The sequence below is a fragment of the Plectropomus leopardus genome, chromosome 6 (assembly GCF_026936395.1).
Source record: "Plectropomus leopardus strain MGB_pleo_1.0 chromosome 6, ASM2693639v1, whole genome shotgun sequence".
Lineage (NCBI taxonomy): Eukaryota > Metazoa > Chordata > Actinopteri > Perciformes > Serranidae > Plectropomus > Plectropomus leopardus.
The window spans coordinates 22314723-22436618 of record NC_142181.1 but is presented as its reverse complement, the minus strand read 5'-3'; the positions used below and the strand labels follow the sequence as shown (position 1 = coordinate 22436618).

At 39.8% G+C, this 121896-nt stretch overlaps 8 protein-coding genes and 1 pseudogene across 15 annotated transcripts in view; 7 read left to right on the top strand and 2 right to left on the bottom strand.

The window, feature by feature from the left end:
• Positions 1-375: 375 nt before the first annotated feature.
• On the bottom strand, positions 376-10195 carry aadac (arylacetamide deacetylase). Its single transcript, XM_042487342.2, has 5 exons — positions 9278-10195; positions 7171-7399; positions 6600-6669; positions 4994-5165; positions 376-3432 (listed from the first exon to the last, which is right to left on the bottom strand). The coding sequence occupies exons 1-5, from the start codon at positions 9416-9418 to the stop codon at positions 2806-2808; spliced, it is 1239 nt and encodes a 412-aa protein (XP_042343276.2). The 5' UTR covers positions 9419-10195; the 3' UTR covers positions 376-2805.
• A 22190-nt stretch (positions 10196-32385) lies between these two features.
• Positions 32386-45423, top strand: igsf10 (immunoglobulin superfamily, member 10). Its single transcript, XM_042487354.2, has 10 exons — positions 32386-32565; positions 32911-33189; positions 34593-34722; positions 34971-35361; positions 35885-36652; positions 36798-38615; positions 38742-40313; positions 40463-41366; positions 42517-42883; positions 42970-45423. Exons 2-10 carry the CDS (start codon positions 32987-32989, stop codon positions 44500-44502), a joined length of 7686 nt encoding a protein of 2561 aa, XP_042343288.2. The 5' UTR covers positions 32386-32565; positions 32911-32986; the 3' UTR covers positions 44503-45423.
• A 13576-nt stretch (positions 45424-58999) lies between these two features.
• LOC121943263 (P2Y purinoceptor 12) lies at positions 59000-62558 on the top strand. Its single transcript, XM_042486752.2, has 3 exons — positions 59000-59143; positions 59574-59828; positions 60899-62558. Exons 2-3 carry the CDS (start codon positions 59583-59585, stop codon positions 61742-61744), a joined length of 1092 nt encoding a protein of 363 aa, XP_042342686.1. The 5' UTR covers positions 59000-59143; positions 59574-59582; the 3' UTR covers positions 61745-62558.
• A 12449-nt stretch (positions 62559-75007) lies between these two features.
• On the top strand, positions 75008-76003 carry LOC148189369 (P2Y purinoceptor 14-like). The gene has a single exon (XM_088078320.1). It carries the CDS (start codon positions 75008-75010, stop codon positions 76001-76003), a length of 996 nt encoding a protein of 331 aa, XP_087934446.1.
• Positions 76004-79078: 3075 nt separating this feature from the next.
• LOC148189368 (P2Y purinoceptor 13 pseudogene) lies at positions 79079-80108 on the top strand (annotated as a pseudogene).
• Positions 80109-82074: 1966 nt separating this feature from the next.
• LOC121943796 (P2Y purinoceptor 13) lies at positions 82075-86948 on the top strand. Of its 5 annotated transcripts, none has more exons than XM_042487408.2 (5): positions 82075-82291; positions 82560-82587; positions 84090-84291; positions 84374-84763; positions 85926-86948. In XM_042487408.2, the coding sequence occupies exons 3-5, from the start codon at positions 84109-84111 to the stop codon at positions 86394-86396; spliced, it is 1044 nt and encodes a 347-aa protein (XP_042343342.1). In that variant the 5' UTR covers positions 82075-82291; positions 82560-82587; positions 84090-84108; the 3' UTR covers positions 86397-86948. The 5 variants fall into 5 exon arrangements, with proteins under 5 accessions (XP_042343342.1, XP_042343341.1, XP_042343343.1 ...); XM_042487407.2 differs by having other exon boundaries at positions 82529-82587; XM_042487409.2 differs by lacking the exon at positions 82560-82587.
• Positions 86949-88729: 1781 nt separating this feature from the next.
• mfsd1 (major facilitator superfamily domain containing 1) lies at positions 88730-106264 on the top strand. 2 transcript variants are annotated; one of them, XM_042486828.2, is made up of 17 exons: positions 88730-89192; positions 89376-89428; positions 89624-89736; positions 89825-89867; positions 90003-90070; positions 91784-91892; positions 92026-92128; positions 92587-92685; positions 93512-93623; positions 95628-95684; positions 96647-96803; positions 98229-98326; positions 98418-98530; positions 98656-98703; positions 98891-98957; positions 103954-104059; positions 105653-106264. In XM_042486828.2, exons 1-17 carry the CDS (start codon positions 89027-89029, stop codon positions 105710-105712), a joined length of 1572 nt encoding a protein of 523 aa, XP_042342762.2. In that variant the 5' UTR covers positions 88730-89026; the 3' UTR covers positions 105713-106264. The 2 variants fall into 2 exon arrangements, with proteins under 2 accessions (XP_042342762.2, XP_042342763.2); XM_042486829.2 differs by lacking the exons at positions 103954-104059; positions 105653-106264 and adding an exon at positions 101456-103766 and having other exon boundaries at positions 88735-89192.
• Positions 106265-106360: 96 nt separating this feature from the next.
• On the bottom strand, positions 106361-107739 carry LOC121942942 (P2Y purinoceptor 3-like). Its single transcript, XM_042486257.2, has one exon. It carries the CDS (start codon positions 107384-107386, stop codon positions 106361-106363), a length of 1026 nt encoding a protein of 341 aa, XP_042342191.2. The 5' UTR covers positions 107387-107739.
• Positions 107740-107849: 110 nt separating this feature from the next.
• The window catches only part of schip1 (schwannomin interacting protein 1), a 272051-nt gene continuing 258004 nt past the window's right edge, over positions 107850-121896 (top strand). The window contains exons 1-4 of one of the 3 annotated variants that reach the window (XM_088078994.1): positions 107850-107913; positions 108148-108241; positions 115990-116057; positions 120870-120953. In XM_088078994.1, the coding sequence (XP_087935120.1) occupies positions 107891-107913; positions 108148-108241; positions 115990-116057; positions 120870-120953 (269 nt within the window). In that variant the 5' untranslated portion in view covers positions 107850-107890. Of the gene's footprint in view, positions 107914-108147; positions 108242-115989; positions 116058-120866; positions 120954-121896 lie in introns of all 3 variants that reach the window. The other 2 variants (XM_042486621.2, XM_088078993.1) reach the window with 2 other exon arrangements.

The following is a 121896-nucleotide window of genomic DNA, read 5'->3' as shown; positions in this document are numbered from 1 at the left end:
ACTAATAAAGGTGCAGTTAATATTTTTTCTACAACAATCCTGTTTTATTTAACTATACACAGTAGACAATTCATTTTTATTCAGTTGTCTGATTGTCATTTTCCTTGAAATGACAAATATACAGCTTTAATTTGAAAAGAAAAAAAAGAAAACAAATTTATTGGGAACCAAGTTGCAACCTTCAAGGCTGAAAAATGAAGCCAGTGCAAAGTGCCAAAAAAGGCATCTCTTCAAGAGTAAATCCCCAAATTCCCCCCTGTCCTCCCTTTGGAACGCTACTGCACCTCTGTATATATTTTTTTCCTCTTTTCTAGTATGTCTTTTTCTCTTAACATGGTATGTGATGGCACACGCAAAAATACAATTGATCAGTAGTTTCAGGTCAAGTTAATTTATTGACAGATAACATTAAAATTAAAAATTATGCAAATCATAAGTTCTTCAACAGGGAATCCAAACCAAAAGTAGAAATTGCCATATTTACAATGGAATATGTAGCAATGCTTATGCAAAAAAATCCAGATTTTACATGTGATAGTGTATTTTCTTTGCAAAAATGAGAGAAAAAAAACAAAACAATGTCATGCTTAAAAAACACTTTTCTTTGTTGGTGTTTCATATATCAACTGTGATTGTTTTTAAACATTAAACCATAAAGAACGGTGAGACATTAATGAACAGACATTCTTATAAAGGATTATTTTTTGGTAACTTTTTCCTCAACGTCATCTTTTAAGCTAGCCGTTCCATGTGCTGAGAAGTCACAGGGTGATGTTGCCCACAGACAGATAGATAAACAACATAAGAAGGAAGAGACAAGTGAATGGTTTCAAGCCACCTCATATGACTGTTGGCCCTCCAGGAAAAATAAAAGCAGTTCCTCAGAATGCTGTTAGAGCAGAGGTTCACAAACTAAAAGTTGACTGAGGACTAATCAACTGAAGTCATACCTTAACGTGCAGAAACATGAACAGGCATACAACACAAGTGCCTGCCATAAAATCTCATCAACACACTGTTAAATGTTACAAATTTCATCACTTGGTCTTACACTGGCAACTTCCACTGACAAAGCAGCCTTTACATTGTTGCTTTTACGGTATATCCTTTACACAAAGGTAGGTCTATATTGCAAGCTAAGCTGGCTTATTTATTGTTTATATGTAGAAGTTCACATTAATTATTTAATGTGCATTATTCTTATTCCAAAATGACTGTACTTTGGGGGTTTCCACATTTAATGCTGTGATACTACAATACAATCACACTTAATTAAAAGAAGGGGGTCGTGCACACACACAGATAACCCCCTAAATCATATAAAGGGAGCTCACTTGAGACTTGTGATGTATTGTAAATATTAAGGCTCCAAACTAAATGTTGCCTAACATTGTCATTGTCCCTCTTTTTGCCATATTCTACATCACACTTAGCTGAGTCACAAAAGGTTGTGTACGCATGGTGTGAAGAATGTTTATATATATATATAAATGTATATATATATATTCAATGCGACTCTTCAAATTCTATTGCATGATGTGCAGCCTTTACAAAGCAAACAAGACTTGGAAAAAATGTTTTTGTTATACTCCTGGAGTAGGTGGAAAGGTGGATATTAGACTAGATGCAATTGAATGGTGTGCTGATGAGGACACCATTCAGTCTGCAATTTCAAGGTCCAGTGTGTAGGAATTAGTGGGATATTTTGGCAGAAATGCAATATAATTTACCATGTACCATGAAACTGGTGTTTAGTGCTTATACATGTTTAAATCACCTGGTCCCTTTTTTTGAAGAGGAAGAGACCTCTGCGGATAGTTTGGCTCACATTAAAATCCTCCTGAAGAGTGAACACTTCAGGAATTCTAACAGGGAAAAGTTTTACCTGGTTGCACTCTGCAATCTTCACTGCAAGATGCAACAAAATCCCTCTATATTGTACACACTGCTCCTTTACATTATTTACCATACCAGCAAGAACCTGACTCTGTACCACATGTGTATGGGTTACACAATTTAGGACTAGCTCTTTCCTTGTGGAAAACAGTGTTGCTTTGTTTAACAAAATACTGCTTGCCAATCCTTGATGCAATTTCAGGAAGAATTACACAGAAGTTACAGTTTTGCAAAATTATCAAAACAATCTTAGGTTTTTATATTAGCTGCATTCTGTTAACTTAATCTAAATATAATTGTGCACTGCAGTGTCCTTTCCTCCTTTGCCAATACTTGATACACTGGTTCTTCTAGCCCCAAATGGGACAGCTCAGGTTGTTTTGCTGGCATGCATTGCAAGTTTACAGTATTGATTCTGATGCAGTGGAAACAAGAACAAGTCAAGGTGATGGAAACAAGAATGAGCAGCATCTCAAAGGGCCAGCAAGCCAAAAAACACAAAAACCTTTCATCTTCCAAAGACAACTTTTGTGAAATTCCACATTTTGATTTTGCCCTCAAATCTCTCTGCTTAGTATTGTTTCTTTGACATCTAACACAGTACTACTATTGTACTTGAATGGTGTCATATCTGTTGTGTTTTTCTGAAACCACCCCATGTGAACAAATCAAAACTATTCTTTTAAAATCCTTTCCTATTGGTATCTAATGTAGTAAAATCCATGTGTGAACAAACAGAGCAAGTTGATATTTTCCTCAACATATTTACAAAGAATAAAGAAATGAACAACAAAAGTTGAATGTCAGACAGGAAAAATCTGCACCTAACTGACACTGGTGCATTGTGTGGAAAGAAAAGTGGAATGAATTATGATAGTCAAGAGTTTTTGGGTTTTTTTGTTTTTTTTTTTACAAATTTTCCTTGAGCCATTTAATATAGTTGTCTGTCATGCGATGTGCAATCAGGAAGTCAGTTGGCCACACGGTGAACATCAACCCTCCATGAAATCCTGTGTCATAGTGTTCATGTGTCACCTCAACGCCAGCAGCACGGAGCCGTGTGACATACATGATCCCATCATCTCGGAGAACATCATACTCACATGTCAGAATGTAAGCCTTGGGCAGAGAGCGTAATGCAGTGTCTGGAACCAGCAGGGGTGATGCTCTCGGGTCAGCAAAAGATGGAGATGGTCCATCCATCCCAGCTGCCTCCCCTCCCATGCCCTGCACCACAGCAGGAGCACTATAATTGTATTTTTTGTGATATGTTTCTGGCAGAAAAGCGCTCCAGTTGACAAACTTCAGCAGGCTGGAAGACTCAGGATTGTTGTGGGTGTTGGCCATCATGGCTCTGAAAAGGGCCTTGTCACTGGTGAAGTACTCACTCCAGAAACGCACCATGAGGGTGCGGGGCAGAATGGGCATGTCCTGGTTCTGCTGATAGGAAGGCGTGTTGAGATCCAGAGCCTGCATAACGGGGTAGATGAGTGCTTGGGCCTTCAAATGAACCTGTTGTCCAGGCTCTTTTTGTAACTGTGAAGACAGAAAGAGAGAGATTGCCAAATAATATTTAAACGTGTCTTAAGAAATAAAAGAGCAACATCCAACTACATATACAACTCATGGCTGATTTCAAAAAGAGTTGCATCACCCTAGTGTTCTCTAAGTTTGATTGATAGATAAGAACTGGATTGATGCAACAGTGCAGCTCTCCTCTAAAACCTACTTGCCGAACCAGCCTGTATGCCAAACTAAAATTACCACTTTGTGGTTTTATGCCTCTGCAAACCTGTCAAGTTGCATCTATGTCTGTAAAAACATGGTTGCTTTACACCCAAGAGAACACGGTCTCAAGGTGGGCACCCAAAATTAGTCTCACCAATTCATCCTCCCCTTTTGTTGCTTAATGTGACTGTTTCCTAGTGGGCACAAATGCTATATTGCCAGTCCATACAAGTATAAAAGACAACCACACACAAACATGTCTGAACAATATCTGCATATAATGGCTTCTGTTCAGCTTGGAGAAGCAAGAAAGCAGCTGTAGACCCTTTTTTCTTATTACTTCATTACTACTAGAGCTGAGTGCACTCATTTTGAAAACACAAACAGTTTTCTTACTTAAAAGCCAGTTCTTGAAGCTCAAAGCTAAGGGGAACTTCTTATATCTGGGAACATTAAGGTAAAAGATATACAGTGACCAACCAATTGCTCAGCTTGACCATCTTAATAACTCTATAAGCCTCTAATGCACACAGAATAGTATGTTCCTTGCCCCATATGCCCAGTTAACTCCTGTACCCCATACCCCATTCTCCATAGTGGCTGAGGTACAGGATGCAAAGGACATCATCCTGACCTTAGCTTGCATTGGTCTTCCATGCTAGCACCAAAAGGCTCCTATAGTGCAGGGCCAATATAATGATCATACAGGTTCACGAGAAGAAAAGTAAAGTCATAGTTGCTGGAGAAACATATTGGAAGAGTTGGGAGAGTGTTGTCTTTATAGTGCCAACGTCCCTGATGCTGAATCGGCTGGTATAGACTCAGTACATGGCCTGCAGGCAAACTTTTGTGTTCACTGCTGCAAAATCATTGCGATACAAGTTTCAATTTCAGCTTCACTCTCGTGCCATTACACTTGCATACAACACAACGTGGTCTTGTCATTCCAAGTATTTGTACTGTGTGTGAAACTGTACAAATACCCAACTGTAATTTGAAATGGCCAGTTCCCCATGGTTACTGATGTTATGATGAGTGGCTTCAACTTTATTTTATGACACTTCTATGGTATAAACAACTAGAACAGCATACTTTTTTTTATCATAAATTAATCTGAATCAGAAAAAGTTGCTTAAAAAGAAAATAATTGCTTGCTGAGTAGTTGAGATCCGTAAGACAGAGTAATACTGTACGTGATAGGCAAAGAAAGAGCTGGTTCCTCATCTTACACCCAGCACAGAGAACAAGTTATTTCGGTCAAAGGTAATACAATACCACAATGGTTATCACAAACTGGTTTGTTAACCTTGCCACACTTCTTCATATAGTTTAACAGAGCTGACACTAAGAAGAAAAATAGATTCAGTACCTGCTGGGACACAGCAGCTGCCAGGTTTCCCCCAGCACTATCCCCAGAGACAGCAATACGTTCAGGGTCCACAGTGTACTGGGCCAGCACCCCCTTCTGGAGGAAGTGTTTGACCACACGGTATACGTCCTCATATGGCACAGGGAAATGGTGAGCAGGGGCAAGTCGGTACCTAACAAAAGCAGATATGTAGTTGCAGATTAAGGGCTAGAGCATAAATAAACATGACCTTTAAAGATTACATCTGCACAGACAACATTTTGAGCCAAGAAAAATGTCAACACATTGTCAAGGGAAGTAACCAGATCATCAGATATAAGGCAAAGTGAACATGTCTGTTAAAACATTTACAAGCAGTAGATTAGGCTTTTTATTTCCTTGTACCACGTTTGGGGAAAGAAATAAGTGCATAAGATACATAAAGCATCAGAAAGTTCACACCACATTTGTTGTTTACTTATTTGGCACCACTGGCATCGTATTTGTGAAAATGCACCAATTGACAACTTATAGTATAAATAAACTGATATCATTTTGATATAAATGGGCCAGATACCTAAAACTGACTTATTCTTATTTGCAGTTCTATTAAACACCACTATTCTTGCGGATATATCTTCTAGCATAGGTGCAAAATCAAAAGAAGTTGGTAAAATAAGGACAAAACTCTTATCCTCTTGAAATGTTAGTTAGTTAGTTAGTTCCTCAACTGAAATGTAAACCTGTAATCAAATTACATTGATAAATGGCAATCAACATAACTTAAAGTTACATGATAGCAATAGCCATTGTAATGTTCAATCAACAAAACAATTAATGAGATTGCTAAACCTTTTTAATGTATAGATTGCCTTGAGCCACTACTCATTTTTATACTAATGCTACAAGCATGAATGCATTACTTAATGTTTTAGACCTCTTAAGATTCATATTTTTCTCAACAGGTGAAAGCTAAATTCTGAGCTAAAGTTGTATGTTCTTAATTCTTTTGGGCTTTAGTTTATAAGCCAAGTGTTACACATAGCCGACTGAGATTGTGAAATGCTGGAATTACTCATTGAACCCTTAACACATCACAGACAGGAATTTGGATGAGGCAGGTAAAGCAATACCCCAAATATCCCAAGACACCAGAGCATGACTCCACTCTACCTCCCACTGTCAAATACTGTATGTCAACACTACAATTATACACACAAAAACATAAGAATGACAAGATGACTAGTCTTGAATTTGACACTGCTGACTGATAAAGCTAAAAAACTGTATGAATTAGAGGGAAGAGAGAGAGTATTGGCAAAAGAAAGTTGCAGAGTTGGAGCCGGACGTGCCAAAGAACAACAGTGAGTGTAGCTGTGTCAGGGAAAGACCGGACGAGACCCAAATGAAAACCTGTTAGCCTCACTCTACTGCATCCTCACTTCCATCTAGCCTGTGATTAATGAGGGAGGACAGGCACATATGATAACAGAAAAAATGGTGTGTGGAGGCTGAGTGAAAGAGTAGGAGGGAACACTTAACTATGAATAATACAAATAAAACAGCAGTGTGTGCAGTGTATTACGGTAGCTACCATAACTGGCTATAAAAAATATGAAATACTTACTCTACAGAGAGAACCACTGCATCTAGCTCCATGACAATTTTTCTGGCCAGGAGATCATATGGACTCATCCCTGCATACACAAAGACAAAGACACAGATCAGAACAGCAACGCTGCAGTATCACAGATCAACCTACCATCTAGTCTGGCGGTACTTCCTGGCAAGATTTGCAATTGTTACAACCATTCAACAGATTGCAATAACAGCATGACATGTGTCAAACTGCATGTCATGTCTTTACATTTTGGATTAGCACGGGTAACCACCCTCCGAGGTTCCCACCGCTCCAGCAGACGGTGTGTTATTTTCCTTGGGAAACTGTGAAAGCTCTGTGGCTTGTGTCTAATAGTTTGTTCATTATTTATGTTCCTGTCATAAAAGCTGTCACTGGGAGTCTATATAAAGCTAGAAAGTCATTTGTCACATCAATTTCAGAGTACTTTCTCAATAAAATAGAATTACTGTGTGATGAACACATCATAAGAATATGTTTTATCCATCCTTCCATCCTTAAAAGTCAGAGTCATAATTCTGGGTGATAAAGGAGAACACAGGCCTGCCTCTCAACTTACTGGAACTACCCAGACACCATCCTCCGCCGTGCAGGTATATGACAGCCCTCCTGAGATCAGAGTCACTGCCCCTCTGCTTTGGCTGGTACAGCACCACCTCCACTCCATCAAATTTCTCCTCTGTCACCTTGACATGCTCGTCAGACACAGGCACTACGTTTTCAGCCAAGGTAATGAAATACATTACCCCCATGTAGTCCTTCAGCCCCAGTAATTCACTGAGGTCTGCCTGAAAAGGGAAGCATGAGATATATAGACAGACAAATTACATCATCCATTACTGTTCATCAAACCTTAGCTATTACATTATACAGTAAAGTTATTGTAGGCAATTTATCCTATGTAAGCACCCTGACCAAAGCTCAAAATATTCAAAACAGAGAGAGTTAAGACAGTAAACTATGGGGCCAATGGTCATATTACAGAGACAGAGAGGCTGTAGTCATGTCAGTGTTGCCTGTTAAGATGTAAACAGTCCTCTACAGTTATTTGTTTTGAAAAGTCGTTGCTAAATGACACGTTATAAAAGCATGCCTCATACTCCATTATGTCTCATGAAGCAGGGAGGCAATGGCTGGCATGAGGTTTATCAGCTGATGCTCTTCTACTGTGAACACAACACACTCACCAAAGAGTCATCCACTCCAAGCTCTTCATACAATCAAGCACTCGGTCTTGGTATGAGTGCTTGGTCAGGAAAATATTAAAACAACAACAAAAAATACCAAAACAAACAAACACTGACACACACCGATTGAGGGAAGTGGCAAAGACAAGTTCAGCAAGGTAAATTTACTGTTTTTGTCAGTGGAGTCTGTCATTGATGTGCTTCATTTCTGGTTCAGTTTTCTTTTAGAAAAAAAGGCTGTCTGGAAGTAACAAGCATACAACTGGATAACTGAGACTTAGGGCATACTGCACAAGTTAAGTGAGAATTTGTAAACTGATGTTTTAATATTGTTTTGTTTTTTTATAAATGTGGACCCCTATTACTTGACTTTATCAAGAATTATCTCCATTTTTAATTCTTCATTCACCAGAGGTATGCAAGAAAAAAACAAGTTTGCTTGAGGAATTAATGTGACACAGGGTAAGTAAATGATATACAAATGATTATTGCGGGGGTGGAGGTGAAGCATTCTTTTAGAATAAGAAAAAGTCTAATTAAACAGTTTATAGTAAAAGCTTGTAAAGTGACAAACTGTTCAGCATTCAACTTGTAAAAATATCAAAGAGTCACTGAAAAAGGCATCTTCTATAAATGTCTACATTTTCCAAGAGTAACATCTCATTAAGATGTAAAACACATATTGCAATTACACCATGAGCAGGATCAGTCACTAAAATGAATGGGAGTCTGGTCAAGGGGTATACTTTTGGCTGTACAATTTAATGGCACAAGCTCAAATAAAAGGCTTGCCTCTGCAGTGCATTAGATACATTGTAATGATGAAAATAATACTTTATAATGTTTTATAGTAGACTAATGAGAGTCTATTCTCCTTACAGCACAAAAAACAATGCCCTGTTGTGTTAAAGCCTGCACTTTTGTCCACTCAGTCTGGAATATTTCTTGACACGTATGTAACACTCAAACTGTTGCAACATCTTGAATGGACTAAGTATGCCGACCTTAAAGGTGTTGCAAAACAAAGCCACTACTCATCTGTACAATATTATTATAGCCATGTTTGCAATGAATAATGTTTAACACCTAGAGAGCCATATCAGCCGCATCACAATGAAGTAAACGCAGGCGACTAACGGCTATAAACAGAGACTAGTTTAAGGTCTATTATTAGAACAGGTGAGCAGGACTATACAACAGATGGATTAGCATCTGACATAATCTGGTGTAACAAGCATGTACATCCACATCAGCAAAAAAACAATAAAGGTTTAAACTGCCAATTGAGAACAAACAAAAGCAAGACAGTTTGCATATTTTTTTTATATTTAACATTTGACTAAATTACATAATCTTGTATTAAAATAAAATCAGAGTTGCATGTACATTCACCCACATTGCCAGAGGGACTTATTTTCAAAGTAACAGTAGTAGTACTAGCAGACAAAGATAGCTTGTAAGAATTCAGTTTTTCCTTACCAGGTGGCTGAGACTTCTGAAGAAAGAGTTGGTCAGCATGAGTTTCCATCGCTCGTCTATCTCCTCGGGAATGGGCTCATAGATGTAATAAGCGGTAAAAGAGCAGAGAGCGACGAATACAATGACGCTTCCAAACCTCATTTTACTCCGAGCGTCCCCAGCAACTGACTGCAGGGTTCAAACACAAACAGGCTGCGAGTTGCGCTTGTCAGCAAGTCACTCCAGGGTGCGCGACAAAGCTTGCGCTCGGAATTAATTTTGGATCCAGACCAGCTAAATATGACACCACGTGTTTGGTGTCATTTGATAGTTATCTGCGTGCATGTTTGGAGCTTTTCTTCGCCGTTCGCGCGCGATCCGTAATGCATGTTTGTCTCGTGGAGCCGAGGAATTAATGTAAGTGTCAGTGATATGGAGACAGGAGCGCGCACCCTGCGTACTCACGAGGCAGAACCGTCCCACCTTGGCCCGCACTGCAAATTCCTCAGGTGCCTCCTGAGCGTGTAGTGCAGCTTACACAGGACGCGCGGCTAAACTTTGTGCCCGATTCAACTGATGCTTAAATATCACAGCGTATGAAACAACAGTGCGTCCATCTTTGTTTTTCCCCACAATGTTTAAAGGTAAACTACTTTTAAAGGCCATAAATATTGTATTGTTTTTATCTCGCTCCAGATTTCTGCAGCTGACGCACAAAGTGTCAGCTGTGCGCTCCACGAGATACCCGTCTTGTGCTGATCCGCCTGTGGCTCCCGGGTGTTTTCTGTACATCCGAGTCCCCTTAAAACGTGAGAAATCCACAGAACGGACTCACTGTGCCTCATAACCCCGGGGCTGCAACATAAAGAAGTGACTGTAGTGCAGTTAAGCAACTATGGTTGCAAGGCAGCCTAAGCTAATTATATTATTGGTGACAGAGCCAGATGAGAGGTCTCATTTCCTGCTACGACTGACTTCCAAAGCAATATGACTCTCTCATGCACTCACGTTTTGAAAGGACCTTGCACGAGGAGCTGATTCAGTACTGCAGGAGTTTGAGGAATTTTTTCCTCACAGAACATTTTCATTTTGTTTAGTTTTGTCAGTTTCATGCCCACGTCAAGGCAAGAGGCACAGCATGCATGACAGCATGACATTTGTGTGGGTAAATGGGTCCACACAGGTGTGAGACAAATGTTATTTGAAGCATAATTCATTTTCACAATGGGCACTGAAAGTCGGTAATTACTGACAAACCACAGCCATATCAAAGTTTACAAAAGGAAAAGCCTCTTAGCACATGCACTATTCTCATATGACAGCGGGGTTAAACCCTTCATAGAAAACTTCTGGCACTCATAGTTTTAGATGGAGAAACAATGCAGAGATTTGAAAGTAAAGCCGTGATCAAAGAGAGGGCTCTTTTCTCCGTTCTGAATGTGAGTTAGTTTGTGTTATACGTTTGCCTGCATGCTTCATCTCAGAAACCTGAGCCACATGCCTCCACGTGACTTTGTATTAACCTCTGTGTTATGATCCTTTCAAACTTTCTCTCAGTCAAGCTGGAATTTGTAATTGGCTGGTGTTTAGGAGCAGGCAAGTGTCTCCTTCCATCAGCCATCAAACTCTATTGAGATGCAATCTGCAGGATCCTGGATGTGACGGCGGCTCGGTGAAAGCCTCTGTGAGACTGATCACTGCTGAGCAGTAGAATACTAAATCTCTCTTCTGAATACAAAATTATACTTCAGACACTCTGGGATTCTCCCTGGAATTTCCTCCCTCCCTTTCCCCTCCAACCATCGGCCTCCACTTCACTTCTGAGGGGGACCACCTCAGTTGGTTAGTAAATCTTTCATGGGGCTCTCTTCAGTCTTTGCGTCTTGTCAGTTGGAAGCACAAGTGTCAGAGGGTGCGTGGGTGAAGATGTTGTCTTCATCTAGGTAGAGCCATGCTGAGCAGGGCTATGCCACGTGGACACCCAGCACCCTGCTGTGTGTGGGGGTAGCTCAAGCAGATGTGAAAATATCTGAAACAAGGAGTTTGAGTATTGTGTAAGTATGTGTGAGTGTGTGTGAAAGTGTGTTCATGCGTTTAAGTGTGAGTGCTTGGCCGTGTTTCACTCCTTTGTGCGTGCACATTCTTGAGTTTAGCACATCTGCAGGGGCACATCAAATTCTTATAATTAGGGACCCAGTCCAAACCTCCACTGCTGATGATGAGCATGAGAGTAAAACTTTGTAACTTTTTAATTCGCACAGCTCCTGCTGAGGCTGCATGACAGGGGGCATCTGAAGGCACTCAATTCTGAGTTCAGGCTAAGATGAAGAAACTTTTTGGATACAATAATCAAGAAAAAGGTTTGGGTGTATTGCTTACTTCTGCCAACTAACATTAGACATGAGTTTCATTTACACAGTTCCTCTATAAACTGACTGTCTCTATTAGATGTACAAACTATCCCATGAGCTTAACATTTGCAAATTTGTCAGGGATGTACATTTTCAGATATATTTTAAGCACAAAAATCTTAAAACATATAACTACCTCTCTCTGCAAGAGTTATTTAAGAAGGAAATAATAGATTTCCTTATGTGAGTTTCTTTGAAACTTCAGGTCATTTCTCCTTAAAGAACACAGAGATTATGAGAAGCTATACAGCAGGCCTGACTCAAAGACAGACCGGTTTGAATTCATAGAGTATTCTTGTGCAGAATCAACACATGCAGTAACTAAACATGGATATTTGCCTTTAAACTCTCTTTTAAGATATCCCCTCAAAATGAAAAAAAACATAAGCAAAAAGTTTTATTTTTCTTTTTGAAATTATTAAAAAATCAAACATTAAACAACACTGTTTTGACTGCAGTTCGACACGTGAATCATACCTCCGCTAATTTATTCATCAGATAGTCAATTGATTATAATTTGTATGACAGTGCTTAGTTTTTGGAATCTAGGCTTTGACCTCGTCACCCCCAACAAGCATACACTGAGCTCAGCACAAGTGAGGATGGGAAGTGCTGATAAGATAAAGTGAGAATTAAAGGGGTAAGCGCAAAAAGAAGGCTTACACCACCCTATGACAAAATCAGTGTTCAATATGTGTTGCATCACACACACACTGATGACTTTACTCCATGTCTGGATGAAGCAATAACATCTACATTTTTATTGTGCTTGCTCATATAAAAACAGGAACAGACTGAATGACAAATATATATATATACACTTGAAATGTTGAGATTCTTGAGATTTTTTTTTATTCAAACAGCATACCTTAAGTTGAGTCCCCTACTACTGTCAAAGCTATCACTGAATACAAGGCAAGAAGTGTTAGAAGTGTTAGTATTATTTTACAGAATTATTATCATTACGAGCACTTTTGAGGTTATTTCCTTGTTTGTTTGTTGTTGTTTTTTTCATTTGTTGTTTTGCTCATTTTTAATTAATTTTCCTGTACTTGTTACTTTTTTTTTTGCTAATTTTGGGGTCATTTCTTCTTAAGTTGTGAACTGCATTGTTCGCATGTTTTGGAAAGAAATCAACCCAATTTACTATGTGTTCAAACAGTTAAAGTGTTCTGATTTTACTAAAATAAGAAAATATTTTCATATTTATATCATCAACATATTGCGCCTGGGTCCACCAAGAAATACTAAAAAAAAAAAAAACAATGCATCAGTGGAAGGAAATGCAGTAGAGTCAAATATATGCCAAGTCTGAGTACTTTCCCCAAATATCTGTTGCAGTAACTGCAATGGCATTGTTATGCAAGCTACAGTGGGGAGAAGGAACAGAAAATGTCTCATTCCTTTGCCTATCAACTTGTCATGCATTGTACTTGTTTACAGTAATCCTTTGAGGCTGAGCAAGGTTAACCAACTGGTTTTCTGTCCATTTGTAATTATGAGCCTGGCAGGTTGCCTTGTGCCGTTGATCCATCCTCTTGTCACCTGTCCAACCAAAATACCAGGTAATGATGCATGTCAACATACTCAATGTTCTCATGCCTGTGCTTGTTTTTCACCAGTGTGGTTCTTCTATCATACTAACTCTCACGGTATGGGGGCCCATTTCTTCCACTAACACTAAACTGCAAATTTAGTGAAGATGTAAATATTTTTACATCTCACATTTTTTTTAAATGAGTAATTAATGAAACAGTCAAGAAGTTTGCAAACTGATTGAAAATCAGATTATATGCCTCAAAGGAAAGTTGGAAGAAGACGAAGGAAGAAACAGTTACCACTGTCAGTCTTGAAAAACACAACTTGTGCCAAGTCAAGGAGTAATGTAATTTTTACACAAAGGTTTCTAAGTGCAGGCCCCCCTACACACTGATAATTCACTCTAATAAAGTATATATAAACAGGTTTTTTCTGTTCTATCACTTTTAGTAATACTGATTCAGTGTCTCTTTCTTGGAGACAAAGCTCCACCCCTGCAAACAATAAAGTATCATGTTGTGCTGTATTATATTGTATCAGGGTGGTGTCACTTACTGCACACAGAGAGTGTGGGATTTGCAAGCATTTACAACAGAGACGTGTTTATCCCAGCAGCACCCTGTTACATAGTTTGGACCAGTGAGCCAGTTATATTCTCTGAGCTGGTATTCCAATACAGATGCGAAGGTCATGTTCATTGTTACCCACTTTGGTTGAGGACAGAATTTGGTTAAGGAATGGAACAAAATATCAAATTTAAAAAAACAATCAATCTCTTTAATGCAGGATCTAAGTGAACAAGACAATGTTAATTATGTAGACTGCATTCTGCCAAAGGTATTTTATATCTGACTTGTTGTAAACAAATCCAGTGGAAAGACTATAATCAACAATGGATTCATCCAACAAGAGGCCTCTATTGCTGTCCAAAACATTGTGTATAGTATATATTTAAACACATATGCTAGGCAAAATAAGATAAAGTTTTGCACCAGGTGACAGGTTCTGTCAGAACCATGAACATTCCCACATACGCTATCATGTTGCTGTAATTACTCACTAGCACGTAAACTGTGAATTAGTCCATGGATGAAAATAGCCCTCAGTGAATGTTGTTTACTTCTGTTTGAGTAACACTACTAAAAATTACAGTAACACGTTGATTTGGGAAAACACCAAGGTTTCTTTTTTAATTGAACATATATATTTGTGGCCTATTTGTAAAGATTTATATTCTTGGTTTTGTTTTTATGCCTCTGTGGCGGTCATAGTTGGACGCATTATGTTTCCAGATTGTCGGTGCGTACTTATGTTTATACATGCGTCCAAACATATATATGTACGCTCATCCCAAATGCACGAATGCAATGTCTTGAGAACACCTTGAGACCTTGAACTCAAGGATGATCTAACTAGATTTGGGAGGTCAAAGATCAAAGGTAAGGTCACTGTGACCTTACGTCTGTCTCTTTCCTGTGAATACAATAACCTAATTCTTCAACATTTGGCACAACCGTCCAGTTGGATTAAAGGTTGAACTGATCAGAGGTCAATGTCACTACGCCTTTGCATCCATCCCATTGTCATAAACACAAATATCTCAAACACCTTGAGAAACTCACTTCAAATTTGGTATCGAATGTCCACTTGGACTCAAGGATGAACTGATTAGAATTTGGTGGTCAAAGGTCACTGTGACCTCAAAAAACATGTTTTTGGCCACGCCTTAGGAATGCATCTACTAATTATGACAAAATTTGACACAAATGTTACTGGATTGCCCATCATAATGTTCTCTATTTCTGGTCATTGTTTAGCGTCACAACTGGATGTTCACCTTGAAACTGTGCTGGTTGTATCAGTCTTATTTGTAGCTGGTTTAAATATGTGTGTGAAGCATCAATGTTTTAGAAGTTTTCTTTGACAAATTATTCAATATAAAAGTATGTGAATGGTCATCATTTATATGGTAGTATTTCTTAATGTTTCATCCATTGTTTGGTATTATCAGAGACCTCAGAGTCCTTCACTGTCTGCATACAGGCACATGAGGAAGCTCCACGGTGTCTGAAGGTTAAGATACTGTAAGATGAGAACCTTGTAGATGTTCAGACTCCAGTGGTTAACAGTTTGTATGAAAGGACACACGACAATTGTTTTCGCTCCTCCAATTTAGCGTGACTTCACTTTTGTATGACATGTGAAATACACTAAATTAGACTGAATAATTGATGTGTTACTTTAAATTTTGGTATTTCTCTGTCCATGCACATGCTATACCAAGCTTCTCAGACTCAGTTTGTGTTGTAATGGAACATTTCTATTCCAGTCAGAACAACTGAGGCATATCAAGGTTATTTATTTATCAGTCAAAATGAAGACTGAAGAGAATACAAGTTTTTCTGCATCAGAATTTGTAGCTTTGTAGCAGCAACATCCATATCTGAAGCATCATCGACAGTCATCACCACATATGAGTCTGGACAGACAAGGATGTAATGCATATCTGTAACTTGAATAGTTTGCGGAGAAATACCATTGTGAAGTGTTAATTTTAGTTTTCACCGTACACTTTTTATTGACAATAACCAGGAATTAATCCAACCTTATCCTTAAAAGGGCCAACAGATTTCAAAACGACCACAACTGCCTTTATAATTTATTACTCACAAAATACACTTACTCTTTATAATTTATTACTAACAAAAATTAATCACAAAATATTTTGACAAATGTATTTGATTTAATGATAAGGCAATTATCATATGCCATAACAAAAGGTTATTTAAACCATCTTAGAACTACTCTGATGCATTAAATCCCCGAGTGGAAGTTTTTGTGAAGAAAACACAGAAATGCCTAAACATTTTGTTTTGCATCAGTGTTTAAACAGATAAAGGTGAATAAAAATAAAGATCTGTAATAAAGAAGGACATTTAAATGTGTGAATAAAACACAGCTTGCCCTTTTCATTTCCCTATGACTTGTCATGTTCTTAGCAGCTAAGCCATTAAGGAAACACATTGTCTTGAAGATTATAGACCCGTACTGTGAACTTAAGCACACTATTCCTGGAAACGGTTACGTCTAGTTTTCATCACGTTCCTTCACCAGAACTTCCCTACGTGACTAGCAACCAAGCAGCAGTAAGTTTGTTGGGGTTAATTATTTCCCCACTGTGCCTCATGATCATGGGACTGAGTGTAAGAAACAGCAGTGGATAAGCTCTTTATCAGTAGTCGCCTATGAAACACTTTTGTCATAAGGAATGTTGGCCCCTCACCCCATTCTACGTGGATTTCTTCTATGTTATCACCGGACACACGGATACTACAAGTGTTTAGGATTTGGTTACACATTGACAAGTCATCTCATTCACATCAAAAGTGTTGGTAAAATAAATGGTTTATGGGGCTGTATTTGACCAGGGCTTAAACTTTAAGAAATATAGAAGGGTGTGAGGGGAAGTTTACATCAACATATTAAAACAAGAGTCTACAGCTATGCTTGCAGCTCTGTGAGTCTGCAATTAAAGGAACAATTTACCACAAAATTAAAAATACATATTTTTTTCTTACCTGTAGGCCACTGCTATTTATCAATATAGACTGTTTGGGAGTGTGAGTTGCTGATTGTTGGAGATATCTGCTGTAGCTTTCTCTTGAATATAACAGAAGATGGCATTCGGATTTTGGTGCTCAAAGTGCCAAAACAATAAATATAAAAATCTCAACAGCAATGTCTCTTTCCATAAATCATGACCCGGTTATTTAAGATAATGCACAGATTTTGGTGTGAGCAGTTTCATGTAGGAATTATTTTCTTTCAATGAAACTACACCTGCCAACCGTTTCTTCAGTGAACATAGAAATATCACAGTCTAATAATAAGTCCTGAATTCAAAATGTTACATAAGTCAAAGTAAATATGTGTTAAAAGTGTACTAAAAGTATCAAAAGTAAAAAGTTGTCATTATGCAGAATGAATCATTCCAGAGTATTAATGAATAAATGGGAGAGCATTGATGTGGAGCCAGTTTTAGATTTGTATACTACTGGGTGGATTAGTAGTATGGTACTGAATTATATCATATATTTGTTAATTTTTAATGTAGCAAAGTAACTGATACATATAGTGTTAAACAAGTGTAAATATATTTCTTTTTTCAAATGTCGTGCAGTATATGTACAAATCAGCATTTATATATTATTAATACTAATGTTTCTAACACTACTAGAAAGTCAGGTACGAGAGCCTCAAAACTGTACTTACACAGTAATTAAGTACAGTACCTGAGTAAATGTACCTAGATACATTCCTCCAATGATGATGACTATCATGTGTCATAAATGTGTCATTTCATTGTTTTAATGTTTGAAAACTAATATACCTCTGTCTAAACTACTGGCTCTCTGAAAAAAAAAGTTAGAAATGCACTTTAAGATTACAATGCCATTCATCAACAGGAGAAACTATTGAGGCTATTATAATGAATTAATGTTAAAATTCCTGTAGAGGCACGTCCTCTTCATGTGTCTGAACAACACCAACAACAATGTTGTAATTTACTGACACTTTTATTTTGAAGTAGGAAGCATGACTTCAAATTCCTGTGAATTGAATCAGTCCGTCTGTTGAACTGTACTCTCCAGCAGATGGTGCTATGACCAAATTCAACTGCCTCAAGACTCCAATGCATCTTTTTTATAACATACTGCAGTTGCAAAAATGTTAACTATTTAGAAGCTGGCAACACTAACTATGCTTTAGCTGGGTGATAATTCATCTTTAAAAATTCTACAGAGGCGGAGTATGAGATTATAATATAAAGAAAAAAAAATGTCTCATTAAACATGAAGCATGCAAACCATCATTTAGAGTGACAATTTGCCTAAAGACTGATTTTTAATGCTTGTATCTGCTTCTCTGTGCTGGTTAAAGGGAGATAACTAATTGGCACTCATTCACTGCATTGAGCATGTTTATTGTTCTTGTCCATAGAGTGCATTATTTAACATTTTTAAATCATCATTTTTGCATATAATTTGTCCAGCACAGATTTAACACAGTTGCTCTTCTCATTTCACATCTCTCCAATAGAGATGAATGCTGAGCAAACAAAGTTCAGTTGGACATCTCTCTAAACCTAACTACTGTGCACCAATTAACCACAACACTAAAAAAACTGTGAAGTGAGTAACATCCTGTGAATAACACTGATAGTTACATTATAGTGCATTGTAACATCACTACAATGCAATACTCTGTTGGGCAACCTTGGGTCCTAGAATTAATATGGATGCCACATGCACCACTCATCCAAATGCATCTGCAGACCAAGTATACTACCTCATGCCAGCATAACTCCCTAATGGAAATGCATCCCGCCAGCAGGACATGGTGCAACACCACACCGCAAAAACTGCTCAGAAATAGCCTGAGGAACCTGACAAAAAGCTCAAAGTCGACCTGGCATCCAAATTCCCCAGATCCCACTGCGATGGAGCATCCATGTGAGGAGTCAGTACCCCACCTCGCAACCCACAGCATTCAAAGGATCTTCCACCAACTCGCTTATGCCAGACACCGCAGGGAACACCTAAAGGTCCTGTGTTTCTGCCCCAACAGGTCAAAGGTCCCAATGTGTGTTAAGTGGTGTCCGCATGAAAGCCAGGACCAAAGGTTTCCCAGCTGGAATGAAATTATCAGTTTGGGGAGTTTCTATATTAGTTGGTTTACAGATGGGCAGAGTCTAAGGCAACATAATGGGTGAAAGGTTGGGTAATTTGTGTTTTCTACAAACTCCAACTCATCTAGAGTAAATGGTCTGTTGCTTCCCTCTGACCTAAAGGTTACATGGTGTTTTCTTTTTTTTTTCTGACAACTGGAGGTGATAGGTCAAAGGTGCTTAAATCACTCCCAAACTTTGCAGCTTATGTTTCACGCATCTGCATGAGCAGATTATGAGCAATAAAACTGTTCAGATGGTCGCGGAGTTGTTCTATGGTAACACTCTGTGGTATGGCTTATGTGATCAGCTTTACTGAAGCATTCGTCTGTAACGCTTCCAGACTCCTGATAATAAGGGTTAATTTGCATAAACAGATATGTCCTTTTTAATTTTTTTCCTACATTAGTTCATTATTATTATTATTATTATTATTCTGTGGTGGTTAATTCATTTTAGGAATGGCCTTTATCTTCTCTTGCAAATGAACTAAGAAACTGGTGTTTATAATACATGGTCATGCAAATAAAAAGTAAAACTAAAAATTAATAATCTGCTTCAAATGACTTAAAATGAAAAAGCACGCACACTGGAGAAAAATACAAAAACAAAAACTCCAGTATCAGCCAGCCCCAAATGAATTCTCAGAAAAACATGAAGCATGGTGTGAGTGATGGTAGAACCATGCAGGAAACATGTAGTGACACACAGACCAGTCACCATTAATGACTATACCACACCATGTAACATAAACATTTCCCCCTTGACACGTCTGATTCACCTTTAAATGTTCAGTTTGAAAGCTGCTTCCTACTCAGTAGCTGGACTTCCACAGTCTGGTCCTCTGTCTGAGTAGAGCAGATGGAAAAACCAGAGTCGTGATACTGGAGAGCTGAGACTAATCGAATGGGACACGTTAGTATGTGTAACACAACTGTACAGAAGCTATTGATGGTGGAGTCACTCTTTAAGCTGTTGTGGATCAATTAAGACTTGCAATATTCCTTATGTTTCTATTAAGACAGAGTGGTTGCTTTTGTAATCTTTCATCTCCACAACAGGGGCTCCCGTTAGTTTAGGCCCAGGAGGTTAAGGATATCCAATATTTCAAGCCAAAGATGATGCAAACCAACCCCATGCAGGTTTTGCAGACTCTGCTTAGACTGCTCTGATGAGACTACTGCTTGTTCGCTCCTTTCAAACTGGCTGAAGGTTTTTTGTTTGTTTTTTTCTGTAATTTTTCTCTCTTAAATCTATGACCAAAATGTTTCAGTAGATCAAGTGCAGCAATATTGCCCCCCAAATTAATAATATGTTTTTTTCTTCCCTTTCTTATATGAGGTTGGAGTTGTGGAAGCTTGCCTTTGCTGTCGTCTTTATTTCCACATCCTGAGTTGAACAATGTGACTTATGTCGCCCCATCAACTGAGAATCTGAACAGAGAGATATTGTTTTTGCTCTGTAAAGAATCAGGTCAAAGAGGATAACAGGCTGACTCATCTCTCCCGGCATTGGACCTTTGTGCTTTATAAATTCAGAGGTTTCTGGACGGGTGATAGTAAGACTTGTAAAGCACTCAGATTTGTTCCTGTGACAGAAAGCTTGGCCGGCACTGAGGACACAGAGAAACTGGAAGCCCTGCTGGGTCTGAATGAGATCACGGAGCCACATGTTGATTTTGACTGCCTTTTGGCATCATCTGAAACACTGTGAGATCATAACAGTGACTGTGGAAGAAAGATTTGATTACCAGGTCTCTCGTACACAGACAATATTTTAGCAGTGTACGCTGGGAATTTTGCAAAAACTCAGCAGTAAATTAACATCACAACTTTATTCAGTAGTAGCAGTGAACTTTATAGAAGCTGATGCTGATGGAAACTTTGGTCAATTGTTACTGACCTATTTCTGTTATTTGTACTAATTGTTATATTGTGATGTAAATGTTTCATTACGTTGCCTTGGTAGTGGCACTGGGAGTGGCATTTCAGCAAAGGATTAAGAGGATGGGAGGTCTATGGGTCATTCAAGTGGTTCGCCACACTGATTAAAACATATATCCAACATCATCAAAATGTTAAATTAATTTAACTACTACTACTATTAATAATAATAATAATAGTTATGATAATACTTTTCAATTTCAGGTGCCTTATATGCAGGCACAATTTCTTATTCGCAGGATATAAAATGTCATATTGAAAAAACATTTTTTGGTTGCTCACAGTGACTTTGGCCTTTGACCACCAAAATCTACTCTGTTCATTTTTGAGTCCAAGTAGACCTTTGTGCCATATTTGAAGAAATTCCTTTAAGAAGTTCTTAAGTTATCACGTTCACGTGAATAGGCCAAATGGACGGACAGATGGATAGTTGGACAACCTGAGACCATAATGCCTCTGAGTGTGGAGCCATTAAAACTGGTGTGACTGGTTTTTCAGCTCAAAGGGCAATCCAAAACAAGAGCTAAAATTAGAACAATATATTGTTTTAAAAATCTTTCTAACTCAAGTGGATGGCAAAGTCCACACAACCTTTTTAATGACAGTAATGAACAATGTCATTGGAATTCATTTCAGAGGGATTTGAAGTATAAACACAGACAGTATCCATTTTTTTCTGAGCTGCTGACACAGTTTGAGAGTGCAGTGTGTGCTAAGGGCAACTGTTCGTCTAACGTTTTTGTTCATCATTGTAGATGCTTGTATTATCATTCTTGTTGTGGACAGCCCTTAAGTTTGAAGTTACAAATTGTTGCTATTAAATGACACTTTATAAGCATGCTGTTACCATACATCACTCTCTTGTATATTTACTGCCTGCATTTATATTTAAAATAATCAAATTTTATTCAGCCTGACCATCAAATCCTCATAATACCACTTGTTGAATACAATCCTGCAAGTCTCCTGTTTTACTCACACCTGCTGAATCATTTTTCAGACATCATGTTTGCACATGCATTGCAAATATGGATTGGATTTCATCCCTGGAATCCATTCCATGTAAAGTGCTATGAGAGACATCAGTCACATAACTTCTGTCATTAAAGCCTGCAATTTCATTATCTTATTAGCAATTGAATTATTATAGCAATTGTTCCAAAGCATCTTTTAACTTAATATGCATACCGCTGCTCTTTTTTAATTGTCTACTTTTACTACTATAATGCTCGTAAATTCGTATACGTGTTTTTAAAATTGTGACACATTGATGATCCTAATTTATGCAACTGCGAAGATGAGTGTTTTTCATTAGTGACATTCTCCTTCAATAAATTAACTCACACGTGTGTTCAATGTGGTGTTTTTATGTATGTGCAGATGAAAGCAAATGATGATAAACAGAGAACAGGACATATGGGACTACCAACAGGACCTTGATATCCTCTAATGGCGCCAGTGGAATGTACTGTTTTTATTGGGGCCATTAGGCACCAAAGGCCACTAGGGATGAAAATAAACTGGTACCAAAAAAAAAAAAAAACAAAAAGCGAGTGGGGAACTCATTTTCACCGTCCTGGGTTGACCAGATCAGGAACATATGTTGTCATGTTCTCTTCGTGTTCAGTCAATGAGGACTTTGGATTTAAACTCTGGAATCACTGGGAGTTACAGCCGCTAAACATTCTGCACATCATAATCACTCAGCCCAAACAAAAAGAGGGAGTTAATGTGCACCACTGAGTCCTGCTACACCAGCCAGATCACAACATCCCTCTTGTGTGTCACTTGCTCTATTCTCCAAATACATGACCTATTTTTTTACACCAGATAAATGCATTGTGTCTTTTCAAAATCCACTTTCATTTTCGGAAGAAATGTACAGTTTCTGCTTATTTGATGCATGAAGTCTATTTCAAAATAAACTTATAATGTCTGTGAAACACCTCGTAGTTGTGTTAATTTCCTTCTGCAACATAACCACATGGCTAGATATAGAGAAAAACATCATGCTTTGGTTGCAACAGTCCAGCCAGGTCATAAATGGACACCGCCTGAAGATATTTGATAAGTCTGGAATGAGTAAGGAATGTATAAAATATGTTTTTGAATGCAGGTATTTGTTTGTGAAATGTGTTTTTTATCCTGTCTTGCTTCAAGGTAATGCCATTTAATACTAGTGAACAAAACACTGGGCAAATCCCTTTTTTTTCTGCACAATTACACTACAATTACTACGAACCAGCACACAACATAAACAAGCTTCATATTCACCAATGAGACCAAGACTTAATCTGGATTGGTAGAGAGGCTGAGACCATGCAATATAGCTGAATGTCTGTGGCACTGTTAAATAGGGTTACCATGGTAACTCCATCACTGCAATCAGAAGGATAAACAAAGCAGTAAACACATGAGTTTACAACTTTCTAGAATGATGATGTGTTTTCCTGGCATGTTAACACATACCAAGAATGAGGTCAGATTCGCATGCACTAACACGCTTGTGCACACAACTGCACATCAACCAGTGGCCAAAGACACAAATATAACAGGCTTCTTTCGCAGGTGTCAAACAACAACATAAAAATATTTAAAGGTGTGACAGTCTGAGGGTAAAATCAAAGGTCAGAACCAAACATAAAACGAAGCAGGTGAATGGAACATATCTGTTTTTTGATGAGTTATTTGATCTGTTTCCTGCTGCCCGCAGTAAAAAACAACCTGCAGTTGATCAGAAACTGACTCACAAGTTCCAGGCGGCAGTAAAGGACACAGGGTGAAAAGAGGGGAAAAAGAACAAATGGTAACTACATGAGCAAGTTTGATCCTTGCACTTCTTCAGTGTGTCCCACTGTGTTTTGCCTAACGTGACCCGTAAAGAGAATAGGGCGAGCGTGTAAAGCTGGAACATTATTTACGAGCCGGATCAAAAGAAGGTGTGCAGAAATCAGCAGGAATGCACCAAAAATACAGACAGTGCGGTGGGTGCATTACAGCTGAATGTTTAAGTGAATGCATATGTTTAGTGTCTGTATCTGTGCACATACACAACACTGATTTATCTGAGAAGCATTGTGTTTCTCATTATCATACAAGACAAGACAAATGAAGAAAATGTGTCACAATATTGCTAATAATGTGTTACGGTCTTTAAAACCTTCTTGTCATTGATAAAAAAGAATAATTGGAATGTCTATTGACTCATTTAACACACTTTAATTATTTGATTGAACATATTCTTCATTTTTCCCACTCTGCCATTCCACTCTGAAAGCCTCTCTGTATTTTCATATACAAATATCATATCACCTATTTTAGACAACCCGAGACAGATCACAGACTTAGCCTGCAAAGGTCAATTAGTGTGAAACTGCAGAGCAGAATTTAATTCCAGTAACCAATATACCAGAGTTACAGAAGTTTTTCATATGTGTCTCATAGCGAGGTCACAGTTCAAATGTAGGACTCAAGACCTCTTTACAGAGCTCTTGTTCTTGGATTAGTGCGGGTTTAGCCAGTGAGCTGACTAGGCTTGGGTGGTATCAAAGTATTATGGTACACCAGGGTATTTAAAAAATCCTGAGGGTATGATTTTCAACACCACCAAAAATACAGACCATCTTCTTTCTAAATACCTGATACGGAGATGAAGCATAGAGGTCAGTCCCTGCTGGTGGAACAGCCAGGTTAGCCGAGAAAGATGGAGACTGTGAGTGGTGTGGATAACGTTACAGTATGAGTAAAAAGCTGGCTAGCAAAGGCAGAGAGAGAAAGATGGAATTAAACATAATATTTTCACTCATAAATTGGTGAATAAAGTTTACTTCGATCAAAACCAGAGATGGTGATTGCCAAATTACTTTGTTGGGTTTGAATGAAGTGTGTCATTTTTCTGTTTAATAAGGAACATTGGTGTAAGTATATTTTCATTCTAGACATTGACTTTTATCAACAGTAGATCAACTTTTACATTTTATTTCATTTCATTTATCTGTTTTCTGCAAATAACATCATATATCATAAAATCATAAATCATGAAATGTTGACTAAGCTAATGGCAATATGAACTGTATCTCCAACATTGATCTGCATTAAACCAAAACGTATCAATCCATTGAAAAACAGCAAATAGTTTTTCTCCCTTCAATGAGTTATTATGGACAAAATAACAAAATAAAAATCATAATAATAACAAAAAATGGACAGCATTGACATTATAACTCATTGACTGTTTCTCGGATGTATATGTAGAGATAACCAACACAGGTCTTACATCTTGTATTTTTGGAAGCAGATTCTAAGAGGAAGGTAAATTGATAGTTTGGCAACACATACCAGGAACAAAGTATTGTTTACATCTTGTTTAAAGCAGCAATCTATATTTGTGAAAAACTCCAGGTGGCCCCTACTTTGACACCAGTAGAGATATACATCATCATGTAGTGTGAATGATTGTTGACAGACTGCAGTATCATTAGTAAAGCCAGGCAGCAGAAACAATGTGATCGACTGTTAAAGGTGGGACTAATTAAAAACAGCCATGAAAGTTACTGATATTATACATGTTTATCGCAGTGTCACATAACATATATAAGACCAGCAAGTCAACTGACCCATCAGCTTTCAATGTGATGCAGTGCTGAAACATCATTGACAGAATTTTGTTGTTGGCAATGATGCATTTCTCAATACACCCGGAATTCAGTCTACATTTTTAAGGTCTGTTCATGGCCTGAAACCTAAACACACACACACACACACACACACACACACACACACACACACACACACACACACACACACACACACACACACACACACACACACAAACTGTGAATAGTTCACTGACTGCTGCTTCCAGTCTACATTACAGACTTAACGCCAGAGTAAGGAGGGGTTGGCTCTAAGGGATATTAGAAAGATGACAAAGTTCAGCAAAGTTTAGTGGAGAACATTTTCCTCAGAGAGCAACTAACTTTGTTCATCCCCACACTGTGTAGCAAAAGAAAAAGCAAAAGACATTGACAACAGAAGCCAGAGACAAATTCAAACAGAGCCAACCAAAAGTTTTGCCAAGGCCGTATAGAAAATGAGAGAACAGGGAGCTGGGTGGAAATAAATTACTTTAGTTGTTCTCGCTCTGTTTTTTTTCTGCTCTTGTGTATATTCATAAGGCCAAAAAAAACCAACCATCTGGTTTTATTTTAGCCTTGAAGACTAAAATACGCACTGGCCCCTCAAACAACTCAAGCATTACAGTCATTACAGTGAGAATATCCTGCTAATCTCAGAGCTGGAAAACAAAGAGCCATCATAAACATATAGAGCACTCTGCTTAGAATATCCAACATTTGTGCACTATCATGAGCATCCTCTGTGGAGCCCAAGGTCCTTTCATCACCTCTGTGATTTACATGCTCACCGACACAGATAGTCAGTGATATGTTTGTAAAGCAGCTGTGATGAGGTCAATGCCAAAGAGCCATGTGGCTTTTGAGGCTTCCAGTAATGTTTCTGGGTAAAAATATCACCAAACTCTAGCTATGGCTCAATACAAAGCCCTGAGCCATAAGCTGTAAAAAAGTATCCATGCACTGCATGATATATTGCAGTGCCATTGCCTTTTGATTCTGAGGTAAACACAGGTGTAATCCTCACCATTACAATTAAAAACACACAACTGGGGCACTGCTGTAACTTCCAAATCGATTAACAGGATTTTTCTGACGAACAGAAGAATATAAGATAACAATATATGTGGTTTAAAACTGTAATTTTTATGTGGATGTTCCTGTAACAGCATATTAATACTACTAACACTTTATTACCATCAAATTGTAAGCTTTTTTTTTTTTAAATGCAGGATTTTACAACTATGACATGGTTTTCAAACTACTGCTTACCTGCAAAGTGTCCATAGGAACCCCGTTTATGACAAGTGAAGCATTAACAAACTTTACTGGATTCTTTGAAAGCCTGTTCTGTCAGGAGCAACTAGTGCATATCTCAGTTTGATGTTGCGGAACTTATTCAAACAAAACAAGTGAGGCATTAAATAGACTCACTCACACACCAACCAAGGGCCTTGTCCACAAAAATAATCACACATGGTTCTCATCATAGCATCTAAAGCCATCTTAGAGCAAAGGCTTAAGCTCTCTAACAAAAGGTCAGCGTTCTACAGACAAAGCTGGAAGTTACAAATGACAGTTACTCTCGTAACTTTAAAAAAGTCATTTTCTTGAGTAGGCCCACTTGTTTATTTAATCACTTTTCAATTGCAAGTATCATACTTTGCTTAATTTCAAGTTACTTTTGTTGCAAAATAAAAACAAAAGTCAGGTGTGTCTGTGGCCACAAGAGGGCAAAGCTCTGTACTGCACTCAGCTGAGTCTGTAAGAAATACATTTTGTAAATGTTTATGTTTCCCGGCGGAGTGTCGGGGTGGGATGGGTGGAAGGTTACGAAATCAAATCAAGGATCGCGTCCTCATGGGTTATGGTTAACATTATTGTACCTCGGCTGTTAAAAAAAGAAAGAAAAAAAGTTGAATTTATTTTGATTTATCACAAATGTAATGCTCCACTTGGCAAGTACACTAAGTGACCCTAATTAAACACACTTACAATGCTGTGGCAGCTTGTACTTGCTGAGTCACGCTAACGTGCTAAAATGCTCATGGTGGAGCCGCCAACAGTGACTTTCACTGAGGAGCATTTATACCTCAGAGAGGTGTGTGATGGCTTTTTACTGTTTTTAACAATAATCCCTGATGTTACCATATTCGCAGTAACGTTCACTAGAAACATTTTACAGACCTACTTATTACTTTTATTTAAGTAGATTTTTACATAATTACTTTCACTTAATGAATTCAAGGTAATAGTACTTTTACTTGAGGGCAATATACTCATACTTTTTCAACCTTTGCCTACAGATGGGTGATGTTTAATTTCTGTGTCCAGGGGTATTTTAACTAGCCTACTTTAGAGTGATTGTTAAATCTGTAAGGGTAACAACCATTTCAAAATGTTGGTACTCAAAAATCATGCAATCACTATTTGTTGTGAAACAAGTTCTTAATCAGTATCTGCTACAATAATGCGATCACCAAGTTGGAATCTGCATGGAAAAGTAATGTGCTTTTGTTTATCACGAAATAAAATGGGGCATTTGTTTTTCAAATGATAAATAGATTGAGAAGGATCGTCTCTTTCCAACAAATCCATTGCTGCCATTTGGTATCTTAAATCAAGCCACTGAACTCAAACTGCTCCAGAAACCAAATTCCAGCGACCTTGTTTATTGTGACTTATAATCTTATCATCAGTCTTGGAACCTATCAGCATGAACTGAAATAATGCTGTTGTAAGACGAGGTTTGCAATACAAAAATGATTTGGTAAGATTAAAAAAGTAACCATCTCTTTAACTGACACAGATATATTCTGAGCTGCTGTAGCCTCTAGGCCTCACACAGGAGTCACCATGCCATGTCCTGACCCTAAAAGGGCAAAGGTCACATCACACTCACGACAGCAAGCTGTTAACATGTGTGACCAATGTCACATTGATCAGATGTGTCGAGAGAACCAGGCTCTGTTTCATCAGCACTGTTGAGAGTCTATGAAACCTGAGTCACAGCATGTGTGTGCATGAGTGAACTCACAGAGCTGAATTCCAAGAGCTAGACTGCTCTAAAACGCACACACCACACAAACTCACACACACTACGCAACACTAAACAAAGACAGACCATATTTGATTTCATTAGAAACATAAACAGACGAAGTACTATTTTGTGAATGCACAATGATTAAATTCAGCACAATTTAGCCTGCACACATCAATCAGGACAAGGAGGATCTGCAACCACATTACTGATGTATGACATAATAATGTGGCAACAGATCAATAAGAAGTATTATACTATAGTCTGCTACAGTCAAAGAGGAGCAAACATTGAACAAGCCAATAAATAAAGAACACAACATATTGAGAGTCACTTCGCTGGTCACCCCCAGAAATCACAGTAATGTGGATTCTTGCATATGACTTGACCAAAAACAGATATCCACCAAAAACAGTTTACCTTGCTAATTTATCCTACAATTTGTGCAGAAAAACAGTTGAATGGTAGATGGACAGCTTCCAGCCCACTCTGGCCTGGAATGGTTGACTGAACAGTTGAGAAACCAAATTGTTGCTGGCTGTTTCTCCTACATTGTCATGGTACAAGAACCTTCAAAGTAAAAAGAAAAAAAAAACAGCTATCAGTTCACAAGTATTTGGCCTATGTCTTTCATTTTGTAACTCCTTTTTAAAAATTACCAAATGTGGGCTTACAAAACAAGATATACTGTCTTTAAACTCCCTTCATGTGCTGTATACACAAAGTCACCTGATGCTTATGCTTCCCTATCCAAACTGTTAGTTGTTGGATGACCCAAAAAATATCAAGAAATTAGTGAAAAAAAGTATATTACCTTAAAAATAGGCAAAACAAAAAAACCTTCAACAAAAATGTGCCTAAAAACAACAATATTTCTGTGGAATAATTTTAAATATATAATTGCAATAACTATAAATATAGTATTCTAGACATTTTTCCCTAGCTTACAAAAAAAGCTTAATTTACTAATTTCTTGCAATTTGCAGATCTATTATCAAGTAGAAATTAACAACAATAAAAACCAAGATTGCAGGTTTCCCTGACATTAGCATGCAGTGTAAACACTCGGAGTAGTGTGGCAGGAGCAAATAACCATATAAAGAAATACATCACACTATAACGACATACTCCACCCAGAGTGAACTGACCACCTTTCATTATAACTCTTAATATAAACTAAGACACAAAACAAATACATAAAAAAACATAAATAGGCCCCCTTCAATAAATGTGAAGTAAAGAATCAGATTAACCTAAAATGTGCTGAATTATCAAAAGAGAATTCCACACACAAGGAAAAACATGTCAAGGATGTTGAAAGAGCGCCTCATGTAAGGGGATATTTTTTTCCAAATCGCACTATTCCTGTCATTCACCTCCCACAGCGGTGGGCCCCCAGTTGTAACCGAGCAATGAGCGTGAGGAGCCGCGGCCAGCACTGTATGTGTACAGATTCCTAAGAGCCTACCAGCTAGCTGTGACTTTTGACAGCCGACTCATTCCTGCACACTCCCTGTAGCCCACACTGACAGTCGAGAGAAGAAAATCAGTTTATCATTTCCCACTGTCGACCAGTCAGCAAGGGGATAAACTGTGTGTGCAAACGTGGAACTTCCTTAAGTCGAACAACATGCTGTAGAATCAAAACCATTTAAAAACTGTGAGGAATCTCAATGTCACCTCCAGAACTTTTAAGTACTTTAGCTTGAGGAATAATACAGCTGTCCTTGTGGTACGCTGTCATCTGGAGTAAATTAAAGCCAAAGAGAAACTGTTTCCTAACTGGCAAGAAAAGAGTTGGAGCAGATTCAACGTTGTGATCAGCGGAATTACAAACAAACAAATCATATTGTACTGGCCACATATGCATACACACACACACACACACACACACAACCCAATGCCCTCCCCATCATCTCCTCTCTTCGACCCTCTGAGCCTGTAATTTGCCATCTCTAAAAGGAGGTTTAACTCTAAAGTTATAATGACAATTGGATAAAGACATAATTAAATCTACGATGCACCTTCCCTCAATAAATAACCTGCTCTATTAGCAGAACAAATCCAATTTGATTAGGATTTAGACATAGGCATGAAATCCTGCATAATTGAATTAAGTCTTGTTTGTGTCAAGATGAGCTTGGAGAGAGGATAATAAAGAACACCAAAGGTTGTTAAAGTTTTGCGGTGAATCACACGTGTGGCTGTCAACAAGCCACTGACAATATAGGATTAATAGTCCTCTGTCAGCACTGTTGGTAAATCAAGAGTAAGACATTTACGAGAATGTCTTCCCTGCAGAGACTGTTACATTACTCTTCACGAAGAGTAACAACAGCTAAAGCAAACCATAGCAATAGACACTAATTATACTTTCTGGTTTCTAGTTAAGAAACATGATATACTGAAGCAAAATCAATAAGATTTAGCATCAGTGAGGAAGAGAAAAAAGAAAATAAATGTGAGGGGAAGAAGTGTTGTTGTCCACGTGTTGGTGTGTTGTCCAGATGTTCAAGTAAACAAGCCTGTAACCTGAGGTAGGCTAACTGATGAAAAGAACTCCCCACAAACCCTCATCCATGCAAATTAACTTACACATTTGAAATTAAGTTCAGATCTCTTTGCTTATTCCTCTGCGGTTTGGATATGACTAAAAGGTCACACTGTAGTCATTAACAGTCTCCTGTTACTAAATAAAGTGCACATTCTAAAAACAACTCCCTGCACATGTGTCTGTGTGTTTGTGTGTGAGTCTTTATGTGTGAGTCTTTATGTACATGCATTAGTGTTCAGAGTGTGTATATGTTTGTTGATGTTTGTTGTAGATGTGGGATGTGGTGAACCAGCAGTTTTGTGAGAGGGACTGTATTTGGGAGGCCAAAATGCACATTTTATGATTTAAAGGCAGTTTGAGATGTTTCATGAATACTGTTTACATGTGAATCATTCAGAAATGTTGATGTCACCCACGATTAGACGACATGCAGATTCTTGGATGTAAAAGTCGGAAAAAGACCGATGTAATCTCACATATCTGATACAGTTACTGTAAATACTACTAACAGGAGAATGTGAAAGGAAAGTCTGAGCCTCCAAATATGCTGATTTGTGGGCACAGAGGGACTCTTGGAATTCAACAAACTAGTGAAAAGAATTGGATTTTGGAAAAAAAAAACTGACCCCCACATGCCTGGAATGATGGCTGGTTTGTGGTTTTTATGATAAGCAACACACACAAATAAAAAACAAGGGATTCAAAAGGCCCATGTGGTGGGGAAGAAAAAAGTAAAATGCTCATTGAGCTCATCTGTAACACATTTTTCCTTGACCGTCATGACTGAATGGTGCTTTCATCTGACACAAAGAGTTTAACACAGAGTTTGTAGTGTAGACAAGCTTGGAGCACTTGTCATGCCATTTCCAAATTCAATTATGTACTATTTATTATTATGATACAGAGACAAAAATCATGTAAAAAAAAAAAAAAAGAAAGAAAGAAATAATGCCTACAACTAATAAATTGCATCAGGCAAGTATTATTCAGATCATTCATCTATGATGTGCCTCTGCAAAACAATTTGGTGACCTACTTCTAAAAGTTAATCACATAAATCAAATTATGTCTTGGCAGCAATTAATAATTCCATTCTTGTCCAATTCAGCTTGGGATTGGTTTGTGTTTTTGATGGCATTTAACAGCCTTTCAGATGGATGGTATTTCCAGCAGACCACTTTCCTGAGTATTTCATGGTAGCAGTTACTCTAAGATTACATTACAGCACATTACAGGGGGCGGAGGAGACCAAAGGGTGCGCTTAGTTGTAGGCGCGCACACAGAAATGACTCCCGTCCCTCTGCGCCTCAGACACAGCGCGCTCATCTGAGGAATCAAACTGGAGAACTACACTGAAACTGAATGTGGACTTTTTACACTTCCATCGGGATTTTAACTTTATTACAAGTGAAGCAGTTGCGTTTTCTACAGTGGTTGAAGTGCGGTGAAGGAAACCGTAGGTAATTCTAATTTTTTTATTTTATTTTATTTTTCATTATTTTTTCATCCTGTAGCCTATTATTAATACATTACCCTAAAATATCGTAGTTATCATAATTCTAAATAGAGTTAATATTTATCATTTTTGCATATTGTTTTGCATGTGACATTTTTCTTTGTTTCACTTTTTTCAGCATAACTGCGTGTGCTCTTATCAAAACATTTCCTTAATGTTTATAAATAATAATATAGTCTAAAACTTTTTTTTAAATCGTATCATTAAGTATTAATCCAACTTTTTATGACTTTTATAGGTCTATCTATCTATCTAGAGTAGCTATAACACGCTGTGCTTCTCTCCCCAGGTGGATTTCATTAATGGTTCGGGACATAGTTTAGCCTCTTTTGTCCTCGTGCAGCTGAAGCCCCCTCCCGTGCACGATGAGTGTGTGTGGCTGCAGCGCCTCATACCTGCAGAGGTGGCCGCTCATGGCTCTGTTGTTCTTGGCTGCTGTGCCGCCGTCGAGCGGTGACTGCCCCAAATCATGTGCCTGCTACGTTCCCACTGAAGTGCACTGCACCTTCAGATACCTGAGCGCAATACCTGACCACATTCAACCAGCTGTGGAAAGAATTAACCTCGGGTGAGCTTTCGATTTCTTTCCAGTTTTCAGCATACTGGCGAACTGAATATACTCTGGGGGAGGATTCCTGTGATTGATTTAAACCACAGACTGTCAGGTTATGATCAGGAATCTAATGTTAGCCACTACTGCCTTTTCAAAGTTTGAACTAGCTTAGCCCAGTGACTATTACTGGTAGCAGAGGCGTGTCTAGAATTTGGGGACACTGGGGCCTTAGCCTCACCTTCTGCAGCAGTGGTCCTTCCCCAGGATTTTTTTTTTTAATTACATATACACGCCCTATAATGAGGCATTTTTAATGCACTCTGGCACTTACCCTTGAACTGTATGCCCTAATGATTAAAAAATAATATTTGAATATTCATCAAACATTCAGAGCTGTAGCCTTAGACACCCAAACCTAATGACAATGCTGACTTGTTTGTAAAGGATATATTTGTCTAACTTTAAATAAATATTTAAAAAGAAGCTATTTTTTGTCCATTGATCATTATGATAGCTAGCCCACCTAAAATTTGTGATTTTAAATTAAACATTTTTACTAAGCTAAAACGGCTAGATAAGGTTATATTTTGCCATTAGCTTTCTTAACTAGCTAACCTAAACAATTATTTGCTGTAATGCAAATTTAACAACAAGAAGCTAACAGCAACCAGCCAGCTTTTTCTGACCGAATAAGCCAGTTTAACTCAAAACATCTGTGTGGGAGTGCAGGATCTTTACTTCAAAGAAATGTATCTAAGCAAATGTATATTTAGAATATATATACTTTATTTAACATAGGCAAAATCGAACTTTTGACAGTGTTAAATAACAAGCAAACAAAACAACAGGGCATGTTTCATCAAGATACTGTCTGAACAGTTTCTGACAAAGTAAGTATTTATGATGAAAGTATGTAATTGCTTTGCTGGAATGAGCTCAGCATTGACTTTATATGTCAATAGCACTTAATCTGCATCTCCATAACTTTCTTTTTTTTTTTTCTTTAACCTGTTAGGGCAGGACATCTTAAGCATTGTTTGTTCCTTGTAAGAACAGCTATTATAGTGACATCATCAATCATGTACCAGCAAAGCTCTCTCATCTTCAACCTGAGATCTAATCTGGAAAAGTGATTTAAGATTTAACATTTGTGTGGATGTGCAGGGCTTTAAATGAGGATCTTTTCCTTCTCCATTGAATGTATAGTAAGCATGATTGTCAGTTACTATTGCCAGTTTCCTCTCACAATATATATATATATATATATATATATATATATATATATATATATATATATATATATATATATATATATATATATATATATACATATATATATATATTAAATGCTGTGTTGCTTGGATGTATGCTGTTGCAGTTGATGAGCTGAAGTCTAATTTTAATTGCTCTGTTTTTAGGTACAACAGTATAACTGTCTTGAGAGAAAATGATCTTTCAGGACTTGAGAATTTAGAGTTGCTTATGCTGCACAGCAACACTATCCACAGTATTGATGACAGAGCCTTCCAAGACCTCAAGTCCTTACAGGTAAAATTAATGTGTTTGTAAATCTTTTGTGAGCAGTACAGACCTGTCTTGTCATATTGCAATACAACCTCACTGTACTGGAAAAGCAAAAGCACACAATAGTGTGACAAGACTGTTTGCACTCAGACTAAATTAAAATTTCCAATTATACTGCCATCCTTACAACAAATCATGGTATGTCTTAATAATTTGCTGTTGTCAACATTCATTTGACATACATCTACAATGTATCAATCATGTTCTCACAGGTCCTGAAGATGTCCTTCAACAAAGTAAAGGAAATCAAGAAAGAGACTCTTAAAGGCATGGACAGTCTACTGAGGCTTCATATGGACCACAACCACATTGAATTCATCAGCCCGGAGGCTTTCTACGGCCTAACCAAACTACAGCTGGTCCATCTGGAGGGGAACCACCTTCAGCAGCTCCATCCAGACACATTCATCACACTGAGACACAGCCAGGTGTTTAAGGTGTCCTCAGTGAAAAACATCCACCTGTCAGACAACCTCCTCACCACTCTGCCTGCAAATATCTTCTCGGGCTGCAGCCAATTGGAGAACCTCTTCCTCCATGGCAACCCATGGACATGTGATTGCCGTATGAAGTGGTTCTCAGTGTGGGCGCAGAGGAATACAGGTGAGGACTGTGTGTTTGCATTGAAATAGTCTGAAAGCATGTTTCCTTGCATAAATGCAGAAACCAAAACCTTGATCTAAACATTTGTAAACCTACATTTGCTAGCAGATTTATTAAGACATATGCAGTAAGTGGTTGCTAACTACATAGGTACTTTAATAGCTTATTCTACATAGACTTTAAGTGCTGTGTTTTCCTCGTACAAACTAAATAGTCCATAACATTGTGTCCAAGAAATGCATATTCAGGTGAAACATAAATCTTTGCAGAGACATCACTGGAGGCACAGATCATATCTTCATCCACCAAGAGAAAACACAATAAGACATGGAGTAACAAAACTTATACTATCCATTCATGACATGGCAAATGTAAAAATCAACTCATAAATTAGAATTCTGTATGATGATCTTTTCTAGTTCACAAATTTTACTGTTTTGGTTTGGCTGCTCCATGATGTGGAAACTGTAAGTGTTCTTTTCTTACAACTTAACGCTACACCACTGGATTTAAATGTTTCCAGGTGTGCTGAAATGCAAGCGAGACAGGAGATATCCGAGGGGCCAGCTGTGTCCTGTTTGTGAAAATCCTGCCCCTTACAACAACAGACCTCTTTCCCTTCTCTCCGGTGACAGCTTCACTTGCACCAAACCCTGGATCCAACCCCATCTAAAGCAGAGAAACATCAGCGTGGATGAAGGGGACTCTATACCAGTTTCCCCCAAGGACTTTATCGCCCCACTAGGCTCCATGCAAATGAACCTGACTGACCAGTTTCACAGTGATGCCAGTCTATCCTGCACTGTCCAGAGGCCCTCTGCTTTGGAGAACCTGACACAATCCTTGGAGGTGGAGGAGGAAACCAATGTGACAGTGATCACCACTGGCATAACTACTTATTTAGTGTGTAACATTGACTATGAACACATACAGCAGTTGTGGCAGATCCTGGCTACCTACAGTGACTCTCCCATGACACTGGAGAGGGGCTTAATGCTGGCCAGAAGCCCAGAAATGGTGTACAGGTATAGCCAGATGAAAACAAATGAAAGAGAGGAAAGAATTCACACAAACATTGTGGCTGATATTAAAGCCTCCCCTGCATGGTTGATGCAGGGAGAGGTGAGCTTCCAGCTAGACCGCACCACTACTACTTTCTCTACTTTGCACATTAAATACCAGTCCACGGTCAACCTACGTGTTGAAAACACATCACCCAAGAGGGACCGCTATTCCTGGACCATGATCAAGCGCGATAATCAAACCAAGACTGAGCACACTGTAGTTGCAGGTGGGTGTTGGAGATAAATGCTTATACTTTTAATTTACCTTCACTGCTGTGTACACTTATCTGTAGTTAAACTCTTAACTGATGCATAAACATCTACTATTAATAATTTCTTTCATACAATATTTATTTTTTATTTTTAACATAGGTGGTGTGGTGCAATTAAACTGTCAAATCCAAGGTGAACCAAAGCCTTTGTTAGAGTGGATTTTACCTGATGGAAGTAAGGTCAGAGCTCCTTACTCCAGTGAGGACAGGAGGATCATAATCACTGCTGAAGGGAAGCTCACTGTACGGGGTGCAGATGCCTCAGACACTGGCCTCTACCGTTGTATTACCACAAACTACCTGGATGCAGATGTCCTTGTCTTTCGAGTGACAGTTCTGTCCCCTGATGTGGAAGAGACTGAGGTTAATGGTGTCCAACTTTCAAGGCCACAGGGTGGAAATCTGGCATTGGACTGTGGCTTCCCAGGGAGTCCAGAGGCCTCGGCACAGTGGGTACTCCCTGACCACTCAGTTCTGGATAAGTCACATGGGAACAGGAAGGTGTACGAGAATGGGACCTTGCTAATTCAGGGACTCACAGAAAGGGACAGAGGATTTTATAGGTGTTTGGTTTCTAATCAACTGGGAGTTGATCTGCTCGTGTATCAAGTGACGGTGACTGGAGAAACATCTGAAAATGTGATAGTTTTGGACACTGAGGGATCAGGAGTGAAAATAGAGGGCACAATTGACCCTCGCTTGACTGAAAACACAGTCACGCTCAATGAGATCCCCTCTTCCAGTCCTTTTGACAGAACTAGTCAGGAATCCAGAACTATCACCTCAGATCGACCATACCCAAGACTCAGGTCAAGGGGTAGAGGAGGTGCTGGAAGTAGACTGGGACACAGAAGGAGGGGGCCAATAAGCAACAGACGCATGTGGAGTAGTAGGGTGTTTGATAAAACTCCCAGGAAAGTGGACCCCCAGAAATTTGCAGAATTTATGAAAAAGGCTCAAGATGGACCAAGAACAAAGACCAGCACAGATAAAGAGGAGGTAAAATATGAAGACACAAACACTGTTCTTTCTGGTGATGGTGAAATTGGCTCTGGTGAGGGCCATACTGATCAAGATCATCTCATTATTGTACCAAGTATAGTCAAACCAACTACAGATAATCTACACAAACATAGAACATTTGGACAAGAGAACAGCAAGCCTGAAGTGATAGCAACCACACAGGCAGGACAGGGTAATTTGATTGATTTCAGTCAAGAGACAGAAAATACAAACACACCAACAACAGAGTCATATATGCAATCAGATTCTACACCAATTAGGTTGGCATTCACACACCTTCCAACAGAATGGAGTGAAAGTCAAAGTGATGCAGTTATACCATATGAGACAATTTTACGCAATGCAGGCCTTGATTCTCATGCCCTGGAAAGAACTACCAAGCCAATCAGGCGTCCAGTCACTCTCCAACTTACTGTGACAGATACGTCACAAGAAACTCAGCTGCAGTTCTCAGGAGGACAACCCACAGAGCCAGAGACATCCACTGGGGCAGCACTATCATTTACCACAGACCCTCATGTCACCCCAATGAGGGACAGCCCTGGCCCAGGGGAGCTATTCGTTCACACAGCCACAGACCCAGAAAGCCAGACGACATTCACAGCCGTCACCACCACAGAAAGACAGCAAGATGAGATAACCTTCCACACTACCCAAACAATCAAATCCCCTCGCTTGCCTGCCGGATCCACCATCATCTCCCAGCAGCAGATCCATATCATCCCACACAAGAACAGCAGAGGAGGGGGGCGTAGAAGGACTTTCCAAGGCCGCAGGAGGATCATTAAACCCAACAGGATCACTGACATACAGTCCTTCATGAATAAACTCAAACAGCCGTCACTGAAGAAGGAAGGGAATGCCACTGTGCCATATAGAATTGAACTGTCCACAGGTAAGCACCATGTTGTGTTAGCAGATAGAGAGTTTGTTACATTTTATGTGCCATTTTTGTGTGTGCTTCCTTAGCTGATATCTTGTGTTTCTGTGTTTCCCTTTTTCCTAATTTTTTTCCCCTCAGACTGTAACTGTGATGAAGACAAAAAGAAGACAGTAACCACAGATCTGCAGGTGGTCACACCAACAGTTTCCTCCAGTTCATCTTTACACAGAACAGAGAGACCTTCTTATCAAAAACCTCCAACTTCTACCACAAAATATTTTATTGGTTCCAATGTGCCCTCCACCCATACTGAGTCTAGGCCAGATGTTTCCAGTGGGTACATAACATCTGCTGATGCCCCTGAATTTGACCCAACAATTGATCCATTTTTGATACATAAAAAGCCATCAATCTCCACAACTACCACGACAACAACAGCCTCTAAGGTTATCCGTGGAAGAATTCCATGGAACAGGTTGTTTGGAGGCAGAGAGCGGGAAAATATACTAAGCAGGCTAAGGAAGCCATCCATCACCAAAAAAACAACTACAGCTAAAACTACAACAGTGATCCCAACCACAACCCCTGCTGCCATACCCACCAGCACCGCAAACTCAATTTCTGAACCTGAGACTCTATCCCCATCCAGAAACAGAGTGAGCAAAGAGGGCTCATTAGATGAAGACTATGGAGATCTGTCATCTGCAGATTTTGAGTCCACAACACTGGGACCCAGCTTACACCATCTGACTCCTACCAGCCCATCCTATTACTCCAAGTCTGCCACCACTGCTGAAACACCACCAGAATCACAGACTCTACCCTCCCCACCTACTGTCAAACCACCTTCAATTGACGACACTTTATCATCTGGGTCTGGGGCACTACCTGATAACTGGTTTGTAGTCAGACAGAGGCCTGGTGGAACAAGAGGACGGCAAGGGCGAAGGAGGAGGCCCTTCAGGGGCAAGAGACCCTTCAAGAAACCTGCAATAACCAAATTACACCCTATTCCCACAACTGAGGCTTTAACTACAATGGAGGCAACCACACTATCACAACAAACTGTTTCACTCTACAAACCCCTTTACACACCATCTATGAAAGAGGACAGAGCTCCAGAAGTTGTTTCCACTGACCAAACATCAAAGGGGGAGACTGACTTTGAGGAATTTAACTGGAGCACATCTAGCAGTTTACCAGCCCATACAACAACTAAGACACCTTTAATCCCTTCAACCACATTGACCCCCACCACTACATTCATGCCAATTACCACAAAAGTGACTTATACAACAGCTCAGACCAAAGTCCACAGTAATATCAGACCGCCAATACAGAGGAACAGTGGTCATGCCACTCGTAGGCCATCAAATAGGAGAATCAGACCTTCTGTGCAGAGTGGTAGTGCCAAAGACATTGCAGGTGAAGGCCTTGATACAATGGTTATCCTCACAGCTGAACAGAACAACTTAGACCCACACAATGCCATCTCTAGTGTTTACAATCATGTCACTGACAATGAAGCCACAGGTGCCAATGTTGCTGGCTTTGAATCCACTACAAAGGCCATGACAAGCAAACCGAAGATAGTTGGGGGCAATGCAGCCAGCTTCACCGTATTATCCAACTCAGATGCCTTCCTCCCATGTGAGGCTGTTGGCAGCCCTAAACCAACTATAACCTGGAAGCGCTTGTCCACAACCACAGGTACAAAAACTATTTTATCAATTGGTTTATGTTTTTTTCACTGCTTTGAATTTGTATTTGTGTCAGTATTGTTGTAGCCTTGATACTGTTTGCATATGTCTGTAAATTATATGTTTCTTAGAATAAATTCTCTTTCTCTATTCTTTTAGGAAACACCATTACAGTTAATGGGCGAATGGGCAAGTCTGAGGTGTTGAGCAATGGCACACTGTTGATCCAGAGTGCCAATATTAAGGACCGTGGCCAGTACCTCTGTCTAGCTGAGAATGATCATGGATCAGATAAACTTCTCGTCACCCTCTCTGTAGTGGCCTACCCCTCACGCATCCTGGAGCCAAAATTGCGTGAGATAAAGTCTCACGCAGGAAACACGGTAGAGATTGAATGTAAAGCAGAGGGTCGTCCAACACCCATGATTTCCTGGATCCTGGCCAACCGAACACAGGTCAGGGGTCAAAACACGGAGAAGGGAAGAGTATCAGTATCTTCTGATGGGACTTTGACAATTGAGCAAGTGTCCGTTTATGACAGAGGTCATTACAAATGCATTGCCAGTAATCCAGCTGGAGCTGATACTGCTACAGTCCGACTGCAGGTGGTGGCAGCTCCTCCAGGTATTGTGGAGGAGAAACGACAGCAGGTGAACGCAGGTGTAAGCCAAAACTTGTGGTTACCCTGCACTGGCCAAGGCAGCCCCCAACCTACTATTCACTGGGTCCTCCATGATGGTTTAATGGTACGATCTAACCGACCTGCTAGTGACACAAGGATATCAGTGTATGGGAATGGAACCCTCCACATTAAGGATGTGACTCCAGCAGACAGTGGCAAATATGAATGTATAGCTACTAGCTCTACTGGCTCAGAGAGAAGGGTGGTGACTCTGACAGTAGAGAGGAGAGAGTCAGCACCTAAAATAGTGGAGACATCCCAGCGCATGACACAGTTGGTCTTCGAGGATCAGCTCAGACTAAACTGTTCAGCTACAGGAGACCCTAAACCCAGGATCATGTGGAGGCTGCCCTCTAGAGCTGTGGTGGACCAATGGCACAGGTAAAAATGGTACTATCATTGGCAGTAATACACGGAAGAATAGATGGTAGCATTTGCAATGAGTTTGAAAAATTAGGAGGTGCTGCACTGAATCGAGAAACTTGGTGTTGTTAAAGTAAAAATCAGGTGCTTTTTAATGACAGAGGAAGTAGTTAAATAAGAAAAAAATAAATAAAAAACAATGACTGTTGAGTTTACAAGTTTAATGGAAGTCTGTGATATTGGCTGGCAGTCTGTAAAGCATCTGAGGTAAAAATTCTCTATTAATTCATGGAAAACTGCCTTTTGAAGAAGGCCTTTATCGGGGTATGATTGCTAATATTTTTGACATTCTTATTCTTAGTTAGAACAGTTGACATTGTAAATATTTGCTTAAGAATAGTTGCTTAGTGTATTTGCATCTGTTAACAATATTTATGAAATCTCCCTCTACAAGTGCAACATTAGACAAAAAAAAACAGCTGGGGAAAGCAGTTGAGAGCATGTTATTTTAAAGAAATGCATGACAATGCAGAGCTGGAGATTTTCAGTTCATTCATTACCAAGGCTCATAAAAGCTCATAAAATTTTTGTCTCTTCAAGCTCCGCTGAGTTTGTATTTATTTCAGTGTTGTTGTTGTTGTTGTTGTTGTTGTTATTGTTGTTTTTACCTTTTATAGATTTTCTTTGCAACCACAGTGTTCTCATTTGAGTCTTCTTTTATGTGGTTTCTATTTATTTTATTGCAGCAATATAAAAAGCATTCATTATTATTACACAGATGACTCTGATGTGTGAAAGCACAAATCATGTTTTTTTGTAGTTTGTGAAGAATGTAATTATGTAAAATAAAGTTTTTTTTTCTCAAAGCAATGCACAGTACATACATTACAAAATAATTTATAAAATTTTATCAATGCCATAAGGCAATTATTTTTCAATATAAGTTTATAACAACTTTATGAACTCTCAAAAAGCACATCCCGGGAATCAAAGTGTGTTTGTAGAATTCTCATAATGCAAGTTATAACTGTATAGAAACTCATAAAGTGGCAATATTGTATGTATAAATTCCCCTCGTGAATAAATAGTGCCCATTTGTATTTGTTCGGGCTCTGTTCTATCCTCTCAGAATAGTAATTCTCTAATTTTCTGTCATGTATTTTTCCAGGATGGGCAGCAGAATTCAGGTCCTGGATAACGGCACTCTTATTGTCAGCTCTGTGAGTGATAAAGATGCTGGAGACTACCTCTGTGTGGCACGAAACAAAATTGGTGATGATCTCCAACTCATGAAGGTCAGTGTGTCAATGAGGCCTGCCAAGATAGAGCCTAAGCTCTATGGAAAGAAGAAGGTACCCTATGGTAAAGACTTTAAGGTTGACTGTAAAGCCTCAGGAATACCAAAACCAGAGATTTCCTGGGGTTTACCAGATGGCACAGTGGTTAACAGCGCTCTTCAGTCTGATGCCAGCAGTGGAGGGGGACGAGCTCGACGCTTTATACTTTTTGACAATGGAACTCTCTACCTAAACCAGGTATGCAATGGCATGTCATCTTCCTCTATGAAACACTGAAAAAAAACTTTTCAAAAGACTTACATAAGTATATTTTGCTTCTCCAGGTTGGTATGTCAGAGGAAGGGGACTACATCTGCTATGCTGAAAATCAGTTGGGCAAGGATGAGATGCATTTACATATCACCGTTATGACCGCTGCCCCCAGGATACATCCAACCAGCCAGACATATGCCAGGGTAAAGCCAAGAGGAAACATCCGTTTTGACTGTGAAGCACTTGGGGAGCCAAAACCCAAAATCCTGTGGATGTTGCCTACCAATGATGTCATTGCAGCATCTAATGAACGCTACCTAATGCATGTCAATGGCTCCCTGGATATCAGGGATGTGAAGCTTGTCGATGCTGGGGAATATGTTTGCATGGCTCGAAACCCTGCTGGAGAAAATCGACAAGTCTACAAGCTTGATATAGAGGGGAATCCCCCAGTGATCAATGGCTACCGGCAGAACAGGACTGTAATCAAAGATGTGGCAGCTAAATATTCCAGGAAATTAATAGACTGTAAGGCCGATGGTGATCCCACACCGAGTATCACTTGGATTATGCCTGACAACATCTTTCTGACAGCACCATACTTTGGCAGCAGGATTAATGTCCACATTAACGGGACGTTAGAGATTCGAAACGTGCGGCCGACTGATACAGCTGAGTTCATCTGCATGGCAAGGAATGATGGAGGAGAGGCAGTAATGGTGGTTCAGCTGGAGGTGAGCAGTGTACTCCGAAGGCCGATCTTCAAGAACCCTTTTAATGAACGTATTGTAGCTCGGGTTGGGAAAACCACAGTTCTGAATTGCTCTGCTGATGGATACCCAGTGCCGGATATTACTTGGACTTTGCCAAATGGAACACGGTTTATGGATGGTCACCACCAAGGTAAAAATGGGACTTTAGTCATCTACAACACTGGCAGAGAAAATGCTGGGAAGTACCGTTGTGGTGCCAAGAATTTAGTGGGTTACATAGAAAAACTGATCATTTTGGATGTCGGGCAGAAGCCTTATATCCTGACAAGGCCTAGGGGAATTATACGTGCTATGTCTGGAGAGCCTCTCTTCCTACATTGTCTATCTGAAGGGAATCCTAGACCCCGAATCTACTGGACAATTCCTGGTGGCCACACTCTTACTCGACCTCAAGTCCTTGGACGCTACAAGTTACTAGAGAATGGTACTTTGATTGTTCAGGATACAACTCTCCATGACCGAGGGAATTACATCTGCAGGGCTCAGAGCGATGCTGGGGAGGCTGTGCTCACTGTCCCTGTTATTGTCATCGCCTACCCACCACGGATCACAACAGGGCCACCTCCCACTGTGAGGGCACTGACTGGGACGCCAATCCAGCTCAACTGTGCTGCTGTTGGGATCCCCAAGCCAGATATCACCTGGGAGCTGCCTGATCGTTCAGTTCTGTCAGCTGCAGAACAAGGTCGGCCAATGGGTAGTGAACTGCTCCATCCCCAAGGGACACTTATCATTCAGAGGCCAAAAGCCTCAGACTCTGGGACATATAAGTGTCTGGCCAAGAACCACCTGGGTACTGACTCCAAGATCACATATGTACATGTTTTGTGAGAAAAAGACAAGACTGTGGGAGGAAGGTAGCATATCCGAATGTAAATATTTACAGTCACTTGTGTCTGCAAGAGACATGTGCATGTTTTCTCACATGTGGATTTGTGAGGGTCATGGATTCTGGAATATTGATTTAAAAGTGACAAATTTGGATTAAAAAATAAACAGAGCACAAGAAGAGAAAAGAAACAGACATTTTAAAGGGAAAAAACTTTTTTTTTTTAAGTGGAAAACCCAGTCTGGGGTTAGAAAGTTGTTATTGTAACTTTGGAACCAGGGGTCTGGAAATTCATAGGTGGTTCTCATTTGGGGTGGTCCTCATGGGAGTGAATAGGCCAGTGCGTAGAATCGAACTTGAAGTGATTTCTCTGTCCAGGCATTGCTGGCTGCACAGAGGGATACTATTACACCACATACAGAGAGGGAGAAAAATTGTGTTATAGATTGAAAGAAAGAAAAAAAGGCTCCCAAGAGGCTTGTAATTCCCTTTGGACATTGGCCAGAAGTTGTTGCTGCCATGACACATTGCTCTGTCATTGAACAGCAAATGAGAAAGACAACAGACACAGTATAAGATACAATATCTTTCAAGAGCAATTCATCCAGTTTTACAGTGGAAGAAAATATGCTTGTTTTACACTGGATACATACCTGCATGGACAGTACAGTGCTTTTATCAGATCTGATTTCTTTATCATACTTTTTATATTCTCATAAAGCAGATTCCTTTATGTCTATTTGCAGTGCAGTTTATTGGTCAAAAACAAATAAAAACACTCTATCAGTCGATTGTGTTGTACACAAGAATTTACAGTAATGTTATACATTATGCTAATCTGTAACAGTACAACATGTATATGTATTTGTAGTATCTACTTTATCAAAGTATGGGAGACAAAATGAAATTAAAAAGGAAACCTAGTTCTTGTCTTTTTTAATGTTTATAATGCACTGTTTGATACACAAAAATCTTTAGGCTATGACTTGTCATATATATGAAACATTGCTGTTGAAGGTACATGGAACTGGCTGTTAGGACTGGTTGGCCACTATAATGCTGTTGTAATGAAGGTCTTTAGGATTATCCAGTTGCACCTCACACTACAGGAGAAGGTGATGGCTCTGGTTGCTGTAGAAATCTTCCAGATACACACAGTTTTAACTCTCCAGCTGTGAAAACAGTTCTTTACCCAGCTCTTCACTGTGTAAGACCCACAGGGGAGCCTTTGGTTTTTGTTTGTGATTGAGCGCTGATTTTACTGCGCTCCTGCAAATGAAACAGAGGGATGAAGGAGGATCCTTAAAAAAAAGACAGGAGGTGGGGTGGGGGGGGTTACATATCTTTTTAAAATATGAATCTGTTGATTTGACATAATATTCCTGCATCCAGTCAAGTCGTATATAAAAAAAAAAAAATATATTACATGCAACACAAATACTTCGATTTATATTTCAGTAAACGCTCTTAAGATACGGTAAGAGTGAGATAGTCTACTATAAAGTGATGTTTGCTCTCTAATCACTGAAGTCTAAACCCCTTTTTAAGGGCATTCATGAAGACAAATGCCCCCTATCCCTTAAGGGCAACAACTGGAACCAATTTCTCAGTAAATTGCACAAATTGTGAATAGCCTATAATCATGCACATTTAAGGTAGGCAAACACTTCCTTTCTGTAACCCCTCATAAATAATACTGTGACTTGTGCTGAGGTTATATCTTTTTACACTAATTAAGGAAGCAAGAAAAAACAAGCAAACAAAAAACTACATTAAAGATTCATTGTGTCAGATTTAGGGGGATACATTGGCGGAAATGAAATTTAGTATAAGAGTGTTTTCTTTAGTGTATAATCACTTGAAAAAAATAATAATAATTGTGTTTTTGCTTCCTTCCTTCTTGTATCTACATAGGGAGCAAGTCCACATCAACGAAGCTCACCATGTCGCACCACCGTGTTTCTACAGTAGCCCAGAACAGACAAACTTAACACTAGCTCTAGATAGCGCCATTAGCGTTTTCAAATGAGCTACCATTAATAACCCCTCCACGATGATGCAGTGCAGTGTTTATGCAGTGTTTTTAGCTATTTAAATCACTGGGTATATTTGTTTTGGAGAAGACCTCTCTGGAAATTACACTCCAGTAAAAACCTCCCAAACATCTGTATCTTAAGTTTTAAGAGAAAAAGATGAGAACAGAAAGACACTAATTTGTAACATGAAACTGACTTATTCAGTTTATATTTATGACTTTCAATCACCTGGTTGATTATTTTGGAGAGGAAGACACCTCTATAATGTGGCTCCTAGTTAAAACTTCCTGAACAACAAACTGTAAAGGAATTCTAACCAGGAGAGGGTTATACTGGTTGCAATCTGCAGTCCTCATAGATGGCACTAAATCCACCTAAATCCTGTTCATTGGACCTGTAAATTAAATCTCATGAGATGAAATTATGTAGAATTAGTCTTTTTAATTCTCTGTGTTGTATATGATTGGGATAGAGACTTAGAGTTGACATCTTCAAACACAGCCGTTAAACACGACATAATTAATTAAAAATATCTAGTACCTAACAGCTGCATTTTCATGGACACTCAAAAAAAAGGGGGGGTCAGTGGTTAGTTCTCAAGTGTGTACGTTCCAATAAATCTGTTTCTAAGATCTCAGAAGAAAACATTTTTTTCCAAAGTTTAGAGCCAATCTACAGCATGTGATACTATGACCCAGACAGATATGGGGAAAGAGGGAATTGTCTTCCATAAACCTTGGAATGCAGGCTTCTTGCTCCATGGTTTGAGCAAAAGCTGCTTTCATGTGTGAGCTGCACAACAACCACACACAAATTAAATTAAACTAATTAAGTGATCTCTTTAAAAACCACCATGTATTTTTTTTATATATGGCTCTTCAATGTGAAAGACAGATGATCATGAGCACCATTTGACCTCTGTGGATGTGAAAGAGTTTATTTGTTCAGTTCTGGTTTTGCGGTTCATGTTTGGAGAGTTTATGTTCACTGACTTGGATATTTATGAGGATTTATGTGATTTTCCCATTTTCTTCTTTCCTCTTGGGTGTTTAAAGGAAAAGAGTTGAAGTCAAACACCTACCATTTAAAATATGGTTTTATGAGAAGCTACTGAAAGAAGTGGTGTGTGTGTTTTGTGTCTGGGTGAATTTCACCTTTATATACTGTACCTCTGGACCCAATTTCTGGTCCCAGCTGTTAAAGTGAGACATGTCAACATGAAAATCTGCACTATGAATAACATTTCACGAGAAGAATAAACAAAACCTGTTTTTTCATGAGATGAGGTAAAGGTATGGCCACTCCCTCGCCACCTTGAAGATTTTGGAAAAACAGAACAAATCTGCCCTGAATAAAATGACTCTGGGAAGATTGTCCTCATTACCCCACAAGGACTCAAAGTAAACACAAGTTAAGTTATATTTCCTGGAAGTAGATGGTTGATTATACACATTTATTTATCTGGACTCAGCTGTCAACCTACTAATATTAGACCACCAGAGTAGTCTTTACCTCAATGTAGTCTCCAAACTATGCTCAGACTGCATTTAAAGCATTTAAAAGGATACTTTGCGGATTTTCACCAGATCTTTTTCACCATGGTGTGGAAATGCAGCCTGTGTCACCTGGTGGATTTTGGTTGGTGTATGGGCAGGGAGCTCCGGGAGCTGGCATCGGAGGGGCAGCATCCATCTGCACACACTCCCCACACCAAGGTGACACAGACCAGTTTCAAAATCAGCAAAGTATCCCTTTAACAATTTATGCATTGTTCAACAAGCAATTCCTACCTTAGTATTTTCCATATTTCCACCAAATAATGGGAGGCCAGAGCTGTTCATTGACTCAAGCCTGTGATTCTATTTAAACATATTATTGATATTATTTATAAGATTTATAAGAAAATAGCAAGAATTCAGTAAAAGTTATGTGAAAAATTTCCTAAGAATTAGCGAGCAAAAACAAACACAAACTATATATATATATATATATATATATATATATATATATATATATATATATATATATATATATATATATATGTAATATAATATTTGTATATGTAGTTAAAATTAATATATAATATATATAAAATTTCTCTTGTCACCTTTAACTAATTTCTTGCAGTTTGCGGGACATTTCTTGTCAAGTTGCTAATTGCCTTTTTTTACATACTTTCGAAAATCCAATTGCTCAAGCTTCAAAGGTTTAAATCAAAGGCATCTGCATAAGAAAAAGGACAATAATTTAGGTTTCACAGGCTTAAACACAAACCTATATAATGTATATTTTATGTGTTTAGTGCACCCATGCTTTATACAGCAAAGTCCCTTATTTTTTTTTTAATTGAGTATTGAGTTAGTTCTCAATATGATACCAGATTGTTAATGTATTGACGCCCCTCCCTCTGTCTTGGAGGATGTCCTGGCCAACTTCATCAGGCAGTTGGCTGACATGTGAGGGTCATTACCTTGATTAAGCTCACCTGGGTCATTTCAGACTATAAAAGCTGTCCTGGTAACTTGCTTCTTCCTTTCCACAGCAAACATTCACCCTGCATCGCTGTCTTTTGGTTACGTGCTTTCAACACTTCCACAGTACACCTTACACACATCCATGCGTGTCTTTCATTACTGACTTTACAGATCTATCTGCACTGTTGTTCATTTAAAGTAGGCTAATTGTAGATAAATAAACTATAATTGGTTTTTTGGCTTTTTTAAGATTAGTTTTTGGGCTCGTAGCACATGCCGGAATGTAGAGAGCAGACAGAGAGGGCTACCTAGATCATAATATGTAGATGCAGAAGTCCACTGACAAAGTGGTAATAAGTGATGACTTGGGATGAGAATATGTTTTGTGCTGGGCGTCATATTACGAATTACACCTGTGCTTTTCCTGCTATCAAAAGATCTTTGAATATTGACCTACAATAATTACCTACAATAATTACAAATACAGTCAGCATTTTTTTCCACAGTCATTTCAGGACAACTGTGTGTTGTGTCATTCATTTAAGAATTCATCTGTGCTTATGGAACTGAATGAAAACTGTTTGTTATTATATATCGGTGTGTGGGCCATATCTGAATGAACAATGACAAACAATTGAAAAAAAGAGGAAACTTAGAGCTCAGTGTGAAAAAGTGGAAAGGAAAGATAAAATCCACAGACTCGGTAGACGAAGAAAACCAGAAAGGGTGAGACATATTTTTGGTCTGTGGTATGAATTCCATACTTTAACTAGAACACTCGCAGACTGAACATGGAAACTGAGATCTCAAGAGAGGTGTGCTGGGAGCCGACCAACAGCAGTCTGAGACAGTACTTCTCTGTTAGCTCAGAGTGTCTGCCTTATTTCTTTGATGCTGCAAACTTGGCAATGAGTTACATCCTAGGCAAAATGAAGTGAACCACTTGCTTCTTTTTTGCTGTAGTCAAGGCCAATAGTCAGAAAAGACTTTTCAAATAACCAAAGTTATGTTACAAATCCTGCATTGAGAGTGCACACACACACACACACACACACACTTGCTCGTACATCGGCGACTTTCTCAGTACCTGTGGCCACGCTGGATTTTCACACCGGCATCGTAGAATCCACACATCCACCTTCCAACCACAAGTAAGACAGATTCATCTTTATCTTTTCCAGGTAGGATCTGTCATGCTGGGATGGTGGTTCCAGGTTTCTTGGACCATTGCTTGTCAGGAAAGGAGCTAATACTTGGCCATTGGTAAGGGAGTGGAAAAATAGCAGATATCACTTGTCATATTGCTCTTGCATTTGTATTTAGTTGATTTGTAGCGGGAATCTCATCTTTGGAAGCTCTTAAGCTGTCCTCTTCCTCAGATATCATCTGCATGTGAGCCAGTAAGCACTCTAATGTCCTGCCAGGTACATGGGCAAAAGTGCAATCATAAATTAACTGATTTTAGCCATAAATTGATAATGGCTTTCAGTAAGTTGATACTGCAGCCATTAAATGTAGGATGGACCTAATAAATACAATAACAAAAAGGATCCAAAATGGTGCACAGATTTTCATTTACATCATAAGGCATGGCCTACACTTTTTTAATAAGACCACATCCCTCAGTTTCTGTCCTGAGGGCAGTGGAAGTACATCAGTGGGAGTTCTCCGATCTGATCGGGTGCAGATGTGGTCTTTGGTCCCCATAGAGTTACCAGGTGGACTGATGGAGCCCACTGCTGTATACCTAACCTTCCTCGCTCCAGTCACACAAACACCAAACTAAAAACATCAAAGCATGTCTTAAATGATTGAGTCCCAAAGGGGGGGGGGGGCTTTTAAACATGCCAGTTCACCCAATTAGGCTGCAGCAACAATGAGGCGCTGCTGCTTTACGGGAGTGATGTTTCTGTGTGACAGGTTTAGTTTTTCCAGGAAATTTAGAAAAGATAAGTGGGGTAAAGGGGCAAAAAAACGTCACTCGAGAATGTGGAATTGATGTAACTGAGTTGTACCATCCCCAACATTAGCTTTGTCAGTCTTTCAGTGCCATTAAAGCCTTTGCATCTTCAGTGAGATGAGGTAACTATTTCATACTTCTCTCTGTGTAACTGGTTGAAGGAATGTGAACCAGTATTTCTCCTGTTGGACTGGGTTCCCACACTTTTTTCTGGTTCTCTATCGGTCCATTTGTCCGTATGTCCAGCACATTCTTGTGAACATGGTATCTCAAGAGCGCCTCAAGGGGATTTATTCAAATTTTACACAATCATTCACCAAATTTAGCACAAACATTTGAGTGGGCTCAACGTCTCATCATCTGTCCTGTTGGAGGGAAGGCGTTTGTGAATCAGCAATGCTTTCACAGACATGATGTAGACTGTAAGTGCAACTTGACTGGTGCACAGAGGCATACATCTTCGTGGTGGTATATCTAGTTTGTTTGTTTGTTTAAATCTCATTGTTTTCAGTATAAGAAGACAAAGGCCAGGTTCAAAGGCTGCTGTGAAAAGAGTCTCGAGTTCGCAAATTACATTCCCTCACTGAGACACATCCATGGTCAGCATTTCCTCTGTGCTTCTGGAAATAAAGTTTAATTTACAACTCTGCTGTAAAGCCAACGTGTAATTTAGATGCAATCTGGAGGAGCCGTAACATGGCTGAGGAAACACTAAACACCTATAAATAAAAACGTAGCTTTGGACAGCTCTGTATAAACAAGCCTTCTCAGGTTTAAGTAAGATTTATGTTCTCCCAACCGACACTCTTGTGGGAATGTATTTTCTGTGACTGATGAAAATGTAACCAGTGCACGTCCCTCTCAATATTAACAACATGTGCATCTGTCCCCCTTTATAAAACAATCAAAGTAGCAGACGATTTTTTGTTGACTAAATGAATGGCATTTAGACCACAAATTGGTGCATAAAAATTCATCGTAATGCAGAAAATTAAGTGATTGATGCTCAAAACTTTCTGCATGCATTCATGCACATCATGCAAGTATCTACAAGTAGTACCCATTGTGTTATCCTGGCAGGCAACCAATAGATGGCATCAACAGCTAGAATAAATATACTATAAGTGTTCTGTAATTCAAAATACTTAAGATGATTAAATGATAATTAAGGTTCAAATGGAAATTAAGATTTAATATTTTTTTAAACAAATCCCCCTGTGTTCAAGTAACTTAAACAGAAATAAACTGTGCCACTCTGTTAAACTTGTAAACAGACTCACAGGTTTAGTTTCATACTGAGAGCTAAAGTAAAGTCAATTTACATGACATCATGTAGACCACCTGCTGCAGCTTGTCTGCCCCACAGAAATGTCTTTATGGCACCTAGCGACCTCAGATACCACCATGACATCACAGGAAAAACAGACCCTCGTTATAGCTCTGAGCTCACTGTTTGCGGCTGAAGTCATGTTTGTTACTTTGTTCATAGAAGTTGCTCTAGATTCCTTGAAGCAAGTTTTCCTTCTTTATTTTCTTACATTTTGATCTCCTGTCAAAGAAATAGATGGTTTTGTTTCAGGTAACACGTGAATGTGTTCCCAGTATGTCACTAGGCCTTGAAATGTCTTTGTTAGGACCTTTCAGTATTCAAGTTGGGCCTACAGCTTTGCCTTCTTTCCTAGTTGGCACATGACATTGACCTTTTTGCATGTGTATTCCCCAGCATTGTGGTTACCAGCTGCAGCTGACACTTTCTGCCCTGTCCCTGGGCCTATCTGCTGCCCTGTGTGCACACAGGTCTCTGCTGAGCATACAGAGACACCCTGTCAAATATGCTTGGTATCCACATGGTCAGTCTCTCAAAGGGAGCTGTTGTCCCTCTTTTTTTCAATTCTCATGCCTCAGCTCAGCATCCTGCTGTCTCAGGCAGCAGAGCCAGGGATTATCAGACAAACATCAACACCCTGGGTGAGAATTTAAAAGAGGCATGCCACTGCTGACAGGTGCGAGAGTGCTCAAAAAGCATTCCCACTTTGTGCAGTTGTAGATGGTAGCTGACGGCTTGTTGTCTCAGCGCTGTGCAGTGGTGCTTTCAGTTGACTTGTCACTGTAAAGTTGTCTTACTGTGTATCAACACAAATTACTATGACAGAATTCACACTATTACAGAAGACTCTTATAGCTGATTTGTTTGCCATTTAAAGGCGCAAAACACCGCAAACACAACATATCCCCATATTATAAAAATATTATATTAGCAGAAAACAATGACATAACTGGCAGACACAGGGCAACATTAGTATCCATTTAAGTAATTTATTTGTTGTTTATTTTGACTGTGACAGTGCAAACTTAAAAGCAATTGCACCAGAGTTAGCTAGCAGCTAATTTGGGCACATAAAAAAAACCATTTCACTCAGATAACAACACAATGTATTTAAAACCACTGATCTGAATTGGAATCATTTTTTAAACATCTGACAAATGTAAGTCCACTTTTTACTTTTTTTGGACACCACGAGAAGGTTGGGTCAGGTCATTGTTTTGTTAGTCTTAAGTAAGTCTCAAGTAGTTGCACTCAAGTCCCAAATCAAGACATAGGCAAGTCCCAAGTCAAGTCCTAAGTAAAGAGTGACAAGTCCAAAGATGAGTTTTAATGTGTTCTTCTATAAAAGAAATGGCAATATTAAATTTACAAAATCATGCATGCTTTTCAAATTTCAATTTATTTGCTTAAATAAAAGTTTGTTAAAAAATCTTAGTTGTTCTGTAATTTTTGACCCATACATTTTGCATGCTGTAATTATTTGTTAGTTTTTTATACATGAGCGTAATCATTAGGCTTGGTGGGGGTATCAATTGTTTCAAGTCAAAAATCTCAAGTCCAAGTGAAGTCACAAGTCATTGCTGTTAAAGTTCAAGTCAAGTTGCAACGATTTTTTGATATTCTCAAGTCAAGTCTAAAGTCATCAATTTGTGACTTGAGTCTGACTCAAGTCCAAGTCATGGGACTCAATTCCATCTCCTTTTGGTCTCCACCAACTCCTAAGGAAAACATCTGTCTTCTTAGCTGCTAAACACCCCACTATGTTGTCAACTTTGTCTGACTAACATTTGGAGGTGGGCAGTTAGCTTATAGTGTGTCAGAGTCAGAGCTTTGTGGCTAATACAGTTGTCTCCTGCTGTCAAAAATGACAGATAAGAGCAGTAAGAGTAGACAAAAAAAAGTAAGATTACAGGCTTTTAAAGGCGAAAGACTTCCGAACTGTATATTTTGGTGATAGTTGTGGGTTTGTCACTATGTGAACCACATTTTACATTTTTGATTCGTTGTCAATATAAATACAGATTAGAAAAACTTTACTTTTTTGCAGTCTTGGACACAAAGGTACACTAAATCACAATTACGACTTGTGTTCGTCTAAACGGAAAACTTGTGAATAGATCACTTGTGTAAGCCAGGTAGTGTTCAGTATGTCATTGGATGATGCATAAGCCAGACCCAAGAGATGAGCAATGATTTGTAGCAATACCCAAACAAAAGAAGTTGCTAGGAAAACATCTTTGTGAGCAACAAACTGGAGCTCATGATGGAACTAACGACATCATTCACCGGTAGAAACCAAAGCTCGGGAGCCAGTTGGACCCACTGATGTCTGTGTGTGTGTGTGTGTGTGTGTGTGTGTGTGTGTGTGTGCAGTTTCAACACAGATAGTCAACCCACCCATACTGGACACATAGGGCTCATGAGAAATAAAGGAATGTACTTAAGTCCGCAGTTAACAACATAGAGCCCTCACAAAGCTCCTAAAGTATTATTGTTATCATTAGCGTGGAATGATGCTTTACACTCTTATGGTGCATGACAGTAAATGTGGTTTCATTGTCAATAAAAGCCAGAAAACCTGAAGCTCACACTATGTTTTGTACCCATATACCCCCTCACCTCCACACAGTATGAGCTGCTTTAGATTTGTCAGTAATCATATGGGAGGCAGACCCGCTGGAACCGACACTGAGTAGCAGTAGCCAAAGAAACCTTACACTGTCAAAACAAAGTGTGGCCTGCACATTTCAACTATGCAAGTAGAAGCTGATTTGAAAGGCTGCCAAGGGAAATGTATACACACAAACACTCATACATAAAGACAAAGACAGTCACAAACAAACCACAAGAAAGGACCACCCTGGATACATATTTTCCTCCGTCCAAATGCCTGTTTTGCGACTTTCTACCTGTCACAGTGATGGTCGGCCATCGACTGTTTGTAAAGGTCAGGGGTCGCAGTTCGTCCACATCAACCGGGGTTTTCAGACCACAGCTGTTGCAGCTCTTTGCCTGTTATTAGCTTGATGTTTGCCCTCAAACACTACGGTTTCTTTCCATTATCATTTCCCATACCTCGTACTCGCTGTTATGATGAAAGGCTCTCCAAAGGCCACGCAAAGACAGGGTACTTTTCGTCAAAGCAAAGAAGGCAGCTCCCCACGTGCAGAGAGGAAATTAAGTTTTCCCCTTTTCTCTCTACCTTCATCATTGCCACAGGGTGGAAAAAAGTGCAAGACAGTAGCTGTCTTAGAGCTAGCATGTGGTCTGGGATTGGCAGAAAGTGAAAGTTGTGACTTAAAAGGTCAAGGGGTGACATGGGAGGTGAAGAAAGCAGCACAAAGAGGGAAAGGCATATGTGTGTAGGAAGGGGGCTGCTGAGAGGGCTCAGAGGGGTTTAAATGGAAATTCAGTCAAGTCTTGTATTACGTTCTTTTTATTTCCTCCCTTCATTCCCTTCTTCCTGTCTGTCTGAGAGGGAGCTGACGAGGATTACTGTGAGTGCCAGTGTAGTGCAGTACTGCCTGTGTCAGCAACTGTGCATTCACACACTATTTGATTACGCCTTTGTGTCAATGTTTCATGTAAATGTAAAACATCAATAAAGGAGGTAGGATTACACGATGTCCCCGTCCTCGAGAGGCGTGTGATTTTAAGGCTTGATTACCAAAAAAAACACAGGACACATCAAAAGGAAACGGATTAATTGTTTGAGCAGCTCATGTCAGAGATGAGGTGAAATATTTGACATTCAACAAAGAATAGAAGCAAAAAAAAAAAAAGACGTCAAGTAGAAAAACAGAAAAGTGAACACAAAGACACGCAGAGTATTAAACTGAAAAGCAGCAAGTGTAGCTGTCGAGTGTTCTCCACGTCCTGATCAGACCCAGATGTGCAGACATCACAGCTGTGGGAATTATGAATGCATGTCAATACGGAGGATTGGGAACTCGACCTCATGTACCTCATGTGTATATGACTAAAATTAGGCTGAGCTACACGAGACAGAAAGTGCAAAAGCGTGCAAGTGTGCGCAGACTTTTAGATAAGCATTTGTTTAGGATGTGAAAGCTGCTGACAGTGTCAATCTTGCCCCAGACACAGGAAGTTGCAGGATCACCAGGCTAACTGCTGGCACTCAATGCAATGAAGGGCAGAAGGCCACCAGGGTCATGTGATAAGGAAATGAGTGGAGACCAACATGTACTGAAACTCATAATTCCTATACTAATGATAAAAAAAGAAACTGTTGTGAAACCTCCATACCATGTAGTATAGTATTCTGAAGTTAAACATAGTACTAGCCAATACTAACAGTACAATAGCATTTAACAGTGCAGTTTAATACTATGGAACCATCAATAAATGTTTACATTAATAATTTTCCCATTATTCTTCATTTATATTCTGACTAAATATATTTTATTTTAAATTAATTGACAAAATGTTTTACATTTGACTGTGTTTTCCATTTACAAGTGTATCTTCCTATCACATTCTGTCTGGTTTTGTCCTCTGGGGTAACATTTAGAGGCCGCAGTAGGTGTAATATTATTCCTGTGATGCATACTACAATATCAACCGAGTGTGACGCAATCCGGGCAGAAATCATTATTAAGAATGCTTCTTTAATAACGATTTCTGTAACCTGAGATGTAATTTCCACAGGGGATGTTTTTGTCCTCCTGTTTTCAAAATCCAATATTTATTAACCATGAAGGTCATGTTTAATATGCAACTCAGCCAGATCCTGGTTGTTAATAAGAAATGCTGATTTTTCTATGACATACGCAAAAAAAAAAAAAAAAGCCACAGAGGAGTAGCATGTTTTGCATATTTAGTAATATTCTGGCAGAATTTAGTGTTATGGCCAACTTAATTATTTCTTGGGTTTTATTTTGGTTGCAGATATCCTTAAATCCATGTGGACGTGAAGGAAATGTCTTTTTTTTCTGGGAAAGGATCCTTCTTGGAGAGGACTCTGGGAGAATAATCAGGCAAACATTGCTTTACTTTCACAGAATGCACCCTTATCATATTAGTGTGCCCTGCATTGTTTCGGCCTGAAAGATGTGCAACTCCCAACACTAAAAAACTTCATAATACCTGTCACATTTGGTAGGTGTGGACCAGGAACTTCCCAGAACTAATCTGCAGCAAAAGTGACTTCCCAGATCCTAGCTATCTGGACCTTTCTGGTGTTTCTCTGTCTGCCCAACGTGATTCTGACAAGTAAAACTCCAACATCTCCATATTTCAAGTGCAGTGACCTGAAGACAAATGCTGGGCTCTCCTGGCATGAGGTGGTAAATCGTGTCTGTCAAGTTATTTTCTAATCTGCAGCAAAAGTGACTTCCCAGATCCAAGTACTTTTTGTTAGGTATCGCAATAGGCTACTGTGTGTCCTTACAAACAAAATTACTCAGTAAGTTGAAGATGTCCTAACTTCAGACAATCAAAAAATAACTGCCTGAAATCAGTTTTGTTTTGTTTTATGTTATATTTTTCTTGAAGATTTTTGGACAGGACAGTGTCTGCTATACATTAAAACAGACAGCATTTTGGGGAAGTTTCTTCATGCTCATGCTGTCACAAGGAGGAAACCACTCAAATGGGAACAAATGTCTGTTTCACAATGCGGAGCATGTACCCCTCAGCAGAAATGTTAAAAATAACATGACCTGGGAAGGCAGTTGAATTCACAGTCTGAACAGGATTGTGTGCAATGGGAGCATTATATATCAAAGAATCATCTGCCAAAAACTGTTTCATATTTGAAACAGAAGGTTTTATAGCCACGTGCTTCCAAGCTGTATGTTTTTAAATATTTTGCATAGTATTCTATCAAGAGTCTTGTCCATGCTTTACCTCTTGTGGTCACCTGAGGTTGTCCAGAGTGTTTGTTTTACTTTTTTCCTGGTGCATGCTGGGATGTTGGCAGTTCACCCACCCTGCAGATGAAGGAGTTGGCGGAGAAAATAAAAAGAAGGATGTTTTTCAATGACTCCTGCTGTGACAAATCCTTTTTAAATAACCTTGACTTTTGGTAGTGTTCCTTTAGAATCAGCACATCACATTACAACTGAGCCAGTTTAAATGGATCAGATGATAGATTAGCGTGTAAAAAATATTTAGAGGCTGCAAAATAATTTCATGAATGTAGCACATTTATTTAAACTTGCGTAGAGTGCTTTTAAGTACAGAGAATACATTAAAGAAGCATACATAAAAACTGTTTGAAATAATGCAGAAGTGGTGAAGATAACACAGTAAAGGAAGTAAATAAGAGGAAACACATTAGCTTGTATCACATTTTAAAAGAACAATGATGGATCACATATTTAGAGCATCCTGACACTTTCATCAGAATAACTTGTTATTATTAGAGTTTACTATAATAATGATAATAATGATACATGTGTAATATATGTGTCCACAAGAGCTCAAAAGATAATGTGGCTTTTAAATCATCAACTACTGTTGTTTTATGTCTTCAACTGTGGGGGGTTTTTTTCTGTCAATTGACCTCTGGGGCCAGTAAATACATACAACCGAACTCAAGTCTTAATGTTTGTTAAAACAGATGTAGGAATTAAGTCCACAGCCTTTCCTTTGACAGGAAAGAGAAAGGAGAAGAAAGAGAGAAAGTCTTCCTGTGACTTATGACCCACCAACTTCCACAAACACACACACACACTTGTTTTAAGAACTGAAATTTTTTGGACCAGACAGATGGTCGGTGACAGATTGCACTTGTACAGAGAAGAGCCAGGGACCAAAAAACTCTTAAGAACTGCAGTGGGAGTTTGATGGGACTTCACTGACACATATCTGCACAATTAACAGGTCAGTGACAAACCTGTAATCTTATTTTTTATATCAAATCAATAGATGTGCTAAATAATTACATATTGTTCAAATGTTAAATGTACATTGATCTTGAAGTTAAGATCACATAGAGGCATGAAAACTGTATACTGCAGATGTAATCAAACTGCTGTTTTTTGTCATTGTTGTTGTTGGGTTTTTTATATATGCCTCAACATGCCTCAACACAAATTGAACATATGCACAATATATCTGCAGAATTGCAAGGTTGTATTAAATTGTCTGTACTGTACTGCTTTTATATTATTTGTCCACCCTTTGTATTTGTGGTCAAATGAATGACTCAATTTTTTCATTTTAAAAGTAATTCTAGAAGATTTTTAGACAAATTTCAAGTTGTGTTGTTGTTATTTTTGTTTGAGAACAACTTTTCTGTTGCACTTTTTAGACAACACTCATGGAGAGAACTACAACTTTCCCCCTGTTCTCTGGCAACCACAGCAACAGCACTTGTTCCCGTGACAACGTCTTGAAGACAGTGTTTTTTCCCATCCTCTATTCCTTTCTCTTCTTGGTGGGGCTTTTGCTCAACGGCGTGGCTGTCTGGGTGTTTTTCCGCATACCTTCCAAGTCTTACTTCATTATATACCTGAAGAATATTGTGGTTGCAGATGTCGTCATGACCTTCACATTTCCTTTCAAGGTTTGGTTTAACTGACACCATTATCTTATGAATCACACTTTAAATGCCTTATATGTTAAAACTAATGGCTTTATTGATGGTCATCAAACCATTTCTAATAGATTTGGTATAGGGTATTCAAAAGAGAAACTTGGTTGCTGGGTTGTAAAAAATCTCTTTTGCTGGTGAGAAATTTAGAATCATATTTATTAATAAATGGTCATGAGTTTCTCGCTTTCTAATAAGACATCTGCAATAAGACGTCTGCAGTTATAAATATTGACAACTCTTTAATAAAGGGTACTGAACTATGTGTACAATGACACATTGTTACCATACCAGAAAAAAAAAGATAAGCATCATGTAGAAATGTGAAATATTTATTGTCAGAACAAGAGTTTTTTTCTCACATTTTAAGTTATTATCATATTAATACTACATAGAAAGTTATCTTGTGATAACAAGAAACATATATTGTCATTACAATGTATTTATCTTGTTATAATGTCAAACATTTCATTAATAATTTATTCTTATGCCATAAAACATTTCCCATTCTAGCATGATCACTTCTGTTGTGATAACATGAAATAATAAATTATTGTGTCTTTACATGAAGCATTTTATCTTATAACAGGATAAATAGTCCATCATCATAAAAAATACATTTCTTGCTATAACATGAAAATGTTTTGTTCAAACATTAAAACTTTAAAATCTTTCACATTATTATGTGCTATTTTGTTTTGTTTGAAATTTTTCATGTTGTTTTGTTTTTTTGTTTTGTTTTGTTTTTTAGCAGTAGTAAGCTAGTATGAAAATACATTTTGAAGTTACACTTGTTAATATTCATTATTTAAGTGTTGAGTTTCTCAATTTCTAATATTCCATTAGCAAAACTTAAAAAGCCATCTGCAGTTATAATTGTTGTGAGTTTTTTATTGGCTTGTAAACAATCTATTAAGCATTAATACAGGAATGATCAATAATAAAATCCTAAAATACAACTAAGAAAGCACCACTATATGTCTTAAATTTGAGCACTTAATGTTCTTAATGTTCATTTACATTTCACTACTGTGTTTCTGCAGGTGTTAGCAGACTCTAACATGGCTTCCACTGGGCTGCGTATATTTGTGTGTCGCGTCTCCTCCGTGCTCTTCTACCTCACCATGTACATCAGCATCCTCTTCTTCGGCCTCATCAGCATCGACCGCTGCAGAAAGACTCTCAAGCCCTTTAGGGGAACTAACGCAGCCCGGTTGACCCGTCGCAAACTCCTCTCAGGAGCTATCTGGACCTTTCTGCTGCTTCTCTGTCTGCCCAACGTGATTCTGACAAGTAAAACTCCAACAACTCCACATTTCAAGTGTAGTGACCTGAAGACAAATGCTGGGCTCTTCTGGCATGAGGTGGTAAATCATGTCTGTCAAGTTATTTTCTGGGGGAACCTGGTGACTGTGATCGTATGCTACACTCTGATCACCAAAGAGCTGTATAGATCCTACTCACGCACGAAGGCCCACAGCGCTGGAGGGACTATATGTCGCGCACCAGATGGAGCATCAACTCGGAAACCCCACCAAGCCAAAAGAAAAATGAATGCAAATGTGTTCCTGGTCCTGGCAGTGTTCTTTGTGTGCTTTGTGCCGTTTCACTTTGCCCGTGTGCCGTACACCATGAGCCAAACCCGAGGGGTTCTCTTTGACTGTAAACTCAAGCTCTTCTTCTTTCAGCTGAAGGAAAGCACACTCTTCCTCTCGTCCTTAAACTCTGTTCTGGACCCTCTCATCTACTTCTTCCTCTGTAAGTCCTTCAGGACCACTCTGTTCAAGACCCTGCAGCTGCCTGCTGGTACCTGCAGCAGACTCACAGGGAGAGCGTCAGAGACGGATTCAGGCAGCACCACTCCGAGAGACTCCTCTGTCTGTGCATAAAACCACCCGACATGAAAAAATCTTTTGTAACGTAGTATCTGAATGTGCACGTTCTGTAATGATTTCCTAACCCAATCGTCAGGTAAAAAAGTTGGTAATATATGTTACTACAGCCCAATGTAATATTTGTATGTTATCATGTAATGGATATGTTGAAATTTTATGTTTTTTTACATTTTATCAATGCTGTGGTTAACGTGGTTTAGGTTTAGGCACAAAAACATTTTGGTTACGGTTATGGTTAGGAAAAGATCATGTTTTGGCTTACAGTATCTGGTTTTGGTGGCACTATCGCAGCAGAAAACACTGCAATGTCACAGGAAAAAAAACAACCACTTTTTGTGCCCTGTTGGAAAAACAGAAACAGGTGGCTAAAAAACACTTACGTTTGAGAGTGAAAAAGCAACTGGAAAAAAATGCAATTGGTTATTAAAGCACAACCAGTTTTTCAGTGGTGGTCTGCTGCTTGAACTCCCCAAGGTGCCACTTCATGCACTATCCTCTCCAGGAGGTGATGACAAATTCAGCTGATAGACCGGAGCGCCGCTCTGAGAGACTCCTCTGTCTGTGCATAAAACTCCTGACATGATAAAGACTTTTGTAATGTGATATCTGAATGTGCACTTTCTGTGATGATGTCCTGGTGCTTTGCCAGAAAAAATGTTGGTATTGTATGTGTCTGAAAACTAACTGGTAACTGCAAATTGGTTGAAACTTAACGTTTAAAAAGTGTGTCTAATGTATAGTTAGGTTTAGGCACAAAAATCTCTTGGTTATGGTAAGGAACAAAAAATAAAAAACAATCGTGATATTATCTCCCGTGGAATAACAGCAGCGGGTTACTAATCCATAACCACATTGGTTGTTTGTTGGTCCCTTCACCTTTTAACAAAGTCAGCTCATAGACTATGTCACTTTAAAACTTGATATGATGAGCATGATATGTGCAAATGAAACATATTTGTGGTTTGCAGAAATATATACATTGCCAAAGTTTGGTGGTGATTTGGACTGGATGTCCTGTTGCGATTGTGGCAAGGCGAGCGGAATCAAAAGGTTGCTGACAACGCCACCTGGGGGCTTTCACCCCAGGATATAACAGGACTTCATAAGTTACCAGTTTTCGATTTGCAACAAGGCACATGAGGTCAAAAATAACTCCACAGGACGAGAGCGTGATTTCCAATTATAAAAATATTTTATTAAACAATTATTTTAACCGAGTAACAGACTAAATAAATCAACATAAAAGATGGTAATTAATGGTGAGAAATGATGTGAGGAGCCACTTAAAGGAAATAAGGACAGGGCTGGGGCTTACTACGACAGCGGTAACAAAAAAGGAGGGATCCAAAACTACACTTCACCCGTGACACTGCAAAACCAAAACGTGAAAAAGGAACCACCACTAGGAACCGCTGGCTCTGGGCCTCAGCACCTGTCAACAGGAAGAAAACAATATTAAAACCATAAAATCAAGGCAGTCCTCACACACAACATAATCAAAAATAACACCCCAAAGCCAAAAGAAACTATACTAAATCGCAAATTATCAAAATCAAGAAAAGAAATATTTCTAAACAATTAATCCGATATAACAGAAACTCAAGCAATAATAATTCAATGAAAAGAAATAACAAATAAATTCAAACAATAAATCCAATATAACACTAAGACGCAATAATAATCCAATAATAATCAATAAATGTCTGCCACTCTAATTTAAAACAGTCTTGGCGGGTGTGGCTCTGTGGCAATAAAGTTAGGACGCCTCTGGGCGCACGCCGCAACTTTTGGCTAGGTTGTGTTGCTACAGCCTTTGACTGCAGTCAACAGGGCCGGATCGGAGAGTCAAATGCAGGTTTCGACCCGGAGCGCCGAGTCAAAGCGTGCTGAGTCCCACGAAGAGCCATCGGAGGACAGTTACCCCGCAGAATGGACGAGAGGGGGTCAGCCATGAGCCAAAACGACGCCGAAGCCAAGATGAAACTAAAAAAGAAAAACCCAGGCTAAAGGAAGAGCCCGGACACAGAAATAGCCTGACACAGAAAGAGCCAGGACACATAAAGAGCCAGGACAGCAGCAGGCTTTCACAGCGGCGCTGCGTGACGGCCAGCAGACGGAGAGCAGGATCAGAGATGTCACCGAGGCAGGAGGAGGAAGCGCACACCCCAGACTCTAGCAGCGACAGCCGGGAGAAACAAATCAGTACACCTCACCACCATCGACAGCATAATATATAAAAAACAGAGAACTGAGCATCCCACCAGAGAGTGCACCACACACACACTGCCCCGAGGGAGACAGCTCGGCTCCAGGTAACACCTGCCGCTGCCGGACGGAGCTTAAACTGAGGTAAGCGCCAGGCCCACAACACAGAATAACTTGAGCAGATCGAGGAGACACAGAGCAGGCATACCTTTGTTTGGAGATTTAACCTGCAAACCAGCGAGACGCCACCACACACGCTTGTCGTGGGTGAAGGAGGAAGAGGAAGCGGAAAGAACGAGACGGGTCCGACTCTGGTCCATTTATAGGCTGGCGCGCAATTGTCTGCCACACTGCCCCTCACGGCAGGGAGCGAGCGCTATCCTGCCACATCTACCCCTTCAGATTTTTGCGCCGGCCCGGACGATAAGCAGAAAATTACGGAAGCTAACACCAAGGTCTAAAATGGCCATTTGGGCATTAGACACAGGCTGTGGGGGCTACCATGCGGGCCTGCAGGCAAGGGAAGATGGTGGGGGTTGGAATGCTGGCCGGGTTGTAGCGCTGAGCAGTCCGACGCAGAACCTGCTGACTGGTGCTGGGTTGCTCTGAGGGGACAACGAATGAACGGATGGCACAGTGCCCTCGATGTAGGAACTGCACTTGAACTAGCCTGAACCTCTGAACGGATTTCGCAGAGGGACGACTCGACCCGCAGAAGGCAAAGGTGTTTCAGGTACCAAGAGCCACAAGTCACCATCACTAAGGGAGTCAGCCTCCACCTGTTCTGATCTACAAGGCGGTTGGGCCCTAGGAGGGGCTAATAGATTCACATGGCCACGAACAGCCTTCAACATATCTCGATGGACCGTCTGTACCTGGTGCAGATTACGACGGGAGCAACAGTGTAGACCGCCCTGATCTACTGGGGCTTTTAACACCTGGTGAACAACAGAACTCCAGATATCCTGGATTTTATGTCGCAATTCCCCTGGCACTATGATCTTTTACATACACCAACTGGCCCACTGGTAGAGGCGCCTCACTTAACACACTGATCATGGCGCCCTTCCGGCGACCAGCAGCAGCTAACAATCCCGCCTCCAGCACCCTCAAAGCCACATTAAGCCTGGCTCGATGCTCCACAACCCAGTCCTGTACTTCCCCAATGTGACAGGATCCTGAACTCGCCCTAACAGGAAGTCAATGGGAAGACGAGGTTCTCTACCAAACATCAGGTAGAAAGGTGACTCTCCTGTACCCTGATGAGGTGTGGTATTGTATGAAACAACACTTGAGGCAAACAGGGGACTCCAGTCCCGCTTCCTGAAGCTGGAAGAGTGCGCAACAGGTTATGAAGGGTTCGATTAAACCGCTTCACACTGCCCGCTGTTCACGGATGGTAATGCAGGCGAGTGGATTTAGCGACCTCATACAAAACCACAGAGCTGGTGAATCAAGGCGCCTCAAAACTCCTACCCTGGTCTGAGTGCAGGCTGCTTGGAACACCAAATTTGTAGAACCACTCAGTAAGGAGGACCTGAGCCACAGTGGAGGCCCGTTGGTCTCGGTGGGGACAGCAACGTGTGAACTTTGCTAAAAAACATCTGTCATGATCAGGACATTTCAACACCATTGCGGACGGCTCAAGCAGGGTAAAGTCAACAGCCACAATTTCATTCTCTCGGAGGCAAGCAAGCGACCCATGTAACTATGTGGAACTGGGCCGGAGTCCTGGCAACCTGGCAACGCCGCACTCTTGGACCCACTGTTTAATGTCCGCGACATCTCGCCAATAGCATCGCTGCTCACCAGGTCGGTGGTCCGGATCAATGCCCTGGTGGCCATGCTCCTGGTGTAACCGATGAGGTCCCGTGCTGCAGAGCAGCGGGCAAAATCAACTGGAAAAATTCACTCCCGCCATCAGGCTTGATAGACCTGCCGGTGGAGCACACCTCTCTTCGACTAAGCCGGTCCCACTGACGTTAACAAAGCCATTGCCGGTTTAGAAACCTGCAGCCTCTCAGCGGAGTTGGCTTAGCCCGTCTCCGCCAGAACACCAGGACTTCCCTACAAGGGGATTCTGCTTCCTGCAAGGCACAAATATCAGCAGGAGAATGAGATGGAAAACCGATACCACACTCTGGGTTGCCGTAACTACTGGTCTGGACGCGCTTGTAAGCTGGAGGGCATTGGGGATTGAAGTGCCTGGCACAACACCCTCAGCCAAGCCAGAACCAGACATATACTGCCGAGAAAGTGCCAGTCAGCGATTACTGGCGACCTGAACGATACTTGATGTTGATGTCAAAATCAAATGCAGCCAACTGAGCAGCCCAACGATGCTCAGTGGCTCCAAGCTTGGCGGACTGCAGGTAACTCAACGGATTGTTATCAGTAAAAACCAGACACTTATGGCCCAACAAATACTCACTGGAACTTTTCGGTCATGGCCCACTTCAATGCCAAGAATTCTAACTTCATGGAGCTGTAGTTATCCATGTTAGCTCAGTGGGCCTGAGACCTCGGCTGGCATAAGCCACAGGCTGCACACCTCTGTCGGTCTCTGGGAGAGCACTGCCCCAAGGCCACTGTGACTAGCGCCGACCTCCAAAATGAAAGGACGAGAAAAGTCGGCATAAGTTAGAACAGGTGCTGACACCAACCTCGACTTCAAGGCCTCAAAACTGGTCTCACACTGGGTCGCCCAAGCAGCACTAAGAGCCTGCTCAGAACCTTTTCTGACTTCTTGTTGGTAAGCTCAGCCACTAACTTATGCAGAGGACTAGCGAAGCGCAAAGCCCTCAACAAACGCCGGTAGTAGCTAAGTAAAACCCAAAAGGAACGCAACTCAGAGACATGACGAGGCCGCCCCACTTGGACACAGCTCTCAATCTTTTCGGGTCTGTGAGACACCCTCACTGAGATCACATGGCCCAAGTACTTAACTTCCTTCTGAAGAAGGTGCACTTCTCCAGTTTGGCCTTCAAGCCTTCCTTCTGAAGGCATCAGCACAACCTTCAGCTGCAGATGTTGAGACACAGAGGAGGAGAAGATGACAATGTCATCAAGGTACAGAAGAAGAGACTGACCTTGCTGATCCCCAAACATCCTCTGCATCAGCCGCTTGAACGCATTTCGGGCGTTACACAGTCCAAAAGGCATCCTATTGAACTCAAACAGCCAAATGGAGTGCAAAAGGCAGTCTAATGATCGGTCGATTTATAATCTGGTTGTACCCACTGGCAAGATCAATGGTTGAGAACCAGCGGGCACCACCAGTGCATCAAGGCTTCCTCAATGCGAGGCAAAGGGAAAGCATCCCACGGGTTCATTATTCAGAAGACGGTAGTTCACGCACGCAAACCGTCAGCCCTTCTTACGGACCAAAACAATGGGCGAGGCATAAGGGCTACTGCTCTCCTTAATGACCTGGCGCTCGAGGAGCTGGTTGATGTGAGCTTACCGCTTCAGACTCAGAGGGGGGATGCGACGGTACCTCTGCCTCACCGACATCATCCAGGAGCGGAATGTCATGGGAGATGAGGTTGGTACAGCCCAAGTCACCATCATGGGTTGCAAAAACTGAACTGTACTCCTGCAACAAGGACCTCACCTCCCCCTGCTCTTCCTCTGTCAACATTGACAGATCTACCTGTGGCGCAACCCCGAAATTGAGCTAGAAGCGTGGGAAGAGACGGAAGCTGTAGCCTGCCGCACCTCTGTTACCCTGTGGTAAACTCACAACTTGGGCGCTGCTGAGAGCACCCAGACAGGTCCGTGGTACAAGAGAATGTCAGTTGTCCCCACATTGACCACTGGGATGTCCGCACTGACAACACGAACCAAACAGGGGATGCCAGCAACCCATCTGGCAGACCAGACTCAGGGGGCTCAAACAGCACAGCCTGCTCTGAAAACTGCGCAGGAGCAAGTGCTGGCAACAAGCTTCATTACCCCACCAGGGATGCGGAGGTCTTTACCTTGCACCCTGACTGAACCAGTAGGGTGTTTAAGACCCTGGGCTGCAACCTGGTGACATTTCTGAAGGGCCTCAATGACTGGGCCAGGGGCCTGTAACACAGGGGTGCATCGAACAGAGAGACCCACCATAGGCCCCAAAAAGATCTTGATAACAACGCCTGATCCGTTCCCATCCCCAAAACTCCAGGGACTGAGGTCACAGCTTCAGGGGGGTCTTTAACAACCAGGATCCCACAACGGGACATCACCTTGGCACAAAGGGTCACATCAAGCTCTAAATAGCCAACATACGGAATAGGTAGGCCATTAGCTGCCCGGAGCCGCAACCAATTACAGGACTGCAGGCGATCATGTTCCCAGGATGCAAAGTGCTCCTGAAAGAAACTTTCTGTGATGGTGGGAAACCATGGACCCAGTGTCCACCAAGCATGGCACAGAGACATCGCCCATCAAAACATTTGTAGTGGGACAAGAGGACATTAAACCAGACAGTTTACTTCCTTCAGAGCCTGGAGGTGCCCCCACTGAGCTGTGGCTCAGAAGCTCAGCGGGCTTCAGCCGACGGCTGCTGAGTGGACAAAGCAGGCCTAGAGGTGGGAATTTGGCCCCGTGAGCAGAGTGAGCGCCAACACGTGATGGAACACGCCACCATCACACTCACGGGCAAAGTGCCCGGCTGCTGACACCTGCGACATATAACTGGGTTGGCGTGCTGTCCTACCTTGAGATTGGGGGGCCTGTAAGGCAGCCACGGTGCGGGTTAGATGGTTAAGCTGTTCTTGTTGGCGCTTTAAGAGGTCCATCAGTTCAGTTAAACCGGCCCCTGTGGGACAACCACCGGGCCGGGTGGAGCGACTCTGGACACTAACTGTAAACCATGAGCAGATGGAAGAGAGCAGCTGCCCAATGCAGCACCTCCAGGAAAACCTCCTCTCCCATCTAATGGCCTCCCAGCAGACCTTTAACAATGAAGCTGTGGGCTCGCTACCGACCATTTGAGCCGACCACGGGCGAGAGAGCCGTCAAGCGACATTCTCACGTTTAACTGATCACAAGAGCAGAACCTCAGAGTTCGCATCTTATCAGGGCGACTGCTTGATACTCTCCATTAGGAGCTAACAAAGCCAGGAGAACTCCTGCAGTGTCTCACCTTCCTGTTGCTGCCTCGCAAAGAAAGCCTGCTGCAGGTGACATAAGACAGCGAATGGCCATACAGCCTCGTGAAGATGGAAAAATGAGCTGATCCTCGCCCACACCCGGGTCGAAAATCCCATCTCTCACGCCTCCCTCCAAATGGTCAAGGATGAAGAGGGCCTGATCAGCAGCAGAGAGGTGGCGGCTCGCATGCATGTCTGTATCTCCTCAACCCACCTAGCCACACCGATACCTGACCTACCATTAAACACAGGACATCTACGGTCCCTGGGGAATCACCACCAGCCTGGCCACAACAGGAGGAGGAGCCTCACTAGCACTAGCACCACTAGTTGTCTCCGAGGACACCGACGCTGCCCCATCAGGGGCCAAATGAGGCGCAGCATGCTCCTGACGGAGTCGCTCGTTGTCTGCCCTTAGCTCCAACACAAGCTCTTTGAGCCGCTGCACTTCCTCCTCCATACCGCCCACAAAATTCATTCCCACCTACCCCTCTGATAGGAAAGAGGGGATGATTTTAAACAACGCACTGTTGCCATTGCTGTCTTGGCTCTATAACAAACCCTAGCTAGAAAGCTTACATTAATAAACACTACAAAATTTTAAAATGGAAATCACGTCTCTGTCCTTTAAAACTGTGGATCCTGCCGACAACGCCAGATTGTGGCAAGGTAGGAATCAAAAGGTTGTTGATTAACGCCACCTGGGGGCTTTCACCCCAGGATATAACAGGACTTCATAAGTTACCAGTTTTCGATTTGCAACAAGGCACGAGGTCAAAATAACTCCACAGGACGAGAGCGTGATTTCCAATTATAAAATATATTTTATTAAACAATTATTTTTAACCGAGTAACAGACTAAATAAATCAACATAAAAGATGGTAATAATGGTGAGAAATGATGTGAGGAGCCACTTAAAGGAAATAAGGACAGGGCTGGGGCTTACCACGACAGCGTAATAAAAAAAGGAGGGATCCAAAACTACACTTCACCCGTGACACTGCAAACCAAAACGTGAAAAGGAACCACCACTAGGAACCGGCCGCCTGGGCCTCAGCACCTGTCAACAGGAAGAAAACAATATTAAAACCATAAAATCAAGGCAGTCCTCACACACAACATAATCAAAAATAACACCCAAAGCCAAAAGAAACTATACTAAATCGCAAATTATCAAAATCAAGAAAAGAAATATTTCTAAACAATTAATCCGATATAACAGATACTCAAGCAATAATAATTCAATGAAAAGAAATAACAAATAAATTCAAACAATAAATCCAATATAACACTAAGACTTAATAATCCAATAATAATCAATAAATGTCTGCCACTCTAATTTAAAACAGTCTTGGCGGGTGTGGCTCTGTGGCAATAAAGTTAGGACGCCTCTCTGGGGCGCACGTCGGCAATCTTTTGGCTAGGCTGTGTTGCCACAGCCTTTGACTGCAGTCAACAGGGCCGGATCGAGAGTCAAATGCAGGCCGACCCGAGCGCTGAGTCAAAGCGGCTGGAGTCCCACGAAGAGCCACACGGAGGACAGTTACCCCCGCAGAATGGACGAGAGGGGGTCAGCCATGAGCCAAAACGACGCCGAAGCCAAGATGAAACTAAAAAAAGAAAAAAACCCAGGCCAAAAGGAAGAGCCCGGACACAGAAATAGCCCGGACACAGAAAGAGCCAGGACACATAAAGAGCCAGGACAGCAGCAAGGCTCACAGCGGCAAGCGTGACGGCCGCAGACGGAGAGCAGGATCAGAGATGTCACCGAGGCAGGAGGAGGAAGGACACCCCAGACTCTAGCAGCGACAGCCGGGAGAAAACAAATCAGTACACCTCACCCGACCATCGACAGCATAATATATAAAAACAGAGAACTGAGCATCTTTACCCGCAGAGAGTGCACCACACACACTGCCCCGAGGGAGACAGCCTGGCTCCAGGTAACACCGCGCTGCCGGACGGAGCGAAACTGAGGTAAGCGCCAGGCCCACAACACAGAATAACAACTTGAGCAGATCGAGGAGACACAGAGCAGGCATACCTTGTTTGGAGATTTAACCTGCAAACCAGCGAGACGCCACCACACACGCTGTCGGCTCCGTGAAGGAGGAAGAGGAAGCGGAAAGAACGAGACGGGTCCGACCTGGTCCATTTATAGGCGATGCGCAATTGTCTGCCACACTGCCCCTCACGGCAGGGAGCGCAGCGCTATCCTGCCACACTAAGAATTGGATAAAATCCAAATTCTTTTATTTTTTACTAAACATTAGAGAAGTACAGGTGAAAGACAGGTGTTTTCTGTCATTTGTGATGATCGACATGTTGATCATCACAAAATTCTTAAAACACCATTGTTTTATAAGTCTAGAGTTTCTACATTGTAACATAAAGTAATCAACCTCTATTTTATTATCTACCATTGGAAAACAGACTGATATTGTCACTTAAACAAAGTCTAACTGTGAAAACAAAGTTTTGTTTTTGGTTTAACTGTGTCAAAACTGAGGAACTGACACTGTCATAGTTTCCTTGTTTTCTTTTTGGTTCACTATTCCACTTAATAACAACATAAAGTTCTTTTCCCATGTCTTGATTACCACTGATGTGAAAAAGAAGAAATGTGATGCATTAATCTACAAGCTAAAAAATAAATTTTCATCCAGAGTATTCCTCTAAAGTAGCTAAACATGTATAATAAGCTTCAAGTCTTACAAATAACCTCTTGTCAATACACAGTGATCCCTTACTGTTGCATGAAGGTGTTGCAGTTAGGATGATTCCTCTGGATAATAATTATGGTTGGTGAGTCTGCAGTTATGTCTGCATATGTTTGTGATCTATTGTTGTTCAGTTTTGCTGCTAATAATGATCTCTGTCTTTCGGAGTAACTATCTAAAAAATATTGGGTATGGAGCGTCTATTGCTTTCTGTTCCAACTACACTGCTTAAGATTGGGAACTCCCAGTTCTACATAAATCCATAATAGTCAACTGTAAAAGAAGACAGTTTCATTATTTGTTGTACCTTTTTCCCATAGCAAAATTTTAAACCACATTTTGCTGTCTCAGCCACTATATATGATTAATTCCTGTTACCATATTCACTTCTTGCTGAGAATGTACTTGTCTAAATAGATAAATACATATTGCTATCACTGTGTTTATTAATTCACTGTAGTACTGAGGAAGTGAGAACCAAGTTAAAAGAAGATAATGATTACAAGCTACACTTGCACTAAATAATAACTATTGAACCATTATACAAAATTACTGTAGACGTTTATCATATCTTTGTAAAAAAAAAAAGCCACACTGAGACCAGTTGAGTCAGAGTAGCCTGGATTACATGTTCAAAGACAAATTAGCAGAGTTGCCTAAAAACACACAGTTTACCACAAGCTATGTTATTTGAATCCTCTTTCCCCACAGCAGCTCACTGTTTGAGAATTTGCATCTCTTTGTTTGAAGAGGCTGACAGACTTTATCTTGAAGGTGAAGGTGTCAATCTTACAGGCTGCACAGCGCAGATTGAAGAAGATAACCATTGCTGGTGAGAGATTTAATACTTTGTTGTCTTTCACAACTGTTTTGGGGAAAAAATGTCTTTCAGGTTAGATTGGCAAGTAAAGAAATTAAACTCTTCTTGGTTAGAAGTATAGACGGTATGATTTAGATTGAACATGAAATAGCTTAAGAACTGCAGCATCACTTAAATGTGGTTTAGTAAACTGCATATTTTTCAGAAAATATATAATTGGGCCTAGTCAGTAGAACTTCTCAGAGTGAAATGGTATCAAACACAATTTTTTTTTTCTGTGCAGACAACAAATACTTTAATGTACTTTGTAAAGATTGATAATAATTAAAGGAAAAAAATAGAGGCTTTATTTTAGCTTTCATGCTCAGATTCATTAAAATCAAACAAGTGTTGCTTTTTCTTTGCCATTGTTATACTGGGTTGTTAAATATATTAATCCTTATCATCAGTCTAAATTTAACTGCACTAATGAATGTGGAACATATCAAATGTAGACACTGAATACACCGATGTGGTGAATCATGTATAACTTTTATTGATATGGCTTGATGTAATGAGAAAAGAAAAGAAGAAATTATCCAAAAATAAACCAGAAATTATTTTTTTTTTAAATAAATACATTTACCTGAAATTTATTTTTCAAAAATAAAATGACCTGAAAAACATTCTTAGAAATTTTTTTTTTAATTCTGGAACATAATTTTAATTATGTGATATGATAATTGGCTTTAAATATAGTTTTTCCCTAGCTTTTTTTTCCAAAAGACATTTTCCTCCAGCTTTTTAAAAATGAATTTCTGCAGTTACCAGTGTCTTGCCATTGTGGAATATTTTTTGTCATGTTGCTCATTGCCTTTTTCCTTTGTTTCTGAAAGAAATCCTACCAATTTCTTCAGGGTTAAAAGGTTTAAATACCTCTGAAAGGCGTGTAAAAAGCAGCATAAGAAAAGTGATGTTGCTCCAGGTCCCAAAGGGTTAAATCCAAAAGCAAATACAAATGCGACAGAATAAAGATGCTTTAAATCAGATCTATTATGCAGAAGAGACTGTGACTTTTATACCAGTCCGTAAAAGCTGGAACATTCTCAGTCATTCTGCATATCTTAAATCTAACGTTATCATTCCTTGCTCATGGTGAAAACGTATCCAGCAGTTACATAACTTTCATCAATCAGTGTCAAAAGTGAAAGGTTAAGCGTCTAGGATGCATTCAAATGCTTTGGTTGAGCAGTCAAAACCAAATCATAGTAACAAATGTCTTTTAAACGATAATGACCGATGCAAATCATCTTCAACTCGGCAGCAGGAAACATTTAAAGCAGTTGTAGCTCTCAGTGTCAATTGAGTCAAAGGCAGTGGCCAATTCAAGCACACTTCGCCCCCTGGAGCTCGCCTCAGCCTGATCATTTTCTCTGAAACCTCTCTGCCCTCAAATATAAATCTTGCTAAAGAAGAAGAAGAAGCTTCACACACATCTTCAATCCAGCAGTACAGAAGATCTATACAGCCAGCACACCCAGATTAGGGTCACCAATCTGACCAAAAGTCTCCCTCTCTGTTCCTGATATATGACATGTAGTAATGGCCAGAATTGTGTTTTTGGATAACATAATGATGACACAGGGAGGCTGACCATTTATCTTCTGGATATAAAATGTCACCATTACATAATTTGTGTAACATTTTGTTACAATTAGTGTATGATTCTTGAGTTATGCCCAAAATCATGTTTTGTGAGGTCACAGTGACCTTTTACCACCAAATTCTAACTAGTGAATCATTTATACAAAGTGGACGTTTGTGCCAAATTTGAAGAAATTCTCTCAAGGTGTTCTGGGAATATTGTGTTCACAAAAATGAGATGGACTTGAGGTCACAGTAACCTTGACCTTTTCTAATCCGTTCATGGCTGAGTCCTAGTAGACGTTTGGGCCAAATTTAAGAAAATTACCCCAAGACGTTCTTCAGATCTAACAGTTATGACCATGAGACTGACTTGAGGTCACAGTGACCTTGAATTTTGAGCTTTGACGACCAATTTGAAATTAGTTCATTGTCTAGTTAGAGTGGATGTTTGGGCCAAATTCAAGGAAATCCCCTCAAGGAGTTTTTTAGATATTACGTTTACAAGAAAGGATCGGACAGATAGACAGCCTGTAAACGTATTGCCTCCGCAACAGCTGTCGCTGGCACGGAGGCATAAAAATATGAATCCAAAGCAAAATTTCTGAATATAGGTCTGGTCTGCAGGGCCTACAGAACTCACTGCTAATTTTCTATCCCACAATGATCACAGGTCTCAAACAGTTCTGGATTAAAAGCTAAATTATGTCTGTATGTTTCTTTCTTCTTTTTGTTTTTATTCCAGATTTTATGATGGCGTCCAACAGCACAGAACCCCCCTCCTCTGATTGTGCTTCTTACAGCCTTGAGACCGTAGATGTGGCTGTCTCATGTCTTTTCTTCCTCTTGTTTCCCTTTGCATTACTGCTCAATGGGGTCTCAGCGTGGGTGTCCTTGCACCTCCGGTCCACCTCTACCTTTATAGTGTATCTCAAAAACCTGGTGGCTGCTGACCTGCTCATAACGCTGACTTTCCCGCCAATGGCAGCCAGCCAGCTACCTGGAGCAGCTGTTGAGTTAAAGGTTTTCGCTTGTCGCTACATTTATGTCATTTTCTACTGCTGTTTGTACACTAGTATCACTTTAATGGGTCTTATCAGTCTCGACCGCTTCTTCAAAATTGTTCGCCCATATGGAAAGCTGTTAGGACAAAATGTGGTCTTCAGTCTTGTAATGTCCACATCTGTTTGGGTGGTGATATTTGGTGCTACAGCCATCCCAACTATCATTCTAACAGACCAGGATCCTGTAATTAATTCAACAGGAGATTTTTGCATGTCCCTGAAAACTCCAGCAGGTGTAACTTTTCACAAGTGCGTGGTTCTTTCTATGGAGATTTTTTTCTGGATCATAGTGATGCTGATTGTGTTTTGCTACATCTGCATCACCCTGAGAGTCCTGCAGTCCTTCCAAAACTCTGGGAGTAACAACAGCCAGGGAAAGAAGAAGACTAAGCTGCGAGTCTTTCTGATCCTTCTCGTGTTTTTTGTGTGTTTTGTGCCTCTCCATGTGATGCGTGTCCCATTCACACTTTATGAAATCTTTGAAATTGATATCTGTGCTCAAAAGTGGGTGCTGATAGTCCACAAATTGGTCCTGTGGGTTTCTACCACTAACGCCTGCCTGGATCCGCTTCTTTACATCTACCTGTGCAGAGAGTACAGAGACAAACTGGTTGACATGATGAAAGCTAAAGGGATCTGCGTCAGGTTATATTCGGATGAAAAGGAAGATGTTTCACTGTAGAAAGAAGAATCATTAGTCATAAAAAGGAAGTTAGAGATAAATAAGATGTCTTTAGTCACAGACTGAGCTGTGGTTTTACTTTAAGGAAGACAATTTGAGAACAGCAACTTGTAATCTTTACATTGTGTGTTGTACTGCCCTCTACTGGCCTCATGCGGACTCGTATCGGACATACATTTTATTGCAAAATACAAATGCCAATTCCTTTTATATATTATCTTTTTACCCTTTGATTGTATTGATATTGTTAGTTATGTTTAGTATTGTATTGCTCTGTAAAGCACTTTAAATTGCCCTGTCATATGCAATGTGCTATACATATAAAGTTGCCTTGCCCTGCCTCTCTTTAGTCATTTTGTGTCTTTTTGTTGTATAGTGTCTGTTTAAGGTACCTGTGTGTGTATTTCATTGGTTACTTTGTCCTTTTTTGTAGGTATCTTTTGTGTCTTTGTGGTCATTTTGAGTCTCTTGCTGATCAGTAATTTAAGTGACATTTTGGAGAGGAGGAGCAGGAGAGACCCCTGACACTTTGGGCCCTGGCTGGGCCTGTGCTCAGTAGGCTTGTTCAGTAATACATGTAATTCAGTCTTTAATCCCAACAATGGATTTAAATTTTATTATTTTTTAGTCTGATAAAATAATATAGAACTGAGAGTATCCCCTTTATCATTATCACTTTATTGATTGCAAACATTAAGAGTTTGGGTTGAAATGGGGACTCAGCTTGAAATATATTTCCTGCTGCACAAAAGAACAATAATTTACTCTACAAAGTTCTGCCCTCTAATGTGAAAGGCAATATAAGTGGTTTCTCTTCATCTCTCATAAATCCAATATAACAGCTTCCCTGCAAAAGTACTTTGCTCACTTGCCAGAAATTCTTTAATTTGTGTAATGTTTTTGTATTCTACTTTTCATCATCTCATTAAATTATGCCATTATATTATATATAATTACTCTTTAAGTAATAAACTAACATGTTAAATTATTTTTGCTTTATTGTGTCTATTTAGTGCCTTGGAAATTAAACACCACTGCACCCACTAATTTTGGTCGCTATAACTATACCAAAGATTTTTAATTAGTTTGACTGTAATGGAATTAAAACCCAACCACTATGTAATAAATCTGTTTGACTTCCTTTGTTTAAGCAGGCAAAACGATCCGGTAAAGCTTGTGGGACTTTTGGGTTGGCTCTAACAGCTGAGGCCACCCTCTGGTCAGATGATGCCACTGCAGCAGTTGGTGCAGAATCAGCTCTGTAACTCTTGCAGAAACTGGTGCAATCAATTAATGAAGCAAGCAAACAGTTGATCAATGAGCAAAGTTACCCAAGTAACAAAGATTGAAAAAACAAATTAGGAGCACAAAAGAGAGAAGATGATTTTTAAATGATGAGGGTTTTGTTTTTTGTTTTTAGGTCATTTACTATTTTTTTTAATCATTATCTGCTACAATGTTTCTTAAAGTAAAGTTTATTTTCTTCTGCCAGGAGTAAACAACACAATGATGGTGAGTGTGGAAACAAGTGATTTGCATTTAGCCTTCCAAATGATTCTCAGAGCGAGGGGCATGTCGGTATCAGCAACATTTGCTGTGCTAATGACTCAGAGGATGATGATAACTATAAACCTGCAGGAGAGTTCAGCCCAACGATTCTGTTAAAATATATCAATAAAAAAAAAAACCATAAATGCTCTTAAAGGTGAGATAGAGATGGTGATGTCTGAGGTTCATATGTAAAACGAAGCATTGGGCCCCCTGAATCTAAGCTGTGTCCTCATTCATCTTAGTTCTTAGTGTTTACACTGCAGACTGGGTGTATCAGGCCTTCTGCTTTGTCTAAAGACCAGTAACCCTATCTTTGCATATGTCCTGAAAACTTGCCAGTCTAATCGCAGCAGAAACGTTGATTTGTTTGCTATGAAAATCAACCGTGTGTCTTAAACAACTACCAAGTAAGAATATTGTTACATGAGTCTGTGTTGCAGCGTTGTGTTTGAGAAGAGTGAGGCAATTCATCAGCTGTAAGTTATTATCCAGAATTATCTTATTCAAATGACTAGTTCATAATGTAGTATGTACATACTGAATTATTCTGTGGTGATAGCTGCTAAGATAATTATTTCAGTGTCTTATTCTTGAAGAGAAACACTTACTACAATACAAGAGAAGCAAATCATGTTCACAAGGTGTCATAAAATATGACGCATATTGTTTAATAGGTTAAATTAGTTGCTTCTTCATCTACTCCAGAACGTTAAGTCTTTAAGAAGAAGGAAGCCTACAAGCCTTCCTTCATAATTCTGAATTTGTATGTTATAATATTTATGTATTTATTTACTTTTTTGGTTAGGGTTAGAAATTTAGGGACATACTCAAGAAAATTAGGGACATACACAGAACTTTCTATTAGGTTTATAAGAAAAGGGAACAGTCCTGCCCAGTCGAGAAACACTAGAGTCCATCGTTACTGATTTCTGAATTTGTATGTAGTTACACATATATATTTATTCATTTATTTATTTATTTTTAATTTGTTTGTTTGTTAGGGATATAAAACTAGGCGCATATACAAGAACATTAGGGATACACACAAGAAAGACTATAAATTCTATAAGAAAAGGAAACAGTCCTGCCTGGATAAGGGAACCTATAAACCTTTTTTTACTAAATTCTGAATTTGTATGTTGTTACATAACATAGTTTGCACTTCCATGTAGTAAACAACATCCTTTGATTTGCTTAATGTGCAGCCCTGACTGGGATAGGCGACGGATAACAGATAAATGCACGGATCCTCCCTTTGACAATAACCTTTAGAGAAAATTTAAAAAAAAAATAAAAAAAAAAAAAACACTTTTACCCAGACAAAAAATATCTGGTGTTGAATGATTTATCTTTTACTATATATATTAAAATCAGCATCTGTCCAATAATATTGCACATATTCAAAGGAACAGTTTGTTTAAAATGCACAATGCATATCCTACATGAAGATGATGCTCCCAAACAAGTTGTGGTTTATAAAATGCATTTTCTTTCTTTTTTTTTTCTTTTTCTTCAGGTGCAGCGATGACACTGAATCAAACATCTCACACTGGTTCAAACTGTGATGGCTTAATTAACAATCCGCATATCGTCCCAGCTCTCTACTTCCTGATGTTCCCCGTAGCTTTGTTGCTGAACGGTGTGGCAGCCTGGGTGTCTCTGCACCTCGAGTCCACCTCCACCTTCATGGTGTACCTTAAAAATCTAGTTGCTGCTGACATCATTATGACCTTGATCATCCCAATCAAAGCTGCAAGAGGCGTGCTGGGTACATCAGACGTATTGTACATACTTTCCTGTTATCTGAGTGCCATTTTCTATAGTACACAATACACATCTATAACTTTGCTGGGTTTCATCAGTCTTGACCGTTTCTCTAAGATCATGTTACCACGCAGTACGTTGTTTTGTCAGAATGTGACCTTTAGCAAGCTGATATCAGGAATAGTCTGGGTAGTATTGCTTGGAGGCACAGCTTTACCAAATATTATTTTAAGTGACAACTTTGTAGCCAATGTGACAAAGATCAGCACTTGTATGCAGCTGAAGGGACCGGTTGGATTTGAGGTCCATGAAACTATAGTGATTTACCAGAATGTTTTCTTCTGGCTCATCAGTGTGGTCATCGCAGTGTGCTACATTTGTATCGCAAACAAGGTTATCCAGTCTTTTAGAAACTCTGGCAGCAGCAACATCCAGGGAAAGCAGAAGATCAAACTGCGTGTTTTTCTGGTCGTCATTGTATTTTTTGTGTCATTCGGACCATACCACATTATCAGGATCCCATTCACCTTTCAACAAGTCGACCTTTCTTCCTACACTGGCTGCTCTTACGTACGCAACAGGTTTGCCAAGGAACTCAGTCTCTGGCTCGCCAGCACAAACGTCTGTATGGTCCCACTTCTCTACATCTTTCTGTGTCGGGAGTTCAAGGAGAAACTGATGTCTATGATGAAAAATGTGTCATTCAAAGTAGGTGCTACAGGCAAAGCAGATGGCACCTAACCATAGTGGAGCCTGATGGAGGACATGGAAATGTCATGTCATGGACGGAGCTCAGATGTTACAGAAGATTGTGTAAACTAAAAGTCAGATTATTGTTTCACATACATATAAATATGTTTTTACTATTTGCTTCATCTACTTTTTAAACCCATGTTGAAGCTGTGCTGTTGTGTTTGTGTTTTGTCAAAGTGTTGTTCTAAATAGCTTAAAAACCATTAACAGGAAATCTAATAACGATGGGAGAGATAAACGGTATGAGATAAGAGGGTGTGGTTATTATGCGGTTTTTTTTTTGTTAACAAAAATTTAATGTAGTGGTTCTGAATGTTCAAAATTAGTCAGCAAATAGGGTTCAGTAGGGGATACTATACATGAAACTGCCATGCAAATCAAGTGAAATTATAGCAAGTTGACATTTGCATCTCACACAGAAGGCATATGTTTTGTGGTGACAGGAAAATGGGTCATATCTATACTGCGGTTTTGCAGATGTGCAATGTGTCTATCAGTTGTCATCACTGCTTTGAAGCCTGCTAATCAGTGAATTGCATGGAAGGTTAAGGAGGTCTGTTTTATTTATATATATTCAATTGTAACAAAAATTAAAGTATGCTGTGAAAAAAATTAAAGTATGCTGTGAATCTATAAAATAGTTTTAAGTGTAGTTTTATTTTAAGTGTAGTTTTATTCCGAAACCAAAAACCTTACTGCTAGTACATGTGGTAATGCTGGGTTTATCTTTTTAGTACATCTATGAAATGAGGTTGCGATTATCCTAATCTTCAGTAAAACAGACTCTGATTAAAGAGCAGAGGTGGGACCAAGCGTTTGTTTTGCACAAGAAGGTCGAAAGTCTTTGCACTGAGATCCCAAGTCAAGATAACCAATCAAGACCCAAATCTTAAACTTTGAATTGCAGGTCCTGAACAAGTCATAATGTGTTTTCACAAAATGTTGTGCCATTTTCACAACAGAGTAACAATAATATTACATTTACAGAAATTGGGAATGCCTCTGAAAATGTATATGTGTTAAAACAAGTTTAAAAAGAAACCAAACAAATAAAGAACTCAATTATAAAAAAAAAAAAAAAAAATGTTGACATAGCATTTCTAACTATATTGGCTCAATTACATTATGTTAATATTCGCCTCAAATTACCATTCTTTGTGCAACTTTAAATGTCAAAGAATGCAGGAAGTTGTTATGTCTCTGTCTGTCATTTTTGATCTCCATGTTTTACAGCTTTTGTACATAACCACCTCATACTTCTTGTACACAAATGAAATTAACTTTTAGTATTTTCATGTCAGAAGTCCAAGTGAAGCCACGAGTCATTGGTGTTTGAGTCCAACTCGAGTTGCAAGTATACTCTTTTGATTTTGCCGAGTCAAATCTTAAGTCATCATATTTGCAACTAGTGTCCAAGTCATGTGACTCGAGTCCACAACTCTGTCAAACAACAAGTTATTGTAACATTAGCTGAGACTTCACTGAGGGACCTGTAGTAAACACATGCGTGAGATTGCTCAGCTATTGTTTTCCCAAAAGACATCATTCTTGGCATATATACAAGTAAAACCTCACAGGAACTCATGTAGTTCTTCTCAGAACACACTATTTTTATCAAGACAGCACAGAAGGGAATTAAAGAAGCAAAACTTAATCAGAGATGAGTAAAAAGAATGCTCAAAAACACATTGTGTACAGTATTACAAATGCATGGACAGTGCATTAGAAAATTACATTTTTGCACAAACTAATGTGTTAATGATTTGCCTTCCATGTCTTGTCATGGCTTGTATTTGGGGTAAAGGAGTTTAAGGTGTCTACAAAAAGACATTGATGAGAACTCAGTTGCAAAATATACATGTCTCTTGTTGGTAATTTTGGTTTCTGTGGTTAGTGGCGAGTTTCATGATGAGAAAAGACAGGCACATAGAGGTGGCGTATTTCAGCTGCAGGATGGAGGGAGGAGCAGTGGGGGTGCAGGAGGTCTTTAGATGTAGGTCGAGAAATTAGTCCATGGCTTTGGTGTTCGCCTGTCAGCAGCTACTAAGACTGACGCAAGCTGGTGAAGGCAGGGGGACTGGCACGGAGCAGAACAAGCCTCTCGGCAGACAATTGGAACAGGAAGCAAGGAAGGAAAGGGTCTTTCACCCGGAGGAAGACTGGCAAACTCATTGGGATTGTGACAAGACAGCCACACACTAGCTCCAGAGACCACCCATTGTAAGAGCATAAAACACACACACACGCTTAAAGACAAGGAGGGAGAAATACTGAGAAAGACAGGCAGGCTGAAACCTCTTTTAGTACTTCCTAATTGATCGGAAAAATTAGAGTAACACCAGAAGGTTTTCAGCTGTGGGTTTTATTTTGTTACATTTCCTTCCTGATGGTAAGACGAGGAAAGGGGAATTTGATATTTCACTTCTTCCTTTTTTGAAATACTGTAGTTTCTTACAGCTTTATTCATCATTTTTCACATGCCCCACAGTCACAGACGATAAGGACACACAAAAAAGGTAAGACTCAGTTATTGACTTTACAAGTACATCTTCTAGATTGATTACTGGTCTGGGTTGGGCACTAATTTGTTGTAAAAGTCCTAATTAACATTGGCATGCACACTAAAACAGACAAAGGTTTGACAGTATTGTAGATGTTAGTTTCCATAGCAGCTGCTCCAGGCCTCAGTGTTATTCTAAGCTGTTACTATTTTATTGTAAAGACGGCACACCGGGCAGATATACTGCCAGACAGGAGGAGAATTCAGAATGAACAGATGCAGACGTTAGTTGTTGGTTGCCTCCATACTATATATTACTGAGTGTACCTCGGAATTAGGACTAAATTAGCAGTCGTACCACTATGAAGTGACAGTGAAGCGAAATAGAACAGTTGCCCCCTGTTAAGTGTTTGTTTAAAAAATGTATACATATTTGCATTCTCCTAAAAGTGGCTGAACGTTTCCTTTCCTTGTTGAATTTGGACTGAGCGAAACCTAAATATTCAGACTTAAAAGGGATAGTTTTGATATTTTGAAGTGGGGCTGCATGAGGTGCTTATGCATAGTCAGTAGATGTTAGCCGGCACACCCCCAGTTTAGAGAAGCAGGCTGGAGTCCGACATGAAAGGTTTGCAACGTTCTGCTGTAGAGGGGTCAGCAACAAAACCCGATTTTTTTTAAACTGCTTTATATTGATGGCAGACAACAATTTCAGACTGGAAAGTGAGCTGTTTTATTGCTCTCTTCAAAGCAAGACTCCATTGACAAAAACAACGATTTAACATCGCTTAAAAAAAAGGAGCTGCTGGTCTATTGCTGCTTCTAACAGTTATTGTGTTTGTATTATCGCAGCGTTTAAATTGATTAGTAAGGAGTAACCTAAGTCACACAGTAACACTAAAAAACTAACTGGTCGAGGCAGTGGTAGACCAGCAGCTTCTGTGTATAGAAAGCCACATTTTTATCAGTCAGGTCTGGTGGCTTTGACAGGAGCAAAAAACAGGAAACTGAATTAATGACTCCCCTGTATGAAAGTCCTGACTGATGGAAAGATAAAGCGGTGAAAATACTCACAATATAGCAAACACTTAAACTGTTACAGATTTTTTTAGGTAAGTAAAATATCTTTTATTACTGCGCTTTTTCCACAGCAGTAAAGTTCTTAGTTTCCCTGTTGGCACTCCTGCTGCTTCTTGTGTAATAAACTGACCATGGATAAGTTCCCCAAACAACTCCACCTTAAGAAATCTGACCTTTCTCTTTAAGTGTTAAAACCAGTTATGAAAGAGTTCAAAAGTTCAGAAAAGAGTCATACAGGGTAAGTGAGTTAGATTTTTAATTTTTTTTTTTGGCAATTTCCAGGAAGAAAATATACGTCTATGTTCTCGAAACAGAAGATTTCAATGTTTCATCTTGACAGTATTCATTTATGTCTTTGTATAACTTAACTGTGTATTTTCCTATGTATCAATCTTACTCTCATCTTATCATTTCTCTCTTCTCTCTCGCCCTCCAAAGGTCCACCAAATATCAGAAGATGAACAGCACCTTGTCAAACACTTCCATCAAGTGTGTTCGGGATACCAGTGTGACAGCTGTGGTTTTCCCTGTGCTGTACAGCATCCTCTTTATAGTCGCCCTCATATTGAATTCCCTGGCTGCATGGATCTTCTTCAGCATCCCCAGCTCCTCAACATTTGTTGTCTTTCTAAAAAATGTGGTAAGTAACAAGGGCTTTTGCTTTTTTTAATATTTTGTTTGTGCAATACAACAGAAACAAAAACAATCTCTTTCATCAACAGGTGGTGGCTGACTTTCTGATGACCCTGACCATCCCTCTGAGAGTCCTGAGTGATGCAGGCGTGGGTTCATGGCAGTTACGTGCCTTCCACTGCCGGTACTCTGCCGTTCTCTTCTACATCACCATGTACATCAGCATCATCTTACTTGGCCTCATCAGCCTGGACCGCTACCTTAAGATAGTCAGGCCCTTTGGGAAGTGTGCCCTGCAGCGTGTCCGTGTTGGTCAGATGCTGAGTGCAGCTGTCTGGGCTGTCATGTTGTCTTTGGCATTACCCAACGTTATTCTGAGCAACCAGTCGCCACCGCACTCTGGAGGCAGACTGAAGTGCACCTCGATGAAGAGCAGAGCTGGCTTGCTCTGGCATGAAGGCTTCAACTACTTCTGTCAGGTAACTATTGATTTATGGTAGTTCCACTGAGAGTTAGAAGAGAAGAACAATATCACTGCCATGTCAGATGGGGGTATCAATCTTCTCATCCATTATCAAGAAAGAGAAATTTCACAAAATGTTGAAATATTTTTTTTCAGTATCAGCACATTTAAATACAGTTTTTTTCTGCAATGTTGTTACATTCACCAGAGAGTCACATGACTTGAGTCAGACTTGAGTCACAAATTTGATGCCTATACTTGACAAAATCAAAAATGACGAGTAAGTCTATTGGATTTCAACACCAATGACTCATAATTTCACCTAAACTTGAGCCTTTTGACTTAAAAATAGCCTACGTGATATCTTCCCCCAAAGATTAAAAAGTGTTATTTAAAAAAAGTTGTTATGAAGAAGATAATTGTGGTCATGTACAAAAACTTCGCCATGGTCAACTAAAACAAACTGCAGTATCCAAAATGTGCATGTCAAAAATTACAGACAAATGCACAACTTCCAACTTCCTTTGACATTTAAAGCTGCAGGCAAAACAACAAATCAAGTCCAGTGTTAACATAGTTAGCAAGGTAATGCTTATGCCGAGGACACGCTGCATGTATAAGTAGCATGTGACAGCAACCTCACTGAACTGCTGCTCTTGGCAAGCTTATTGTGTTTACGCAGACAGTTTTTTTTAAAGATTATTTTTTTGGGGTTTTATTGCCTTTAATGGACAGGACAGGTTGAGCATGACAGGGTGGGGGGGGGGCGACACAGCAAAGGGCCGACGCCAGAATCAGCCACTGCGGCGAAGATACAATCTCTGTATATGACGCTCTAGCCACTGAGCCACCAGGCGCCCCACAGACAGCGTTTTTGCTGCAAAGCTGCTGCAGAGCTGTCTGCTGTCTGTACATGCTGCATTTTCAAATACAAGCACATACCCCACTTCTTTTTATGAAGCCATGCAAGCCCATGTGTTGTCAGCAACACGGCCCTGTAAATATTTACAATAAAAAGCCTTGTGTCATTAACTGATGGGATTCTGTCAACAGAAACAGACATAATTATTATTAAAATGTTGATACTACAGTTGCCCTTTGAATTATTCAACTACAATGCCTCAAAATTAGTTGTGAGAACTGACTTACTTGTTTGTCTTGTTAATCTTTACTTCCAGGTAGTTTTCTGGGGCACGCTGGCCTTGATGGTGGTTTGCTACACATTCATCAGCAAGAAGGTTTATGAGTCATACAAAGCCTCAAAGAGCAGATCTCAAGCCACGAGTCGCAGAACCAAAGCAAAAGTGTTTGTGGTGGTTGGGGTATTTTTCATCTGTTTTGCCCCTTTCCACTTTGCCCGCGTTCCCTACACTCTGACCCAAACCGGCAGCATGGCGAGTCATTGCCGAGCACAGAACGCTCTCTACATTGCAAAGGAAACAACCCTGTGGCTGTCGGCCACTAATGTGTGTCTGGACCCGCTCATCTATGTGTTCCTCTGTAAGGTGTTTAGGAGAAGACTGACAGCCACAATCTGCCGCAAGACACTCCACAAAGGTGCCATCGACACCACAGCAACATCAACTCAACTGGAGATGTCACAGATTGCCCAAAGTAACAAACTGTCACACAATGGGATGCCAGAATGAGATTTTGAACAATGTACAGCAGAAAATTAATAATTGTAACTGTTAAGGAGTGATGAGACACTGCTTGGCAGATTATTTTACTTGTAAATAGCACTTTATCTTGATGACACCGGTGTTAAAAATTCTAAAATGAATGCAAAGTGATCTAAATCTATTGAATGGACAATCTTATGAGAGAGAAAAGACTCAAAGTATCTGAAAGTGGTTTATGAAGTTACATATTGACTACTGTTTTTGATACAGCCCCACCCAAGCATTTCATGATTGCTAAGTCATCCCACACGTTTCCTTAATGGTGTTTACTGTCATTTTCCACTTCCTTCCACTCTCTAATCTCCTTCAAACTGCTCTTTCCCTTTACAAAACTTTGGCGAAAGGGTAAACAGCTTGACAGCACATATTCTCTAAGGATTACACCACAGGCACACTGTGACCAGGGACTGGATGATAAAATAAATAAAATGAGGACTGCAATAGACACTGCTTAGAGCTATAACTTCTTTGCAATAAACAATAAATAGCAATAATAAAACTAATATTTTTCATACTAAATTTGCATGGTGTTCAGTGTTTATGCAACACTTTAACCCTTTAAAACCTGTGCAAACTGTTTTTTCAGAAACATGGGAAGACCTGAAAATTAGCAGCAAAAATGGGGATAAGTACATACAAATGAATAAGCTTGACTGATGTTTGCTTAATGCAGTTAACTCATTTGACATTTCACTGATGCTAATCGGTACCTGCTGCACAAATTATTCAGCAACTACATGAACTGCAGACTCAAATTGCTCTGCTGCAGATTCTGTGTCTGATAAAACTGAATCTGTACCAAATCTAACAATGTCCAGTGAAGCTACAAGCAATATTGCAGTGGCATTATTATGTAATTATTTCTGAATAGGAGAAAAGAATATAGAACTGGAATATATTGACTTTTTTCCAATGCTGCAACAGCCCATAGATGGGTTTCAGGACATTTACAAACTGTTTCTGCAGGATTAATGTCACCTTCCACCTGATTTACAATTGCTTCTGCATGTGGGTCTGATTAATGTAATAATGAAATATGATCTTCCTCCATTAATACCCTCTGTCGACTATGACAGAAGCTGATATTTTGGCAGGAAATTAATGAGCTTCAGAGTGGTCGGTGCGGCAACTGCAGCCAGGGGAAGCACCATTCGTCACCCTTAGATTACATCCTCTGACAGATGACCCTGCAGTGGTGAATTATGAGAAATTCAAAATGACATTCATGGAAATTAAATAAACCCTGCAAATAATGTTGCCTGGCAGTATGCACAGACACACATTGGGGACTAAAAAGAACCAGATAATGAGGGGGCAGGTAAAAGTAGGAACCGACAGTTTCTTGATGAAACAAGGTGTTTGCATGTCAGAGAAACCCGTTAAATCAGTGATGCCAATCAGTTGATGTTTATAAACTGTGCCATGTCAAGAAGCCACAGCGAAATGACTTATAGGCAGCTTATTGGAGCTTAGACTTAAGCTTTAGGTAAAAAAAAAAAAAAGAAAGTCTTCTTAAAGTATTGTTAAATTGTTCAAACTGCAGTAGTAAAAATAATGGAACTGAAAGGGAATTCTTTTTGTTGCAAGAACAAAGCTAGCCTTAACTTTGACATTTGTAAAGGCAAAGCAGAGAGAGAGCCACTCTGAGGCCATCTACTTAAGATATGCAATAGTCTATTTTGGCCATTAGGGGGCAAAATAAGTCCCTGCAAGCAGGCAGATCATGGATGTATTACAGCTGCAAAATTTAAAGTCCAGCTTTGTGCTTTCAAACTTCACACGCAATTTTTCTGTTTTTTGTAGTTGGGCATGGTGTGTTCAGGGATTACTGATTTTTTTCTGCTTGTTGCTGCTGAAAACATGGTAATGGCAGCATTGACACTGAACCATGCAGTGTTGTGCAGGCCTTCATTCAGAAGGCTTTTATCACTAACATAAAGTAATAACTGTGATTTTAAATATGTGTATGCTCATAAATGTGACTCATGATTCTCTGTGGCTTCATATAAATTTTTATATATATTCTCAGGTTTTGATAATAATAACAATATGTATTCTCAAGCTTATATATATATATATATATATATATATATATATATATATATATATATATATATATATATATAATTGTTATTGTTGTTAAGAATAACATAATAAAATTATAATAAGGTATAATAAAAATTGTAATTTTTTAGCACTTTTTTCTTGAGCCAGGTTGCTCATTGGTATGAAAATTCAAACAATTATCAGCGATCAAAGGTTTGAGAAAGGCGTATGATGGCAGAACAAGAAAGGTGACGTCGATCCTGGTTTCAAAGGGTTAATATGCACTTTAACCATTTCACGTTCTTAACAAACGTCGCAAATTGTCATTGCTGCCCATCTGTGGACTGCAGACTCTGTCAGAAACACTGTCACACGCTGTGCGCGCTCCCGCGAGCTGTGTGGATTTTACTCGGCAGACACGCGCCCACAGACACCGGATGGCTACAAGCTACAAAGCTAACGCCACGTGACATTCCTGCAGGATCATGTGATCGCTCTACGTCCTCCTCGCTGTCGTAAACTTTCCACCAGCAAATCCCAAACAAACGAACATGGCGGACTATGAGGAGCGGCAGAGCCTGCTGGGAGATCAGGACGAGGGGACCACCGGGAGTCAGACAGCCGGGGGACCCGACCGACCTTTACCGGCCATCTGTGACCCCCGCCACCTCCTGCACCGAGTGGTAGTCCTGATCTTCATGTGCTTCTTAGGATTCGGTGAGTAATAGAAAGCCCTAACTTCCCTCAGCATCCCGAATTGTTATCGTGAAGATTTGTGAATGAGTTGCATACGTTTTTAAAGAAAGTTTCTTGTTGTTCTTCCAACTGCGGCTCACGTGACTTTAAAGAAATGCGCTATCATCGTTTTTGTAGTCTGTTAATGTAGATACTTTGTTCCAGGAAGCTACTTCTGTTATGACAACCCCGCTGCACTTCAAACTCAAGTCCTCCAGGTAACAGCATGATTGCAACAATTCACGTGTCATTGTGTTAAATCTGCATAAAAGCAATCCTGAACAGCCAAATTAGCCTACTCTTAAATGTGCTCCCAGGTGTCTGGATGACTAGATTTTAATGCTGAAAATTAAAACCAAAACAGATGCAGTGACTGAAATTAATGTGATACGTTTCCTCCCTGACTGTGCTAGGATCTGAGTCTCAACACTGCAAAGTTCATGCAGCTGTATGCCTGGTACTCGTGGCCCAATGTGGTTCTCTGCTTCTTTGGGGGATTCCTGATTGACAGGGTTTTTGGCATCAGGTATGAAGACCAATAAGTTATATTAATTTAATTCTCATACTTTACCTCCTGCTCAGTGTCATCTTACTTCTTTTTTTTTTTTTTATAGGCTGGGAACCATCATTTTTTCCCTCTTCGTTTGTATTGGACAAGTAGGTTTGTTTTAAAATCTAGATTTGAAAAATATTCTGTGAAAGGAAAAATATTAATATCAACATAAATAGGAATCAGTGGACATAGAAACTGTATTTGATGTTAATGTATTTCAACTTTTGCCCCCTGCACAGGTAATATTTGCCACTGGAGCTTTGGTGAAACGTTTTTGGCTGATGGAAGTTGGACGTTTCGTATTTGGGTGAGCAAATCATTTTTCCATTTTATTACAACCTATTCATTTTCAAAACAGAATCTAACAACTTTACATACTAGGGACCAGTTCTCTACACCCTTATACAAGTGGGCCTTTTCCATTGGCACTTTTGACCGTGCCAAGTCAAACCATTTTGTATTTCCTTTGTCAGTTGTGCTGCAGCACACCAGAGATGGACTTTCTCTGGAGTATGTCCAAAAACCAGCCTGAAGGTGGTCAGGTCTGGTGTTGCCGACTGCGGCCAGCTCTGATGATGCCCCTTTTTCTCCTGAAATAAGCGAGTGTGTTATGAGAATCCACTCATCTCTGTCTGTGCAGAAGACCAGAGAGAATGACTTTTTTCAAATTCTCTGTGGGTTCAGCTTTCAGTGCTGTTATAGCTTCCAACTAACTCATCACTTAAGACAAACCGTCATCAATTAAAGACATAAAGACACACCTTCAAGTGGGTAGCCCTGTGGTAATGGAGATGCAGATCCCTGCAGCGCTGGGCTGACCTGCCACACCAAGCCAAGTCAAGCCAAGCCAAGCCAAGCCAAGCCAGCCCACTAGTGTGGAAAAATGCTACTGGATAGATAACTGAACGTGGCTACCTGTGCTGCTAGGAGGAAACAAACGGCAATTTGTCCCAGGGGATCATTGCACCTTGCTGGTTAAGGAGCTGAAATTACCACATTCACCAGGGTGCAGTGTTCCCATCAAAGCCGATCGGAGCCACCAGAGCTAAAAAAAAACCTGTGTCCACTGCAGTCATTTGACCCAGGTGTGAATGCCGACTGTCGCATGCTCATTGCATTAAAAAGCCAGATGTTTTGCTCATTAGAGGGTTTTTTTTTGTGCAGTGGGAATGAGGCTAAAGAGATGCATAGTGACTGCAAAGAGGCACAGAATAATTATAAAACGTGACAGAGACACAAAATTACTATAAAACACAAAATGTCCAAAAATGACAAACATAAAACCATGAAAAGATGCATAACGGCTGCAAAGACATATAAAACAACAACAAAAGAAGCAAAACCATCACAAAGTCTGTGTGTCTTGCTCCTATGTAGGAGAGGTGGTGGTGCCCTCTGTAAATATATGTGCAGAAGCCCATTTTTTATAATTTACCTATGTTTAAACATGACAGGGTTCCCACAGACATGGAATACCTGGAAAAGTCATGGAATTACACAGTCACATTTTCCAGGTCTGGAAACATCATGGAATTTTGTTGTGTGCATTGGGAGAGTAATCTTCCATAGATAACCTTCCATGTAAGGTAACAAAACAACAAATTTATTCTCTGTAGCTTTCAACATAACGGAGCTTTTATATGTGTCAATGTGTGACTTTTTGTTTACCATCATATACATTTCCTCTTTTTCTCTCTGCATTCTTTTTCTCTTTTCATGTATGCCAGCAAGCTGAAGTTATGTTTGACTAGATACTGATATGTTGGGAAAACACCCAGAAATTGGGGAAAGAAAAAACATTTTTAGAAAAGTTTTTGAATTTTGTCAGTGAAAATTTGTGGGAACCCTGACCTGACAACACCACATATGTTGTATCTTAACCAGCACTGTCTTAAGAAAATCACCCTGCATTAAGTGTCAAATACTCAGCTCAGTGTGTCTGAAAATGGGTCACAGAGGTTGTTCTTGTTCTATCACATGGCTTACATGCTCTCCTTTCCTGTTTTCTTTTCCTGGGTAGTATTGGAGGAGAGTCCTTGGCTGTGGCCCAGAACACCTACGCAGTCAACTGGTTCAAAGGAAAAGAGCTCAATCTGGTGTTTGGCCTTCAGCTGAGCATGGCTCGCCTGGTACGGATAATGAGAAACATGAACTAATTCATGTTTTCAGATAGCATGTTGATGTTTTTTTTTTACTGTAGCCATGATAAATAAATGAGCTACAGTACAAAATCCATTCATTGTCTTCTCCACTCGTTTCAAGGGCAGCACAGTGAACATGAACATCATGGGCGGGGTCTACAGCAAAGTCGCCGACCTCGTCGGCTCTTCTGGACACACGGCACTAGGCGCTTCGCTCATGATAGGTAAATAATATCACACATTTTTGCTTCAGCTGGAGCTACATGCCTCACTTAAGGAGACGTTTCAAAATTGGCAAGTGTTACACATCAAGGCTCAGGTTACATGTGCTTCATCTCTGTCTCCTCTCATGATAGTAGATCATTTCTCTGTTACTAAAGGTCTCGGATAACACAGTCAGCAGAGAGAAGTGGTAAAGAGAACTAGAAGTGCTGCTGGCTGCTACAGATGAGTCACACATGTGTCACTTCTTTAAAGTTTCTCAAGTTACTTCTTAGTTACGATTCAAGTTCTTCCGCTTTTTAACAAAAGGGTGAATCAGCAGTCATCAGGCATCCCAATTTGAACTCCTTGATCTAATCACAGTGTATCTTAAATTCTCATTTCCATAGATTTCTTTTTATGTCTCCTCCATATTTATTTATGTCTCCAATTTAATTTCTCTCTCTTTCTCTCTGCCTAGCTGCAATAACCTGCCTGTTTTCACTGATCTGTGCCTTGGTGTTGGGATTCCTTGACAAAAGAGCAGAGAGGATCCTCAACAAGGAACAGGGCAGAACAGGTAATGTATTTCAAGATTGTGTCTGTTTTTATCTCTGGTATTTCCTCTTTGGCCTCATCTGTCAATAACTACTAGAATGCTTTCACAGTCAGTGTGGCCACGTTTTGTTTTTGTTGTTATCTGCTCAAAATTGACATTCCTCACGCACAGTTCATTGGCCATAGTTAGTTAGTTAGTTAGACCAGAGGGGAGAAACAAAACCGAAAGCACTGGACAAAGAGGAGGAGTGCTGGCATCGGGGCAAGGCTGACCCAACTTGGACCGAGCGCTGCTCCAGAAGAAGCCTTCTTCTGGCTAATGTCCAGTCACGGGAGAATAAAGTGGATGAGATGTGATTGCGGCTCACACAGCAACAGGAGATCAGAGACTATTCTGTGCACATCTTCAAAGAGACATGGTTAACCCCTAACATCCCGGATCAGGCTGTTGCACTGGATAGACGGACCTTGTTGAGAGCCATAAGGGCACAAAACTCTGATGCAAATTCAAAAAATGCACTGCAAGAATTGAATGACGCCATCAGCAGCAACATGCCCAAGCAACCAGATGGAATCATCATAGTAGCTGCTGATTTTAATGAAATCATTATTCAACTCCAAAGATGTAGCGGGATCAAAGACAAATGAAATTTCGTTTTTTAAACTTTGTTTCAAAAATGATAAATGTACCTTCTACCTTGTTGTGGTACAGCTTCACTCAACTTCACAATTCTATTTATAGTATCGCTTTCCCTTTAAAACTACTGGCTTCTTTTCTCCTTTTACAGTTGTTGAAATGAAATAATGCTCTCAAGCTGATCTGCATGTGTGTTTATCCTGCATATTAGGTGAGGTGATCAAGCTGACGGATGTGAAAGACTTTCCGTTTCCCCTGTGGCTCATCTTCATCATTTGCGTGTGCTACTATGTCGCCATTTTCCCTTTTATTGGACTGGGACAGTGAGTATCGCATCAGTGCCGTCTCTCTCGCACACACACACAAACACACATATGCATACATAAACCTTTATCCACTGGTCCTCTCACATCTTTATATCACTTAAAAAAATCATCCAGAACATTGTCCCATTAGTATAGCTAAATATGAATTAATAATATTATTATATTTTGGTTTTATGTTATTCTTAATATATGTTATCATACATGCAGGGCCCACTTTACTAGGTGCAATCTTAAGTCACTCCGCTGCCACAAAGCCTACTTTAATGATGCCTATAATGCTCAGTTTCTTTGACACTAACATAGAAATGTTAATTTGTTTACTTTGCAGTAGGGCTGCACAATTAATCAAAGTATTATCGAAAGCACAATATGGTCAAATGCAAATAGCAGGAGCTGTAGTTTTTTTGATGAAGGTAAGATGTGTCACAAAATACCACTTAAAATGAAGCACTGTGGTGCTATAAATCATATTCCACCAGCAAAAGTTACATCGTCGTCATCATTTTTATATTTTTGAAATGCAAAAATTGAATGCAATGCAAAAATTGCCATTCCCACTAAAATTGTGACTTAAACTGCGATTGCATTTTGTATCACAATAATTGTAATATGACTTTTTTTGTGTATTGTGCAGCCCTATTTTTTTTAAACTGTAAACTAAACTTGTTCATGGGGGTCTGCCCTCAATGATCTCCGAAATTTAAAAAGGTTGATTGATTGATTTCAGAAGGTTTTGGCAGTGAGGTCATAGTTAAATGATGGTGATGGTACTGGACTGCATCTGATTCAGAGGTGTTTCTGATATTCTGCTCCCCTCATGTTGCTGAATAGGGAGGACAGAAAAAAATAGAAACACCTTTTAATATAAAATAGTCCAGCACAACAGCACCCTTAACAATGACCTCAATAATAAACATATAACCAGATTTCTACATTTCCAATAACGTCACCAAAATTGTAACAAGATTTGTAAAGATAGAAGTTATTATAGCTATAGTGCACTGGATTACATTAGACTGCACAGGCGTTGCCACTTAGCATATTTTTCTTATGTAAACAAATCACATGATAAGACCATAACTGCCAGTGTTGTTTCATCATCCTTTCCCTGTCTGAATATGAAATTTCATTTAGTAATTTCTCAGCTGTAGCAGCTAAAACAGGAGTTAATAGAGTAAATTATTTTAGCTGTGAATTACGTATTTTGCTCTTTGAGTACACTGTATATAGTAGCAGCACAACATATGTAGGACTGACTCTTGAAACTTGATTTGAATGTCACTAGATGTTTCTGAGGTCCCTGTGCGTAAGATTTGAACATTTATGACATTGGCAACTCCATAAGCCACTGACTGTCACCGTGTCCACATTTTTTCTCCACAAACCTTTATTCCAACTCTACAGAAAATTGAGTTATAATACAAACACAACATATTCTTAATACAGTGGCTTTGTATGCTGAAATGATAGCATAGCATATTTGTTTTGTTGCTTGATGGAAACATCTTGACCATTTCTCATCCGTCGGTAAAGAATAACATAATTCACCTCAAGATGGTTTTATTGTGTGGTTTGAATTAAATAGAGAACCTCCATTAAATCAGTACAAAACCTGTGTCTGAGAAAAGACTCAACAGAGCAACCTAACAATGCGGTGTTGTCATCGAACCACAAAGGGAGGGAGACAGAGTCATAAATGGAAAGAGGTTTGACAAATGGGTTTGCAGTGAAAGAAACCAATTGAGGCTATCATGACCTGCATTTCCTTCTCTGAAAGGCACTCTCAAATCACTTAGCAACTGACATGGTTTTTCCACTGAGGGTCAGTGCTTGCAGAGCAAATACTTGTTATGCAAATGGAGCAGAAAACAATGTGAAGAGGGTCAAGAGGTACCTGCTGCAGGAGTCATTTCCATTTCTCGTCCTGTCGTGGTCACATCAATGTAAAGGCCAAGCAGCACTCTGAACTGTGAGCCCCTCACCTTCTCTTTTTATTTACAGGGTGTTCTTCATTGAGAAATTCAACTTCTCCCCAGCTGAAGCCAGAGCTGTCAACAGGTAACTCAGATCAGGTGAACCTGATGTAGATCTACCTGAAGGCACTTTTACTTTGTGGGTTACATTTTTTTGCCCCTCTGCGGCGTTAGCTGTGGCTATCCGTCCGTCCCATTCTTGTGAACACTATATCTCAAGAACACCGAGAGGGAATTTCTTTAAACTTGGCACAAATGTCCAGTTGGACTCAAAAATGAACTGATTTGATTTTGGTAGTCATAGGTCAGAAGTCAAGGTCACTATGAGCTCAACTGTACTTGTCAGCGTTATATCTCAATAACAGTGTCTGTCTAATTCTTGTTAATGCAATATCTAAAGAACATGGACATTTGGCACAAATTTCCACTTGGACTAAATGATGAACTGATTTGATTTTTGTGGCCAAAGTTCAAGGTCACCGTGACCTCACTAAATATATTTTTGGCCATAACTCAAGAATTTATATGCTGATTATCACAAAATTTCACACAAATGTCTAATAGGATAACATGAACTTATTACATAATATATCCAAAAGGTCAAAGGTCAACGTCACTGTGACATCAAAATGTTATGCAAAAACACTTTTCAGGCCATTATTTAACGTCATAACTCGGGAACAGAAGGCGAGGAATTCGGTCAGATACTGAACTGGTGACACTAACCTTGGATGCCCTTCTTGAAACTGAGCTCTTTGTTTTGTTCTTCTGTGGCGGGTTGTAGATGTGCGTAAAGCATCCATGTTTTCACAGACATGGATGTAAACTTAAAGTGCAACTTGATTGGTTTTACGCAAGCATAAAAGTGAGGCGGTAATTCTTCAAAAATCCCACATAGTTTATTCAAAATAACAAATAAGCATTGACTTTTGAAGATAGATTTTCTTTACACATATTTCTGTCATTAACCAGTTTGAACTACAGGTTGACAATTAGATTTGTCAACATTCCAGTTAGAAATATGAACACTTTATCTATTTTCCCCAGTATTGTGTACATCATCTCAGCCCCTGCGTCTCCACTTCTGGGCCTCATGGTTGATAAGACCGGGAAGAATGTGATTTGGGTAATGATTGCCGTGGTCTCCACCCTTGCTGCTCACATGATGCTGGCCTTCACCTTCTGGAACCCATGGATTGCCATGGTAATGCCCCTGGCAACTTTTTGCACTATACTGTAACAAAATCTTATCTTGTACATTCATTAACAGTTGTAGGATGAATTCAGTGAAAGAATTGCTTCGTCAATAAACGTCAGTATGTTCATTGAGGCGTTTAGGTTAATGGTGCCCAAGCTATATGGATGGACTGTGAGTCACAGTGGGTGTGAATACAAGTACCTCAAAACCCGAAGTTCATCTAAAATTGCTGAATTTTTGTCTCACTTGTAGCAATTTGCAGTGAACTTCCAGTTTTAGTTAGTAAGGCTAAAAGAAGTTTGCATACAAAGAAACTAACTGATTAACATTAATTGCATTTCTATTCAAGCGTAAAACGACTGTATTAATGGAATACTTCACTCACAAAATTAACATTTGGATATCAGATACTCACCCTGGGCTACCTTAGATTTGTGAAGATAAGTTTTGTTTTCTTTGCACGTCTCAATGGTTGACGATGAATCCAAAAATGGCAAATGAGCTTGATGAGTTGAAGTCAGAGGGGGCCAGGTTTGATAACAGCATTTTTGCTAAAACCTTATTTTAAACACTGTAACATATGAGTAGCATGCCTGGTCAAGCGTGTGCTTTGAATTTTGCTTGTGCATTCTACTGAGTACTGAGGCATGCTACTCATCTGTGCATAACAGTGTTTTACGTGAAAGTGTTTTAAGCATTACAGTTTTAGCAAAAATACACATATATGTGAAGTAATGACCATACAACTGGATATATAAGACTGGGATAATATACACAAGTTTTCTAAGAGTTTCTAAACAGGTGTTTTTGGAATACTTTTGCTACTGTTAAACGTGGACACCTATGACTTTCCAAATGTTCATTGTTTTTTGGATTCTTCGTTCACTGTCCTCTTAGCTTTAACCCTGTGCTGCTGTGTTAATTGGTTAATCCTTAACCTCATTATATGCCAAATACATGTCAAAAATCAGTATCAGAGTGTTTGTACATCGAATACCAGTTTTTCTCTTCCCATTAAACCAGGCTGAATAGTTTCAACTCGTTGTTGGTGAGGGAGGTGTGTGTGGAGGCAACAGTCCGCTGTAGCTCCGCATCACAAGAAACTCTAAGCTTGCCCACTTTTTAGCGGCCATATCAAAAACGTAGGAATTGAGTTAAATCCCTGTTGTAACTGTACACCACTTAAATATTCTATTTCACTGGAAAACGCGTAACAGCACAGAGGATAGACGCCTTTAGTTCTCTTTTACTAGGACTCCAAGAATGGAATAAACCTAGACTTCTGTCGCACCGTTCTTCAGTTTCCAAGAAATGATGTTAAATCCATATATTTCTATCATACAACAAGCTACTAATGTCCAGGATTTCTCGGAGAGCATTCAAATATTTAAAGTAATGACAGTGTGTGTGTGTCCTCCTTTGGTTTTCCAGTCCCTGCTGGGTGTCTCCTACTCCTTACTAGCGTGTGCGCTGTGGCCCATGGTGGCATTTGTGGTACCTGAGCATCAGCTGGGGACGGCCTATGGCTTGTATGTACCTGGAATGGCAATATGGCTGATCTCATACATGTTGAGAGTGAATAAATATTGTTGCTGATGGTGATCTGCTTTTGTCCACCAGCATGCAGTCGATCCAGAACCTGGGACTTGCTCTTATTGCCATGGCAGCAGGAGCCATCCTAGACAGCAAAGGATACCTGTTTTTGGAAGTGTTTTTCTGCGTCTGCATCTGCTGTCAGTATTATCTGCCTGTTTGTATCTGGGTTTATGAGGTTATAGTCTTTCCAACTCCTGTTAGTTACTTTTGATTCACATTGTTTGTGATTTTCCACTTTTTTTCTCCCCTTTATTTGTTGCAGTTGCACTGATGGCAGTGGTGATGCTGTACTTTGTGGATTATCTCAGAGGTAAGAGAAGACTAGAGCCTTGAACTCACTCCTCTCTGCTTTCCCTTTTCATTTGTCTCAGTTTTTTCCCCAATCTACCCTGTTTATTCGTTTTCTCCTGTGACATCTCCTCACTTTACTCTCTCACTCTTCAGCAAACCCCTCTCCTTGCCACTCTTAATCTCTCCATCTTCCTCTCTGGCTGCAGGAGGAGATTTGAACCGGTCAGCTGCAGCCAGAGCCAAACTCCAGAAAGAAGCCACTTCAGATGCAGAGTGAGTAGCTTTGACCTTTAACCCTCCATCACTGCTTTTCCAACCACTCTCTCAACAATTACACAAGCATCTTAGAAACATTATGAACAACCCACTCATTTAATCAAGTGGCACAGGCATATTTTGGGACACTTGTAAGAGCTCCTGTACTAATGGACTCTGGATGTGTCCTCAGCTGAACCTGCTACAGTCAGTTTAATCCAAATCCACTGAAATTAGGAGAATTTTCATTGTAGTTTGTGTGTCCAGGTAGGTAGAAATAAATTATATAACAGACTGTGTGAAGCTTACAATTCAAGTTGTATTTTTTGGGTCTGTGTTTTGTAGTGTAGAATATGGGATCAACCATGTGACACACATGCAGAGTCATGCATAATTTTACTGTATTACAACTCCTAGTTTTGCGTAGTTTACAAAGTTCAGGAGTGTAAAGAGGTGATTCGTCATGTTATCATGGATGTGTTGCTTTATTGGGCAATAATTTATTCTTTAGTGGTTACAGCAAAACTGCTCATGGCTATTTGAAAGAATTTAAAATTAAAAGACAAAGACACAAACTACAGGTGTGAACACAACCAAAAGTCTAAACAGAAATAATCCATTGTTTTGTAGTTTTGGTCCATTTTGGGTTCTCCCTAAAATTTATACAAACTAATTAGAAAAAATAGTAATGAGGACTAAAAGGCAATGTTATTCTGTGGACCGTTTTGGAGGTCTACCTTAACATTATCAGTGCCACAAGTGCCGGCTAGCCAAGCTGTGTTCCACTTTGCTGAAAGACTTTACCTGTCTTCTTTAGTGGTGGCCAGGACAGCAGTTAGAAATTATTGACAAAATTATGGTTAAATTTTCCAAATTGGGCCCCTCATCCACACCCACTTCAGCACCACCAACACCCACCCTTAGCTCTAATACCAACATGGGCAATTTCAAATAAGCTCTTGGCCATTGGCTTTACAGAGACAGAGTTGGAGCCTCTAACAACCATTTATAAGACTGAGGAATAGCCACCAATGTGCATGTGCAATCTTCATATTCATATTCACTCTATATCAATGCACTGAGTCATGCCTGTCTACTGCACACTTACTATTCTTTGCTGCTGCTGATATTTATACACCAATTGCACTTTTATATGTATATTTATATTTAGTACTGTAAATATTTTGTATAATATTGCTTGTTTTTTGTAGCTATATTTTAATGTTCATTAAAGTTTTTGTTTTCTTCTACCTAGTAAGCAGCATTGTGGTTGGCACAGTTGCAATTTTGTTATGCTTGCATGATGACACTTAAGTTTCTAAATCTTGAATCTTCCAAATCCAGTGTTACAGACCCGTCCGTGTCATGCTCTTTTTTGTATACATATCCTCAATATGATTACAGTTATTCCAAAACCTGTAGACAAATTTTGTTTTCTACAAATTAGACTGTGAAAGTCCAAAAACTCTTTTACCTAAAAACAAAACGGAGAGGGAAAAAAAGTACCCTCCGATGAATAATTAGACAAAAGTAAAATTAAACATGTTTTGAGTCTGGAATGCATTAAATTATCATAAGAACAAATCATGATTGAACAAACAAATGTACTCTTCATATGTCACCATTCCCAAGCTTAGTGTTTATAATGTGTTAGGTTATGCTACTCCATGACAAAAAAAAAATCAAATACACCATTTTGAAAAAATGGCAATGCCACTTTTTACCTTGCCATTTTTTTCATCTAGTTTCATATGATAACAGTATCTCTACTGTAACTTTAAAACTGAGCCTGCTACAGCAGCTTTTATTTGATAGTCTGAGGTCCTTTGCCACATTCAGCCTCTGCCTTTTAAAAACTGGACTGCCATTTTCACAAAAACTGCACTGGTTGGGTATCAGTCCAAACTACAGACTTTTAATGCAAGCAATAACTAGATTTTTCATTTTTATACACATAACTTGTTTTGTCGGTGATATAAGTCAGTAAGTAACTTGTTTTACTTGATCCCATTTAAGGGTCAGCTGTAGAACTTTGTATGGCCCTACTTGTCCTTGGACCAGGGTCTTCTGCACCCTTTGACCCCCCTGACAGTGGTCCTGGATGTATCACAGCACTCATGCAAAAAGTTTTATTGTGTCTTTAACAAGTTAATGAAAGGAGACTTCATATACCGTAGCGTGATGGGGGAAATGGTTGCTGTGTCTGCAGACCTAGTGGGTACATTTATTTATGTCTCACGTCAATCGCAAACCAGCTGTGGTTGGTTTATTTGTGTTTGAAACATAAAATCAAACCACATTATGCTCTTGGCAGCTATGACTACTTTCTGTTCTCGTTATTGGCATGTGGCAGTGGTCATCATGAGCAGGAATTGAGATCACATCTGCTTCTCTCTCTCTGTCTCTCTATTCATGTATGTGTGTAATCCATATATGTAATATCTTCTAATGTGTATGCTGTATGTGAAAATTAGGAATAATATTTGCTGGTCTGTTCTGTGACGGATATTTTCCAGATGATGATGATGATGAGGGAACACACATAGTCCTGGGTTTCGAGCCAGCAGGCCGCACTGTTCACCCCAGAGCTGTCAATCAAACGCCATGGGGCAGGACTGCGCTACTGACTCCGCCCAGTGCTGCCACCTGTGGCTCTTCCCATTAAAACTGACTGTCTGGCCCCGGCTCTTACGTAACCTACCCTGTATTAATGGCCTTTTATCTTCTTATCGGGACACTGACAAACGACACAGTCTGGACTCCTCAGTTCCTCTGACCTCCCATACTGACTTCATCTCCACAAGTATTCACTCTCCACTGACTCCTATGTGTGTATGTGTGTGTGTATGAGTGTGTGAAACCTTCAGCATGAAGTTTTGTCAGTTACTGAAGAGTTAAGATGCTTCAAAAGTGTTTTAACTGTTTTAAATGTTCAGCAAAGGATAAGACTCTTATCCTGTGGAAAGGTGCCTATAAATAGTAATATTGATTTTAATACATTTTAATGCAACCCACAATATAGAGCTCCTATATTATTGAAATTGTTTGCTTTGGGATGCTTTTAAATGGTTTTATATGTTGCTTTTTACAAATTGTTTTCAGAAGGACTTTGTTACTCGCCTCAATGCAGACAACTCAGCGGTTCATTTATGTACATATCACTTGTCAGCATTCACAATAATTGTCAACTAAAATCTTCCATACTGGACTTTCTTCAGTGAGTCAATATTCAATTTTAATCATGTGCATCATTGACCTTTTATGGTGCATAATCTCAGAAAGAGCATAGCTCTTTACTGTTTAATTCTTTTTTGCTCAAGTTTTTTTTTTTTCTTAATTTCTTTATGTGCTCTTTGCTGGCCTCAGAGGTTCATAAAGATTTATTTTCTGTTGCATCATCAAATGGCACATTACTATAATGATAGGAAAGAAGAAAAAAAGAGAGAGACACGCTTTGGAAAGCATTTAGCCGTGTAATGATATTCACAGTTTCAACTTTTTGTACAAACTGTTTTGTAAGTGTGACCTTTTAAAGAATCAGTTCACATAAAAATTGTGTTTTGTAGGCTGTGTTTTGCTCTTTTATCAAACTCAGGTAATTAACTTGATGTAAGCACTGCCCCCAAATTGTTGCTTGCATCATCTTCACAGTAAGACAAAATACTCACGCACTCTGTTTAACTCTCACCATTCCAGTAATGCGGGAAGAGATTCATCTGCAGTCTGTGTACTGAGAAAGACTCACTACCTCAGTTGGGCAAATTAGATGTTGAATAACTAAAGGAATGCCTACAAAGTGATCATCTGTATATCAATCATGTGCAGCACAGTGTTATGTGGAATTTGTGAAGAAAACTTTTTCTCTAATGCCTCCACATTCAAAAACAAAAGCAGCAAAAATATCCATTTTTCCTCAAACTGATCAAGGCAGCAAGTAAACAAGCAGGTAAAATGATTGTTTTGTCAGTAGAGTTTGGCTTTGAAGAGTGCATGAATAAGTCTCACTTTATATTCAGTTTCAGGTCGGAAAGGGATGTAGGTTAAGGTTTTGAGCATATGACAGCATAAATTAGACTTGGATTATATTGCATGAGTTGTGTAAGAGTTTGTAAACAGATGTTTTGGAGTACTTTTGCCATTGGTAAATGTGGACCCTTTTACTTCACTTTAGCAACAGTTCTTGTCTGTTTTTCAATTCTTTTTTCACTGTGAAGGCATGTTGAAAAAATGTTTTTTTCTCAAATTCAGCATTACACAGGGTGAGTCATTGATTCACAGGTGATCATTTTGTGGGTAAAGTATTTCTTTAAGAGTAACTTCACACCCCCTTGTTTTTTTCTGACTTACCAAAGTTTAATTTCCACTTTGCTCCAGTAATGCAGAAGTCTACTTTTAGCACTTCTGAAACAGACTTGAAACTTTTCCCCCAGAGAGGGCATTGAAACTCTGCTTTTCATTCTGGTGTTAAGTTACTCCCTAAAGCCCAACACGTAAGAGAACGGTCAGTACCATGAAGTTTAAGTGTTGTGATTGCACATTAAAATGACCGAAGTGTCATAACAGACAGAATCATGGTGCTCTCCTCACCTGTTGCTCATTTGCACTGTGGTGTTGTGACAGCCAAGCAGTCTGTGCTTACCTGAGATGTGTGAACTGTTGTCTACATGAGAAATGACTGAGAAACTACAGCAAATCCATTGCACTGTGACAGACAATGAGACTGAAAGGAAACTCTCTTAACTAAAGTCTTTTTGTAGAACCAAATCGTATTTGATACCATATTGTTAATGGAACAATGGCATTTAATTAAACACATTTTTGAAAGCACTTGGATTCTCTTCTAATTATATGCTTTCTGCAGTATTTTTCTCAGCACCTGTAATAATAAGTTATCCCCTAAGCCTCCAGCAACAGACTGTGGCTGATTAATCCTGTCAGTGATATTAATGTAATTGTCCTAATGTTAATGTTGACTGTAAAGATGATAAAGATGGCAACATTATTATTCCTGCAGGATTAAAAGGCGACCCAGTAAACTGAGAGACGGTGAGCTTGCTAGATTAGCACCCATGTCTGCTTTTGGCTTACGCAACCGGTACCTCTCAAGGCTGGGCGCACAGGTACACACACACACACACACAACATATGATTACACAAAATTCAAACAGAAAGCTATTTATTAATCCATTCATCCATTCAACCAATAATCTTGACACTGTCAGTACATTATTTTTTCTTAAAGGGATAGTTCAGATTTTTTGAAGTGAGGTTGTATGAGGTACTTATCAACAGTCAGAAGTGTAATGTAACAAAGTAATACTTCATTACAGTACTAGAGTATTTTTTTTGAGTATCTCAATATTTCCTAAATAAAATATATGCTTTTACTCCATTACATTTCCTCTAAGGGTTTTAGTGACTTACTACAAAATAGGGAAGGAATGAATGGACTAATGAAGGAGTGTAAGGGAAGGAGAAAATTTGATATTTTTTTCAAATCCTTTAAGTTGTGAAAAGATCTTGTTTTTCTTCAAGTGTAATGTAAGCTCCATTTTTTAAGGTGCTGTGCATGTTACAAAGAATAACAACATACAACCACTTCCTTTTTTTATTAACAGCATTTACTTGTACTTTCATTACTTAAATACGTCTAATACCATAGAATTACTTTTGATACAATAGATAGATTCTTTAATTAATTTTTAATAGGTCACTTGAACTTCTCAGTCATTTTCTTGTCAGAAATCTGTACCTCAACTCAAGTATGGCCTTCACGTACTTCATCCACCACTGTCCATAGTCATTGATGATGTCAGTCAGCACGCCCCAGTTTCAAGAAGCAGACTGAGTCCAAACGGAAGCCAAGCAATGTACTGCTGTGGATGAGTGTCGGCAATGAAATGTATTTTAGCCACCTAAATAACGTCCCACCTAAAAAAATGTTTTAAAAAATTCTATAAAATATTAAGTGTACACTAAATTTATAGTATTTTCACTGCTTTACCTTTATGTCAGACAGCCTTTTTCAATGTGGAAATGGCTTTAGTTGTGCATTTCTGGTCTCTTCACCACCACCAGACTCAACTCACAGAAACAGTAATTCTGGCTTATTTAAAACAGGCTGCTGGTCCACCACTGCTTCAATCTAGTTTGTTACTTTGTGTTATTGTGTTACTTTGGTAAATCTAAACTAACCACATGAAACACTAAAGTCACATAGTAACAAAAAAATGAACTGATCAAGGCAGCGAGAGACCAGCAGCTCCTATGTTCAGTTATGTTATACTGCTGTTTTTCTCAATGGAGTCTGGCAATGAAGAAAGCAGTATGATGGCTTCAGTATTCCTTTGGAAATCATTGTGTGACGGAAAGGTAAAGCACTTAGCATAGCATAGCATACAATTAAACAGCTATTGATTATTTTTTTTAGTGGGACTTTTTTGTTTGTAATACGTTTTGTTGCTGACTCCCATTCACATCAGTATATCACTTAGCCTCCATGTCGGACTACAGCCTGCTTCTCCAAATTTACTTTATTTTCGGTGATTCATTGACTGTGGATAAGTATCTCACACAACCCTGCTACAGAAAATCTGAACTGTCCCTTTAAGGCGAGTGCAGATTTTATTGCTACATTTTATAATTAAACACAAGTTACTCCTTAACTGTGTCATTTTTTTTCACTTAATCTTTGTTGTCCTCTCTGCTCTCAGCTCCCAGACCACTGCTCTACCCATCTGTCATCACTCGCCCACAGGAGTGTTCTGAAATGATGCCCTTCATTCAGCTGTACGCTGCAGCTCTGTGACTCCAGCCAAGTATGCACTAAACAGAGAGGATGATACAGGGTGTCCGTTTGAACAAGATACTGTAGCACTTTAAGGTATTTTCAACCTTCATGACTGACTGTTCTGGGTATTTAGATGGGTATCTTTCATTATTATCACCTCAGAGACTATTTTTTGGATCCATGTTAAGTTATTTTCTATTTACTCCACACTTTAGGCATTTTTTTTATAGAAACCACACAACACATACTTTTTTCCAGGAGACTCATAAAATTGGACTGAAGCTTTATGATGCTGCTTTAGGGTCTGTTATAGAGACTTAGCCCTCAGCAAACAACAGAGGGCACCACTTCCCTCAAATGTTGAACGTCACCTCTGGCCACATTTACTTTTTAATAACTGCCTTCTGCAGGCTCAGTATTCACACTATCAGTTAATTCTTTAATTCTGCTGTTCCTTCGGGTTTTATAGGTTGCAATATTGTCCCAAAATGACACCTCACAAGTCACTTTTCTGTTCAATGATGCCAAATTATTATATTTAAAACAATAAAAGGAATTATTAAACAGTTTATAGACCGTGTTGGTACAGTCCTCGTGTTATCACCGCCTACAGACTCCTGATAAAAGTCACTTATGGATTAATGAGACCTCTGGTGGATGCTCTCTGTCCTGCGGACCTGTTTGTGCTGCCTACATCCACCACACTCACGCTGGGCTGCACTCTCTTCCTCCGCCTCCACAGCCAGGCCCGCAGCATCTGACGGTGCCGATCAGAGCCGAAAAAGTAGAAGAGAGGATTTGCGCAGCAGTTGAAGCTCACCACGGGCTTCCAAACCTTGAAGGAGATCATGACTATGTTGAGAAGATGACAGTCTTCAGGCATATAGACCCTCACAAACAAGTAGACGGTCCGAGCGATGTGATAGGGCACAAAACACACCACGAACATGAGCAGCACAACTAATAAAGTGTAAAGAGACTTGTTGCGCATCCGAGCTGTCCTGGCGCTGGAGATGCTGTCCGCGGCCCTGCAGTAAAGCACCGTCATCATGGAGCAGTAACAGGTGATAACGACAAGGAAAGGGATCAGAAAACCTACTATGGCTAAAAACAGCCCATAGGGAAAGTAAACTTTAAACTGCCCTGGGTTAGTCATCTCAAAACACACTGTCATGTTGTTGATCCTACCAGTGTGCGCAAATACAAGTGTGGGTAAAATCTCCGCAGTGGCCAGGATCCAAACTGAGCCTGAGGCAAAGAGGGCGACTTTTTTGGTCCTAAGGCGCACAGCAGCGATGGGGAAACACACTCCGAGGAAGCGGTGCACGCTGACGCACGTGAGAAACATCATACTGCAGTGGAGATTTACAAAGAAGAAGAATCTGACGCTTTTGCAAATGATGTTGCCGAAGGGCCACAGGCCTCCCATGGCATTGCTGATGATGAGAGGAGGCAAGGCCAGCACGTAGAGGAGATCTGCCACGGCGAGGTTGATCGCGTAGATGGCCGTGCCGCTCCATCGGCGCATGCGACAGCACACGCACCACAGTAGGGTGCCGTTTAAACTCAGGCCCAGCAGAAACACAACGCTGTAGGACACTGGGACAAGGATCCTTTTGTAGTAGTTAGTCACCGGACAGATTGGGAAGTCCTCCATTCAAAAAGATCAGCTGGGGTGGTTTAATTTGCACGCCTAAATTAACAGATGGACCTCCTCACACCTCACCTGTGTGCAGCTAACTGTGCAAAGATGACGTGCTTTGTTTAAGAAATACCAACTGCAGGTGTTTGTTCAACTCCCCTGTTCCCAGCCCACACCTGCGTGATGTAAAGCCATCATAACGCCATATCTGGGATATGAGCAAACATATTGGTACACCATGAGGCATTTCAAAAGCCGGGCATAATAGGCTGTAGATACTGTGCGATTGTCCTTCTTCTGGAGAAAGCTTGCAGGATAATTAATGCCATGCTTAAATCAGATTGCCAAGTTAAATGACACCGTCAACACGAGCGCGATGCACGGGCGCCGTATAAAATACGCGCACACGCTCAGCGTCCCATTGGCTGCGAGAATTTTCCAAGTGCTCTGCTCCGGCTGCTCCCGACTCTAAGTGTTCACTTCATCTCTGTCTGTCCGCGGAGAGAGAGGGAGCTCGTCATGTTGAGGAACGGCACGTACAGGTTAGTGTCACATCCACCGACTGATGGTCATAAATGTGCGGCAACAGTGTTTATGTAGAATAAGCGAGAAGCTCCACCACAGGCTGCTTCGACTGTTAAGGTGGGAAAAAAAATCCTGCATGACGGTACTCCCTGCAGCTGCACACAGATGAGCACAGGCTGTTCTCACTGAGCTCTTAGCATTTTTCACATTTGGAGAGTTTTTGTGTCTTAACTTGAGCGGTGTCCTTCCAGAAGCATGTACCAGGGAGAGGAGGCGAGGCTGCGCAGCGGGAGTGTGTCTGTGGCTCGGGAGAGGAAACACCTTGCTCTGTGCATCAATAACCAGGTAAGAGGGTGAAAGACAGTCTATTAGAGCATATGGCATTACTGTCAACTGAAATGTGTTCATAACCTGTCTGGGAAGATGCCGAGAATGGATGCTGATATCTTCTCTTTTTGGGAAGGGAGCATCTCAGCAATGATGTAATTCACTTTCTGATCTTTTTTTGGAGCAGTAAGTTGATGCTGCTCGGTAGTAAAGTCCCCGAGGTGGAAAAAAAGAAGCCCTGTAAAAACGAATTTGAAGAAAAATGTGATTCTTTGAAACATGACAATATTTTGTCAAGTAGTTTAGCAGACGGAGACAAGTATCAGCACCATGGACAGTGGAATACATTGCAAAACTAAAACCCTCTCCCTCCCGCCATCCCCAACCCTTTTAAACTTCAGCAAATTGACTTGATTTTTTTTTTAAAAAAACATGGAAAGAAGACAATGGCCAACTAAACAAGAAATGACCAAAATATTAGCAGGAAATAAGTAAACATATACAGGAAAATTAACTGAAATTGTAAAAAAAAAAAAAAGTAAAAGATCGAAAGCTTATTTTAAATATAAAATGATAATAATTTTAAATATATTTTTCCTGTTTTTTTCTCTCTTTCTATCTAATTTTGTGGTCATCTCTTGTCATCTTTTACTTTTTTTGTTTTGGAGATTTGCCAAGCATTTCATGCCAAGTTGCTATTTGCTTTTTTCCTCATGTTTTTTTTTTTTTTTTTTTTAAAGAAGTCAGACCAATTTACACAAGAAAGTAGCACAGGAAAACTGATATTGATGCAGGTTTCAGAGGGTTAACTGCTTTGAATTTTGCTTTCCCTTATTCACCCATTCAAATGGCACAAATAGCTGAATTCAATTTGGTTTGGGGAATTGCTTTTTCTTGTTGGCTTGCAGCCACTTAAAGATTTTTGTCATGGCAGCAGCTGAAAAGGTCTCATTAATACTACATATTGCACCTCCTGCTACAAATGGCTTCATCATCAGCAGGGAATAGTGAGCGTATAGCTGACTGAGGTGGCGTGGCCTCCTTCTTTAAGACGAGAACAGAGCTCCTGTAGAGGGATATCACTGCATGTTTCTGAAACTCAAATAGTTGGTTTGAGGAAAGTTGTAAGTGATTTTATAATGTGAATCAGTTTAGCGAGAAACACCTTTAATGGAGGTAAATGACATTTTTCTGTGTGTGCTTGGGTGACTGTAGGTGCACAAGTTCACCTGGTTGTATTGAGCTTGTGAATATTTAATGCCAGTGATGTAGTGTTGCGCATTATCGGTGGCTGGGGATATTGAGCGTGTGAGCTCCTGAAAGCACTGCTCCATCACAGCTTTTGACTTACTCTGCAATATATTATGATGGTGCAACCCTCCAACACACACACGCACACACACCTACACACGATTATTGTTCATTACATGTTGCCCTAAACTTTCTTATTTTGACTTGTTACAATCTGTTTGCACTGCACCACCTCACAGGTAAATTTAATTATTGCTCTCCAAAAATGACTTTTCCTAAATCGATCCAGCTTAACTCTGTGAGACACCACATCAGAGGTGCTTTATACACAGAAGAGGACATGACGAAGACTGGTGAAGGACTAACTAGTAATTGGCGTGTGAAATATGAGTGAGGATAGAAATGCGGGTTATTGGATATGGAGGCCGCTCCACTTGCTGTGTCTGTGCGAGTGATTCAGATTCATTGCTGAGGCGTGAACCCCCTGAGAAACACATTAATCTATCCAGCTATTACCCCATAATCAATGGGACAGCTGAATTTTACGGCCACGGGCCCTTGTTGTTAACCATTTTACACAGAGCTTATTTAAATAGCATGCCAGAGGGGGGTCACGTTTAATGGGGTTAAGCATGAAATATACAGCACAGGTGACACTGTTGACACAGCACTTGCAGCTGAAATCTTGAACTCATTCATCAATATCACACATGGAGCCCTTTGTTGCTCCTAATACAGTGAACATGCAGAAATTAATGAATTTGTGCTCAACGGGAGCAGAAATCCAGTTTACTCAGGTGTCATTCAGACCCTGTATCACAGCACAGGGCAGCATCAGTTCACACACACAAACCGTGGGATTCACACACAGATACAGCGCTCTGTAATATATAGTGGGATGTACACAGTGGGAGTGTGGTGCCAGGGAAGGGTGTCATATTTCAGAAGTGCATTATCGTCTCTCCCCCAGTGGGACAGAGATGTGCTGAGTGCTGTTTCCACCAGCTCACTCAAACGCTGCGCGATTGAGTCGTAATAACCTGTGCTGGAGTGAGATGAGCCTGCACACTGACAGATAGGTGTCTCTCAGCCCGCCACGGTCATATGATGAAGAAATATACATCTTCTGTATGTGTGTGTGCATGTGTGTGCATGCTCTGCCTCTTTGCCACAGGAAAAATTTATCTATCTCATGAAAATGCAAAATAACTCCCCCAAAAGATATACAAAGAGGTACATATGCACACATACACTTGACATTTTTTTTATACTCCATCCCATCACCACGTCTTGGGAGGCTGGTTTGGTTTGAATAAGAGAGCTTTGATCACTGATGGAAGCCCCATTGACGATGATGGGCACACGTGTGTGAACACGCTTTCACTCCCTCCCTCACCATATGTTAACCAGAGCAGCTCTCCATTGGTTAATAGTAGCTGGGGGAATAGTCGAAAGCGCTCCTTTTTGCATTTTGATAGACTAGATAGTCATTTTCTCACTCTCACATCTCCTTCATCTCTACTCGTCACACCAAACCCACCTTTACACTCTCTGAGATGTCTTTCTCTTTTTTCTCTTCTTCATTTTAGAATATATGTATAGGCTCCACTTCCGTCTTATTGATACCATCTCTCTTCTCTCATTGTACAGCCCAGATACTCTCTTTCCAACCTCTTTAAAAGCTCGACATTCTTCACTGCAGTGTCGGCTCAGCTCATAGATCAGCTCAAGTCTCATTGGCTATGTTCACATGTAAAGCAAATGTGACCCAAATCTTTTTTTTTTTCCTTTTTTTTTTAAATGTAATGTGGCAAAGAAATCAGTTTTTTTCCAGTTTTTCAAATTGGGGCCACTTTCATATGTGGTTCTAATTCTAATACTGATATTCTATATATATATATCACTGTTGATGCGACCTCTGTGAAAACGGTCATGTCGAATTTGTGTGTTTTTCGAAACATCCACGATTTTTCTCCAGTCATCACTCACTGCATAGGAGCAGTTCACTCATCATACAGAGTTAAAGCTGTTGAAACTACAGAAGGCTGCCGTAGCCAATAGAGCCCAACTGCTAGGTGCTTTCTGACAGGAACAGCTTGCCTTTGCAAAATGTTTATTTTTATTATTATCGATAACTAATTTATTTATGTGTCTACATGTTACTGCATGTTATAACACTTAGCTGTTCAAACAAACTGGCCCTTGCAGGATTGATAACGTTGTCTTAAACATGCTGTAGCAGCATTTTCGTGAGGCATTAACAGAGATATTGGAGAGTAAGTTTTTGCGGAACTGTCGCTTCCTGAAACCCTCCACATCACGGCCCCACCGCTCTTGACTCCTCTCCCAACCACACCCACACCTTTCTATCCACAGAACTGCCGGCTATAACTGCTAACAGAGCAAGTGGACGGAAACTGGATTTGTATGACGGCCAACTATCCTGAAAACAAATGGCCATTCAAAAAAAAAAAAAAGGCTCCCCCAAAGAGAAAGATGCAACTAATTAACATACAGAATGACGTCTTCAGAGCTTCCTACTATGGCGATCATTTGTAGATGAAGCCTTGGTGTGTATGCTTAAAATGGATCCTCTAGGGGAACCGTTTCTCTTGAGTCATACCTATAAAACTTGAGTGCGGCTCTAAAAGAAATGAGTCTGTCTGCGTTTGATGAACCTCCTCCATCTAGATATGAAATTAATCTCGCATCTGTATGTAAGCCTTTTCAGTGTCACTATTCCTTATCTGTGCCTCTTAGGTCAGTTTACATCTCCTGCTCCAGCCTGCTATTGATGGCTGTGTCACTGCAGCGGCCTGAGTATTGTGAGAATGTATAGGTCTGTAAACGGTGTTATCTGATCAGTGTGAAGCTGCTTTCTTGCTGCAGCTCTTAGTTAATAAAGTTTATCATTTTGATTCTTTGTCAATTTACGCCTCCAAGCCTGAGTGTCTGTTTCTCCGCGTCCTGCTTCCTCTCAACTCAAATAGGGTTTAAAAGGCTTGAGCAAAATGCCTTAAATGCATCCATTTCCCTCAGTAGAAAATGCTTGTTTTACCCTGTAGCCATAACACTAGGATAAAATAGCATTTCAAATCGTGTAATCACATGAGCACATCAGTAACACCTCCATCTCTCAGCTGGTTCTTTTTGTACTCAGAGACTCAGGCAAAAGACTAAATGTTGACTTCCATATTACTCCTTGCATGCGCCACGCGTGTAAATTGATTTCCGATGTTACGATTAATGAGCATCTCCACTGCTACAGGTCTTCCCCTGATTGGACATTTCCCCGGGCTGATCAGCCAGTCGAGCGGCAGCCAAACAGCCAATAGTCTAATGCAGATGTTTCAGCACATAACCACACTGCAATCAAATCCTCTGAGATCAGATTGACGTGTGTGTGTTTACATGCGAAGATGTATGTCGGTATGTGTGCATGCAGGCATCTTGTAGTGTACTCAGGTGTGTGCTGCGTTCATGTGCTTCTACGTGTGTGGGAGTTTATCTCACTGAGACAAACACAAGTCTGAAGGGCACATCTCACACACTCAAGGGAATAAGCTTTTGTCTTTGTGTGTGTGTTAGTGGGAACATTTGGGTGTGCCTGCCATTAATCTCCGTGATAGAACTAGGACTAGGAAATTATGATTTTAATAACTCATCAATTAGAGGGCAGTGGACTTTCTTCTATGCGCTGTTGTTTTCTTCCCCGTTCCTTCCTGTTTTCCTTCCTTCCCTCATTTTTCAGTGACATAATGCTTATTACTGTCTACCTTCACCTTCCCCAACCTTTCAGTCCATTGATTGCCCTTATTTTGATGTTGAAAATAATGTGATTAAGCTGTTTACAATCCCAGCAGAATGGAATTCTGTTAATATCCCTGTTTTTGTGCAATCATGTATTCAGCTATTGATTTAACAGATTGTCATGTACGCTATAGACTGCAAGTAATGTGTTTTTCCTATCATCAGCTGCAGCTGTATTGCTCCCTTGGTCTTCCTATGCTATTGCTCTCATATAACTTTGGTGCATTTTATCCGGTCCAGAGACCCAAGACATCACAGTTGGTTATAAACACACAAAAGATAGTTGCTATAAAAAAAACTGTAAACAATGACTGCAGCTGCAAAAAATGACTAAAAGAATGTCAGTGTTGCAAAAACTCAGAGGAATAACACTTTATAGTGAAGTGTGACGGTAAACTTTTTTTAATTGTGGATTTTTTTTTTTTTAATGATTTTCAATATAGAACAAACACTCAGTACCTCACTTAAACATCTTGGCCAAGACAATAATTACAAAAAGAAAAAAAGAAAAATACAATAAAAAAATCAAGTCCTAGGACTTCAACATAACCAGTAAACTATACACAGCCACAGAAATTTTACTGTTGCATTGTTTCATTACAACATTCTTGAGATTGAGACAATACATCCATCAGCTCTCGTGTTCACACATCCTATGTTGGTGCACATCCAACTCGACAGTCAATTTTTAATCATAGTATTAATGCTCTTAATGTTCGTTCAGTAGCATAGATAGACAACTGGTTGTTATAATGTCATTCAGATGTCTCACTGTGGCTTTAAATTACACATTTCTGTCATTTTAGCACTCCCCTTATGTGTATATTTAATCATATGAGACTACTGTCTATTAAAAAATATTTCTATAACAGATGTATTTATTTTCGCTCCCACCACCATCGACATTTGTCATGGATTCTTATTTTAGCTCGAGCATCTGGATGCAGTCTGCAGTTAATACAGCAGAGCACTTGTTGATACAGTTATATTATAAACCCCTATTGGCTTTTTGCCTAGCATCCTGAACACTTAATCCCTACTGGCTTTACTGAGAGACAATGCAAGAACATTCAGAACTGTTCAACTAATGCCACAACATTGCAGTAGCTGCACTACATGTGCCCAAAAGTACTAAGCTGAGAAGCACACAGATACACGCACACTATTGGTCTAATGATGCATTGTGGCACAGTTTAAAAATGTGACAATGTATATTGTGAAGAAAACTAAAACAACAACAAAAAAAGAAAACAGAGTCTGATCACCTTGTGTTTCCATACAGCACCAATTTGGTTTGCTTATCTTAAATGTCACAATTAGAGGACCAATAGGGGATAGAAATTGAATTGAGAAATTGAATATAGTATTTACAACAGTGTTTTCATTTTAGAAAATAATTTTTTAAAAAGTTAAGGAAAGAATATCAAGAAAAAGTGTTATGGATAAATTAAATTTATAATGATCAGAATTACATCTTTAAAAAATTGTTCTAGGGTTGTTATACTTTTGAAGAACTTCTTTTTTACTTGTTTTGTTTATTTAACATTCTTTTTCATTTTTCATTTTTTCTTTCTTTGGGTCATATCTTCTTTCAGGGCTCATTACCTTCTTACCATGTTTTTGAAATATATCAAGCCAATTTGCTCAGGTTTCAGGGGTTTAGATGTCCATCAGTTTTTTCTTTGTTTTTTTTACACAATTTTATGTGACAAACTAGCAAACAGTTGCTGATCCAGTGAAAAAATAAGGTAGAATTAGATAAATGTAAGCCCAGTTTTCACTCTCTTTTTATCTCTATTTTAGCCCTCACAAACTCTTGAGGAAAATGTCTGTCTCTTCAGCTACACTTTGTTTACCAGCTAGTTGCTTTGTCTGTCTGCTATTTGGTGCTGGGCTTATAGAGCAGCCCACAGCAGCTATAAATGAGGATGATGAGAGCAGTGAGACTGATCTAAAGTTATGGACCGTAACAACAAAACAGGAGCTTAGGGGAACAGCTGAGTCGGGTGATAATTCTCTGTGGGCTCAACACTTTGAGGGCCACCTTCTCATTTTGTGCACTGCAGTCATTCAGTCCTGTATCATACTGATCTGTGAGCTAAAAGTATGCTCACACCCTTGATGTACACACAAGCACTTAAAAAACAAACATGGACAAACATGCACAGCTTGCACCCTGCTGGCTAACAGAGATGAGTGAATACTAGAGATGGAGTGGAGCTGCTTTGCCGCTCTCGGAGGACATCCATCTGTCCGGCCCCATTGAGCTTTATAGCAGCTGCCCCAGAGCTGCCTGAGATGGGCCTCACCCTCTGGCCTGCAGCCGGTGTTTGGCTGGTTGGCACCTGCAGAGCACACATTCGCTGTTATGCATCAGCAATAGCATACACACACCCAGTTGTTTTCCCTACCACGATATGTGTTTATGATTATTTATGTCAATGTTAACAGACCCAGACAAGCTGTGTCTCTTAAGGTTAGTAAACAGATAACAGAAAGAAATCATAAAAAAGAACAGTTTTCCTCTGTTTAGTTATGCAGGGATGCCAAACAGACAGTATGCGTGGGAGGAGAGGCAATTACACATACACGAAATGGTGCTGATTTAGTATTGTACCTTATCAAATCACAGCTCCTCCTGTGTCACATTCTTGGCAGAGAGAATTAAAAACCTTGTTGACATATCGGTTCTTTTCACCATGCAGGAAGAAGTGAAGAGGTATCATCGCTACTGCAATCACAGCGGAGGGCAAGCAGTTCCCAAAGTGGAGAGGTAAGAGCTACACAATATTGTCCCTACTGTTCCATGAAAAATGTATTTTATTTTATGGGCAGCACTCAATCTACGATGAGGATTGTACACTTTAATGTAAAGCCCTCGCTCTGTCATATAGACCCTCATACTGCCATAACAAGGCCGTACACTTGAGCATGAAACTCCTTTATGGCATCCTCTTACCAGTGTTGGGAGTAACATTGCAAAAGTAACGCCGTTACAGTAATGCATTAAGGAGTAATATAGCTAAGGCATTACTGATTAATTGTCTGTAATATTATACCCGTTAGAACCCCAGTAACGCGCGTCACGGCGCATTTTAACCCAAAATTAAGTGGCGTTTTATTTTTTTAAGAATTCACCAACATCGCGAGACATTCCAGCACCGGAAACAATCCCGCGCGTGAGAGTGTTTCCTGTTGCTGAAGTTCGGTGGTCGAAGTGACTGCAGGGACGGATTACACGTTTGCGAGATGGACGTACTCCCATTATTTTCAGTTCGTCAGAGAAAAGGAAAAGAAAATAATAGTAAAATGCAATCTATGTGCGACACAGAGGGAGCTCTCTACATCGCGAAATAGCGCCACTAACTTGCAGAAAAACACCTGGACAGGTTCCACGCTAACGCTAAGCTAACCGACAGAGTTGCAGGCGTGGGGAAGAAAAAGAGTGCGGAGGACGAGACAAAGCAACAGAAATTACGTTTCTCTCGGTCTGCCGTGCTGCTTGAACCCCGAGAAGTTAAGAGACTCGTGGCAGGATACAATGTTGAAGATATGCAGCCTCCGTCTGCAGTAGAATCGCTTCTGAGCAAAATCCCCGTCAACACCAGCAATAACAAGGTAAGCTAACGTTGCCATAGAGACTGGTTTATATACAGTATAGGTCACTTGGCCATCTTACTTAGAGTCTGTTAATTGTCTTACCTGGGTATTGACTATCATAGCCATCAAGGGGCAGCAGCAGCTTTCGTCCTCGGCTGTGCAGCGCCTTATTGCTGTAGCCTATTAAAAGGATCACAGATGCCAGGGAGGCTGGCATCACTTCCCACATGTCAGCATAGAGTAGAGATGTTTTCATTTTCGTATGAGTCAATTAAAATGAAAAGTTAGTAACTGTGACTTTACCCAGGGTGGTCAACTCTCACGCCCCTGGCGTGTGAAGCACGCATTCACCGTCTGTCTCACACTCTCAAGCTGCCCAGGCAAATCTCACGCCAAAACACTGTGACAGCAAAGGTGTTGAACAATCATGAAATGCAGTGAATGGCTTTGACCCTAATACAGCTGAGTGTTTGATAACAGAGCTAGGTTTTGTTATCACGGATCAAACAGCTGATGGTCCGACAGCAGCCAGCCAGAGAGAGACACAGTCTGAGCGGAGCTTCTCCTGAAACAGCCAAACATTCAGCGATGCAAAGTGACTCTTTTAGACTTCTACAGTCTATTTTCAGACTTTTGATGAAATTATTTTGAAACACCAGGACACATCGCCCTGTGTTTCATCTAGCAGCTGGCACTTCACTCTTATTACCAGGTGCAGATGTAGTGATTTGGGGGCCTGGGGCCACAGGCACATTGCCTTATTTTCACCCTTTCTCTAACTGGAGGTGTTTGCAGGCTGTTGGCAGCTTTAGAAGAAGGCCTACTCAAAACATTTTTTTCCAAAGTAAAACAATGAATAGCACAAAGCAGAAGTTCAAGTCAGTCAGGAGAGGTTGGCCTATAATCAGCACAATGTATTTAAATTCACTTGACATTTGTTGAAGATCAAGCTTTTCATTCATTTATAATTCTGGATAGTTTCATAAATAATAATTCATAATATATTTATTACAATGTTAATGTACCATGATCAAATGAAACTGTAATTGTCCTCCTTTTTTATTTCTTAGATAATAACATTAGATATTTTAATGTTACATTGACAGCCAAACTGGAAATTTCCCCAGTTTTCATTTCTGAAATCTGGTAACCTTATACTTAAGCACAGTACTTGAGTAAATGTAGCTTTATTTAAATTTCACCCTAGTTAACCAATAAACATTTAACTGTTTAAAACTGTTAAATGTGTAATGGTAGCAGCTGTAAAGTATTTAACTTCCACTTAATATTAGCATTTAATGCAATAAATTAATTAATAAAAGAACAGAAACGAAAAGAAAACAAGATTGTGCGTCTTGATGTGTCATTAGGCTATAGGCTACACTATAGTAGGCTATAGCTCTATTGTGTGTCGTATGATATGAATTAGGGGTGTCAACGTTTACAATTTTTTCTACACGTGTAAACGGGACTTCTAACCGACGTGTACCCGGTTACACGATTTGTGATCTTTTTCTATCGCAGTTGCGCTATATAACCACTAGATGGTTCTGTCTCCATTCAAATACCTCCTAATCTCATTAAATCAAAGCCATTCCAGTAGTTAGTTATCGCACAAAAACGTTTATTCAGCGAACAGAACTTAAAAAGTAGGCAATCCATCTCACCATTTAAGGCTTAGACCTACTTATGACAGAAAGTAAAATGAGTCGAAAATAAAATCATCAATTTTGACAGACAAGAAAACGTACAAGTGAAAGCTGGAAAAGGTTTAACCTTCTTTTTTAATCATTGTTTTAACTATTGCTCACTTTTGTACAATATATTTTTTTAAGCTCCGCTTGTTCATCGCTTGTTGCTTGTTGTCCATGCGGCCCCGAGTCAACTTGAAGTGACGCGACACTGGCTGTGGCTGCGTTTTTTTTTTTAATATCAACGTAACATTGCCACGTGTGCATCTATTATGTATGCGGATAACTGCATTAGTGGGAACATTTAAGTGTATAGTTAATGTTATTATCTTAAGCTTTCAGGCAACATTATCACCCCTAAAAATACTATTGGTGAGAAATGAACGAGGAGGAGGAGAGGAAAAAATGACGTGTAAACGGTTATTGATTTTTCTGAACAGTTATGATTTGTTATCCGTGTACCCTTTTACACGTGTAGATGTTGACATCCCTAATATGAATAGGCCTAGATTTTAAATATTTGCAGTATCTCTATCAAAATTTACCAGACTTTGATCCTTTGTCTGCTTTTGTGATTCTGTCAGTAATTGTTACTTATTGTATTGTGCCATGAGCCTACACTGCACCTATTATATCAAGTTTTTAGTAGCCTTAGAGGCCTACATTGGATGTGTAATGAGCTGTAATAAACTACATTTTAGCATTATTGAATGTCTATCATTCTTCTGCCGTTATTTGGTGAAAGTAGTAAAGTGTAAAGTAGTGTAACTCATTACAATTCAGAGACTGTAATATTGTATTATACCTTCTTAATTTGAAATGACAGTGTACGTTTGTGCTTCAGCTTTACATTTGTGCTTTACACAGGGATTGTGCTATAGACCCTTCTTTAATTCCTCCTTTTTATTTTTGCACGGAAGCTAACTGCTATTAGCTGCCTTTTAAGTCTTCCTCCCAAACCTAGTGCAGGGGTGGACTGAAACATTTTCTCTGGTATTTTTTTAACACAAAGTTCAGTCTTTCAGCCAATTTGTTCAGCAAATTTTCATTGAGTTATGGCACCAATTACCCACTCCCATTGGGACCTTGGATATCAGTGTCTGCACACCAGACTGTGCTCTCATAAATATTTAATTAAATTATGACCAAGGTGATGTTATGAGCTTCACACTCTTCATCAGACAAAATACTATGCAGAGACACATCTTCAAATACCTATGAGACCAGGTCACCTGCTCCCAGTCGTCTCCCTTCCATAAATACATACATGCATATGGACAGAAACATATATTACACAATTTTACATCTGGGACCAGGTGACCTGTCAGGTGCTCTCTCAGGTGACCTAACCTAGTGGTCCAAAAGTGTGTCTCTGTATTGTATTTTGAAGACTGTAAAGTTAAAAACTTCACCTTTATGGTAATTTTATTAAATATTTATGGGAGCATAGTGTAGTGTGCAGACTGTTTTTTAGTTTCTTGCATGATTCTTTTATCCAGCACCTAAAAAAAAGGTTGCAAAAGCATGAACCTCCAGATGATAAAGACTTATCATCTGGAGGTGCATGCTTTTGCAAACTTTTTGTCCAGGGTATTGGTCCCACTTTTTTCCCCTCCCTGTAAATACTGACAAGTTGATCTTACATAAAATAATGTAAATGTAAGAAAATATAAACATTAATCTTAATTTATGTTTACATTATATAAAATTAAGTTTACTCAAAACTTAGCTGTGTTTACTTAATTTTGTTAAGTTATTGCAACTTAAAAATGGTGTGGAATTAATTATCTTGTTCTTTCTTAGTGTTAGCAGCTTTGGTAAACCAAGTTAGTCTGACTTAACATGATCGTGGAAAAGAGGATTTTGCCGACAATGAAGTTAGGAGATCTGCAAGTTCTGGTTTGTTAACGTGTTTAAGAAAATACAAATATAAAGTCACATAAACTAAAAAGATTGACTTAATTCAACTTATCATTTTTAAGTTTCAACAACTAAACAAAATCAAGAACATAAAACTAAATTTTAAAGTATTCTTAACAACTAGCAATAAACTAAATATAAAGTAAGACTAACAGTAATATTTACCTACATTTTTCAAGGCAATTGGTTTCCTAGATTTTTTTTAAGTCAAATCAACTTGTCAGATTTTACAGTGCACTGTGACCCCCCTGGGGTGAAATATAAACTTATTGTTATTTGTTTTGGAACAAGAGTGAAGTTGCAAGCAGTGTGTGCTGCCTTTTTTGTTTCTGATCTCATATTTCTGTGTATTTGTCTTGTTATTAACGAAGAAGCCGTCCTTATAAGAGTGAGGAAGAGGATGACAATAGCCCTCGTCATCATGAGCAACAACAGCACCTGGAAATAAAGGCTATTGTGTGAGTATCAGCTGTGGTTTCTGTGTGTATCTGTTCTTTTTCTCAGAATATCTGTGTTTTATTTCCACATTCTGAGTCAATTTCAAATAGAGTGTCACCCACGTTACCCATGACCTTAAAAGTACATGTTGTGCAGGAAAGATCAATTCAAGTGTGGCTTTAATGCAGTCCTCCGTCTGATAAGTTTTTGGAGCTGGGGTCAGAGAGCACTTTAGTGCGTGAACCCACGTAGACTGCCATCTAGTACCTTTTTATTTAAACACACACCCATGCTTTTATAGGTTTAACAGGATAGGACAGCTCCCGCCTCAGGCTTTCACTTCCTCGAAAATCGAGGATCGAGAAAAGAAAGCCAATGTTTCTGTGTAGAGTTAACATGATTGGGGTGTAGAAAGGTGAGACGGATAGTTTAACAAAAAAACAAAAAAACGTCAGTATAAACTCTTAGAAAAGGCAGAGGAGTGGGAAGCATGGGCAGATAGACAGAGCAAACGGGGAATAAAAGTGGAGAAAATAGGGTTTGGAGAAGAAGGCATGGGGGTATTGGTTTTGGAGCAAGGAGTTATGGCTTAATTCAATTTGTTCCATTTGGCTCAGCTGTCTATCTGCTCCACTGGAGGTGAATGTGCTTCTCCATCGGGTAATTGATCCTACACTCCATCCTGGACCCAGGTGTTGGGGTGACTACAGGGATAAAAGAGAGTGGAAAGAGAGATGGGGAGAGCGATCTGTGGAGCTTGAAAACGGGGGGGGGGATAGGAGAGGAGAGGTCAGAAAAGTGTTTGTAAGAGGAAAAAAAAATAGTTGAGAAAAAATATTGGGAGAAAAATGTATGAAAATGGCCAAGAAATAAATGTGTAAGGGAGGTAACGGAAGAAGACATTGAGAAGTTTAGACAGAAATGAGCATGTGTGACATAATTTTTATTTATTTTTTTTTTCAA

What these genes read in the sequence shown, in the direction of transcription:
- aadac (XM_042487342.2), bottom strand. Translation starts at nt 9,418, where the DNA reads ATGAGGTTTGGAAGCGTCATTGTATTCGTCGCTCTCTGCTCTTTTACC. An exon ending in TCAGAAGTCTCAGCCACCTG is followed by an intron (nt 7,400 to 9,277) that starts GTAAGGAAAAAC and finishes TTCCCTTTTCAG; the next exon opens with GCAGACCTCAGTGAATTACT. An exon ending in CAGCTGCTGTGTCCCAGCAG is followed by an intron (nt 3,433 to 4,993) that starts GTACTGAATCTA and finishes CTGTCTTCACAG; the next exon opens with TTACAAAAAGAGCCTGGACA.
- igsf10 (XM_042487354.2), top strand. Translation starts at nt 32,987, where the DNA reads ATGAGTGTGTGTGGCTGCAGCGCCTCATACCTGCAGAGGTGGCCGCTC. An exon ending in GTGGAAAGAATTAACCTCGG is followed by an intron (nt 33,190 to 34,592) that starts GTGAGCTTTCGA and finishes CTCTGTTTTTAG; the next exon opens with GTACAACAGTATAACTGTCT. An exon ending in GAACTCTCTACCTAAACCAG is followed by an intron (nt 42,884 to 42,969) that starts GTATGCAATGGC and finishes TTGCTTCTCCAG; the next exon opens with GTTGGTATGTCAGAGGAAGG.
- LOC121943263 (XM_042486752.2), top strand. Translation starts at nt 59,583, where the DNA reads ATGGAGAGAACTACAACTTTCCCCCTGTTCTCTGGCAACCACAGCAAC. An exon ending in CCTTCACATTTCCTTTCAAG is followed by an intron (nt 59,829 to 60,898) that starts GTTTGGTTTAAC and finishes GTGTTTCTGCAG; the next exon opens with GTGTTAGCAGACTCTAACAT.
- LOC148189369 (XM_088078320.1), top strand. Translation starts at nt 75,008, where the DNA reads ATGATGGCGTCCAACAGCACAGAACCCCCCTCCTCTGATTGTGCTTCT.
- LOC121943796 (XM_088078998.1), top strand. Translation starts at nt 84,001, where the DNA reads ATGTCTTTGTATAACTTAACTGTGTATTTTCCTATGTATCAATCTTAC. An exon ending in TTGTCTTTCTAAAAAATGTG is followed by an intron (nt 84,292 to 84,373) that starts GTAAGTAACAAG and finishes TTTCATCAACAG; the next exon opens with GTGGTGGCTGACTTTCTGAT. An exon ending in GCTTCAACTACTTCTGTCAG is followed by an intron (nt 84,764 to 85,925) that starts GTAACTATTGAT and finishes CTTTACTTCCAG; the next exon opens with GTAGTTTTCTGGGGCACGCT.
- mfsd1 (XM_042486828.2), top strand. Translation starts at nt 89,027, where the DNA reads ATGGCGGACTATGAGGAGCGGCAGAGCCTGCTGGGAGATCAGGACGAG. An exon ending in GGAACCCATGGATTGCCATG is followed by an intron (nt 96,804 to 98,228) that starts GTAATGCCCCTG and finishes TTGGTTTTCCAG; the next exon opens with TCCCTGCTGGGTGTCTCCTA. An exon ending in TTTCTGCGTCTGCATCTGCT is followed by an intron (nt 98,531 to 98,655) that starts GTCAGTATTATC and finishes TATTTGTTGCAG; the next exon opens with TTGCACTGATGGCAGTGGTG.
- LOC121942942 (XM_042486257.2), bottom strand. Translation starts at nt 107,386, where the DNA reads ATGGAGGACTTCCCAATCTGTCCGGTGACTAACTACTACAAAAGGATC.